This window comes from Mus musculus, chromosome 2 (genome assembly GCF_000001635.26).
Source record: "Mus musculus strain C57BL/6J chromosome 2, GRCm38.p6 C57BL/6J".
Classification (NCBI taxonomy): Eukaryota; Metazoa; Chordata; class Mammalia; order Rodentia; family Muridae; genus Mus; species Mus musculus.
Window position 1 is genome coordinate 174,247,111 of NC_000068.7, and position 144,179 is coordinate 174,391,289.

At 46.0% G+C, this 144,179-nt stretch overlaps 1 protein-coding gene, 1 long non-coding RNA gene and 3 other non-coding genes across 28 annotated transcripts; 1 reads left to right on the forward strand and 4 right to left on the reverse strand.

The window, feature by feature from the left end:
• Positions 1-19,936: 19,936 nt before the first annotated feature.
• Positions 19,937-20,015, reverse strand: Mir296 (microRNA 296). Its single transcript, NR_029646.1, has one exon. It is a non-coding gene; the product is annotated as a microRNA 296 (primary transcript).
• A 378-nt stretch (positions 20,016-20,393) lies between these two features.
• Positions 20,394-20,475, reverse strand: Mir298 (microRNA 298). Its single transcript, NR_029649.1, has one exon. It is a non-coding gene; the product is annotated as a microRNA 298 (primary transcript).
• Positions 20,476-34,126: 13,651 nt separating this feature from the next.
• Gnasas1 (GNAS antisense RNA 1) lies at positions 34,127-48,326 on the reverse strand. The gene is made up of 5 exons (NR_002846.2): positions 47,960-48,326; positions 39,030-39,287; positions 37,350-37,555; positions 36,146-36,296; positions 34,127-35,392 (listed from the first exon to the last, which is right to left on the reverse strand).
• Positions 37,210-99,634, forward strand: Gnas (GNAS (guanine nucleotide binding protein, alpha stimulating) complex locus). Of its 23 annotated transcripts, XM_030247568.1 has the most exons (14): positions 80,583-80,831; positions 80,998-81,021; positions 81,257-83,324; positions 87,102-87,174; positions 89,637-89,681; positions 94,543-94,597; positions 94,700-94,819; positions 96,090-96,187; positions 97,965-98,019; positions 98,118-98,191; positions 98,273-98,452; positions 98,539-98,669; positions 98,880-98,947; positions 99,132-99,634. In XM_030247568.1, exons 3-14 carry the CDS (start codon positions 83,186-83,188, stop codon positions 99,276-99,278), a joined length of 1,185 nt encoding a protein of 394 aa, XP_030103428.1. In that variant the 5' UTR covers positions 80,583-80,831; positions 80,998-81,021; positions 81,257-83,185; the 3' UTR covers positions 99,279-99,634. The 23 variants fall into 22 exon arrangements, 19 of the variants coding, with proteins under 19 accessions (NP_068840.2, NP_062664.2, XP_006498842.1 ...); NM_022000.3 differs by lacking the exons at positions 80,583-80,831; positions 80,998-81,021; positions 81,257-83,324 and adding exons at positions 37,210-37,398; positions 37,494-38,367; NM_001310085.1 differs by lacking the exons at positions 80,583-80,831; positions 80,998-81,021; positions 81,257-83,324 and adding exons at positions 50,749-53,107; positions 53,321-53,415.
• On the reverse strand, positions 73,796-80,277 carry Gm30189 (predicted gene, 30189). Of its 2 annotated transcripts, NR_166448.1 has the most exons (4): positions 80,036-80,277; positions 78,784-79,040; positions 76,554-76,855; positions 73,796-75,087 (listed from the first exon to the last, which is right to left on the reverse strand). It is a non-coding gene; the product is annotated as a predicted gene, 30189 (long non-coding RNA). The 2 variants fall into 2 exon arrangements; NR_166447.1 differs by having other exon boundaries at positions 73,796-76,855.
• Positions 99,635-144,179: the final 44,545 nt, after the last annotated feature.

Consider the following 144,179-nt stretch of genomic DNA (forward strand, 5'->3'; position numbering starts at 1 on the left):
AGAAATTCATGTGTTCTCATATTCCTCACTCAGCTATCTCTGATGTTAAAAAAAAAAAGTGGGAGGTTCAGCAAGAAACATAAACGAGCCTGTGATGGTGATTCTTGGTTGTCAACTTAACTACATCTAGGATTAAAACCCCAAAACGAAGAGGACTGCCGTGAGAGATTCTCGCTTAATTCAAACTAGGGAGATCCTCTTCTAATCCAGATCTTTGAGGGTAGAAATGTATATCTTTAATCCAGATCTTGAGGTGAAAAGACATACCCACATCTTTTTTGTTTGTTTGTTTTGTTTTGTTTTGAGATAGGGTTTCTCTGTATAGCCCTGGCTGTCCTGGAACTTACTTTGTAGACCAGGCTGGCCTCGAACTCAGAAATTTTCCTGTCTCTGCCTCCCAAGGGCTGGGATTAAAGCCGTGCGCCACCGCGTACAGCTTTTTTTTTTCCATACCCACATCTTTAATCCAGATCTAATCTGGGCCACACCTTGTCTGGAAGCCTATATAATCTCATGGTAGAAGGAAATGTTTGCTCTTTGCCTGCTTGATCTCACCTAGCTAACCAGTCCAATCCTTCATTGGCATTAGAGCCTTCTTTGGGATCCAAGTGTATGCTGAAGACCAGCTGAGAATCTCTGGATTCTTGGATTTTCTGTCCATTGCCTGTCATTATTGGAATAGCTGGACCACAGCCTGAAAGTATAGATAACCCCTCGAATATATATATATATATATATATATATATATATATATATATATATATATATATATATGAGAAATAGATATATCTATGTATAGACATCTATCAATTATCCATATATATGTGTATGTATATATACCTAGGTGTATATACATACATACACACACACATACACACATATTCAGTCTATAAGTTCTATGACTTCTGTTACTCTAGAGAATCCTGACTAATACAGAGCCAGTAGATTCCGGGACACTGGGGACCTGGCCCTTTGTCCCACTCTGATCATGTAGTAGAATGTGTGGTGTCTAGTTAGTTGCACTTGACCTTTAGATAGGTAAAAGATAACTAGTTTTTGATGTCTTGTATTTGCAGGGGTGTGTTCTGATACTCCATATTGAGGGGAAATATGGAAAGACCCCCCCCCCCCTGAGCACACCTGTGTCACCCTCAATCTCTTCATGCCCACTCATAGATTTCAACAAGGACATATTAGATTTTCCCTAAGGTCTTGCTAGCAAATATTTTATACACAGATGTACAGTTTGATAGATAGACAGATACATGATAGATAATAGATAGTGTCTTAGAGTTTTACTGCTGTGAACAGACACCATGACCAAGGCAATGCTTATAAGGGCAACATTTAATTGGGCCCAGCTTACAGGTTCAGTCCATTATCATCAAGGTGAGAACGTGGCAGCATCCAAGCAGGCATGGTGCAGGAGGAGCTGAGAGTTCTACATCTTCATCTGAAGGCTGCTAGAACAAGACTGGCAGCTAGGATGAGGATTTTAAAGCCCAAGCCCACGGTAGCACACCTACTCCAACAGGGCTACACCTTCAAATAGTGCCTGCCACTCCCTGGGTTAAACATATACAAACAATCATATTTCATTCCCTGGCCCCCATAGACTTGTTCAAACATGAGTCAGTGGGGGCCATACCTAAATATAGCATAATGCAAAATACATTTAGTCCAACTTCAGAAGTCCCCATAATCTATAGCAGTCTCAACAATGTTAAAAGTCCAAAGTTCAAAGTCTTTTCTGAGATTCATCTAATTACTTAACTGTAATCCCCCAAACAAGACAGGAAACCAGCAGGGCAAACTCCAGACTCTGCATCTCCGTGTCTGATGTCAAAGTGGTCTGCCTATCTCCCACTCTTTTTTTTTTTTTTTTAAATCTTTGTTGACTGCAACAAACTTCTTTCTTCTGGGCTGGTTCCACTCTCTGTTAGCAGCTTTCCTCTGCAGATATCCCATGGCTCTGACATCTCAAACATCTTGGAGTCTTCAAAGCAACTTCAACATTACAGCTTCTTGTTCCAACACCTTGGATCCAGACATGATCTTCTGGGCTTCTGAAATAGGCTTTGGTCATGTCAACACGACCCTCTGTAGCACCCTAGGCTCTGGTTGACTTTACTGCTTTGTGGCTGCTGATCCTAGTGGTTAGCCCTTGGTACTATCATCTCTAACATGCTTGAGTTTCTTACTCTAACTAGACTTCACAAACAGCCTCTCATAGGCTCCCTTTATGGTACCCAGCTTCATCTTCTTTGCATGGCTCCTTCAGTCCTGAGCCTTCAAATACAATTAAGGCCACACATTCACCAATGGCCTTCTTTGGCCACTCACAGTGCCAAATCTCAGCTGCTTTTCACGACTCCTTTATGCTTTCAAAACCAGTACCCCTGGGTGATTCTTACATATTACCAAGTCCAGCTGCAGCATGAGGTACAACCTTGGTTCTCTCTGGAACAAAGCTTCTTTGTGCTCTCAGAAAACACTTCCCAGAAAATTTCACCTCAGTGATACTTAATCACCAATAATCTTTTAGTTCAAGCTAACCAGCATCAACTGTCCCAGTAATCTCCTTCTTCTCTTGACTATAAAGCCAGAGACACGGGGCTGAGGCTGCTAAAGTTCTGGAACATGGCCCCTTTTATTCTGTTACCAGCCTTCTGTTTTCCAACACCCTCACTGCCTACGCTTGGCTATCCTGGAACGTGTTCTGTAGATTAACCGTGAACTCAGAGATCTGCATGGCTGTCTCCTGAATGCTGGGATTAAAGGGGTATCCCACCATGCCTGGATTTAAGCTTTTCTTCACCTAGAACTTGCTCTGTTCCAGGCTAGCATTGAACTCAGATGTGCTTGTCCCTGTCCCCTGGGATTAAAGGTTTGTACCACCATGCTTGAACCTAAATTTAGCTGGGTTAGATCTTTACCCAAAACACCATTCCCTTAATCTGTTTATCTCCTTGATCATGAAATTCAGCTCCATTCTACTTACTGGTGTCTTTTAATACTTGTACCATATGTTTTGTATTTTTTCCTTTTTCAGCTTGCTCCTTTTCATTAAAATGCTCTTCATAAGAGTGAACTTTAGTAACCACACAGCAGAATTTATACCAGGTCCTTTTGAAACTTCCTTTTTCAAAGCAATTAATCTAAATCTCTTCACATTAGCCTCAGGCAGACTCTTCAGACAATGGCAAAAAAGCAGCCTCATTCTTCACTAAAGTACCACAAAAACAATCTCTAGGCCACATACTGAAATTTTTCTCCACTGAAACTTCTTGGGCCAGGTCTGCATAGTTCAAATCACTCTCAGCAACAAGGTCTTCCATACTTCTACTAGGATAGCCCATCAAGTCCCACTTAAAGGATTCTGCTGCTTTTCAAATCCAAAGTTCCAGCCGGGCGTGGTGGCGCATGCCTTTAATCCCAGCACTCGGGAGGCAGAGGCAGGTGGATCTCTGAGTTCGAGGCCAGCCTGGTCTACAAAGTGAATTCCAGCCAGGGCTATACAGAGAAACCCTGTCTCGAAAAACCAAAAAAAAAAAAAAAAAAAAAAAAAAAAAAAAAAAATCCAAAGTTCCAAAATCCATATTCTTCCTCAGAAAAGCATGGCCAGGCCTATCACGGCAAACCCCAGTCCCTGGTACCAACTTCTGGCTTAGTTAGGGTCTTAATGCTGTGAACAGATACCATGACCAAGGCAACTCTTATAAAGGACAACATTTATGGGGCTGGCTGAGGGGGCTGGCTGACAGGTTCAGAGGTTCCATCCATTATCATCAAGGTGGGAACATGATGGCATCCAGGCAGGCATGGTGCAGGAGGAGCTGAGAGTTCTACCTCTTCATCTGAAGGCTGCTAGGAGAATCCTGGCTTCCAGGCAGCTAAGATGAAGATTTTAAACCCCAAGCCCACAGTGCTACATCTACTCCAATAAGGAGTACACACCTCCAAATAGTGCCACTCGCTAGGCTAGGCAAACGGAATATCCCACAGATAGATAGATATATAGATATATAGATAGATAGATAGATAGATAGATAGATAGATAGATAACCAAGACAGACAGATAGAGAACCAATTCCCATCTATCAAGGAAAATATACTCCTCTTAATTTTTTTTCTTTGTAGCCATTGAAAAATTTTAAAATTATCCTTTGCCAAAAGATGGGATGTAGCCTACGGGCCACAGTTGGGGCCTGGGACCCAACATTCTTACCTGTAAACCCTCTCTTGACTCCTGGCCTTGCCCAGCATCTCGGTGCCACATCCCAGGAGCCTCCTGTGAGACACAATTTCATGAATGGTACTGTCTCTTCACAAAGCTAAAGAATGAAGGAAGGGCTGCCACCTCTTATCAGGGGAGGCACAGGGCTGGGACGTGACTTCTTCCCCAGATGAGTGTGAACGGGTCGATACTTGCCTCTGGTTACCTTATAAGCCAACCTTTATCATATTGGTCTTGCTGCTGCTGTTTTTGAAACTGGGTTTTGCTTTGCACCTCAAGCTGGGCTACACCTTCCTATCTGGCGCCTTCCTGTTCTTTTGCAGTGAAGAGACATGGCTGTGGAAACCCTTATAAAGGAAAGCCTTTAATTGATGCTTGCTTACAGCTTCAGAGGTCTAGTCTATTAGCATCATGGAGGCACAGGCAGACATGCTGCTGGAGAAGGAGCTGAGAGTCCTACATCCGAATTGTCAGGCAGCAGAGAGAGAGACCCTTCTCCAAGCTTCTTCTTTAAGCTTCTGAAGCCTCAAAGCCTACCCTCAGTGGCACACTTCCACCCAACAGGCCACGCCTCCTAATCGTTCCACTCCCTATGAGCCTATGGAGGTCACTTTCATCCAGACCACCACAGCTGGTCTTGAGCTTGGAGATCCTTCTCTTTCTGCCTCCTGTGGCCTGGGATTTGCTGATGGGTACTCTCTTGGTATTGTCCTTGGCAGCCCTCAGCTCTTGATCAGTCTACCCACCCTCACCCCTGCTCATTTTCCACAACAGCAGAGGGTGTGGCCTGGGCTTCATTCCTTGGTGGGGGCCAGGAGTGAGCACAAAGTGCAACAGAAAAAACTGATACCAGGTTCCACTGATACCAGCAGATAAGTGGGGTCTGAGTCACTCTGTGGGGTGGTAACTTCCTGGGATTTTGGCTTTCATGGATTGTTTGCTGACTTGCTTCTGGTTTTCTGGTCAGATGAGTTACATCAGCTTTCATGGTGGAAGTCACACTGGATGTCTACTGTTCTCCCAGCAGGTGTACATGTGTAGTGACTTCCCCTGTGCTGATAAAGCACTATAAGACACATGTCCCTCCAGGCTGGGTATCCACTGGCCCTGGTAGTCCTGGTCCTAGATACATATAAAAAGGAGCCAGGAAGAGACAAGTAACCAGCCTTTCACAGGCTGATGATAGACCTGAGTCAAGCCTTTCACAGGGCTGATAGACCCTGAGTCAAGCCTTTCACAGGCTGATAGACCTGAGTCAAGGCTGGGACCATGCTTACATCACTCTGTTCCAGTTTGCTTCCTGCTGCTGTGATAAAACATGGACCAAAACCAACTTGGAAGAGGAAAGGGTTTGTTTGACTTGCAGGTTCCTGTCTATCATCAGGAGAGCTAAGGCAGGAACCTGAAGAAAAGAACTGAAGTAGAGGACATGGAGGAACAATATTTGTCCCAGGCTCGTGTTTAACTTCCTTCCCTTCCTTTCCTTCTTCCTTCCTTCCTTTCCTTTCTTCCTCTCCTTCCTTCCTCTCCTTCCTCTACTCTCCTCTCCTTCCTTTCCTTTCTTTCTTCACTTAATTTTTTTTCCCACCTACCTTTCTTATACACCCCAGACTCAACCTGTTTAGGGACGGTACCACCCACAGTGAACTGGGGCCTTCAATAGCTATTAGTAATCAAGCAAATGTCTCCACAGTTAAGTCCACAGGAGAATCTGATAAAGACAGCTCATCAAATCAGGTTAGCTTTTCCTACGTGTATCAACTAGACAACCAAGGTTTGGTTGAGACTTAGAACTCTGCTGGACCAGGGGGGTGCACATGTCACTTCAGCAGCCCTGATGCTCAGTCACTGTTGTCTGCATTGCTCTTGGGGACCCAATGATTCCCTTCTCTGAGATTTGCTCTGAGAAGGTAGTTTCTTTTTGATGTTTTTAGAATAAGAAGTGTCATTGTCCCGTTTGTTAGGTTTATTTTGTGTGTCAGTCTCTACAACCCTGGATCTAGCAAGCTGTTCCTTTAACATCACCAGAGTAATATTATAGTATGTAATCTGAATGTGGAAGAATGCCCCAGATGCACTCCAAAATAGTTCATGATGAGCCTTCACCCCTATTAACTGCAAGGTTCTCCATGAGGTCTATAACACAAAGCAAGGCAGAGTATTTAATGCTGATCCCAAAGATGATGAGAACACTCTTAGGTCCAGCCAATGGGCCACAAAAATGTTGTTTTATGATAAGGCTGGAGCCGTAAGTTGGTGGAAGGCTTTGCTAAAACCTTTAAGAGTCTTCTACCGGAGTACCGGCTACTTCTCAGAGAGTTAGCTAGAAGCTGAGGGTGGTTGGCTCTCAAAAAGCTAGCCAGAGATTTGGAGAGTAGAGAAACTGAGGCCAAAAAGCTACAGATAACAGGCAATCCACTACACCAACACGGAATATTCAGAATTTAAAAAGCAAAGGCAATGAGCCTTAGGATCCACTGTGTAAACCTTGGGAGACAGACAGGCAGGCTGAAGTGTCATTAGGATGGTCTTGAAAATTAACCTGTTAAGATTAGATTCTTATTCTTTTCAAGTGGGTTCTGAAATTTTAGAATTTTTCTTTTCTTTCTTTTCTTTTTTTTTAAGGAAACAAATAATCCTATAGATCCACCCCCCCCCCCAGCCCAACCAGACGCCCATCTTTGACATGAACCATTTCCTCAGTCCCACCTGGTCCTTCTGAAGTGCTCCAGTGCAGGGTGTGATTCCATAGCCACACAGAATGTTAACTTTAAAATGTGATGGAGGAAAAAAAATTAGCATTTCCAGTGAAGTGGGAAGAGTGCATCTGATTTCAAAATGCATACAAAAAAAAAAAAAAGTGCACCCAAATTGATTCTACTAACTCCAGGGCCATTTTGCCCCGTCAGATTGGAAATGCGTTTTTTGCAAAAGGACAAGTTTATTTATGTGTGTGTGTGGTTTTTTTTTTTTTTTTTTTTTTTTTTTGGAAAGAAATATGAAGATCTAGGCAGAGGGAGGGGGAAAATAGCACTGTGGAATTAATATAGCTTGGATTAATCAAAGCGCCTGCTTTTAAGCTGTATGCCCCCACAGAGGAGAGAATTAATGAGCACTTTATGCAATGAATATATTTTTTTCTTTCATTATCTAGTTATTTCAGAGTAACGTGATTCTTCTGGCTGGAATTCTCCAGGTACTTCTCTTTCACTTTGCATGTATAATTACAGCCTCAAGTTGTTTGGAGAGGAGTCTCAGGGTGGAAGAAAACTTCGGGGGCCCCTACCCTCATGCAAATGAAGACGGTCCTCACCATCCATTGCAATTCTCAACTGACTCCTCTGAGCAAAGACGCCATTTTGGGATTATCCTCAGGCCAGTCTCTCCAGGACTGGTTAGGGGAAGGAGTGCTTTGATAAGAATAGAAATGCCCAGCCCCTCTCCAGGAGACTTAACTCTAGCAGGTTTGGGGCAAAACCTCAGAACCTGTATTTTTTTTTTTAAATCTATCTGGCAGATATGCTAAACCACCATAGTTAACGCATGAACCGCATTACAGTGGTGATGCCTGTGTCTCAGACTCAGTTGCAAGGTGAGACCCCCTAAGCAGGTGTAGGCTCTGCAGAAAGGACCTGGTTTACCACCCATCCAGGCCCAGTGGGTCCTGGTTATACAGGCTGTGTCATCTGTCTAGGGTCTTCATAGTCCCCAATTGTTCCAGTGTCCAGAAAATGGTGAGAGAGCCAGGGACTAGGCAGATGGATTTCCCCAAACCCCAGGCTCATGGTCTTATCCCTCCTCTGCAGCTTCGCACAACGGTAAAACAGGTGGCCAGAAGCAGAAGGGGAGCTCATCCAAGAAGGCTGGAGCCATTGAAAGCTCTGGGCACAGATGTCTGGTTGGTGGAATGTCCCCGTCCATCAGCAGGCATTGGAAGAAGGACCTGGCCATATCCTCCACAGCAATGGCTTCAGCCATCTTCTGCAGGGCCCTCCTGAGCCACCTCCTTCACCAAGCTCCCTTTTAGACTGAGGTAGGATTGGTCACATGATTGGAGAAAAGGGGTGCCCTGGACCTGCCTCCCTTTAATCCGTACCCCCTGGTTTCATATGTCAGCAGGCTCCAGCTCACATGACTGGGTTCACATAATTCCCAAAGCCCCACTCAAGATTAAAGAAAAAAGGAAAGAGCTGGTTCAGGAAACAGGCTGAGATGGCTCCTTAGCAGATCCCTGCCCCACCCCCACTTTTTCTGAGCCCAGAAACTTCAAATTCAGGCAAATACTAACAGCCCTCCTTCTGGCCACCTTCCCTTGGCCTCATTTCCATTAGCACAAGCCGTGCATCTTCCAAGGCCTGGGCTTGGGTAATTACGCTCTCATCAGTTCCTTTCACCTGCAACCTTCATTAGACACTGGTGTATAAAATGGCCATCTCTGTACACAGAGCCAACTGGGCAGAACTGGCCTCCCAGACCTCCACCCACGCCTGCTTCCTCCGTAGGGGTGGCTGGCAACAGTTCCTTGTTCTCCCTGAGTGCTGGAAGTGACTTAGAGTGGGGCAGGGGCTTTGAGCCCCCCGCAGACCCCTGTCTCTCAGTGTTCACCAACGCCCTCTGCAGACCCCTCCCACCAGTGCTCACCAGCGGGGGTCAGTGATTAGAGTCGACTATTGTTCTTTTCTTGGCGTGGAGGGGGCAGGGAGCTGTTGGGTAACTGCAGCATCTTCAGTCCCCGTGTCTTCCCAGTGCAGGTCCTGTCTCTGGGACAGACGGCCCAGGGAGTCAGTATACCAGCTGGCTCCCAATGCTGCCTTGGTCCATTCACCCAGTACCATGCATCAAATGCCTACGTGGTGGCAGTCACTGGTAAGGAGGAGTAGTTCAGCAGTGTCTCATCTCAGTCAATCCTACCAGGTAAAAAAAAACAGGACATGAGCAATATGTAACTGTCTTTAATCAGCAGGAACCGAAATTTCTCTTGGTTAGACTGGATGCACTTTGGTATGGGCAGACAACAAATCATAGCTGCTCAGCTGCTTGTGAACATACTATGGAGCCTTGGTGTTATAATAAAAAAATTAAAAAAGAGACAGAGAGAGGCAGAGAGGACAGGAGTGCCTGCTACAGATCCCAAGGCATGCTCAATACAGGATGTGATGCATCCCAGCCAGACCAACAAGGACAGGCAGGGTGGAGGCAAGTATCAGGCTGACTGAGGGGTAGGAGCTGGAATGGAGAAGGTGGAATTCACCAACATCTTCCTGGGGAGTACCCATCTACACCCAGGAGGCAAAGGTCTTGATGTTCCTGGAGACAAAGTCACTCCCTACAAGCAAACTTGGGCTAAAGCTAAATGCCTGGACCATGAAGGCAGAGACTCACTACCATGGACCTCTTCCCAGATTTCTTTGGTAGATCTGCCCTCTCCTCTGAGAGCTGAGGTGTTAAAATGCCCTACAGTTTGGATATGCCCCAGCCTCTCTCTAAGGAGCCTGGACTCAGAGCTAGCATCTATGGCTGTGTGCTCTGCACTCCCTTAGACTCCTGGCTTGCTGCATCTGCACCCCTGAGCAACGGTGGTTGCATCATCTTCCCATCATGCCTTGAAGGTGATCCTGCCTCTGGAATCAAATCTGGATTGGAGACCTGTCCCCAGTGGCCCCTATCTTTGTGACTGTGGCTCTAAGCAGAGACCTTTAAGAATGGTGGGGACAACAGTCGCCTACCATCCCAGTTAGGTGACAGCATCCTTCATTCAGACCACATCAAATGGCTTGGGGTCCCTGCATTAGCCAACAGGCAGATGTAGGACCCAAGCCTACTTGCATCTATCAGCACAATAGTCAAGATTATCTTTAAATCTCAGAAAGCCTGTCCCATTTGTGTCCTAGGAGGATCATGGACCAGCCAGAGCTGGCTTTCCCAGATCGCGTAGTCCATAGCTAATATGTTTGTTGGGAAGAAGGATAGGGCCAGCTTTCCAGTAGAGGAAAAAGTGCAAGCAGACAAATGTCTCACGATGGGTAGTTACTTAAGTGCATGTGTTAGGTAAAAGGAGTGGCTGGAAGACATCTCCTGGGTGACAGCAGACTCTGCAAATACTCAGCTGGAGCTCTCTTTGCCCCAGTTAGGAGAAGCCATTGTGCCTGCTCTGTGGGAAGCCTCCTGTGCCCTGCTGGGTGTTTCAAAGGCCACTAGCATTGAGGAACCCACAAAGCCAGAATCAGCATCGCCTTCTCAAGTGTTAACTGGTTCTTAGACCACAGATCTTTAGGTAGAGGACTTTGTTCCCTAACCTGTCTCTGATGGTCTCTCTGATATCCCCAAGAAAGGATCTCAGGCAAGTGTGGCTCTAACCAAGCCCCCAGAGCTCATCAAGGCCTCCTTTCTCAGTTTTGGATGCACAGCACTTAAGGCGTAATTGGCATGACAGAACGGACAGTACATTCTAGAACGGAACACAAAATACACTTTAAAATGGAATAGCAACTGAAGGCCATCCCTGCTGTTCAGAGGTGGACAGGAAGCACAGAGCGTCTTGTACCTTGGGGAGGCTGTTTCCCCACATCTGATTTGCTGCTTGGCGAGTCGCTGAGAGCTTACTGAAAATGCGCATTATTTTCCTCTCTTCCCTTGATCATATTGATTCAGAGAGTCCGAAAGGACAGGACATTGAAAGCAATGTACATTTACTGGGAAAAATGGGGGCGGGAGGGTGAGGCGTGTAGAACCCTGAATTTCAGCCATTGCAGACCTAGTTAATATTTCCTTCATCTTGTTTTGTTCTCTCTTTATTTAAACACGTGATTTGAAAAGGAAATTTGACACTACCATTTTGAATGGAAAAATCTGAGTCATTTGCCACAAATAGGGAGTTCTCCATAGTAATAGTCTATAATGTGTTTATTAGCATAATAACACTCTAGTTCCCTAAACCTACTCCATTTCTCATTAGGAAGCAAGGGTTTGAAGGAACGGGGGCTTTGGAATATGTTTTGGTCTGTAACTAGATGACACCATATTCTTTGGAAGACCGGTCCCCCCCCCCGCCCCCCACCATCACAGAACATTAGCAAAACAAAGAATCCTTTCAAAACAATAGCAAAAAATGAACCAACCATTCTGGGAGCTGAAGCCAGGCCCAGGTTTCCCAGGAGACAAGGATGCTTGAGTTTGTGGCTCATCATTCACACCTTAGTTGTTTTCATAATAAATTAGTGCCGGGTGTTTTCAGCTAGCTTGTTTTGTTTTTTAAAGAAATTAAAATTTATACTTTGACTTTGTTTTGAGGATTTTACTTCTGGTTTAAAAAAAAAATCAACACACAAGGGAACAAGGGAGAAGGTTTGGTCAGTTAAGTGGTTGTCATGAAGCAGGAGGACCTGACTTCAGCCCCCACACAGCACCTATATAGGGAAGGATGAGATTCGGGTACAGGGATGGGCTCTGTAAGCACTGCTGGGGGAGGAAGGGACAAGAGGGTCCCTGAAGCTTGCTGGTCAGCCAGTCTATCCAAATCTGTGAGCTTCAGGTTGAATGAGAGACTCTTTTTGAAAAATTAAGGCAGAGGTCAATGAGGAAGACACACACATTGATCCCTAGCCTCCACACAAATGCACATACATGTGCACATGAGCCTATATGCACATGTGCACAATCCCCTCACACACACACACACACACACACAAACCAACATATGCAAAGGGCAGACTTGGAGGCGTTCCTGTAGCCTCTTTTACGGCCCTTCTGCTTAGACACACACAAGGGACACACAGCGGGTACACACAGCCACTGCATATGTGTGCATACGTGTGCTTCCCTCCTTTCTTATCACACGGCAGGCAGTACAAAGACTATTCTGTCCTTTGTTTCAACAATGCAATAAAAGGGAGGGCTGCCATCACTACCCGATGAGTTTTGAGGGCTTTTTTCCCCCCTCCTGGCCTGTGTCGTGACTCCATTGTGTGGAGGAGGGGCAAATGGGGTTATTGAACCAGCCCTTGCTGATGGTCTCCTTAGCAGCATTGTGATAAACAAACTTGGGTACCCATCGTCTGAGTGTCTATGGACAGTGGCTGAGTGAGTCCCAAGCCATGCAATCAGCATAAGCTTTAAAAGGTCATTTAGTGCTGGTTGGTGTCTGATGTCCCCATCCCTATGGGCTGGGGGGCTGTGGCAAGGAAGTTGAGGCTCAGAAAATTTCCCTTTTTATTTTCTCCATGTCAAGAAAGTGCTTCTTCTAGCTTCAGCTGTAGAAGGGGGAGAAAAAAAGATAATTCAATTTGAGCTGCGTACCCCCTGACTGGGTTCTGTATGAATTATGGATTTTTAAAAAGACAGGAAGGGAGGTGAGATATTGAATTTCCCAAACTGGTTTTATCTTACTCAATTTAAAGTTCATCTTCTTGTTCCGATTTAGGCTGTGGCGTGAAAAGTGGCCCCGCAGCATCTCTCCTGGTCTTCTCGCAATTAGTTGGTGGATGTGCGCAATCCTAGGAAACAAGGGGTTTGTTTTTCTGTGTTCAGTGGCTCCTGTCTATGGCTCCCATCGGCCCTGTCAGTGTTTGCAGGAATAACCAGAGTTCTAGACTTAGGCTTTGATGGGGCTTAACAGGGCTTTTCAGACCACCAAGAGGCTCACATTTGGGTGCAGGGCTGTTTCCAAGGGGGCAGACACAAATGGAAGATTTTTAAAGACAGAGAAACACAGGCAGTGACTCAGAAATGCAGCAAGCAGGATCCTGACATGGGGGACTGTCATCTTTATGAAGTCTTTTTTCTGAAACATCAGGCAGGCTGGAGCCGAGGGGTCTGTACCAGCTGTGACCTTGGGCGCCCCCACAGGACATTTGCCCTTAAATCTGGAGACATTTTAGGTTTCTCACTCTTGCTGGGGTGGATGGGGGTTGGGAGTGCTATTAGCATCTAATGGGAAGCCAGGCCAAGGACACTGCTAAGCATCTCACTAGCCCAGCAACGGTCTCTACAATTAAGAATGATCTCACCTAAATGGTCAGTGGCTCTCTGTATAGAAATCCAGCCCTAGCCCAATTCTGAGATAAAAATCAAAATTATGCAGGAACTGATAGCTACCTTGGAGCATTGGAAATATCTTCTCCACATTTCCTAAGGGCTGGGAGGATGCTGGGTGTATCCTGTGTCCGTCACTAGTCAGGTAGCTGGCACAGATGGACCCTCCCTGAGTCTCCCTGATTTCTATGCTACAAAGCACACACACAATTTCAGAGGGGAAATGCACGAGAGAGAGAGAGAGAGAGAGAGAGAGAGAGAGAGAGAGAGAGAGAGAGAGAGAGAGAGAGAGAAAGAGCTCAGAGAGCTTCCCAGGATAATGTTACTCCGTATTCCTATAGGCACTCACCCTCACCTTTTCGGTGCACACATTTTCCAGATAGCTGTTCCTGACAGCTAGTTAGTGAGGGGCCTGGGTCAGAATCGATAAGTCCTAAAGCCCTTTTTCATTTTTGCAAAATGAAAACAGCTCTTCTTTTTCTGATTATAAAAATGATACATGCACATTCTTTCTTTAAAAATTCCAACCGTACAGGAAACCATGAGAAAGAGACATGAAAAGAAATCTTCCTTACAGCAGGAGATAAACAAGTGGAGACATCTTGGTACTTATCTTGCTAGCTCTCTCTCTCTGTGTGGTGTGGGCTTGTATTTATTCTCCTGAAATCCTGGGTTGCCTGTGGGGCCAGAGGGGTCGGGAGGGGGTGGGGTGGTGACTCTGTTCTCAACAGTTGATGTGCCATGGCTGAGTAGTCCTTTAGGGTGTTTGTCCAGTCCTTTGCAAGATATTGAACAGTCTCCTTAACTCCTCCAGGGAACCAGGCTCAACTGTGACAACTAAAAGCTGTCTCTAGATATTGCCACACGTTCTTTGGGAAGAGCAAAATTACCCCAGAACCAGAAAAAGGTCTAAGTTCCAAGTTGTTGTTGTTGGGGTTATTTCGTTGTTGTTTTGTTTTGTTTTTTTCCTTTCTTCTTTTCAATTCTTTCAGACAGATGGAAGAGGCTAGCCTCAAACTCTGAATTTTGCCTGCATCTGCTTCCTAAGTGCTGGAATTAAGGGTGTGTGTATGCCTGCAAGTGCGTGCCCCACCATGCCCCCACTACCCTTTGCATTTCAATATGGAAGATTAGCCAAGAGCTTTAAGTACATTGTCTTTCCTCAGCCTCAGTTTCCAGCCCTACAAAGGGGGAAGGAGACTGATCAAAGAATGCCTGCCTGTACAATAGACTGCTGATAGCATCCCAGGATGCTTTGTGGGGGTGGGGGCAGGGGTGGGGAAGGGAAGGGAGGAGAAAGCCTTAGGGTGTTTCAACCTTTCAGCCCAGGTCAGTGAGGAGTGCTGGGCTGTTTGAGGTTTGGTTTTAATTGAATTCTTTGGGAAACAGAAGTAAAGAAAGTCTGCTTTAATCCTGTAGGCTAAGATTGGGATGGAGGTAGAGGGGGAGATTGTTTGTTTGTTTGTTTTTTGTTTTGTTTTTATTCCATATAAACCTTGCCATCTTTTGAGCTTCAGATATTTTAGAACAGGGGTGAAAAAAAAAAGAGAGACAAATTCGTGAGACCTGTTGGAGAGCTGAAAAACAACAGGGGATGGGAGAGGTGAGTCACAGGCTGATTTTATTGGATTTTCACGAAGGAAGCCAAGTTTTTCAACTGCTGCTGGAAAAAGAGGGGCCCTGGAAGCCTCTCTTTCTGGCCCCTTTCGCAGCCTGCCCCCATCTCCACACATACCCCATTGCACCCTTGGGTGGCTCTGGGAAGCTTTCTGACCTAACAGTTGTGTTGGGTAGTGGTGGTGGTGGCGGCGTGCGTGTGTGTGTGTGTGTGTGTGTGTGTGTGTTTTCCATGAGAAGAAACAATCCCTTCCCTGGTCCCAAAGGACAAACCTAGAGAGTGACCCCTCAGCAGGCCATAGCCCCATTTCCTTGTCCATGGCATAATGATGCCCTAATCCTCCTAAGATGTCAGAGTCCCCCTTGACCCATGTTCCCCAGGGACCTACAAGCCCTGAAAGTCTGTCTCTTCCCCTGCCCCTCACTTTCCCTCTGCCCCGGAGGGCCTAGGGCTCCCTGAGGTCTCTGCTCCCTTTGCTGATGCCACCTACACATCTGAGGTTCTCTGGCCAACAGTGATCTCGCCATCAGCCTGGCAACACCCCAAGGACTGCGTACCCCTAGCTTTGTCCACAGTTGTATTGAGACCATCTCACACGACTGCCCAGAACCAGATATTGGGGTGGGGGTGATTTGTTTTTTGAACTTCCAGCATCAGCCCATCATGCCCGCCTGGAGCTCCCCCTGCTCCGCGCTTCTGGAGCACTGACGTTCTTTAGGGACTGAGGTGAACATCGTCCATCCGTGGGTCTGGGGATGCATCCATTAAACCACCCGCCTGATGGCCTACACATCACACCTGCTCTCCCTCTCTGTGTCTCACAGCCCTAAGCCAGAGGAGCTCAGCCACCATGACTGTGGGACGAATCCCATTCTCTCCCTGTCACCTCCTCCATGGGTGAAGTAGTGACACCACTCCAGGACAGTCCCATCAGCCCCTGCTGAGTCCTGGTTTCTATTTTGACTTCAATTAGCTGTCTCCAGAGAACTTTCCAGATTGTAGACTGAGAAATATGCAGTGGCCCCATCCCCATCCCTGGTAAATATCCAAGCTCGGGGTAAAGACAGCTCTGTGGGATCTAAGCCTTCTTCTCATGCTGTATGTACTTCCTGTCCCCACTAACATGGCTCTTCCTCTAAGAAGCCCCTTCTACACACTCTTCCAGGACTCTCCACTACAGACCCATGTCTACCTTGTCCTTGCTGTACCTTGGGGGCCCAGAGCAAGAACGGCAATGGGTGACATAGTCTTGTGGGCTGTTTGCCCTAGCAGAGTAGAGAGTGACTCACCATCCAGGAAGAGGGATGGCTCTGGCTTCTCTGCCCCTCCTCCAGCCTTCCTAGGAACCTGTCCTGGAGGAGTTTGCTCTAGGGAAGCTTAGGTGGTTACATCACTCCCACCCTCCCCCTGCCTTGAACACTCTGGTCCTTGGCAACAGGCTGAGGACCCCCCTTTCTGCTGACCTGTGGGCACAGATGTTCCCTAGGTGTGAAGGCACAGACCACAGATGGCTCCATTTGCAGGCAGGTGCCAATGCCTGGTACTCGGGCACATTTGTTCTCTCAGAGGGTGGCATCAACCCAGAATCACCTCAAATTACATGAACATTCTGCCTTTCGAGAAAGTGAAGAATTTCGGGGGAGTATAGGGAGGTATTTTGGGCAAACAAGGCCTCCTCTGAGATCCGTCTGCCAAGTGATCTAGGCTTTCCTCTGCTTGTGGGAAACATTGCCAATGGGCAGGCTCATAGCCCTCAGATGGGGTGAGCTCTGCTGGATGGCCCCTGGCTGACCTTCTGAACATATAGGTTCTCCTGTTAGAGGCAACCACAGCCTTTCCCAGAAACATCCCAGTCTATCAGCATTGCCACGCCCAGTGCCCAGACTCATCAGAGCCTTCAGACTTGCCTACTGCCCATCAGGGCTCTTGCACATTGATTCGTCTCAACACCTCATCAGGGCCCTTCCTCCCCATGGCTCCACATCGAGGTACTAGACTCTCTCTTCTTACCCAAAACACAATGGCCTAGTGAGGGAACATCAGCTGTTCTGTCATTGTTGTGCTCACATGAAGATGCTGTTGCGTGTATAGCCAAGTTCGCCATGCGTGCACATATTACCGTGTGGCTGCAAACCCTGCTTCATCCTGAATGTTCCTAGGCTCAGCGGAGGTTTCCACCTCTGCATTGGCTCTTTCTAAGGCTCATGGGGATGCTCGCTCCTGGGGAACCAGGCAACAGGCCTCATGAGGCCCCTTTACTGTTCATGATGGTGCCCATCTCACTTGGAAGGAGCGACACCTATTTGGCTGGCCTGACTATACAGCTCTGGAGAGTTGGGCTATAAGTTTACATATATGGAGATGTGTATTATAATGGATTCTACGGACACATTGGAATAATGGCCTTGAGCTACCACGCCCTTGCCAGTTCTGCTCATGTTTTGCTAGGTGCTCAGAAGACAGCCTTTCTCTGATCACTGGATCACGTCACAACACCCCGCCCTGTCCCATTCATACCCCGAGAAAACTTGATCCTCTCCAAATTCCCTGCTTTCTGTAGCTTGTTTTGAGTCCTTTGTAGGATGCTCTTCAATGTTGACAACGTTTGCTCTAGCAGTGTCTTTTCATGTTGGGTTGACACAGGGTACTCGCTGTACACAAGAGGTTCCCAGGAATGCCAGTCTGCACTGTTCATTGAGACTCTGGCTTTTCTTCCACAGGAGGTTGCTCGCTGGAGTGAATGGCAGTAACCGCAATTCCTCTGTGTTTTCTCACATTCTATTTACCCATTTGCCCCCTTAACGGCTCATGGATTTTTAAAACATTTTTTTGTTTGTTTGTTTAAACTATTATTCTTTTGTGTGTGGAGGTCAAAGCACAACTTTGTGGAGTCGGCTCTCTTCTTGCATGGGTTCTACGGATGGAAGGCAGGGAGCAGAACCTCTCAGCGAGTTTCAGACATTTAAATGCTGGGTTATAATCCTGGACAACAATTGGTTCAACTGCTCAGTTTTGACTCTTGGTAGCACTTACCATCAAACTTAGGTCACTCTGAGCTCTACAACAGCACATCCATGCTCCAGGTTCATCCAGTAGTACTAAGAACCACCCATTTCCTTCCTCAGAAGTTGGATCCCTTAGTTAGTAAATGGTCTTTGCACCAAAGTCTAGGTAGAACAGGGAGAGACATGGCCATGCGTGTGCATGCCTGGTGAGTCCTACCTACTTTGTCTGTCTGTCTGTGAATGAAGGGAGACTTCCTTATACCACTGGAACCTTTGCTAGGCCACAGGTTCTCATACTTAACTGTCCCAGGCAGCAGGATAGTTAGACAGAGTTGAAGACAGGTGACAACCCACATGCTATATGTATTTTGTTTCCTTTGAATTAATTTGTAATTAAGTTAGGTAAAAAAATCAGTGCAGCTAACAGACACCATGATCTCCCAGTAGAGTCAGTCATTTGTCCCCAGTATGATCTGGGACAAGGTCTAAAAAGCTTCTGCTGTGACAGGATGGGGGTAGTGGCTTCTGGAATCTAGTGAATACAAGCCATGGGAATTCACTTCCTTTCGTGCTCAAGAGGCCCCCAGAATCTCAGTCCAGCCTCATGAGACCAGTGGCCAGGCCAAGGGTACACATGACTAGAGCTAAGGACCCCAGGGGATCCTTGCTCAGAGAGCAGCTGCCCCTTATCCAATTATGTTTTCTCCCAGAGTCTCTCCTGACACATGTGGTGATTTTTGCAGTTCTTGATGCCAACCATTCTCTCCCACTAGTAACACAGCCAGGAGAGTCTTACCTCTTTGTCAAGACAATGGCTACAGACAAGGAAGAGGGTGGGAAGATGAGTGGCAGGTAACACTAAGAAGGAGGCTCAGTGCAGAGGAGTGTTGGAAAAGCAGAAACAGCAGGCCTGAGGACAGCGGCCTATGGCTGGTGAGTGAGTAGCTTGTTGGGGCTTCCCAAAGGAAGAGAACTGAAGTTTATAGAATTCATATCTGAGGGTTTTACTCTAGCTTCTGCTCACGAGACGGCTGATACACAGCCTCCCATTTGGGCTTCACAGCCTTCACTCCCTGTTTAGTGCTTAACCTGCACTATTGGTTTGAATCTTCTTCAATGTCTCTCTATCCATCCATCCACCCACCTACCCGCGCATCTATCCACACACTCATCTGTTCCCCCTCCTACCCCCCATCCCTCCCTCCCTCCCTCCCGCCCTCCCTCTATTCAGAGTTTACTGTACTCTAAATGAAAGGTGCTCCAGCCCTCTTGCAGTTGAGTTAAATCTAATTAATGGGAAGAGACACTAAGAAGCAAGATCAAGCCAGGTGTGTGCTAGAAGCAAGCTGGTGAAGTGGGATGAGTGATGGGCACACCAGGCAGAGCTGGGTAGAGCGCAGAGCACAGATGAGAACAACACCAAACAATCTTTCTTCGTGAATTTATTAGGCAGATACTGTGTCACACTTGGGAGAGGCTGGGTGTGAGTAACTCAAAACTGGGTGCCTGACACCCTCCCCCCCCAGCTCAGTCTTACAGGGGTGGTTCACCAAAATGCCTTCTAGACTGGACACAGCAGTTTATGCCAGAAATGCTGGAGTCTAAGGCATAAGGATTCCAAGTTTTAAGGCCAGTATGGATAATTCAGTGAGATCTTGTCTCAAAAATAAATAAATAAATAAATAAAAAAGGGGGGCTGCCATGAAGACCGGTGTGGATCTGACTGATGTCCATCCCACTCCTGTAGGAAAGAAAAGATAAGTGAAAGGAAAGCAAACAACCACATCAAGGAAGGTCTGGTGCTAGGAAGCAAGTTTCCCAGCCAAGGATACAGAAGAGTAGGGAGATACTACACAAGGTGGTACAAGCCCAGGGAAGCAGGGCACTATTAGCCTAGAGCAGACAGGGTGGGGTCAGGTCTCTGGTACCCCATGAGCACTAACTGGGGGGCAGGACTAGTCTAGCAGAGGCTGCCACTGGGATCAAGCCAAAGACAGCAAGCATTCTCTAGAGCCCCAAGGGACTACTTACCATGCGACGCTCTGCGGACACCTTCAGGAGAGCCTCCACCCAACCCTCTGAAGCGAGCACAACAGGATTGAGGGGGGGCCCTCCAGAAAGGCCCTCTTGTCACCTTCCACATAGGCTGTTCTGTGTGCACACAGATGGAGATCCCCTCTTAGGGGCCCTGCCTCTGTCTCCCCAACCCCAAGACCCTAGGAGGGTCTCTTTCTGTAGTCTCGAATGCCCACTAACCTGGATCTTGGCCCGCTCACCCGCTTCCCAGCTACGTGCGCTCAGAAGCCACTGCATCGACAATGGGAAGGTGGCAGTCTTAGTAGTAGGCTCAGGGCATTATGACAAGACCTCAAAGTTCTCCATGGCTTTTAGAAACATCTATCTCTGACTCCACCAGCTACCTTGATGGGTGGGGGAACTTAGAGGATGAGTTCCGTGTGTCAACCAGCAACATTCTCCTGGAGATCGGAAGGAAGCTGTTGGCCCACTCCTAAGCTGAGAGAAGGCTAGTTCCTCCCAGTCATAAAACTCAAGGGAAGAACAGCCCTCCTCTGCCAAAGGCCTGGGCCTCTTATGCCTCTTGGTGTCTCTTTCAAGCACGGCAGGAACGTCCCAGCCTACCTCAAATAGCTGTGGTGCTCAGGAAGCAGTCAATTGGGCAGGAGCTAGTTAGTGGGGGTCCAGAGACACTCATCTCATGGCCAGATCTGTCTATGACCACTCCATCCAATGGACTCACTCACTTGCATGTAGTAGCACAAAGAGGGCCATGGTGTGGCAAGTATCCTGTACAGTAAACCCTCTTGTTCTATCAAGGTGCCATTATGAACCAATCAAACCATTTCTAAGCAGCCCTGTAGATTCCCACGCTCCAAGAAGGATCCACCTTGCTGGGCCTCTGCTCCAGCAAGACCCACCTCCCAACTCAAATGCCCCACCCCATGGGTGCTGACTGGGTCTCTGTGAGGTGAAAAATCAATCCATACCTGAGGAGGAAGAACCCCCAAGTTCTCCTACTTAGCAAACCTTTTCCTCAGGACTGAATGTTGTGCTCACAGCAGAAGCAGCTGAAGAAGTGCAGGCTCCAATCCTTGAGGCTCCCCATCACACAAGGCTTCAAAGGCAGGACTGTGCTGAGAGCTCAGAGGTGCTTAGAACAGAGAGATGGGGTAGGGAATGTTAAGACATAAACAAAACAGACACACAGCCGCTAAGGTCATAGTTTTAAGCTCTTCAACTTAATGGTTCTGTCCTAGTAGCCAAACAGCCATCAGAAGACATATTTATGGGCAATCTTTTGGCTACTGTCTGACCATGTGAGACACAAGAGCCATGTTTTTGAAAACACAGGTCCTTTTCTAATGAATGCAGGTCGTTAACGAAATAGGCTTGGAAGTCATCTTCTAAGGCCTTTGTCCATGACCCTAGACAAATCATCTTCCCAGAGTTCACTTGTACGGGGCCCTCAGCCAGGGCAAGCACTGAGGACAAGAAATCAAGTCTAGAGACTTCAGAAAAGGCTTCCTTTCTCTTTTCTGAAACTCTTTGGTTGAGCAGAGAAGAGAGACGGAGCAGAGCCATCATGCTCCCACGGGTGCAGTAGAGCAACAGTGGGAGGCAGAAGCAAACAGAAGAACAGTGAGGCCCATCACAGAAAGACACATCTGATGGACACCCACCCACCCTTGATCCCAACCATCAACATGGACAACCAACCCAGGCACCCATAGGTAACAAGGCTGGGACAGCTGGGGATGGTGTCAGGCCCAAGAGCTGCTCAGCACAGAAGGGTCACAGGAATCCTGCGCTAAGTGGCTCTCAGAAAAGGGGTGCATCACCACCAAGCTGTGAGGGGCTGAGGTACTTTGTACTCCCTCTGAAGTCCTCCCCCCAGAGGAAGAGCACAGTTTTAGTGTGAGCCCTTTGCGGAGTCCTCTCCCCTCTGTGCAGTTGTTCCCAATACATCTGACTTGGCGGCTAGAGATGTGGCTCCAAGTGTTGGCCATATAAGCCCCTTTCCCATCACTCAGAAAACAGAGAAATGCCAGGAGGTACACGTAGCTCTCCAGGCTGCCAAGAAGGTGAGCTGGTGACTTTAGAGGTGCTGCGAGAGAAGCTACTGTAAGCGGGCCCCATCATCTTCAAGGACACTCTAGAGTTGTTCCTTCAAAACTGTGTAGCACTCAGTCCAGCTCTCAGCTGCAAGGAGAGAGGATGCTCTGTATCTTCACTTGGGGTGGATGTCTGTCTTATCTGTCCAGCAGACTACAAAGACCCATCCCTAGCTACAGGCTGAGTTGCAAAAGAGCTGAAGATCCCACAAGTACGAGGGAGGGTGCCTCTTGCTTACACTGTCAGAGGCCCCAGAGAAAGCCTCTCTGACTTGACCGTTTCGGTGAACATTGCCCCAAATCCTCATTCGAGGGTAGCTCAGACCTCCATCAGCCCCAGTCACCCCTCAGCTTCTGCTCACATGAAGAACCACTTGACTCCTGAGTGTACCAGAGCCCCTGCAAGGGCAGCTAGGAGCCACGAGCCACTCCTCCAAGTAGACACCTCACATGTGGCCCTCAGTGCTTGTTAAGTGTGCTCCTATGTGCCTTCCTATAGCTCCCAGCCAGCTCATCCCAAACCTATGCCCTCAGCCCCAGCGGCTATCTCCCTCACAGCTCTGCTGCACCGAGGTCTCTGATGGCCTAAACTCAGCTCAGCCTAAGTATCATCTTGGACCCCCTTCAAAAGGCTTTTCAGTGCCCGCCAGGGTTGGAAAATAGGCTCTGGACACCAGCTACCCCCTCAGTCAGAAGCGGGCTTGACTCCTACTCCTCAGCGAGGTGGCCCTCGGCAAGTTGGGAGCTCGGCTGCAGCTAGGCTTCTCTCTAGTTGCCATGAAGTTGAAGTGAATTAAATGAACACGTAGTCCCCCAAGGCCTAGGCCTCTGCGCTGCAGACTCTACAAACAGGTCAATAAGAATGAGGCCTTCTGAATTACTAAGGCTGAGCTTGGAGCAATAAGCAACTCACACAGCGACATAGTGACACAGTGCCATCCTGAAGCCCACAGGACTTAGGCCTTGGGAGATAGGGATCAACCAAGTCTCACTGTTTCCAAGAAAAATACCTTTTCCCAAGAAGCAAGACTGAGCCGGGGAGAAGGAAATGGAGGGAACCCAGGAGACATAGGGTAGAGATGAACACAGGAGCCTCCTTCCCTGTCTGCTCATATGCTGAGAGAGGCAAGCTGCAGATACCAGGACCTTCTTGGTGACTTCTATCCTCTCTATGCCAGGCTAGGCCCTACTCAGTTGGGGTGAAGGGAGGCCCAGGGACAGACAGCTTAGATGTTTTGTTGCCATGGCAATTGCCTAACTCTGTGGTACAAGCCACAGGTTACTAAGGGGCCACAAGGAGGGAACCAGGCAACTGTGCTGGATTATCAAGCCTATCCCAAGCCCCAATGGAAGTTCATTGTTTATCCCCTGGTCTTCTCTTTTGCAGACCCAGCTTATGTTCATGAACAAGTCTCAGCCTCCTAGACCAATGTCATAGCAAAGTCAAAGATCACGTGCCCAACAACTCAGCTTTGACGGCCCGTGTTCCTGGGACAAGAACAGCTGCACTACTTCAGAAAAGGCAAAGGGCAAATGCCTACAAAAGCCAGCTCCCTCTTCAGTTGAGTGACAAGGTTGGCTGGTAGCAGGCACCAAAGCTGAACAACAGGGGGCGGCCGCCCCTTGCCCACAGCCATCTGCGGACACGTGGATGGCAGATTCAGAGGACCAGAGGCTCCTTTATGTTATAAATTAAGTATCTGATTATTGTAGTAAAATCGAATATCCAAACATCAATGAATAAGCTATTATTATTCAGACAGAAAGAATGGGGGGAAATGCATGGCTAAAGTATCATTTATCTAGACAGAACTAGGACCAGAGGGTGTTTTCTAGTTCTGATCTTACAATGGTGGGTGTTCAAATTTGCTCGTTCTTTCTGAGGTCTAGGTCTTGGTCTGTGTTACTTTGGACCTATTCAGCTTCTTGCCTAGAGCCCTAAGGAAAAATGCAAGAAGCCCTAGGAACACCTTGACACTCATTTCTCTTTGATACCAGAATAGGTCCTGGCCCACAGGCCTTCTCCCTATCCAGTTCCTGTGAGAGTCGGTTTACCTGGGTCTTCCTGCTCTAGACTGTCCTTGAAGCTTCCTCAGCCCTGCCTGCACTTGGCCCCAGCTCCTACTCCTCATCTGTCCCTGTCTCCGGGTTATTCGTTGTTCTCATGGCTCCTCTTCTCAGACCGGGCATTGTTCAGTCCCTAATTCTGACCATATCTAGTCATAGCGAATGCATCCTCCAAGCCCCCTCCCTCCACCCTGCTGCCAACTGAGCAACCATTTGGCCTGTGACATTTAAAGCCACACAGGAGCCAATGCTCGCAGTTGTCGGGCTACTGCTGCCTTCCTTGGCTCCACATGCCTGGCCCCCAGCACACTTGCTTGTTGACTGACAGCTCAGGCCAGTCAAACCCCTTTCCAGTCAGGCTTTCTTAATTTGGCTCCTTCACCTCACGGATGGCCCACACAAGCCCATTCCTGCCCCTATAAGGAGAAGCCAGGCAGGGGACTGGGGGCGTTTTGAGCGGCAGGACAAGGTGTAGGCCATCTGTGTGCCTGTGATATGGGAGCACATGCCTAGAGCATGGTGTGATGTCCGCCACAGCTGTCCTCTTCTCCTTGGCTTCCAACCCCAGTAGACCCCATGGCCCTGCTATTAATATAATACAAAGAGGCCTAGCAACTGGCTAGGACAAAATCTTTCCACACAGATAGCGACAACTGTCATTAGGTGGACTCCAAGTGTCCCCACCACACATTCTTCCCAAAAGGGCAGAGCTGGATGTGCCTGGTGCCTGCTACTGAACATACATTGACTTGGCCTTGGAAAAAACAGAGACTGCCAAAGACCAATCTGGAGGCTGTCCAAGGGGTAGCTACAGGGAGCTCTTAAGGCTTTTATCTGCACTTGAGGCCCAAGGCAGTTCCCATCCTGGGAGATGGCACCTCACAAGGAACATGGGGCGGCTGCTCAAATGCTCCCTACTTTCTCTCTAGGGGACAGAGAAGGTGGGTTCTGCTTTTTTTTTTTTTTTTTTCCGAGACAGGGTTTCTCTGTGCAGCCCTGGCTGTCCTGGAACTCACTCTGTAGACCAGGCTGGCCTCGAACTCAGAAATCCACCTGCCTCTGCCTCCCAAGTGCTGGGATTAAAGGTGTGCGCCACCGCCGCCTGGCTGAGGGTGGCTTCTACTTATCCAAAGAACCAAAAGACCATTAACTGGAGGATAAGGAAAGTCACTGTTGTCCCAGACTACCAAGGGAGCTTCGTGCTTTCTATACCTTGAAAGGCTCCAGGGGAGATGCACAGCCATCACCTGGGCTTGCTAGCCTCACCTGTACTTGGTATACTTAAAAACCGCCTTAATAGGCGTAAGAATGTGTACATGAAAATAGGATTCTGGAAATATTTTGAAAGACTCATGTAAAGGCTCTGGCTGGAAGCAGGGCCTTTCCTGGCCCAAGGAATCTAGGAAGCAGCTCCCTGAAGCCAAAGGCCACAGGTCAAGCATTTTATGATAAAGGCTGCTTCCTCTGCAAAGTAAACGTGTCCAAAGATGGTAAATGTCACAGCCAAGTCCCTCAAGACAATGTCTTCTTCCATGTATTATTAGGAGGCAAATGTCAAGGAAAGAAAATAGGCCCAAGCCATTTATCCTGGTTGCAATTCAACTTATTAGAACTAGAATCCGTCTCCTCTTCCCCAGAGCGTTAACATCCCCGCTGGGCGTCAGGAGGCGGCTGGCAGGGGGACAGGATCGATGTCTGCTCTGCTGTTGAGAACTTGAGCTCCATTTCCAAAACCCACAACTGTCCTGTGACCTCTGTACATGTGTGCCCCCACCCCCACTACCACCACGCATAAGTCAATTAAAAAAAAATCAGTCTGGGTATGGTGGCATAAATCTTTAATCCAGCACTGGGTAGGTAGAGGAGGGCAGATCTCTGAGTTCAAGGCCAGCCTGGTCTACAAAGTGAGCATGTGATAGCCGGGGCTACAGAGTGAAACCCTGTCTAGGAGAAAGCAAAGGGGTTATGGAACAGGCAGCTTACTCTGTTAAATGCACTGAGAGCAATACGACAATAGTCGTCTGTAATGACCACCACTACTCTACTTACACTGTGACTAACTCAACAATGCCAGGGGAGAGGCAGCAGGTGGGGCTGGGGACAAGGACCTTGACTTCTAAACTTGAGCGCATTCTTTAAATTGTGGCCATTCCTAGCTTCAAATGTCTAGATCCAGGATTAGAAGAGGGGGGGTCTCTTTTGGGCTTTGGTGCTATTAAAGGAGGGGTGAGTGCCTGTGATCCGAGTGAGCTCTTTAGGAGTCACCACCAAGGTTGGCAAATGGCCTTGTACAAGTCCGGTCACCCCCCAGACTAAAGAAAATGAACCCACAACCTAGAGCTCCCCGTTCCTTCCCTAGACCCCACCACTACCCACTCCTCCAAGTCCTTCCTCACTTTCCATTCACAGCAAAGCTCAGAAATACTGTTTGCTGACATTAACCTACCTCTCTGATGGGCAAAGAGTGATTAAGCCAAGGTCACGCCCTAGCCCCACAAGCAAGGAAAACAATCCCAGCCCTCTCCCACGCAGAGACTCTGAGCACAAAGTGACTTAAGCCTTAGCTCTATGTGGTTTTTGTGAAGTTATTAGATAGTACATATCATTTAGACAACCACATATACCCAGTGGAGCTTCTAGTCTGCCATGGGTTCATGGAGCAGACATCTTGAGACACAGCAGGCTCGCCTTTTTGTACCTCCACTGTCTGGTGCGAGGTTTAAGTAATCATGGGAGCTTTAGGAGATGGATAGACTTTTGAATAACCAGCAGAAAAAGTACACCACCGAACTACATCAGCTTTTGCCTTGGCCAAGTCCTTCTGGCCTTGTGTAGACTTGGCCAGGCTTGACTACTGGGGCATAGTATAGTTCTATTTCTAGCCTCCAAGGCACTTCTAAGTTCCTGCCTTTTCAAAAAGGAGCCAGTGGAATGTCAGCACTGAAGTGATCAAGAAAAGAATGTGGAACTGTCAAGTGTCCATTTGGTTGTAGAAAGAAATAGATCTGATGTCAAGAGGGCTGGCATCTGAGTGCTGGGCCACTCTTCCTGTGGTGCATTAAAATCTGAGAGAGAGTTCAGACTATGCAAACTGAGCTCACGTGCTGGCTTTCCTAGACTCTAAGACCCTCCCTCCCTTCCCTCTCCCAGCCTGTGTCCTTACTTGTAAACTGAGGGTGGCTAAGGCTGGGTCTCTCTGGTCTCTTCTAGTTCTAGAACTTGCAAGACCAACAAGCCAGAAGTAATGTGGAGCACGCAAAGGTGGGTTCCTTGGCACCGGCTTTCCTACTTCTCTCCATCAAGGGCCAGACTGAAACTCTGCAGCATCTGATGCCTTTTCCTGTGGGGCCCAAGACTACTTCGAACCCCACAGGTTAGTGCAGAAGGATGCTCAGCATGTGGGAACTTGGAGTGCTATCACACAACCAGCTGTGTTCCCTATTTCTCTCACTCAATGAAGGATACACAGATCCATCCCAACATGGGTGTTGGGATGTTGTCCTCAAGCTTTGTGGCTGGCTTCTGCATTAGTCACTGAAGCTCTCTTACCACCTCCCATCTCATATATTTCTGTAGTCACCACCAACTCTGGTTTTCCCATTTATCTCTTAAACCTGGTACCAGATAAGAGCTTTGAAACAAACTTGATTAGGCACCTCCTGGTCCCAGGGTAAGGGCTTCCTACCACTCAACAACACTCCCAGACTCATCCCGCTGTCCCACAATCCTGCTGACTGCCTGTACCACCCCTGCCACCACAGGATCAGCCTTCAGCCTCAGCTCAAGTGCACAGGACACATTCCCAGGAAGGCATCTCCTGGTATATCCAAGTATCGGTTAGCTCCCTGTGCTGTGTGCCCTAGAAATAAACCACTGCTCCTTTGGAGGCTCTGTAGCACCTTGGCATGCATAAGCCACTCTGCAGCATGATGCCCCGACAAGAAGAGTAGGGAGGCAGGCTCTACAACAGACGACCACCATCCAACCTCACTCTGGGTTCTCTCTATTCCATGGCCTATCTTGTCTCAAAAACAAGCAAACCCACTGAAAGGAAATTAGAGTTGTATTTCACACAGACACAATGCAGCTTGGCTGGGTCTGACCGTTGGGGCTCTTTCTACCCAAGATGATTAAGTCCCCTTCCCTTCCCACCACCTCGGCCATGGGCTTAACACCTTTATAGGCATTACCGCCCCCGTTCCCAGCATCAATGCTAACACCAACCACCTAACACGCAGAAAGCAGTGACTGGAGAGAAAAAGCTCTTTAAAAAGCAAGTCAAACAAGACTGCTCCTCTCTTGTGTAATTTCAGAAAACACAGTGAGTCATAAATTAAGGGTGAAGTAATTAGAAAAAACTCAGAAGAATAAAAGCAGAAGCCTAACTAGATGGCATCCAACTGACTAGAGCAGCCGCTCTCAACCTTAACTTTGCAACCCTTTTACACAGTTCCTCATGCTGTGCTTATCCAAGTCATAACATTATTTTCATTGCTCCTTTATAACTATCACTCTGCTGTTATGAATCATAATGTAAATATCTACATTCTTTCCGATGGTCTTGTGTGACCCTAAAAGGGCCCTTTGACCCTAACAGGATCGCATACAATCCACAAGTTGACAACCGACTGCTGGATGAGAACAAACCAGAAGAATGACATGAAAACAATTTTACAGTAAAAGACGCTCAGGCCTACCAAAGGCTGAACTCTACCCAAGAGCACACTGAGCTGAGAGGTCCTACCCTGAGATTTTATGATGATAAAATTTCAAAAGAAATCTATGGTGTTAAGCAAAACAAAAATTACCTAAAAAAAAAAAAAAAAAAAGCCTATTGCAAGGGCTGATTTGTTTTGTTTTGGAAGCAACTCGAAGAGACCATTTCTCTGGTCTCCTTGGGTCTGTTGCTGGAGCACATGATGTGTCAGGTTTGTGACTGTCCTGTCCTGTGCTGACAGTGTTGGTTCTCAGGGTTTCCCCTGGGCTAAGGTCTTCTGTGTGGAACCATGTCATCTGCTAAGAATGCTTCCACTTCCTCCTCTCCATGAGCCATGCTTGTGCTTGCTTCTCTGCTCTCGTTGCTCTTGGCCTAGACCATAATGGAGGTTCTGATTTGTCCCCACGTAGTAGAATGCTGGCTGCAGATCTGTCATCTATGGCCTTTGTTACACTACACACAGCTGCTTCTGGCTGGTTCAAGGAGTTTATTACAAAGGGATGTTGAGAGTTTATGAAATGGCCTTGGGAGTTCATTTCTGTGATGTCACACACTTAAAATACTCTGTGCATGTCTTTAATTACCCCTACTTCCCTGAAGTGAAGTCTATGAAATTGTGATATCTTTTTTTTTAAAATATGGTTTTAAAGTTTTAAAAGTATACTTGGGTATTACATGTGGGGTGTGCCTGTGCCATGGCTCATGGAGGAAGGACCACAGAACAAGTTGTAGGATTCAGCTCTCCCCTTCCAGTATACATGGGTGGGTGGCTAGGTCTTCAGGCTTGGCAGCAGGCTTACCCACTAAGCCATCCCACTGGCCCCTCTGAGTATTTTGTTAGGCATTTTTATTCCTGTGTAAAATTGGTCTATAATTTGTGTGTGTTCCTGTGGCCAACTTGGTATGTGAAGAATACTGGTTTCTTAAAAGGGAGCTTGGTAATGTTCCTGCCTACCCTGTTCCATGGAGGAATGCGGTAAGTCCTGGTGCTTGGTTCTTGTGTTAGGTCTGGTCATATGCACAGTGAATCTATCTAAGCCTAATTGTTTCTGAGTCAGGAGATTATTATTACCGCACCAACATCACCACTCGCTATAGATTTGTTTAAATTATTTACCTCATCTGGGTTTGACGTTGGTCAGTCACATGCAATACAAATTCAAAATTTTGTATTCAAAAAGAAAATTTCAAACCACTTTCTTTGTATTTCCTAGTTTAGTGGACTCTATTTGCTTCCGGAATTATGTGTTTGCCGCCTTTGTCACTTCTGCTGTCACAGGATGCACACAATTAGATGTAATGTCACCTTCCTGGCTAATTACTAGCCTGCTCTTTATCCTTTTCTTTGGGTTAGTTTGGTTAAAAGCCAATCTTACTCATCTTTGGGTTAATTTGGTTAAAAGCCTGCCAATCTTACTCATCTTTTCAACGATCCAGCTCTTTCTTCCATTGATTCTTTGTTTTTTTTTTTTTCCCCTCGATGTTGGCTTCTGCCCTGAGACACCTGTCTGCAGGTTACTCAGCTTGGTTCAACTGTTCGTCTTCAGTGAGCTGTTTGTTCAGAATTTCGTGGGGCTTTAAAAAACATTTTGTGTGTCTGTACACACACATACACACCTACCGATGGAAATCATAGGACAACTTGAGGAAGGTCAGTCAGCTCTTTTGACCACATGGGTCCTGGAGACTGAATTAGTCTGATGCCTGCCGACCTTTTCCTTAAGGAAGCACTCAGATCTATAAATGCTCTGGAAACCTCTTCATTATGAGCCAGTGACTATGTTTGTTGTATTTATTTCCACTTGCTTCTTGGGGTTTCTTGATTTCCTCTTTTGCCCCTCACTCACCTGTCTATCACAAGAAATTCATTCATTTTCCTATATTTGTTAAGGCTTGTCTTGTGTCTTAATATCAGCTCTCTTTTAAATTATTTGGGGAGTAGTAGAATTCAGTTTGATTAAAAACAAAATTTCCCACTTAATTTAAAATATCTAAAAACTTACCATATAAAACTTCTAATAATCATCTTCTGTCCTTCTAGAAAACAAAATAGGATAAAAACCTAAAAGGTAGGAAAGAGGCTTAGGTAGCCTCAGTAAAGGTTAGTCCCTCCCTAAATTAGTCTTGGCACGAAAACTCAAAGCCCTGTCTATGTGTCTCTCTTCCTACCAGCAGTGCTGGGCATTCAGTGGTGGAGGAGCTGAGCACTCCGCACTCCCTCCAGGAGTCAGCAGAGCATGCACTGGAGAGCTAGCTACTGGAAGCCTCATCCACCAGACAATTCTAGATGTAGCAGAATATGAGGGAAGTGTACAAAAACCAATATCATCCCATAAACACATTATAAACAGCCTAAAAACCCAATGAAAAATATACCCATTCACAAAGCAACACAAGTATCAAATGCCTGAGAAACCTATGTGTGCCATTTCTTCAAGCATCAAATGCCACATTTTATATTCAAATTGTATAAAGAAAATACAAACTCTTAATGTGGGAAAGACTTGAATACATAGAGACTAGACTTCAGGCTTAAGACTAAATGCAGACGAGATCACGGTGCTTCCTCATTTAATTTATTGACTGAATGCAGTTCCAGGCAAAATACCACCAAGGCCATTACAGAACTTGATAAAAATGGTTTTTAAATTTGTATAGAAAAATAAATGGGCAAAAAGCTCAGAGAGCGAGGACGCAGTGTGCAGGAGGAAGCCACAGGCTCTGTCCAGCAGGTCTTAAAACAACGAAGGACAGGCTGTAAAGCAACTGAGGGACACACCGGGAAGACAGTACAATCTAACAAACTCACCGGGAATAGACAAGATCACAGTAAGAAAGTGCAGACCACAGGATGAGTCAACCCTTGGAGACAAAAATCTCCTTCAAAACCCACTTAGCCCAGGATAGACGCAAGATTCATGCTCCTCCTACCCCCGCTTTCTTTTTCATAAGAGAGACATCAGAAAATGTCAAGGGGACAAGATGGCTATTTTCTGACTCTGAAGGGAAAGCAGCCTTTCCTATTTACCTTTCCCAAGTCCATTTCAAGTCCTCCATTCCTAAAGCACTTACAGTCAAAGGCAGCAGATTAAGACACAGTGTTCTCTAATTGTGCTGTTGTGCGAGGGAGGGACGCTGTGCCCACACATATTCTGCCTGCTCTGTCACACCTTTCGGTGGGCACCCAAACTACCACAGGGCCTTCCCATGCGACTGTGGCTCCCAGAGAAGGAAGCCACGGGAGACTACAGGACTTTACGTTTTCATCCTGCTCCACCATGCAAGGGTTCTTCCCTCACAGGTGGTGGATGGGTCAGGAGGGTAGCCATTGCCAGTATGAGAAAAAGCTCACAATTAATGAAGGGTTTAATAATCACAACAGGGAGGACTGGGACTGTTGCCTTCATTTCTGGACCTAAGATGACACTCCAGTCATAAGCTTCATTGTGTACCATGCAAAGTCGTCATAAGTTCCATTAGGAATCATGTCATCCTAACACTGTACGTCAGTAAACTGGCTCAGGATCTCAGGGTGGTGTCCAGAGAAAGGTAAACACAGCATGGCAGAGGCTGGTTAAAGGAGCCTGGGACAGATCACACAGCCATATGCACACCTGAGCTGAGCCCACAGGGGTGGGGCTCAGCCCAACTCCTGCATAGGGTGGGCTGGGCTGGGAGGTCCAGCAGACAGCCTTTGAAAACAAAGCCAAGTGAGAAACGAACACATGCCTCAGAATCCTCTTTACCTCAAAGCAAAGCAAAGCTCTGTGCATGAGGCCGATGTTGCCCAGTTATCAGGACAGGCTGATTACAGAGCCTAGACTCATTTGCCTGAAGATAATTGCCTCAATTCTCCACTTCACTTTGCACATATAGAAAGAGTCCCAATCTACTGCGGCCTCAGTGACTAGACATGTAAAATTGGTCTAATCATCGTTTGAAGAGCTCAAGCTGAAAGGATTCTATGAGCCCGAGCCTGAACCACGACACCACTAAGGGCTTCTTTCCTCTGGCTCGAGGCTCGCCCACTCCCTGGCTCCCTCCCCCAGGTCTGAAGGGTGACTCAGAACCTCAGGCAAAGGAGGCTCTCTGTCCATGGTGGCTGGAGGGGGGAGTGAGTTGCTCAGAAAAGTTGAACAAAAGCCTAGCTAGGAGTAATGCCTTTTGGGTAGCAAGTCCAGAGTAGCCAACAGTGTTTCTGCCCCAAGACGCCATTCTAGGTAGAAGCTGAGGCAGACGATATCCAAGATCAGAAGCACCTGGACTCATCTTACACACTGGTGTCTGGCTGGGAAGCAGGCAGAGCCCATTTCTGACCTCTACAGTACAAAACAATCATCAGAGCCCAGAAAGGCCAAGCTCTAGGGCCAAACAAAACCCAACAAGGACACACACACACTTTTCAGCGGGCCTGTGCAGCAAGCTCTGTGAGGGAAGGACCTCCCAAGTGTAGACATTACTCACTCCACAGAGAGGGACAGACAGATTCTGTTGGTTCTGTGTTGATCTGCATACAGTGGAGGGCAGGAAAGGTGGGTCTATGGGTTCAGCTCTGACCCCATCTTACTCCTGACAGGAACAACACAGATAAACCCAATGATGGTCAGGGCAGAACCCAGACACATCCTATAGATACCCCCCCCCCCCTTTTTGGCTTTAGCTGGCCTTTCCCCCTAAATTACAAAATCAGGAGTTTGGAGTTTTCATCATTTCTAACAGTTAGTCAACTAAGATCAGTGTGGTCTGAGTACAGCAAAGCAGCACCTGGAGAGACAGACCACATGTCCCCATGCTGCCTCGTCAACTTGCGGCACAGGAGGGAAGGGGCCCATGCCAAATTCTCAGTTGGTTGAGCATTTCTGGCTGACTGCCACAGGGAGAGGTGGGGAATACTTCAAAGTCCCTCAATTCATTTCTCTCCAAAGGAAAGTTTAGAAAGCTCTCCATTTCCAAAAACCATGTTCCCCTCCAGTGACTGTCTAAAAGCCACGTTCGAGAGTGCTTGTGCCTGCTGGCCAGGCAGAGCAGAGCCCAGCCTCTATTGTAGGTCTGGTACCTGTAGCTCTGTGACGATAGCCTGCAAGCCCCCAGACTCATGTGACACACTGGTTCCCAGTATGTTGCTCTGCACATCAAACAGGTAGAATAGGGGCAATCCTCTCAGTTTGAAAAATAAAAGCCAAACAGACGAACTGGAAGAACTTTACCTGTGGTCTCACATGGTCCACGTCGCTGGCCAGCAGCTGCTGCTCATCCTCATTGACTTCCATCTCTCCACAATGCTAGGAACAGCGCTAGGTCATAAAAGTGACTCAATTCATGACCACTAAATAGCCAATTTTATTTTGTAATTTCCAAGACAGCTCCAGGAGGGGAGGCCCAGAGGCCAATGTAATGAATAGATGGCCCTGACTGACACCTTGGCTCCAGGAGTGAGAACGAAACTGAGGCAGAGTGGGAGGCTTGAAACCCCCACCCCCACCCCAAGCCCTCTCCTACAGCCCTGGGGGAGCAACTACAGAGGGCCGTGGTCAAACCTTGTCTTAGCTCTAGCAGTTTCACAAGCTCCATGGAAACCTCTATCTAACATGTAGTCATCTGTCCTTTGACTTAGCATAGCTCCTGCCGACGCCGAGTCCATTCTCCTTCAGAGTCCTACTTGCTAGAATATTCCTCCTTGGGCTGAAGCCTACCTGTACACAGCACCCATCTAGGCCCTCATTTTGCCCCCTGGAGCTATGTCAAATAACTAGTGAAGCCATTTCCACAGGACAGTCCTCTAAGCTCAAAAGAATCTTCTTCCCAATACATCCAAATAAGAACCCTTCTATATGATACTGTAAGCAACTGGAAACTGCCTTCCTGCCCAACTGGTCTAGAAGCCTCCTTCCTGAAAGTCTAAAGGTAATATATGACCACACTTTATTTACCTGCAAACACAGAGAACCCCTTGTACCCCAGCTGGTAACAACTGAGGTCGTTCATCACCTACTTGGCCCCTTTTGAAATTCACTCTGCAGCAAGCACTTTTTAAAGTCCTGCACATAATGCATTTTAAAGAGCATTTTCTGTGCAGATCCATTTGCTCAACCTCGGCACTAAGTGCAAGATGGAGCTGTCTTTTGGTGCAGCCCTGCTCCTCCTGGAGTCCGTGCTGAGCACGTGCTGAAATGAATTTGTAACTGTACAGATGACCGGGGCTCGGAAGCGTATGCTTTGTTAACTGTCCATAGCTGATTCAAACGCATCTTGCAAGAAAGAGCAGTGCTAATGCAGAACCCTGGTCCAAGATATGTATTATGTAATGCATAGTTTTTAATAATGTGGGCAGTCCTGGTGTTTCTGTACTAGTGCATAGGATGTGGGCTGCCATCTCTATCACGGGCATAAAGCTTTCCCCTGAAAAATGAGGCACTTTCCCACACACACTAAAAACCATCATCCACCTCACTGCTGACAGCTGGCATCAGTTTCCATCAAACGGGCATTTACCAGCACCCACAGTCCTGTTTTCCTCTCTCTGTGTGCCCTAAAATTGGCTAGACCAATGTCTTTGTGCTCCATATGATGTTGGCAGAACTGTTTTAACTGAAAAAAAAAAAAAATAAGGTTAAGTGTATGGAAGCGGTCGGACCCCTCAGATACCCCCATTCATCAGGGTGGAAAGGCAGAGATAAGGATCTGAGATCTCAACCCCAAACAGGGGCTCAAGAGTCACAGCAATGCACTAAGAGTCAGCAGAACATCTAGATTACAGCCACACATTTGTTCATGAGATCTGCTGATCCAACCCCACTCTATCTCACCAGCATTTAAGGCTGTACATGAACTCCTAGACCACAAGATGCAGCACCAACAGTCAAGACAGAGAGATTCTATAATCTCCAACCATGCAGGGCACCTAGGACCTAAGTCTGTGACACTGCATCTGGGAGCCTGACTCTGAGGTGCAAGTGTGTGAGGGTAAGTAAGTGACCTAGGACCAGCACCTGCTTCAAGACATAACTCACAATTCCACCTCCAGGAAGGAACCCTGGGGGAGCAGCTTGGAGAGGCAGCAGTACCTCTTGTGACTCTTCACATGGACTCAAGGGAAAAACAAAAAACCAAACAGCCCACCGTGTGACATGTGTTCCATGTAAAAAACAAATCAAAAAAACCTCAAAACCAAAAACCCAACAACTAAAACACCCTGCCAAGACTTCATGCATCCCTATAACACAACTCTGCTAGTGTTATGCTTTTTTTTTTTTAAGGTACTCTATATTTAACAAGGCAAAAGGCAAGATAAACGAGCCCCACACCCACTTCCCACAGGGCTCCATCCCCTCCTGGACCTACCTGAGTCCATCGGCTCTTCCAAGCGCGCTCTGGAACAAGCAGGTCGTTTTACCTTGTTCTTCCGAGTCCAACAGCAGGATCCAGTGGTCTCTGGCCGCCCCCTAGCCATGATGCTCTTGCTGACGTACCTGTTTTTCTCATGTAGCGTGAGCTAGATGAAGTAATGATGCTGGAAGAATGAGCTGATGCTCTGGTTAAGATATATTAACCCCTCAAGACCCCTTTCTCTAATCCAAGACCTGCTCCTGTTCCTCGCTATCTTCAGCACCTAGAACAGAGCTCCGCGAGTGCCGGGAACTCAAGTGTGTTGGTTGAACCCTCAGCTGAAATGCATGAGTCCGTGGCTCAAAGACTACCCTAAAAACCCACACGGAGAGCAGCAGTTGAAGGGCATTCTCGTGGATACTCACTCTCAGCTTCCTATGGTCTTCCAGCACACCTCAGTGGAACAGTGTTCACCATGAGCTGACTGTCGGCTTGCAAATTCCTACATCTACAGCCGCGGGGGGCGGGGTTGTTTGCCAGTGGGGTTCATACCTTCTTGGAGGCTGCTCTAATTAATTACAGTTACTTTAACAGCCCTGACAAAAGTAACCACCTTTGATAAGGTTAGTGTTTACTTGAGGCTCTGATCCTCAAGCATTCACGCTCTTCGGTCATTAACACTCATTCACGTACGGATCCTCATTCCCCTGAATATTTACAATTTTGCGTTCTGGTTTTCAATTGTTTGGTGGCTATGCTCATGGAGAAAAAGTTGAGGAGTGGGGACAACCCCCCGTGGGAATCTATACTTGGCTTCTAAAATCCGCTAACCTGTAGCTATCTTACTCCCTTCGCTCGCTAGACCTCGATATCCAGCCCCCCACCCCCCATGCTTTGGCCAAATCTACTCAAACAAGGTTCCCGCCTGCCACCTGCCGGCCCACTAGGGTCTGCGCCATGAGCTATGCGCCAACGCACAGCTCGCGGGGAGGCACTCCCGCCCCCAAACACCTCCCTACTGCACATGCCCGGCAGAAGTCCGCGCAACTTTATAGGGCCCCATTGCCCCATCTCTCCTCAGTCTCCTCTATCCTCTCCCAGACGAGAGGATCAGTGGAGGCACCTCTCGGAGTCTTAGACTTCAGAGTCTGAGACTTAGCGAGAGGAGCCTCGAGGAGACTCCTTCTCTCTTCTTTACCCATCCCTTTCTTTTACTTACAGCCACAAGCTGAGGCGCGGAGCTTTAGAAAGTTCGCAGTGGTTTGAAGGTAGGTACATCCCTTCTTTTTGCCCCGAGGCGAGATTGGGGTCTTCAGACCCCAGCTTCTCTCCTCATAAGGTTAATCCTTTTCGGCCCCAACAGTCCTTGCGCAGTGGGGCCACTCTCTGCAGAGCCAGAGGGTGAGTCGGCTTCTCGGTGAGCACCTAAGAGAATGGATCGCAGGTCCCGGGCTCAGCAGTGGCGCCGAGCTCGCCATAATTACAACGACCTGTGCCCGCCCATAGGCCGCCGGGCTGCCACCGCTCTCCTCTGGCTCTCCTGCTCCATTGCTCTCCTCCGCGCCCTAGCCTCTTCCAACGCCCGCGCCCAGCAGCGTGCTGCCCAGCGCCGGAGCTTCCTTAACGCCCACCACCGCTCCGCTGCCGCTGCAGCTGCCGCACAGGTACTCCCTGAGTCCTCTGAATCTGAGTCTGATCACGAGCACGAGGAGGTTGAGCCTGAGCTGGCCCGCCCCGAGTGCCTAGAGTACGATCAGGACGACTACGAGACCGAGACCGATTCTGAGACCGAGCCTGAGTCCGATATCGAATCCGAGACCGAAATCGAGACCGAGCCAGAGACCGAGCCAGAAACCGAGCCAGAGACCGAGCCAGAGGACGAGCGCGGCCCCCGGGGTGCCACCTTCAACCAGTCACTCACTCAGCGTCTGCACGCTCTGAAGTTGCAGAGCGCCGACGCCTCCCCGAGACGTGCGCAGCCCACCACTCAGGAGCCTGAGAGCGCAAGCGAGGGGGAGGAGCCCCAGCGAGGGCCCTTAGATCAGGATCCTCGGGACCCCGAGGAGGAGCCAGAGGAGCGCAAGGAGGAAAACAGGCAGCCCCGCCGCTGCAAGACCAGGAGGCCAGCCCGCCGTCGCGACCAGTCCCCGGAGTCCCCTCCCAGAAAGGGGCCCATCCCCATCCGGCGTCACTAATGGGTGACTCCGTCCAGATTCTCCTTGTTTTCATGGATAAAGGTTAGTTGCCCTGACCAAACTGGGGTCCCTGAGACAGTAGGGTGGGAGGAAAGAGACAGATGGGAGGCAAGGTGGGAAGGGAGCGGTGCCCATTAATCAGCCCGAAATGCACCCCGGAAAAGGAGAGAGGGCTCTTCAAGTCTCTCCAGGGCACCCAGGGGCGCTTGGGAGGCCAAAGGTTTGTTGGACGGTGAGGCATTTCTGGCGCCTCGCTGGAGACAACCTGAGGTCCCCGAGCTGATACCCGGTGCGCAACATTGAATTCGGTGTGCCACACTGAATTCCCAGCGCGCCCCAGGTTTGGAGTTACATACATAAACGGCAAAGGTAAGTCACTTGTTTTCTATGTTCTCTCCCCTCCTACAGAAGTTAGTCTTCAGCAACGGAGTTGGCTTTAGGTAGAGCCCACTGGGCTCGATATGGAGGTGCACGCACCAACTTTGGCGATCTGAGACTGCTGCGCCATAGCTACAGTATTGCAATGCGCAGAAAGTAACTGCGTTTGGGATTGGGTGACAACTCTGGAGCCTAAATCGCACGTGGCATTCAGCCGGCGCGGAGCCTGGAAATCGGGTACCGGCATGGCCAATTTGGGGCCGCGGGACCCTGGAGCCAGTGCCTCCCCCCACGCCGTGCAAGTAGTCTTGGTTAATACCGCTCACCTCTGGAGGTTCGAGGAGGCCTGAGATCGTGAAAAGGGGCGCGCGCACCTCTCCCGTGCGTCCTAAAGCCAACCTTCCCGCGCAGAAAGGAGTTTCTTGATAGTGGATAGTGCTTGGAGGACACTCAGTGGTGGTATAGGGTTCTTTACGGGTGCCCTTCTGGGCTACCTGGGTTGGCAGACAGCTAGGATCACATCGGGGTATCGCGCAGCTGGTTAGGCAGATCCGACTTGTCCGGAGAGGTCCGGGACTGTGCGCCTAGGCCATAGAGGCAGGAGAGAAGGAATGAGAGCAATAAGAAGTGGTCTTGGGAGGAAAGGTAAAGCGGGTCAAGGCACAGGCTGAGTACGGAGGTCGTGGCTATCACTCTGACACCTTCAAAGGTGTACCCAAAGATCGTGGCACTTCCTAAGCTGGGAAGATGTCGGATCCTGCGCTTTGGACTGAGAGGTGGCAGGGAGGATGCGCTACAGCCATTTTGGCCATCTTCAGCTCGGGTGGGGCTGTTTTTGGAACCTGTAACCTGTGGGGGAGGGGAGATCACCCACCGGTGATCTGCCCCAGCACCAAGCACGTAACGCACCTTAGAATGCTTTCCCCTCCAGCCTTGGGCGGAAAGGCTGATCTTAAGTAAAACGCACCTACTGTATCTCACCCATTTAGAAACTTTTTTTTTTTTTTTAAGTGTGCGCGGCTGGTCTTGCGGCGGCTTGAGATATTTTGATGGGATGATTTGGGAAATCTGGTTAAGAAACGCAGTTTCAAAGCTTGAAATCAAAGCCGGCTGGGCTCCTGAGCTCCTAAGAGGAGAATGGTGCTAGAAGGAACACATTACGTAGTCTCCTTCCAGGACCTACCCTCTTTCCTGGGATGGCGTCGCAGCCCCCAGAATTTAAGTGAGGGTGGGCTGTGCGCACTGCGGCTAATTGCGACTTTGGTCAACAGCAGGAAGCAGTTTGTTAGCAGTGGGTAGAGAATGAGCCGGTAGCTTGCGGAAAGGAGGCGGGGGCTTTTGGGTTGAAAGCGTGAAATTGCCTAAGTGAGACATTATTTTTCCTAAGTTAAAATGCTCGGCAACGAAAAAGATGACGTGACGTTTTCTTGACGTTAGGTACCTTTATGTCTTGTAATGTAGCCTGAGTTTACCAAGCAACAGGTTTCTAGTTAACAGGTGGAGAAGCCGCACTTTTTTTTCAGCAGTTAGATTTTTTTTTCATTAGCTAAAAATTAGGATGCTGCCTTGTTGCTGGGATAAATAAAAATTTAAAAGTGTCTCCAGTTTCTATAACCACCACCTCACGCTGTTCTTATAGAAGCCTAGAGCCTGGCAAGGTGGTGCAAACCTCTAATCTCAGCGGGGGTCGGGTGGGGATGGGGAGGCAGGTGGATCTCTGTGAGTTCTAGGCCAGCCTGCTCTACAGAGCAAGTTCCCGAACTGCCAGGACTGCACAGAGAAACCCCGTTTCCGGGAAAAAACAAAAACAAACACCCTCTCCCCCCGCCAACAAACCAAATTTAAAAACAACACAACAATAGCTACAAAAGAAGCCCAAGTGAGCAGTGTAAGAGAGGCTCATACCCGGGGTATTCAAACAGGAACGCGCATTTTGCTTTCTATTAGTAACCTTGCACTGTCTACCTGAGTCACAGCAGACGCTTTAGTCCAGCCTGCTACCGGCCCGCACAACCCTCCCCTCCCTCTCAGCACCTCCCCCTCCCTAGCGCCATCCTGACTCCAGGTAAAAAAACCTCGGCGGGCTATATAGGAGCACACCACCCTTGGGAGAGCCCCACCACCCACACAAGAGGTTTTGATAAAACACCCATCCCAAGGCCATTTTCTGTGAAATAGTTCATTCGCTCACTAGGCTCAGGATTTTACTTTTCCAGGGCTTTTCTAGCAGGTCCTCAAACATCCCTAACTAGCCCTTTGTCTCACCCTGTTAAAGCGGGGTTAGCATTTGAATGGACTGGCAAGCCCTTTCCCTCCGTAGGTAGACTGGCTGAGGGAGATGCACGTGGGACAAGTGGGGGTCGGTGACAAAGCTAGTTAAACTGCCTTCCAAGAGCTTTTGGATCTTTAGCTGCATTAATCGTTTGCTTAATGGGAAAACTTCCTTCTGTGGTGGAAGGGTGCGATTATTGAGTGTCTTTTAAGTGATTTTCTTTTTTAAAATTATGTGGCAATGTTCAAATACCGTGTGGTGGCAAATGCCAGATGTAAGTACTGTTTAGTTTATCAGTAAAACTTTTAATTTTATTTGTGAGAATTGGAGAATGAGATGGGAGGTGTAAACTCTAGGATTGATTTGTAAGTGTGTTTTTTTGTTTGCTTTTTTATGTGCCTGAAGCCTTTTATCCTCTGGGATTGCTTACAACCTTTGACTCTTTAGCCTACATTTTAGCAGCTGTGTCCCCTTAACGAGAAACTTGAAACATCAGAACTGGTAAGAATAAAGTTTTTTTTTTTTAATGGATTTACTTAATTTCTCCTTTTGTCATGTCAAAAGAAAAGAGGATGAGGAAACTGAGCAGAGACAACGGTGTGGGGGCAAGCAGGACAGCAGCCCATCACAAAAGCAACAAAAGCAAGTCATGATAATCAATTGTTCAGGGCCAGAGACCAGTGATGTCACCTTGTTAGCTCAAATACTGCTTCCTCTGAAGTCCCACTTAGTAACAAGATGAGAAACTCAGGCCATACCTTTGATCCCGTGCTCCACATGAGGGAAGGAATGTCCTGTTGTGGGGTTTGGCCACTAATTAACCTAACTCCCAAACCCAGACAGAATGAGAAACCAGCAGACTGAGACAAAAGGCATAAGATACTGGGTGAGCCCAGGGTGCCTCTTTCCCACCTTGCTGACTGCCTCCGGTCTTCCCTCACACCCCTCTGCCTCAGTTTCTTCTTAAAGTGTGCTAGCAGAACAAAATCGTTCTCTCTCTGGTGTCAGAAGGGCAGAGCCGCACCTCTAGCTCCAGCGACGTTCCCAAATCTCAAATGTTTGACTAAATAAAAAGCACTAACTGTGAAGAAGTGTGTTTGTGTTGTCAAGACTCACTGCGTCCAGTCCTGGGGGCGGGGTTGGGGAGTGTGAGCGAGCACTCCTAAGAGCACCTATCAATGCTATGTTGTGCTGTTCCCGAATTCTCCCCCTGTGGTTAGTGTCTAGAATGAACCTTCCAGAACCCAGTTGGTACAAGCCCATTAGGGATGCTAGCTACGAAATATGGGAGACAGCAAGCTGACAGTACAGGTTAAGTAATGGCTTAGAGGCTCTAGATAGTTGGGATAAACGGGGAAGTGTTTCACCTCCTGTCCATTATCATTCCCTCCCAGGGGCTTTTTTTCCAGCCATATCCAGCCAGTGGTTCCTGTCTCCAGTTTTAGTACTCACATCTTTTTATATGCTGCAAGGCCTGGTAATAGCTAAGCTCACTCTCACACACACCACAAACATGCACACACGTATCAAACACATGCACGTACTCATACAAACACACCAGACACTCAATACTCATACCCCAGATACCTCTCACATGCACAAACACCACACTCATCCACACACATACCCGACACATGCACCTACTCATCCACAAACACGACAGACACTCATGCTCACACACAAGCACACACTCATCCACACACATACCCGACACATGCACCTACTCATCCACAAACACACGACAGACACTCATGCTCACACACAAGCACACACTCATCCACACACACACACACACAAACATCACAGTCATACACCACACACACTCACAAGCACACCAGACATACTCATACACACACACTCATACACACAAGCACACCCACAATTATACACACACCAGACACTCATATACAAATGTACCCACTCATACACATAAACACAGCCACTCACACAAGCACACCATACTCATACACACACAAACACACCCACACTCACTCCCCCATATGTATGTATACATACATACACACACACACACACCAGACACACACAAGCAAGCACACCACACTCATACACACCCACACTCATATGCACAGCAGACATACACCACACACTCACCCCCAGACACAAACACACAGCCAAATTTGGCTCCACTGCTGAGGCAAACAAAGCAAACACTTCTCCCAATAATCGGCTCTGCAAATTGACTTTTTATTGACCATTTATTTATTTCATGTTTTAACCCCTTTGGGGCATTTAAAAATTTGGTCTAATTTTACTAGTGTTTGTTTTCTCCAAGTCTCCTAGATAGGGAGCCCCAGCCCAGCCATGAAGCAGAACAGCTGGCATGGTGAGGACCAGAGGACAGACATAGCCTAGTGACTTGGATCCCCTGAGTGCAGGTGTCTGCAGTGCAGAGCAACATCACTTATTGATAGTGCTCAGCCACAGAGGCGGGAGGCCCCAGGGGAGCTCAAATGTGCACATTCCTATGTTTTTTCCTATGAGCCTATTTTAGGGTAAACATGTTACACACTAGCAAGGGGATGTGGCTGCCCCAAGGTGAGGGGAGCAAAAAGGGTTGTGGGGACCCAGGGAGTAAAAGAACATGCTATGGAGGCCCGGGAAGGAGCACACAGCCAACACATTTCATGGGTGCACAAAAGCACTTTGAAGAGATAGGGAATCAAACCATTGAGGACACACCAACTATGGCAGGCTGAAGAGGGAGGATGGGACCAGGTGCAACAAGGAGCATCGACACCTCAGGGTGAGGAAGAGTATTTTTAATAGCCAAAGATGGACACTAGAGGAGAATTTCAGATCAGTCACCCTTGAGGTCACCATCCCAGTCTTATAGACCTAGCTGGGGAATTTCAACTTCAGCTCTACAGAATGGAGTTCTCATAAGGATACCTCAAATTCATTAACCAAAAAGACTTAAGAGCTACTAACCTTACTTAATGGTTTTTAAAGCATTGGGTTTTGACTCAAGAAGACCAGCCTCTGAGGCTCCCATTCCTATGGCACAGGAATGCAGGAATGTGGGCCTAGAGTCCACAGGCTTCTCCCTCCCGCAGGCAATACCCGGCTGATTCTCCTGGCTTATGTGTCTGTTTCAATTAGACTTCATTAGGAAAATTTGCTTTGGATGATTGAGGTTGCCTGAAAAGGTGAACAACACAATCCCCTCAAATTCAAATAATATTCAGGCCCCGAAGCCCCTGGGTGCCTACAATTCCCACCATGAGTTACAGAAATCTTACATAGCCTTTCTATTAAATCTAACCGCCTTCTGGGATCCCAGCCCCCACTCCTTCCACCCCAGCCCGCCCCTCCGGCAGACACCTCCCCTGATTGTTTCTCTCATCTGCAACAGGCACTTCTCCCTCGTGGATTCAGCTGCATTCTCAGCTGTTCATGTGGACACCTTGTGCAGGCACAGGTGGCAGGAGCATGGCAAGCTAAGGCACAATTTGGTGGCTCTTCCACAAAGAAAGCCATTGATATCAAGCCACTGCTAATAAGCCTGAGGGAGGGGCCTGCCCTTTATCGTGGCTTTTCATCCAGAGTTGACCAGCTGTATTCATAAATATCATTTCATCCCCCTAACATGAGCCCCACATCAGTCCCTAGTCCAGTATCTTGCCCTATCTGCTAGAGACATCTTCCCTTTAATTAGCATTTGTCTCAAACAGGCCAGCCACACAGCCCCTTCTGCAGAGCTGCTGCCTCCACCGGCCAAGGCTTGCAGAGATGATGGCAGGGAGGTGGGGGGAGGGCTGCAGCAGTCTTAATTGAACAGTAATTAATTGAACAGCTTCAAAGTCTTATTGCTACTCAGGGAAACACTCAGAAAACCTTTGTCATTGGGAGGCTGAGCGACTTAGTGTTTGCCTGAATTCTTTTTCTATCTTCTCTTTTTCTGCATCTGGTTCCTTTGCCTGAAAATTAATGGGACACATATGTACTATAGGCAGAGAAGGCTCCTTATAAGGCTGCCCCTTCCCCAAAGCCATAAACCAAAAGAAACCTTACTGCCAATGGTCTTGCTATTCCTGGCTTCTGCATCCCCCCCCCCCCACCATCTTGCTCACTCCACCCTCCCTTCTACCCAAGGGACCTTTCCTACTTGGCTTTCTCTTTTGCGGCCACAGGGATAAATCAAAGACGTTAAGAAGCAGTTACTTGGGGTATCTGGATGGGCCTTGGGCTTTTAGCAGAAAACAAAAACCCCAAAGGGGGAAATATTATATATACACATAAAGCCCTAAAATGTAAATATAAATACAACTGTTGTTGTAAACAAGCACCCAGCCCAGGGCACCACAGAAAAGTGGGACCACGCCTTTTTAGGTAAGGAAGCTGAAGCCGAGGGAGAGTCAGCTTCTTTATGGTTGGTGTGACTTTCAAAAGGTCACCTGATTATTTCTGACTTGAGCGTCTGGGCCAACTGCACTGAGCAAGCTGCCTTTCCTCAGAGAAGCAGAGCCCAATGGAAACAGGGGCACTCCTTACCAGTCCTTTCTAATACGGAAAGAGCCTCCTCTCCACCTGACACACCATCTCTCTCATAGCCTGTCACTCTAGCATACACTGTGTGGATGGTCGAGGCCCCCAGGCTTAGCTTCTGCCTTTCCCACCTAGTAAGCCTTCCTCTGCACCCACTCCTTTCCCACCCACAGCTTTTGTGACTCGCCGGTGGCTTTGTTTTACTCACATCTCTCAGCATTTACCTCCCCCCATCACAACCATTACAGAGTCAGCTGGACTAGGGATGACATATCTTTTGCCAGGGAGCTGAGGAGATGGGCAAACAAAGGCGCCTGATTCATGGAACCTACACGACACCAGAATTAGCCCCAACAAGTTGTCTTCTGACCTACGCGTGAATGCACGCGTGCGCGCATACACTCACCCGAGCACACACACACACAACTAAGAGGGGAGGGAAAAGATCCTTTCCTAGTGTAGAGTTGTAATGTGGGACCATTAGAAACCTCACTCCTAGTAGGGTAAGGCCCCAGGCCAGGCACTCACCAATTGTGTCAGACATGTATCGAGGCAGCCAGATCACCAACATCAACAGGCACCAGACAGTGAAACCCAGTAAGGTGACTCCAAGCCAACTTGTCCACTCATCACCTCCATCTCTTAACCATTCTGGACTCCCCAAGTCCTTTGGCCAGGCCATACAGTTACCTTCTGCTACAGGCCCTCTTGAACTTGCTGCTTGTGTACAGCAGAGCCTTTGTACTTAGGTCTATGCCACCATAGGAAATTGAGAGCACAGGGCAGGGCATAATCAGGATTAAATCCCGAGCTCTGTTTTTCCCAGTATGAATTTACCTTTAAATTAAAGTGCCTTTTTAAAAAAAAATTATTTTTTATTTTTAAAGTCAATGTAAAGACTTTCTCAGCTTTTCCAGCCAGGGGCAACTCTGTATCAGAGGCCATCTGTACAAACTCTGAGGACATTGATATTATTCATACTAAGGGGATGTCATTGGCACCTGGTAGGTTTAGACTAGAGAAGCCATATAATATCCTGCCTCACACAGGACAGTCACCATAACAAAACATTACCTATTACCTGCCCCAAGTCCCCAGTGCGAGGCTAAGAAGCCATGATGCACACACAAGGGCTGCTCCCACTTCAGCCTCTGGAGCCTGCCCTGCTCTCTCTCTCTCCTTCTGGCCTCTCCTTGGCTGTATCCCTCCACTGGAGAAATTTTATCTGGTTCATTTATCTCAAACCTTAGTAAGGCTGATGGACAATTTGAATTTTTGCCTTGTACCCTTCTCCTAAACTTCAGACCTTTCCTTCCCAGGAATTTATTGTAAGTGTATGTGTATATGTGTGTGTGTGTGTATATATATATATATATATATATATATGTATATATATATATGTATATATATATATACACACACACACATATATATACATATACACATACATATATATATATAGTAAATATATATTGTATATTGTGTGTGTGTATATATATATATGTATATATATACATATATGTATATCAAATCGTCCATCTTCCTTTCAATTCTGCCATGTCTAAAATTAAAAAAAAAAAAAAAAAAGCCTCTACCTCAGCACCAGCCCCTCCCCGACTCTATGTAATTCCCAGTGTCCAAAACCCAGGTGGTAGTCTTTGATTCCTCCGTCTTTTGTGACTTGTCTAATACGAGTGCTTCCAGGAAGCCTCTGGAACCCTTAAGTCTCTTTTATCCACTGTGTCTGGGTCTCTCTTCTCTCAGGGCTTCCGCGGCTGCAGCTTCTTTGTGCACAGCCCTTCCTTTGTTCCCTTTATCGGAACCACCCTCCATGTTGGTTCTGTCCTTTCTAAAAGCTTGATTCAAATCCTGATCTGAGAAGGAGGGAGAAACACACACCTTTCACCATCTACCCCATTTCCTCCTCTCCACTTCCTGCCCAAAGAGCCCGGATGCTGCATGGACGCCTCAGAAAGCACATCCATTTTCTCCCTTCTTTCCCACTGCTCCTACAGGAGCAAAGGTGTCCGTCCGATCATTTATGTAACCAGACCCCACACTTCCTTACATTGGACCCTTTGTTCCAGATAGGTGAAGGTGTGCCCGCTCTGCCCCGCCCCTTCTATTCAGTCAAGACATCTTGCTATGGAGACCCATTCCAGGCGCCATTTTCTCCATCTGGTCTTTGCAACCCCTCCTATTGGAGGCCTTCTCTTTCCATTTTCATGCCGTTCTGCTCTTTCACAAGGAGACTGGCATGCTCTGGAGGTTTCTCCCTGTCAGAGAAGCACGATATAAGAAAGAATGTGGAACAAAGGATTCTCACAGATCATAAGAATGTCTGAACAAAGAGAACCTGAAACCATTTTTTTTTCCTTTTGGATGAATGGTGCTTTAGGGATGGGTGTGAGAGGCCTGGAGAGCCCACAAGACCCGCGTGGCGGTCTCCTTGGGTCGCCAACCTCAGCGTCTACTGACCTTTCACCTTGTGCAGGGTTCAGCATCTCTGGGAAATGAAATCTGTCCATCTTGTACTGCTCGTCTGCATCGGAGCAGTAAGCTCTCTTTCTCCATAGGCCTGGCCCACCACCTCCAGGCCCTGGAAAAGCCTCTCTCCGCGGTGCCTCGGCGATAGCCCTCTCTGTGTAGTGAGTTAGCCTACCGCCATCATGAGCCCAAGGGATGGTCCATGGGGGTCCCTGACCTTCCCACCTTGCCTTGGCGATTTAGGGCATCAAAAAGCTTGGCCCCCAAGGCACTCACGGCGACCGTGGCCTTCTAGGCCTGGCCGCCATACGCCCGCCCGCCAACCGCTTCCAACCAACCCAGCAAGCACAACCTCTTTGGGCGTTCCAACGCGGCGCCCCCTATTGGACCTCCCACCCATATCCGGTTTCCGGTCCGAAGCCCCCTGCTCATTCGCCAGGCATCCTTGATTGGCGTGACCCCAGCCCAATAGCTGACCTGTCGCTGGGGTCGGAGGGGAGTGGGCTAGTGGTTGAGACCCAGTTGGCCTATTCGGTGTATGTTCAAACCGTTTCGCCATTTTGAGTGTGTGTGTGTGTATATGTGGGGGAGGGTAGTTGGCCAAACTTTGGACCAAAGTTCAAAGTGTCCGGCATGCAGTGTGTTCAGCCGTAGAGTTGAGGTGACACGCCTTCGGCAGGTCGCAGGCATTCTCTGGGGGTTCACTTTGTCTGCTTTCTTCTACTCAGGGTGACCACGTGGACGCTGTAGGCAAGGGGCTGTAGTGTGCCGAGCCTGTAGTGAGAAGAGGGACATGTTAGACTTCAGAGAATTAAATCTGCCGCGGCACACAGCATGCATCTTGCAATATACCCATCTGCATGGTGCATAATTGCCGCAGCCTGCTTTATGTACCACTTCATACTCTCTTTTCTCAGGGTCCTGCAGGCCAGACCTGCCCACTGCCTAGCTGTATTGCAACAAAAGACAATGCCTCGCGCCATCGCCATTACCTACTGGCAAAATGTCCGCGGTGTGCGCGTGCCGCGGGCGCGCGGCAAAACAAAAAAAAACAGAACCCCAAAGGCAAACAATTAACAAAAAAACCCTGCCCAGGAATAATCTGCAGATCCCAGACCTAAAGCATTTTATGATTATTCGCTGAGCCCACCGGGCAATGTGACTGTATAAACTCCTGCAGCTCTGAGCCCACCCCGGCACCGCAAGGGGCGCGCAGCCGCAGGCTTTGTGACCGCGCTTAATTTCGCCTGGGTGGACTGTTGCAGTTCAACGTATAGCAAATGCTCTATGGTGCTCACAACAGAAGGAGGAGGGGATAAAAGGGGGCTGGAGAAGGGCTTGAGAGAGGAAATGAACACGGAATCCGCAGCTGGCGCTGGTGGCTGGAAGATGCGAGTCTCGGCAGCTGTTGCCACCATGGCACGGTTGGTCGGTGGGTTAAGTGCATTTCAGGTTTTCTAGTCTGCGAGACCACCCTAAATGGGCCATCAACTACACCCCAAATCTCCTTTTGCCTTTACCCAGAAGACAGAAGTACAAGACCTGAGCTAGGTGGGGGGTCTTCCGGTAAGCCTTAAGCCCCCTCCCCTATTTGCACGAAAGCGGCAAACATGAATAACTCCTAAGGGGGCTTTGCTTGATTTTCTGCAGTGCACTGCTGAGACCTTTATTTCTACTGCATCACCGTCCATATAAACAGAGCAAGCCCTGACTACAACACACTATACCACTGTTGAGAGCTCCGAGGTGTAATGGGGATGGGGGACATTGAAGGGATTTGCTGGAGCCATCCCCAACAAACAGCAAACATAAACATTAAAAAAAGAAAAAAAAAGGAAAAAAAAGAAATAAAGAAAAGTACCCTAGAGCATTTACGAAACAAATTGCGTGTTTACATTCGGCACTTCCTCACCCTGTCTCTACCCTTCCGGTGGGCTCACGACCACCTGTCGCATTTGTGTGTGTGTGTGCCTCTACCCCTTTCCTTGTATCCTAAAGCCTCCATTTCCTGACTTGGAGATGAGTATGGGTAATTGCCTGAGTGTGGGGTCCTTAGATAAGGAATTTACCGCATACTGGGGTAATCTGGGGTGATAAAGCCCTCCTGCAGTCCCTCCTCCCCTCGAGAAGAATCAGATGGGGAGGGAGGCTTTCAGCGTCTGTACTCTAACAGACCAATGCCCACGTCTTGCGTCACGTGTCCCAGCAACGCAAGAGAGCTCGCTCGCTCTCTGGCCAGGGAAAAAGCGAGCTAGAGAGACTCGGAATCAGTCCGGGAGAGGAGAGGACGGAGCCGAACGTCCCTACAAGGCCTCCGCTCATCAGCCCCCTTACCCAAAGTCGGGAGCAGCCGGCACCGGGAGCCAGCTCCCGGAGCCGGCTCAGCACTGAGACCTGCGTCCTCTGGCGGCAGAGAAAGAGTTCTATTTACGATTTTCGAGACGAATCGGCACGCTCTTAAATGCCAAGAAGGCGGAGCTAAAGTACAGCAAAGTACGAAGAGAGAACAGAAAAGTTCCTAAAGTTGTTGGCCGACCACAGCCCGAAGGGGTAAGTGTAACTAGGAAGGTGACAGACTTCACCAGCAAGAGATGACTCACTTCAGCCATGGTCCTGGGTTCTAGCCCCTGATTATCTATCCTTACAAAGTTTGGAAACTGAGGCTGGAGAACTTTCCAACAAAAATTTGAATTTTTTAAAAAAAAATTTTTTTTCACCCTAGTTTGGCTGGGTGCTCCGTCTTACGGGGCCCCAAATTTATTTTGAAAAGTCGCCACCGTGTTATGGGCATGTTCAACTGCCTCCACGGCAATAATATGTCAGGACAACACGATATCCCCCCTGAAGTCGGGGAGCAGCCCGAGCAAGAACCTTTGGAAGCCCCAGGGGCAGCTGCCCCCGGTGCTGGGGCTGGCCCAGCCGAAGAAATGGCGACCGAACCGGACTCCGAACCGTCTAACAATGAGCCCGTCCCCGACGAGACTGGCAGTGAGATCAGTGGACCCCCAGAAGACTCCAAATCTGACATCCAAAGCCCCTGCCAGGCCTTCGAGGAAGTCCGAGTGGGTGGAGACTACAGCCCACCTCCGGAGGAAGCCATGCCATTCGAGACACAACAGCCCAGCCTGGGAGATTTCTGGCCCACCCTGGAGCAGCCAGGACCATCTGGGACCCCATCAGGCCTCCAAGCCTTCAACCCAGCGATTTTGGAGCCCGGGACCCCCACTGGCGCGAGCCCAGGCCTGGGAGCCTATACCCCCCCACCAGAAGAAGCTATGCCATTTGAGTTCAACGAGCCTGCCCAGGGAGACCATAGCCAGCCTCCCTTGCAAGTCCCAGACCTTGCGCCAGGAGGTCCGGAAGCATTGGTCCCCAGAGCTCTTCCCGCGGAGCCCGGGAACATCAGATTTGAAAACGCTGGCTTCCGAGAAGACTACAGCCCTCCCCCTGAAGAATCTGTGCCATTTCAGGTCGGTGGAGAAGAATTCGGGGGCGATAGCCCACCCCCAGGACTCCCGCGAGTCATCCCACAAATCGGCATTGGCGGCGAGTTCCCGACAGTCGCGGTCCCGAGTGCGCTCTGCCTCGCTCCCGCCGAGAACGCGCCTCCCCTCTGGGTCCGAGGCGCCATTGACAGACCATTCCGCGAGGCTGTCAGATCTCCTCCTAACTTCGCATGCGACAGCCCCCCGATGGAGATCACCAGACCCCTGCTTGAGATTGGCAGAGCCTCCATTGGGGTCGACGACGACACCGCTGTCAATATGGACAGCCCCCCAATCGCAAGTGATGGCCCGCCCATCGAAGTCTCGGGAGCCCCAGATAAGAGCGAGTGCGCAGAGAGACCCCCAGTTGAGCGAGAAGCAGCCGAGATGGAAGGAAGCCCTACCACCGCCACTGCGGTGGAAGGAAAAGTCCCCTCTCCGGAGAGAGGGGACGGATCTTCCACCCAGCCTGAAGCAATGGATGCCAAGCCAGCCCCTGCTGCCCAAGCCGTCTCTACCGGATCTGATGCTGGAGCTCCTACGGATTCCGCGATGCTCACAGATAGCCAGAGCGATGCCGGAGAAGACGGGACAGCCCCAGGAACGCCTTCAGATCTCCAGTCGGATCCTGAAGAACTCGAAGAAGCCCCAGCTGTCCGCGCCGATCCTGACGGAGGGGCAGCCCCAGTCGCCCCAGCCACTCCTGCCGAGTCCGAGTCTGAAGGCAGCAGAGATCCAGCCGCCGAGCCAGCCTCCGAGGCAGTCCCTGCCACCACGGCCGAGTCTGCCTCCGGGGCAGCCCCTGTCACCCAGGTGGAGCCCGCAGCCGCGGCAGTCTCTGCCACCCTGGCGGAGCCTGCCGCCCGGGCAGCCCCTATCACCCCCAAGGAGCCCACTACCCGGGCAGTCCCCTCTGCTAGAGCCCATCCGGCCGCTGGAGCAGTCCCTGGCGCCCCAGCAATGTCAGCCTCTGCTAGGGCAGCTGCCGCTAGGGCAGCCTATGCAGGTCCACTGGTCTGGGGAGCCAGGTCACTCTCAGCTACTCCCGCCGCTCGGGCATCCCTTCCTGCCCGCGCAGCAGCTGCCGCCCGGGCAGCCTCTGCTGCCCGCGCAGTCGCTGCTGGCCGGTCAGCCTCTGCCGCCCCCAGCAGGGCCCATCTTAGACCCCCCAGCCCCGAGATCCAGGTTGCTGACCCGCCTACTCCGCGGCCTCCTCCGCGGCCGACTGCCTGGCCTGACAAGTACGAGCGGGGCCGAAGCTGCTGCAGGTACGAGGCATCGTCTGGCATCTGCGAGATCGAGTCCTCCAGTGATGAGTCGGAAGAAGGGGCCACCGGCTGCTTCCAGTGGCTTCTGCGGCGAAACCGCCGCCCTGGCCTGCCCCGGAGCCACACGGTCGGGAGCAACCCAGTCCGCAACTTCTTCACCCGAGCCTTCGGAAGCTGCTTCGGTCTATCCGAGTGTACCCGATCACGATCCCTCAGCCCCGGGAAGGCCAAGGATCCTATGGAGGAGAGGCGCAAACAGATGCGCAAAGAAGCCATTGAGATGCGAGAGCAGAAGCGCGCAGATAAGAAACGCAGCAAGCTCATCGACAAGCAACTGGAGGAGGAGAAGATGGACTACATGTGTACACACCGCCTGCTGCTTCTAGGTAATGCGGCAGCTTCTGCCCCTGGGCAGTAGGGCCGCCCGGGCCGCCCGGGGAGGGGGTGGCAGGGCCTTCCGGTGGGGCTTGGGCCTTGCCCGCGGGAGGAGGGGGTCCGGAAACCCTGTTAGAAGTTCCAGGGAGGGACCCCCAACTCTGCCCTGGGGTGGGAGAGGGGCCTTTTGGAGAGTTCGGGTGGCCGAACTATATGCCCTCCAGGGAGAAAAGTGGTGCCGAGCGACACTGAGGGTCGTTACCGGCCGGAGGCCAGCGCCAGCGCCAGCGATCGTAGGCTGGACAGGCGGGGGCGTGAGGTGAGCCCAGAACTGCTGGGGTGGGCCCTTCGGGGCTCCCCCGGCTCGATTGTTCGTGACCGCGGTGGGCTAGGGCCATCCGGGTGCGCGCCCCCGCCTCGCCTGGCACGGCTGCTTCGACTCAGACAGCTTGTTGTTGGTGTGTGTTGGTGTCCATTTTCTGTGTTCGCCTGTGCATGACATGCTCAGTGTGTCCCAGTATCCATCCCAGGCACTTTCAACGTACCCGCCGATTTTATATTTGTACTCTAAAATAGGTTACCTTGTGATTTGCGCCATGGCGCGGCCAAAACTTTCCGTGCTGGTACACTCTGTAATAACCTGTGTGCAGACTCTCTGCAGCGAGCAGAGGGAAAACGCGCAGGCAACGGTGGCGTGGCATCCTGGGTAATCTGCTGGGCCGATGACTGGGGGGAGTGGGGCCTGCCGCCGCGGGCCTCCATAACCTTTTCCCGGTATGTCTCTCTCTCTCTTTTCCCCTTTGCGCTAAGCATATCCTCACTTCTCAATACGTATGTCAAACCCTCCCGCCTTAACGGTTGAAAAACCAGACACTCAGGGCTTTGGGGTTGTTCAAAACATGTGTATTTTGTATTCTGTGCACATGCACACACATACTGGATCCACCTGTGGGGGGGGGGGAGTAGAGCAGGAGGAAGGTTTGGGGGGGGTACCTTAGCCCTGCTGGCAAGGCCACATTCAAAACACACAGGGTTAGTTTCAAGGGAGTGGGCGTGGCTGGATTTAAATATATATCTATATATATAAAATAATTTTCTCCTTAGCGAAGAGCCCGAGGTAAGGCAATCACTTATATTTTTACAATTCGTGGCAGGAAGGGCCTAGTTTAAGAAGGTTGGGAGTTGTATGTTGGGAGTACAATCTTGCCTTTGTATTTTAATTGCAATTAAAAATAAAAATAAATAAATACTAAATGTGTGAACACTGCATGGGAAGCTGGGGATAGCCTTGTGAACTGTGTATATGTTTGCATGTCGATCTTTTTTTCAAGCAGCTTTAGCTGAGGACTGAAGGTAAGAAATTCTATGCATCAGTTGAGGATGAAAAAAAATAAAGATTTTTTTTTTTAGGATGACGATTAAAGAAATGTTATGCCAGCCAGATAGGTACCTTTTGAGGCCCTCATCTTCCACCGCCCACTCCCCAGCTCTCCATGTCCCCAGCTCTTCATGTCCCCTCCCCTCGCAGAAACCCCTCCCCTCATCCTGCAGTCAGAGCCCCTCCCACCACAGACTTCTCATTTCCAACCTGAGTCGTTCATTCTTCTTGCCAGATTAATCAAAACAGCAATTAACAATGGTCTGTATCTATAGCTTAAATAAAATCTTCATGAGTGAATCTCCACAATTAATTTATTTATTTTCTCAAACCTGTCAAGGGAATCTCAGGATTACAGTGTCTAAGGCTGTGCTCCATTTGCCTGTGAGATATTCGATAATCTGTGATGGTATTTATTAAAGACATTGATGGTGTGACTGTGTTGCTGTGATGTGCCACAAATCATTATCTTAGACGGGATGGTCATTTTATTTATGCCTACCTGGGGGAAGTATTGGTATCATTGAATCAAACACACGGAAAGGGGAAGTTGCTATAAATTTCAAATGCCCCTGTTACGTGAAAAGCATAGTCCCCTACATGACAAGGCTTGGACTTCACTGCAGGTCCATTTCCATACTCTGAGAAGCTGACCTGTGAGTTGGGGGTGGGTGGGGGGGACAGATGTCTGCAGGTAGATGACCTAAGTGACTCTGCACATCTGAATCCCGGTTGGTCCCTTATACTCTGAGGCCTTAGTCGCCTCGTTTGAGAAGCAAAGCTCTCCCAGGAAATTTTCATTCAAGTGTCCTGCAGTAACAGGACTTGGGTCTTCTGTCTTAGCCCCCACCCCCAATATAGGAAGAAGGAGCTTGGAAGTTTATACTCTCTGCTAATGCAGCTCTCTGCACCAAACATCAGATCTGAGGCCAGCTTCTTTCAGAATAGCAAACGTTTCCCCCTTATATCCCTTAGATTTTTTTTTCCTGGAGGGGATTATTAAACCCAAACAGAAGCACATTTTGGGGAGGGGGGGGGGTACCATGGCACTGGCCTGTCTGCCCTTTGTGGATCTCAGCCACTCTGACCTTTCTATGCAGCGTCATCCAGAAAGCAGGCTGCTCAGCCTTGGCCTAGGCCTCGCCTGAGCCTCTAAGATGGCCACTGCTCCCTGCTGCCTGTGACTGCAGTAGCGCTGTCTGTCAAAGCAGGCTGCAGTTTCCCACTAGGCTGCTTTCATTTCGCTGAAGTAACAAGAGAGGGATTGTATCTGGGTCCCTGTTATTGATTGGGGAGGGTCGAAGCAGAAGGAGAGGATTTACTCACAGTTATGAGACTTTTTCACTAACTGTCTAGCTTCATTACGTTAAACGAGGTATCTATGCCTTCTGCCCCCTGAAAACGTAGATCAAATGACCATCCTGAAGCTCTTCACGTATCACATCCACAGTCATCTGTTGCTTTAAAAAAAAAACATTTTTCTGTGTGCATACTCTGTTTTTATTGCCCAAACATCATAGTGCTAGAATTATTTTTAAAGATAGATGATAGATAGAAAAATAGAAAGATAATAATTCAATAAAAATTCTATAATGTCTAGAGAGCTGAGGCTTTTTAACATAATGTAATCAAGGCCTGTTTTCATGTTTCTGTTAGTTTAAAATCTGTGGATTTTTTTTTCCTTTCTTTTCAAAACTTCACTTAGATATTATTTCTTGGTTTAGAATTGCAAGGGGCTACTAGATCAGTCTATTTTAGTATCTCTTGCCTTTATTACAAGCAGGTAAAGCACTCTGAATAATATGACCACTATAGTAATGCCTCATTTTTATAGCAAATCATAATTAATTATATAATAATTTATTTGGCTGCCAAGTGGTACGGTACTGCACTGCAATTCACCGTGCAGATTGTTTTTTTTTTCCCCCTGTATTTTTTTTTAATGCAGCCATTTTCTTTTTCTAAATTCAGAAGGCCTCCACTGAATTGTTTGGTGCAGTGGGAAGCCCATAGTGTCCCTGACCCCCAAATTTAGAAGTTAAGGAAAATTTGCATCTTATTTCCCAATAACATCTGCAAGAATAACATGTTTTACAGAGATCCTTTAAAAAAATTTCAACTCCTCTCAAAAACATTTTTTTCTAAATAGGTAATTTTATTTTTATCTAACTCATATGATCTACCCTGAGGAGATGGTATGAACCATAGGGAAGGGGGTCACCCCCAGTATTGGAAAGGGGGGTGGCTCATGCTTTTAACATTGTTAGTGGCCATCAATGATAATGATGACATGTTTTAATTGCATTTTGCATTTTTTAAAGTCTTCTGTTTAGTCACATCAGCCCTTTGAAAGAGTTCTGGGCAGTAAGAGCACTTCAGTACCCCATTTCATGAGCACTTCAGTACCCCATTTCATGAGCACATCCACTCCACTCACACAGATTAAAGGCCAGGGCCTCTTTTGTTTTTTCCTCCCAAAGGTAGCAAGGTAAGTATGTGAAGGACCCAGGCCTCTAACTCTGAGGTGCTAACGCTCACCGAGCCCATTTGAAAAATTCTATATGGCTTTCTCAAAGATGAGAGCATGACAGTTGGAGTGTTCTCTGTGATCTTAAAATCCCTTGTTAAATGACAGGTGTCTAACAGTCTGTTGCTTTCTGAATTCTAGCCAGACCCTGACAGACCACTGACTGTAAATGTCTATTGAGTGAACATGAAATGTAAGCTGCCCATTTGGGGGAAGCCATTTTGTGGAGGCTTAGTACTCATGTTTGCTTCACTGCTTCCCAACATAACACACACATATACATACACACCCACATATTCACATACATACAGCACATATACAACACACATACATATACACACAGCACACACACATACACACACAACACATGCATATACCCACACACACAACACACACAATGCATACACATATATACCACACACAACACAACACACACATACACACATGTACACATACAACACATACATATAACTACACAACACACACAACACACATATACACACAACACACACATACACACATGTACACATACAACACATACATATAACCACATAACACACACAAAACACACACAATATAACATAAACAAACACACACAAATACACACATAAAACAGACATAATACACACATAACATATGTACAGAGAACACACACACACAGAACATACAACACACACATATGCAACACACATACCACACCACACACAAACAGTCACACACATACCACACATACAACACACACATACACATATAACACAACACACAAACACACACATATACACATAACACACCACACACACATATGCACACAACACATTTGCTTCACCCCACACACAAACACACACACAAGCTTTTTTTTTCCTTTTGTTCTTGTTTTTGTATATAATGTAGCTTTTCTTTGACATCTTTTCCGAGAAAAAAAAATCCCCGAATAGTTTTCTTTAGCAGAGCTCAAGCTTATAACAACATCAACATCAGTAACAACAACAACAACTATTATTATTATTAATTATACAATTATAGTAAATAACAATAATGATACTACAGTGCAGTTGTTTTTGTATGCACATCCCTGGATGCGCAGTGCCACAGTACACAAACAGGATCTCCAATAGCTTTTCTCTTCCTTATTTTTAGTTTACAACTAAGTCCCATTTTTTTATTTATCAAGAATCCATGCATGATTTTGAAAAGCATTTGCTTTGTTGATTTATTTTGATGCAGGACATTTAAAATTTTTTAAAAGAGAGGATAGCATAGTTGATTAAAATTGAAACCCTCAACTCTAGGCACATTCCCCCTTTTTTTTTTTTTCAATCAGTTTCCCCTCCAAATAAGATGTGTCCACTCACTTCTTAGCAAGACTATGCAGCTTTTCAAATGTTGCTGTGTCTTCTAGGAGGCACAGAAACAGCAAATGAAAATTAGTTTCTGGATTTTTTTTTAGCCTATGACACAGGTTAAATGCACCTTCCTCTTCCCACAGTTTTCATGAACTTAAAATTAGTATGCTTTTTGCCTCTTTTAAACTAAAACTTCACAGAAAGAGGAGAACTTTTCCAAGCAGAAACAACAGGGCCACAGTGAGCAGAGGCCAAGAACTGTGGACACTGGAATTCGGTGTCCATGGGCCTATGGTCAGCAGACACCAAGTCTCTGTCTGACGCCCACCTATTAAGGTCTTTAGTCCGCTGGATGGAGTGCCCGTTGTTACATCACATTCCTAGGCTGACCTATGGACCCCTGACCTAGGGTCAAGCTCTTCAGAGAGACTAGAAAGAAAATGGGTCCGGCCTTTCCTTTGGAGTTTCAGATGAAAAATCTTTGAGGCCTTTATGCAGCTTAAGAATACTTAGTGGGCAGTTTCAGATGCAAGCTGCCAGAGGGGGCTTAGTTTCCAGAAGACTCTGAGAGAAGGATTTCTTCTTCTTCTTCTTCTCCTCCTCCTCCTTCTTCTTTCTTTAAAGGGAGAGCCAGATCCTGGGTGAAGCTTTTTATCGTGTAAGAGCTAGAGTGTTTCACATGTGAGCTCCCCCAAATGTTAAGTTTACAACTTCTTTTTTTCCCCTTCTCTATTTCAAGTGAGGCTTTATTTTATTTTTGTATATTTTCCCTGAGAGACCGTTAACTTGAGCCTAGGCACTCCACACTTCCGGCTTCTACATTTTATAGTTCACTCCTTGTTACAGGGTTTGTAACCACAAGTTAACTCAAACAATAGACAAATGACATCTTGCCAAATTTAGGATGATACGATAATGTGGCAGAAGAAAGAGAAAACCCTAAGAGGGTCATTTTCCCCCCTCCTGAACAAGTACCATCTGCCATTCCTGCTTGTTCCTCCTCTACCTCCCCTGGGATTAGCTACCTATGTATATACTAGTTCAGGATTGTTAGATAGCTCAGGGGTCAATGTGGTTGTTTTACAAAAAAAGTTGTCTCTAGTTTCCCTTCCCATAACCAGATCACCGCAGAGGCAGAGCAGCTGATGGGAGCGTGGAAGAGGACAAGACCCCAAGAGAGAGGTAAGGACCTATTCCCCTCCCCCCAGCCCCCAAAATGTTAACTTTTCAATGATTGCCAACCACCACAGACTTGAGGGGACGCGGAATGCTCTGGTCTCTGACACAAGACCTTTGAAGTTAGAATTATTGGAAGTATTTTGCATGTGCCACACTGGAAGCGGTAACCAAGGAGCATCAGGCAAGTGATCTATGAGAGGACCAGAAATACTAAAGAAGTGTGCTTCCGGGGTCCTGAGGTAAAACCCCAAACTGCCCTACAGAGTGAGTTATGAAGGCTCAGGAGAATTCAGGAATATTTTGCGTTAAGAGTCCTTCCCACTAAACCCAAATAATGGATCTTGCTAAATTTGAATGATTTAGTTAGGGGTGAGGAGAGAGGTATAAAAGTTACAATTGGTACCCGATTTAAAATTTGATGTGAATCAGTTGGTGTTTCTGACAGTCACACACATTTTGTGTGGGGGACAGTGCAAGCACTTAAACTTTGTCTCCTTATTCTTTGATAATGGGAAGGGGGAAAACGCTTATGTGCCTGCCTTCTCAGGAGTGTCACGGTCGAGCATGCTCACTGCCACCGCTAACGGAGAGTGACCTCTTATGAAGACTTCAGAATGGCCAGCTGGAGCCTCTCTTCTGACTTGCTGGCTCTTGCCTGTCCTTCTGTCAAAGGTTCTGAATACCTCTCTCCTCCTACATAACCAGTTTGTCCCTCACCAAACTGGTTGTTAACGTGTAAACAACTCCGAAGACATTCCTACAGGTAACCTGCACCCAGGTAAGTCCAAAACTGCATTTTTTTTCCCACAACAAATGTCAACATGAATGGTCATGATGACACACAAAACCCAAAGCTAGGCACAGATGAGTCTAGGACCCCAGAGCTGTAAAGGAAGTGAGAGCAGGTATCCTAGATATATTGAGTCCCCTGGGGCTTCTGAGACCCATCCTGGGCCTGAACCCCAGATTTTAAGGCAGTAAAAGTAGATTACCGGTCTCACTGATCCCTTCATTCCCCAAAGGATACAGTGTCAAGAGCAGGTGGCATTCCTGGGGAAGTGCACAGGTGTATAGTTGCATAGTGGATTCAAACATGTCCTTTCAGAACAGCACTCTCTTCAACCTTTTATTACACGTGGTCATCCTTAAGTGTCCAAGGGCCAGGACCAAAGCCCAAAAGGTCACTTCTTGGGAAAGGCAGAGTTTATTTGTAATTTGTCTCTTAAGTTGTTGTATGTTGGTGTTACTATTTTTAGCATGTCTGGAAAGTGTACGTCTTAATTCCTTGCATTTGCATCGAATGGCTCTGTTGGGCCTAGTGTATGCTTAGATAGCTTATCAATAAAATCATGAGTCACCCAGGAGCCTCCTGCCTGCTGTCTCCTGGGTAATCATTTTTTTGGTGGTGGGCTTTAGAAAAGTCTAGAGTCAGTAACTAAGGGTTGATATTTCAGGTGGCCACTAGATGGTGAGAGGGTATAAGGCAGGAGAGAGAGGACAGGGAAGGCCAGCAAGGTGGGAAGGACTCTACTTTACTTTCATTCTTTGCCCGCACCTCCACATTTTGTATATTTTGAGCTATGACTTATTCTTTTTAGCTATGCACTGAGACTATAGGAACATTTAAAGGGTATCTATTTAACAAAGGGATCTTCTAAGCAACTCCATTGACATTTTGTCACGGGGGCTGGGACCTGTTCTGTGCACTGTAGATATCTAATATCAGACACACATAAACGTGCACACACATACACACACACAAGCACACACACATGTACACATATACACACATATGTACATGAACATACAAACCACCACCATGATCACCAAAAGCTACCACTACACACATTTTACACATACATACTACTACTAACAACATATTAACAACAGCCACCACTACACACATCACACACCCACACACAGACACACACACACACACACACACACACACACATACACACACACACACACACCACCACCACCACCACCTTCCCACAATTAAGTATGATAGCCCAAATCTTTCTAGTGTCCACTAAATGTCACACATGGTTGAGAGTTCCCCTCTATCCCTTGTCCTGAGGAAGCTAGACATCGCACATGGTATAGCTTGTTCATCTACTGATAAGCCATCTGAAGGAAAGTTGTCCCTTTTACTAACCAATCAGCAATGTGCACACTAATCTTGGACACTACATTCTTGAATAGAAGCAATTTCCACACATGTCTGAGAGTGACCCCCAGATGACCCTAAATAGGAGAGAAGAAGAAATTATTTCAGGCAAATAAACAATGTATTGGTCTAGGACTCTGATAGGTTAATACCTAACTAGTCAGTGGGTAGCCAGTATCAGGGGCATACATTGATTTTTTTTAACTTTATAGTTGTACATAGGGCTCTTTAAGTTGTAATAATTAGCATCGTGCTAGCCTGTTCCCTCTGCCTGGTGTGCACTGGTAAATTCTGTTACTGTAGAAGGGATATGAATATCCAGACAACAAGGGAGGGACCTGTACCTCCCGTGTACTCACAGATACTAAAAGTACCTTCACTTAACCTGTGCACACCAGCCTTAATGAGGTACATGCCAAAGACAGCCATCCACCCACGGAAAGGTGACCTGCCACCTTTGTGTGTGGTAATGAAAGTGAGGTGACCACCACAGTGAGGAGGGGGAAGAGGAGGAAGAAGAAGGAGGAGATTGTCAGAAAGGAAACAGTGGTTCCAGAAGAAGTTCCTGACCAAAGACATTTTCTGGTCAAAAGGATTGCATTTAGGGCTTTGATAAAATGGTTGCTATGTCCCCACCTAAAAGTAGCATCAGCATCTATCCCCATGTCTACCCTTCAGGTCAAGGCTTAGTTGTCACTTTAGTGGGCCCAAGTCACCAACCAGCACCTTATCTGTCTCAGTTCTTTAGTTCCTGGGGCTGAATGCAAGGCTTTATGCCATGCTGATTGGGACTGTACTCCCAGCTTCTAACTTCTTAAAAGCAAAGGCATTTTCCAGTATTTTCCTCGTCTTCAAGAACTTAAGATTTTCATATCTTAAAGTGAGCTATCAGGGTAAAGATTAGGGTGAATCAGTCAAAACAGATTGGGTCTGAGCAGTTAGATGCCGGCCATGTCAGATGGGGAACCAGCATTTGACATCCAAACTTCTTGCAGATTCGCTTAGAGAATTTCAGGTTCTGCTAAGCAAAGTGCCCCAAAAACCTCCTCACTGCCTCAATGCACAATCCTAGAAATTAAAACCTCAGAATGTTGATTTTGAGATTTTGCCTGGGACCAAGTACAACATCTTTCCAAGGAAATGCTTAGAAGACTCAAGGCAGAACTCAGAATCCAATGCCAGATGTTAGGGGGAAAGTTTTTTTTTTTTTTTTTAAGTTGGGTAGCCAAAAAACTCTGGGCTATTTATACTTCAGCATTCATGTGACTTCAGTTTCTTTCATTTTTGCTCTTAGGAGGAGAGCACAGAAGGTCATTTTGTTTTGCCAAGCAGATATGCAAGTGAGGATTTAAGATGTACACTTAGGAGGGAATCCCACTTTCTAGTGGGAGTATTTGGAAATGTTCCATGTTATCACTTTCCTATGTTGTCTCAATGGGGAAGAAAGTCCAATAGTTGGGGGAGTGGTGTACAGAGAATCTCCAGTGTTTGCAGAGGGTCCTAGGATGATGGAGAGAGCACTGGTTTAAGCTCAGGGGTTTTGCTGGGACCTTGGTTGATTCTAACACTTGAGTTTAGAGTTCCATGTGCTTGCTTGCCAAGTGATGTCCAGGAAAGACTGATGATACATCTTGAAGTATTCAAGCTTACCTGAGGTTCTGCCATGGCCAAAGAGGTACCAAATTTCATGAGTTCCTTTAAGAGGAAGCCAGAAACTTCCCATGTCTCCCAGGTCTATGTGTATGAAGTACTCACAAGGGGTTTTAGGCCAGGAACATCTGGAGAAAGTGGGGCACAGAGTAGAAACTCAATTTATTTGGCAGACAAATCTAAAACCAATGTAGCGAAAGCTCACCCCCAGACTCAAGGTGCCCAGAAGTAAAACACTTTCACCCGGGGGAGTCCTTGAGGTAGCTCCCAGCGGGAGGAAGGAAGGAAGAGCCTGATTGCCTTAAGTAGAAAAGGGAGCCCATCTCATTTGCACCCCAAGTTCACAGCAGGAGGGAGGAAACAAAAGGTCCTGGGGCATTTTACCTGTTTGTTCTTTTCCTGTTCTCTCTCTCTTCTTGTTTTATTTTTCTTTTCATTTTCAGATTTTTTTCTTTTAAAGTAGGATCTTTTTCTAGGGAGAACCTTTCTGAGCCAGAATTTATAAAATACATATATACTTTAAAGGAAAGAAGGGAGCCCACTGTTTAGGGCTGGGAAGTAGGAAAATCGAAACAAAGGAGGGCTGTTCAGAACTGGCTGGCAGATGGCGCTCCGAGTTTACAATTGAGAGCCTGGTGTTAGAAAATTCAAGCCTGCGCCTGCTTCAGGCAGCCCCCTCCCTTTATCTTCCTTCCCAGGGACGTAGCTCCGCCCCAGGCCTAAGAATGTGTTGTTTTGGGTTTTTTTTGTTGTTGTTGTTGCTTTTTGTTTAAGGTTTCAGGACAGCAATTGATATCTGGTGACAAGTATCCCCACTTTGTAGACCTTAGGAGGTCAGAAAGATAAAATACAGTGGGGTGCAAACCTGGAAGCCCCTTCTCTCCCCCCCGCTTTGGCTTTCTGTGTAACAGTGCTAAGCTCTCCTTCTGCCAGGAACAGTTCTGAGACCCTAAACATCCTTCTGTCTTTTGGGGAAAAGGTTGGGGGTGGGGTTCTTTCCCAGTTTAGAATCTTTTAATTCTGTTAGGAGAACTTTTAAATAGAAGGTGTTGGTTAGCATCTCTGCTCCCCCCAGGTATAACACACACACACACACACACACTCTCTCTCTCTCTCTCTCTCTCTCTCTCTCTCTCTCACACACACACACACACACACCTTTGTCCTTACCAAAATGGCAGGTGGTGTAGGAAAAACATCTTAGGCCATCTTTTGTCCTTTAACAAATGACTATTTCTGGGTCCCCTGCCTGGAGCTATCTTGTGTAGCAGCAGAGGTCACAAAGTTCATCCCTTTTCACCCAGCCAAGGGCTGGAAAAGAAATGCATACATAAGGACTAGGTCCCAAAGACAGTGCTTTGTACTTGCCCTGATCCCACTGCCCTGCCTCCTCCACAGCTACTGAGGAAGGTACATGGGCCTTCCTAGAAGGGGCTGCAGACTCTGCTGGGAACTTACCCTCGGCCACTAAGGCCAGCCTTAGTACTTCATTCTCCATAGCTTCTTCTATTTCTCTTCTAAAATGTAACAATCAGAGAAATAAGATACAAAATATTAGTTCAGGCTAACATTTCTGTACTCTGCTAGTCAATTCTTTTCAAACTTTGTTACAACTTTCCTTCTCTCTTGCCCGCTTTTGTTTATCTTTTGTTTTCTTTTCCTGAAGGTTTAAAAGGGTGTTTTTTTCCATTTCTTTTCTTTCTTTCCTTCTTTCTTTTCTTTTTCTTTTTCTTTCTTTCTTTTTTGATTCTTTACCCCCACTTTCAGGGCTTCTGATATGTGAACTTCAAGGCTGTCCCCAGGTGTTAGTGATATGGGTATAGGTAAGCAGCCTGTTCTAGTACCGATGGGCCTACCCACCAGAGGTCAGCAAAGAGCTCAGAATAGCTGGGTCTGCTTGCAAATGTGGGAACTGGTAGAATTCTCTAGATCAAATGTAGACAACCTAAACAGAAAACCGCCCCATATTTCAAAGGTGGGGGTGGGTGGGGAGGAGGGATCATCCTGTCTTGGGTCCCTGGGCACTTAGTTTGAACACACTGGAGGGGATGAAGTTTTGATCTGCTGTGATTTGATGGCGTTCTTTCTCAGACCAACTCCAAGCACACAAATCCTTGCCTTAACAGGTACCTCACCCTCCTAGAGCCCCTAATCCCGTCTGGGGACACAATGCCCACTTTCACTTCCCACAGGACTGAAAACTTTCCCATGCCTCAGAGTTGGCCTGGCCCTTTTTCTTTTAGGAGTAATGTTATTGTTAAAATGAAGTCATAAGATTATAACCCCGCCCCTAGCCCTGACCCCCAGCCCCAAACCTCACTCCAGCCCCTGCCCTGTTGTGAGTGTCCTTATCTCTGGCTCCTCACCCAGATGTGTAGCTAAGAAGTATTTATTAACCATGGGTCCCAGGGTTCTTTATTTGGCTTCCCCCACCCCAGGCGTATGTACAGAGGCCAGTTCCCTCCTTCTGCCATCTCTTCACAGATCCTTGACTTAGTTTAACCTTCTCACTCTGGTAGGAAACAGGGGAAAGGAGTCTGGATTCCTCTCCCCCCCTTGCTTCCTTTTTTTCTGAGCTTTTGAAGTCTATGGGGCCTTAAGAACTACTTGTCAGTAAGATCACTTCCCTTAGCTAGTTCTTTATTGTTGGGTGGTGGGAGGGAAAGGGGAGAGAGGGGTACAAAGGGCATGAGAAAAAGAAGCCCCAGAATGATGTATGAGAAGAAGAGTCAAGCCAAGGGAGAGGAGAGAGAGCAGAAGTAAAGACTTTGCCATGTCAGTGCTCTAGTCCAGATGAAGTCCCTGCCCTAGGGAAACTTCAAGTCTTGGAGAACATCAGGGTTTCGAGTAGTGATCGCTGCCCAAGCAGAGATGGACGGCTATCAGTGAACAGGAATTGAGCACATCGAGGCTTGGCTGGGCTTAATTAAACAAGGAGGAAGAAAAGAGAAGGCTCAGAGGGTGACTAGATTTCAAGACCCACTTGGGAAAGCAGCAACCAGGAGGCTGGTGGTGGATCCAGGATGTCACCATGGCCCTGTGGGGTCTGGCCACTGGCTTCTCTGTCCCAACAGGCCCCATTTGCTTTCTTCAGAGTTTCTTACCTGAATCCAAATGATTTTGTTTAATTGTCACGTTAGGCTCTCCCCCCCCCCCCCCTACACACACACCCCTTCTGCCACAACCTGATTTTCTGAGTGTTTCCACATGCTTCGCCCACTGAGTGGTTTTGTTCTATTTTGTTTTAAGCAATCTGGCACACCATGGACCTTTTTTGTCAGAAACAGAAAAACAAAACAAAACAAAAAAACAACCCACTCTATCTTTGTGAGTCCTTTGTTTCAATAATTATCCAGAACAAAGCCAGGGCAGTCCTATGGGTGGACGTGAGCACTTTGTCCACTGAACATGCATTTCAGAGATTAAGGAAATCCTGAGAATTTTGTAGGTTGATGGCCCCAAGAATTTGGCACCAGCCAGGTTCCATATGGACACTGTTTTCTGTCATTTTTTCCCCTTCCTTCCTCCCTTCCTTCCTTTTTTCCACCCCACCACCTCGCTTTGAAAAACAACTTTTGAAGGTCTGTCTCCTGGGTACCTTCAGTTGGGAGGAGATAATTCTCTCCAGTAAGGAAGAGTAAGGGGGAAAAGAAGGGGGTACGTTAAGCCAGAGGACAAGGGGACAGGATTGATGGCTCAGCACTGGGGTCAGGGCACAGGCTGGAAGACACCATAACCAGACAATAGTCAAAAGAGTGCAGCCTCGGCTTCCTGGCTGTAGTCAGGAAAATATTCTGTCAAGTTTAACAAAACAAAACAACTCAAACCCCAGCCCAGTTGGTTATGCTAGGACCCTATTCTTCCACATTTGGTCTTTAGATTTGGCTCCTTCTCATGATTGAGATTCCCCCACCAGGAAAAGTTGTTGACCCTCCCTGACAAGCGCCAAGAGTTAGAAATGTGTTGCTAATTGATTTGAGCTGAATTTGTATTGCTTTGAGACTTAGCAAAAGCGGCCTGAGGTTGAGGGGAGCACAGGGTTGCTGTTCTCATAAGCCGAGAGATGGACACCTCCCCACCGCCCCCACCGCCCCACCGCCCCACCGCCCCACTCATACAGGGAACCTTCTGTGACACTTTGGAATCTTTGGAATGGGGGCATCACAGTGGTTCTGAGAAAGAAAAGGGGGAGATTAAATGGGAATTTAGCATAAAATCGATGTGCCAGCTTTAGGCAGAGATTCACTCTCTAACATGGTTCCAAATGAAAACAGTTGTCACCAGTTAACGTTTCCACAGTTTTGACCATTGGCAGACCTCGGGTTTACTCCTCTGTAGGTTTTGTTAACCTTGGCAAAGAGCATGGGAAACTAGTCTCCTATACATATGAGCCCATTTTCCCTCCCTGATAAGTTGCCCCCAAATTTCCAATCAACATGTATGTTAAATGTTCTTGTTTCTTGTCTGCTTGCCTAGTAGCCTTACTACGCATGCAGTAGCTGCCCACGTGTCTACCACACCTCTCAAGAGGATGAGTCCTGCTCAGGTCGGTGAGTCTGCCTGGATTTGGGCATTTTTATTCATTCATTCATTCAGTCAGTCAGTCCATTCAGTACATAAACACGGAAATGTGCCCTTCCCTGAGTGGAAGCCAAAGGTCTAAGACATGGTTCTCCCCTTATGGTCCTGTGGTTAAAAATCAGACACAGGAAGTAGACAATGGTGGGTAATTTCTAGGAAGGCATTCTGTGAGAGTAGCTACAGAACGCATGCAAAGATGGTTTCAGTGGCCCTTCAAGAGCGTTCTAACCCAAGTCAGCAAACTAAATCAGAACTGAAATGACATGATGCTGTTCTAATAAGTAAGCTGCAGGAAACCCAGGAGAACTTATCTCTGAGGGTCAGAATAAACAGACATCTGCCTCTAGGACAACCAACTCTTCACATCTTCGTGTCAGCCTGAGGCTGAGGAAAGTAGCTATGGTTGGCAGCCAGAGTACTTTCATACTGCCACAGCCTTCTGCCCTCCTTCTTAGCTCTGATCCACCATCTTAGATCCTGGCCTGCCCTCCATCTTAGCTCTGATCCACCATCTTAGATCCTGGCCTGCCCTCCATCTTAGCTGTGATCCACCATCTTAGATCCTGGCCTGCCCTCCATCTTAGCTGTGATCCACCATCTTAGATCCTAGCCTGCCCTCCATCTTAGCTGTGATCCACCATCTTAGATCCTGGCCTGCCCTCCATCTTAGCTGTGATCCACCATCTTAGATCCTGGCCTGCCCTCCATCTTAGCTGTGATCCACCATCTTAGATCCTGGCCTGCCCTCCATCTTAGCTGTGATCCACCATCTTAGATCCTGACCTTTAGGACTCTTTTTTTCTGTTCCCTAAAACAGAAAGTCTGCATTCAAATGCTGCCATTAATTCTATAGAATGAAAATTATCTAGAATTTGCTTCCAGGTTTTCTTTCACAAATATTTGTAGGTTACCTATATATTCTTCTTGGAATTCAATATCTTAATCTATTCCTTTCTAATGTTTAGCCTGGGTAGGTTCCATATACACTTATATGTATCTTTAAAATGTGTATGTTTGCATACAGTTAGGTTTTGTTTTTGTTTTTTGTTTTTGTTTGTTTGTTTGTTTTGGCAGATGACTGAACCAAAAGAACTCCTAAGTCAGTATTCTATAATAAACCAAATTTATAGGATCCTAAACTTCTCCTTTACAGTCTCTACCTTTCAAAGAGAACTAGAACAGGGCCATGTGCCTTGCTCCTTCCGGATGTTTGGGGATGAGTTCACAGTGAATTTGAGAGGTGGGGATTTGGCCCAGGCCTCTTTCCAGGGCTGCAGGTGGCTGTGTTCAGTTCAGTTAATCCCATCAGCTGCCAAAGGCTTATAAGGTTACTCTTAATAAACAGTTCTGTGAGGCCAAAATGAGGAAAAGTCACATTTTTAATAATGAAGTCCCCAGAAATAGGAGAGGGGCAGCTGGGCCCTCATTACCTGTTTTTCTCACCCCATTTTCCCCTGCTCAGGACTGCCTAGCAACCTCCAGTACAGCAGAATGGTTTTCCTCTTCTGTGTTCCCCGGATGTAGAACCCCCCACCCACCACATCCCCTCAGCCCCCATACCTCCAGGGCAACATGCTGTGTTGGTAGTATGGTCACTTTGATTCTTTTAAACAAGAAATGGAAAGTCCAGGCATGGAGAAAAGACTAAGAAGAGCTAGTAAACAAGCCACAAAATAGCCTCGTTGTTAGCACGAACGGCCCCCTGGCTGTGTGGTCACAGGCAGAGGAAAACCTGGTGCTTAGTGGCACAGGTTGATTGCACACCTTAACCTGGCGTCACTGAGAGGGGCATTAGCCAGCAGTGACTCAGCTGAAGAGGCCTGGATGCCTATTCTGACATGCCACATACTAACATACCCTCTAGAAACCCGGAAGCCTGCCAGGTACGCTCCCTAGTGTAACTTAAAGGGGGCCTTTCCGAGGTGTATGATATTTAGGGAGAGGAAATTAAGCTAATTTCGAAAGCTCCTGACATGTGAGTTTCCTTAAAGTGTAAGTAGTTGAAGACAAGGATGAATGTTACGAATCGCATCCATAACATGTGTTTAAATATATGTCACATTCCGGCAGCAGAGAGAGCTCCACACCCCTTAGGGATAAGGTCCTTTTGGTGTTCGTTGTTGTTGGTTTTCAGCTTTTGGGTTTTGAATGTTACCTACCTTCAAGGTGGCTTGCATGAAGCTCTGTGATGGTTAATAGGAAGAGGGTAACCTTGTCACAAGATGAGACATTATTGCAGATAGACCCTTCAGTAACTCAGTGTCCACACCGCATAGAAATGACCTTCCCTGCAGCTTGGGTGACACTCAGCTAGGAACAAGGTGATTAATTATGCGTGTAAGTTACAGCTTTATTGCAAGCTTGCAGCAGGAAGGCTGGCAACAATAGTATACACACACACATATACACGCACATACACAGACACACACGCACGCACACACACACACACACACACACACACACACGCACGCACACACACGCTTTCCCTTCAAGCATTAAAGGCATTTGGATTTTATCTTTCCTGATCAAACTTCTCCACTTCCTTCTAAATAGCTTCCTCTTGCCCCTTAGCTAAGCCAGCAGGGAGAACGGCCTCTGGGTTTTGCTAAATTGTGGATCCTGACAATGACTGGTCTGCAAAGCCAGACATGGTGAGGCTACCATTCCCCACCATGAAAAATGGCTGTGCAGGCAGGCACCTTGCTGCAGACACAGGCCAGCTCAAAGCATGGACTTTTTTTTTCTCCTCACCCTCCCAAGGTTAGGATTTTGCTTAGAATTCTCTGCTTCCAGCTAAGATCTCCATCAGCAAAGGGGCTGATTTCAGGCAGAGAAAGGACCACTTCAGCAAATGAGAGAAAAGGAAAGAGTGGCGAGCAGGTTCACTCCGGCAGCAGCAAAGAAATCAGCCATGCCATTTCCCTGACAGCTCCTTAATTATGGTGAAAGAACAAGATGTTTTCGGCTTTTATAGAGAAGTCTTATAGTAGGGAAAAGGGAAAGACCTGAAAGGGACAGGGGTTGCTGGGGTGCAGGGAGCAGACAACTGTCACCTCTGAATGACAGATGCCCTTGATAAGAGAATCTCAGCCCCTCCCTGCAGACTGTGCACCCATGCCCAAGTCTACACCATTTTGCTTTATTCTACCAGGAGGACACTGAAAAAAGAGCCAGAAAGGCTTCTCCCTTCCTTCTGTAGGGCAAGGTGAGATTTTAGTCCTCGGGCCAGTCTTTCTGGCTGGGGCCTTTCTCCGGTGGCTGGAAGACTTTTCAAGTGGTCTGCCACATACCCCCTGTTGAAAATTGTGCTTTCTTTAAGGTCAGTGGCTAGGTCAGATATGCCATTCCCATGTACATGCCTTAGAACTGAACAGGCCCAGAGACAGGAGTCGCTTCAGGCAGAGGCTATGTTATAGTGCTGGGGAGGAGTCAGAGACCTAAGTGTTGAGTCTATATATTCATGTCAAGCAAAACTCAGGAAGGTCCTTATATTTCTTCCCACCTCTGGACTTATCTCTAATCCTCTGATCTCAAGCAGTTGCTTGGCCTGCTCAAAGCTCCCAAAAGCACTCTGGCATGTCTAGAAAAGAAATAAAAGTGAATTCTAAATGCTTTCTTAGAGATAGAAAGAGCCTTGGTTTCTGGAAATGGGAAGGTAAGAGAGAAGAGAGTAAACTGAGCATGCCCAAGGTTAGCTGTGAGATCTCTGGGGATGAGAACAGCAGGTGTGCACGCACACACACACACACACACACACACACACACACACACACACACACACGGTGTAAGCCACTCATCTCTGCAGCCTTTGTGTAACCATTACACGTAGAATGTCTGCTAGAAGTCATGTCGCTTTTGAGAGGGACCCCAGCCTTAAATGTAGCTCTCAGGGTTATGTTTATCTCCTACTGACTCCAGGGTACACACTACACAGTCACCTCTTCCGAGACAATGTGTGGTTTTCTTTTTCCTGCCCTCTCCCCTTACTCCCCTCACTCAGTTGACACACTGTCCCATACACGGGCGATTTTGATGATTATTAACCAGCAGCTGACAATAAGCCAGTAAGGACTTAGGGCTTTGTGGTAGGTGAATTACTGCAATCACAAATCAAACCACTTTGTTTTCTACACGCAGGATTAACAAACAGAATGCCACATCTATGGTATCTTCTAGGAGGAGGGAATCTCAGGTGGTCAAGGGTACTGCAGGGTCTGCTCTCCTCCCAGCTAAGCCAGGTCCAAGCAGGGAATTTATCCTAAACACTATGCAGGGTGGCTCTGCCTGCCACAGAGATGTGGGAAGGAATGAATGGCCATCTCTCAGATGTTAGTGGATCCATGTTAGGAAAACACTTGAAAATATAATAGATAGGCCCTAGTTTGTTTTGTTTTCCCATTTTTATTTACAAAGCAATGCTGGGGGAGCTGGGGGAAAGATAACAAGGGCAGCACCCCAATTTATTGCCCTACCTGCTTATAGGTTTCATTTTAAAATGGTTGTTATTTGAAGGAGAAAAAAAATATTCCAGATACCTTCAATATGGGGCTTAGGGGTCAGAAAAAGCCTGTGTTAGAGAGTCAGCATTCTCAGTGTCAGAATAAGAAAAGAGTTAGAGAGTTTCATCCCTTTTTAACAATAAGCAGGCACTCTGGAAAAAGAAAACAGAGAGATTTTGTATAAACACTGAGACCATGGGATCCTAATGATGTCTGAACGACTGGGTCCTCATGTCAGACTTCATGTTGGTAGAGATTGGATGGTTGTTCATTTACATTTTATAGGGTGGTAGAATAAAGGAAGGCTGTACTTTAGCTGTAGCATCACCAAACCGCTGTGCACAGTACAGCCTGAAAGCCTCCTTTTCATCTGGGTAGCTTTGCTCTGGTGAATTTTGAGCCGTTTGGCACACCTTAAAAACCTAGGTTTTCCTTGGTTGAAATATGTAGCCCTCTCTGCCATCCCTATAGCCTTCCATGGTCCACCCCTGTGGTGACCTTTCTGACTTGAGTTTTTGTCTTCTTTGACACTAATACATCCTATCAAGCTGCTAGAAAGTTCAATTGTAAAAACTCATCTGGATGTCTTGTCCAGAAGCAATCAGTCTGCCTGAATATTTTCGCCCATCAGCTACCACCTGCCCTAATTGCACCCACACACAGCCTGCATGCCGTAAGGAAGCTTAATTTTTAGGAAACAGATCTAACTACAAAGGCAGCTGAGGAAGAGAGCTTACACATGAACAAGATGTGGACAAGATGCAGGAGTCTCTTGCCTTCTCTGGGTAGCTGAAGAAAGAAGCTGGGGATGAGGAAGCAGGTTGGTCCCTACAGGCAGGTGGGCAGGGAGAGGAAACCGTTAGGATCCCAGCAGCAGCAGCAGCCTGAGAGGCAGGGTCTGTCTAGTGCCTGCAGCCATCTTTGATTCAGAGGAAGCAAAATCTGTTCACCCTTGCTTTGTCTTAGGTAACACCAGTTTGATCCAGTTCATGGGGGAAAAAAAGGCAATGAGAAGTGTTTTTAATCACAAAAGACAAATGTCTATAATTTTAGTTTGGGGACAAATTGACACCCCCCCCCTCCATTTTTTATTTCACAGTCTCCAAAACTGAGCCAAGCTAATCAATTCCCTCTTTTCTCTCATCTGCATAGATAATTTAGCTAGTCTCTCTCGGATTCTACCTCCCCCCCACTTCTGTCTTATCAATGCAGTAGAAAGCTAGGCAGGTGGAAGAGAAGATGGCAGGTCAGTCTCTTTGTGGTTTAGTCTAGCTCTGTTTATAAACACCTCAGGCAAAGGGGAAATGCAGACAGCATCCTGCTTCACCTTCCTCATTTTTTCCTCTGGGGTACAGGCCAGGCAGAACCCAGGTGTGACTTGAATATTTTATTTAACACTCACAGCCCCCTGAACATGTAAGTTTAGCAGTTTACCAAGTTTTGAATAGAAAAACGAAAAGGTTAAGAGTTAAAAACGTAGATTTTTCAGTTGTCCTGTTAAGCAGGGACTCAGGATTCTAATGAGTCTCTGAAATCAAAGTCTTGTTACTGAAATGGAGCAATTGGTGCTGAGGCTGTCACAAAACAGGCAGGTGGTGGGACAAGGGACAAGCAAGGCTCCACTGAGATAAATTGTTTTTGTGGTGATTTTGTTTCTCTCCAGGGCTTCTAGGCTGCTTGTAGCTAGCTGGCTTTCTTTCCTTCTCTCTTTTCCCTTCCCTTCCTCCCTCCTTTTCTCTCTACCCTCCACCCAGGTATACATTTTCATTTTTCTCATTTTTGAAGAATCGAGCCTCTGTGTTTTCTTGTCATAGCCTCTTCTGTATCCACTTTAAAAATGAAATATTTGTTAAAAGTCCTCCCCACACCCACCCCCCAAAGCTTCACTTTCTCTTTGCCATCTGTACCAATCAATCTAGAGGGCATGAAAGTTTTTTTTTTTTTTAAAGATTTATTTATTATATGTAAGTACACTGTAGTTGTCTTCAGACACACTAGAAGAGGGCGTCAGATCTCATTATGGATGGTTGTGAGCCACCATGTGGTTGCTGGGATTCGAACTCGGGACCTTTGGAAGAGCAGTCAGTGCTCTTAACCGCTGAGCCATCTCACCAGCCCCCGAGGGCATGAAAGTTTTACAAAGTTAGGGGAGTAAGAACAATGGAAGCAGATGAAACTGTAAGGCATAGTTGTAAATTATAGTATTAAGATTGCTCAGGGATCATCTTTCTATCTACATTTTTGTTATCTCTAACCTACTTCATTGACAGAAATTAAACTATAGAGATTATTTAAGAAAGCCGTCCTTTCGGTGTGACAAGTCACTTTAAATGGCTGTACTCCAGAAGCTTCCGAGGTGCTTGGATTAAAAGCTCTAGCTAGGGGCCGGGCATGCTCTTAGACATGCCACCTTCTTTAATGACACCAATTTTGGTGACAAGCTTCCTCGAACCCTGAGCTTGCTCCAGTCACAGAAACTCCGTCAGATGAGCATTAGAGAAGCTAGCTGCTTTCTTCTGCCTTCCCTCAGGAAGAGTCATCCCGGCTTTCTGGTTCTGTGATTAGGGAGCTGCAGTTCCCTTCTGGCCCAAGGCTGATGCTGTTGTTAAAATGTTGAAGACTGAGAACACATGCTCTGCTGTGCCTGTAGCTGGAGGCTCTTTCCTGGATGGATGTAATGTTGGCATCAGTTAATTGTGGGGAAAATCTGAGTTAGACCTTGTAATTTCAGCTGGTCTGTGCAAGTGATGGTACACCTGTCACTCAAGCTAGTGTCCAAGCTACAAGTCACAGCTGTAGCGTGCTTTCAGCATTAGCTGGTATCGTACTGTTCCTTAGGAAAAAGAAACTATTACATGTGGTTAGTGTTTTGCTTATTAACCCTTAGGGAATTTCTTGGGGTCCTTTATTTGTTTGGCTAATAGGGGCGATATTTAAAACCAATCTGTTATCCTCACCCAATTTTAAATTACTTTATCGTTTTATGTAAATGTCCTCTAAAGGCAACACACATTTTTAATACCCACCCCCAGATATATAAAACCAGTCTGCTTTGTATTCTTTGTGAAGTCAGTGACATTCTTTTAATTTGGGGGTGTAGTTAGCACAAAAGGAATTGTAATCTGAGAATATAGTAGAGACTAATATAAGGGACAGACAGGAATGTTCAAGAAAGGGAGAGAGGCCACTTGCCCAGTAATGAGTGGCATGCAGAGGCCCTGGGATGTGGCTGTAGGTACAGCTAAGGCCTGTAGCTCATAAGACATGTCCATTTATCCAATCTCCAGGCTTCTTACACATGTCTGGTACTTTGGGGCTACAGAATTTTCTCTAGTTGGACACTTCAAGAGCGAGGCAGAGACCTCAGAAGGCCACAGTGCCATCTGGGCCTGGCTGGTGTTGAGGGCACTACCACTGGCTTCCCAGCTAGCACTGAGCATGAGTCCACACAAGGTCAGACAGGGACTTCTTCACATCTCCCTTCCAAAGAGCCTTCCTCACTGGAGGGGCTGTACATTCTATGCCCTGGGGGAAACAGGTGGAGTTAAATAATAATTTTACATTTTTCCAATTTAAACGTGTGTGAGCAAACACAAAAAGATGAAAAGGTACCTACACCTCTAGATGAATTAAACATGTGATTAGGTATGTCACATTGATAACTTAATTTGGGGTTTCCTAACAGCAGACAAAGAGAGCGCTGTGGAACTGAAGGACCCCTGGCTCCCATCAGAATCTCAGTTGTCCCAAAGTAGGACTTATCAAATCATTCACTATTTGAAAATGCTTTTTGGTCAGTGAAAACCAAAGATATAAATGTATACTCACAAAGTTACATTCTGCTACAAAATATTTGCTGCCAGCTTGTGTTTTTAGCTAGCCTAGCTCTTACAATAGAACTAATTTTGAAAAACTGAATGCAAGGGGTTGGGGAGTGGGGAGATTGTTCAGAATCTGAAGATAATTAAAATATAAACATTTGGCAGAGGCTATTTTTTGTGTGTTTTATTGAGATATGGTATTACTCTATAGCCCAGGCTAGCCTCAAACTCAAACAACTCCTCTTGCCTTAAGTTCACGAGTTCTGAGATTATAGTCATGAACTGCCATACCCAATGTAACAAACTTACCTTAGTTGAAGACATTGTATTTTAGCGGAGGGTTTCAATACCTACTCTTCTTCATGTCGGATCACATCACCAGTTGCACCAACTTTTACTTTAGGGAAAGTAGCTGTTAGTTGGGAGAACTCTTTGATAGCCTTTCACCCAGTAGTACTCTCTGCTAGGCTGGTATCCCGTTGAAGCTGGTGTGCCCTGGGTAAATGGAGCTGCCCTCTCTTCCTTCTGCACGTTGCTCATGAGGCCTGTGGTTCATGATTATGCTGCTCACATCTTCCTAGTGGATCTTTCTCTTCTTTATCTCTTGCTGTCTAGAGTGGTTAGCCAGGAGAATCAAACACCGTTTAGAGTTAAATTTCAAAGGGAAGAGAGCTCCTATAATCTCCTTCCAGTCCCCTATTTTATACGTTATAGGGAGGGGAATTAGGCTTGTTTCTCGTACAGGTGGCACTTGCCTATCTGGGTCACAGATAGTCAATGAAGGCTACAAAAAAAACCAAACCAAACCAAAATGCACACACTGAAAAAAATGGGTCCAATCACCTTGGCCAGTTGGATTGAACTAGACTGAGATTCTATTCTAAGTTAAAGATATATTATTTGAGGATTAGCTGATGGATATTATTCAACTGGGAAATTTCACGTGCTTAGTTCATTCTTCAGTAGTTGACTTAGAACTTGTGAAATGACATTTAAATATCTAATGTAGAATGCATGTTTGGAGTTACTTTGTAGTTGAAATACTAACCAGTGGATATGACATGAAAAAAAAATGTCATGAATGGTCATGACATTGGATGTTTTAAAATTTAAAATTTTCTAGTTCTGAGTATTAAAGCCTTCTTATGGAGATTAGCCAGGCCTAGAGGAGCTCCACACAGTACCTGCTTTCACCTTCAATATGGCCAAAGTTGCAAGTAACATTTATCTGCAGCCACAGTTCCAGTCATCTAGCTAATTAAAGTGCGGAATGTGCTTTGAAGATAGAATGCATCACTAAGTACTATTATTAAAGCCTTACAGCTAAGGGTTCTGTTTCAGTGGAAGCCTAGTTATTGTTTCCTGGGCTATTAAAATAATATCATAATTGTGTTTTCTCTAGGCTCTTGGAAAGTAGCTTACAATGACCCCAACTAATGAAAGGCTCAAGAAAACATTCTTGTCTTAAAACTCAGCGACATCATTAAGTAGTAATACAATTTCGAAGATTCTAACCTATAGCAATGTTGTTGCTTCTGAAAGCAGATGAAACATTCACACTCAGAAAGAAAGATACAGAAGGGCTGAGGAAAAAAAATTACAAGCCGGCAGAGTTCAAACCGCAAGCTTGAAGTGTGCCATCAAGCTGTATATTAGGTGACCCAGTATTTCAGGTTAGGAATGTGTTATTTCAACTTTTTGGCTTTAGCATGAGTCAGGGAGGAGCCTGCATCCTCTCTGCCAATATATTTTATGGTCTCACTTGGAGCGTTAAGGTTTCTGTAATGTCCACGTGTCCCTGACTCTGATGAGAACACTTTCTAGTGCAGTGTTCCAGGAATTATGGTAATTCATTTGCTTTACTTTCAAAACAATAATGTAAGTGTCTAAAGCTGCAGGGCAATCTACTAAAATCAATTGGTAACTCACAAGTTCTACACTGTGAGTTCTAACTCTGGAAGACTTTTGAAAAGCAAAACATATATGTAGCTTTCAGGGCTTTGGGCAGGTCAATGCTAGGCCGAAACCGTAGATGGTGTCAGCTAACCATACCAATTAAATAAAATCTCTTCTTTCACTTTGTGTCAAGTGAAAACAGAAAACCGAACAGACCACAAAGCAGCTTGTGTTTCAGGCTCTTGGTGTCCTTTGCTTACCTATAAACCCTCGATTCCACCTGCTGCCGTTTATTTACAAAGTAAATCCTTTCTTTATGGATCCCTGGTTAGTCATAATAAAATACAGGTAAAACTTAACAGTTAAAATTAAAAAAAAAAAAAAGCCCTCCCCCGAATGTTTAAGTTAGGAGTTGAATGGAGAGAACCCTGACTTTGTGTTACACATTTCCAGGACAATGGTCCCAATTGTGCCTTGCCTACATGTGTCACTGTATTCCATCAGACACTTCACTCTTTTTAAAGATTGGGTGTGATATTTATCTAATAGGAGAAGACCCACAGCCTCTTCATTACACTCAGCGTATGATTATGTTGTTAGTGTAGAGGCATGGAGGCTGTGTTGGCTGTTGTTAACTCCTTACCTTTTAAATACAATGTATCTGTGCCTCAGCACACTGGAAGCCGGAAGGAAGAGGCTTTTGAACAACTGGAGCGGAACCGAAATTTTTGGCCAGGTCCTCTCTCTTCTAAGTCTTTAATTTCACAAATGACAGATGAATCAAATTCAATCAAGAAGTTTTTGTTGACTGTGTGAAAAAGTAAAAGGTAGTCCCTGTCTTCAGGCTATCCCTTGCCGAGAATTAGGAACGCAAGCACAGCTGGAGTCTTCCCATCCACTCTGGTTAGGTTAAAAAAAAAAAAAAAAAAAAAAAAAAAAGAGTATCAACCTGGGGCAGTAGTTGCTTTGAGGTTTTTGGACTTTTTAAAGTGTGTGTTGTAATGAAGAGAAGCCATAATCAGCCGTGGATAAGAAGTAAATTTTGAGGACACAGAGAAAGTCAGAGACTGAGTTAAAATCAGCAAAGGCCCATTTGATAGGCTCAGCTTCCTGCTCTTAATTCCAAGGCGTCCTTGGTTACTTTCAATCGCTTTCTGTTGTTCTTTCGAAACCGTTTTTGTTTTGTTTTTAAAGTAGACTGGAGGTAGAGCTGTAGTAGCAAAGACCAAGAAAAACAGTGCGCAGGAGTTTTATATGGTGCAGCCTTTCTGACTTTTGAGGTGGTAAACTTGAGAGAAAGAGTACCCTAAAACTGCTGAGCGAGTGATCAAAAGGTGTCCTCCTAGTTTCAAAGATAGAGCTGTCCACAATAACTTATTCGAAGCCCTTCTCCCTCTCCCCTTCAGGCCCCTGGGTGTGTTTGTATTCAGAGTCTACATTTCTATTTCCTTCTCCCCAGCATCCCAAGTTTTGCGAACTGTGTTCGAAAATGAAAGGAAGACTACGTTAGAAGAGAGTTTATGGTTACTTAGCAGATCTGGGGTTACTGGCGCCTGCTTTGTCCCATTCAGGGAAGGTGCCATGTCTTAGTCTGACCCTTGGCTCGGTCCACCTGGGCACAAGGTACTTGTGGGCCGATTATTGAATGAATGAAGGAATGAATTGTTTCCAAATAGACCCCGGTGGCAGACCCTCAAGTCCACCCGAGGAAGGTGGTTCAAAATCTTTGACTTAGCCCGGTGCTCTCTACCATGTCCTAGCGTGGCCAAGGAGTGGGGCGGGACACTCTTGAGTTTTGAAACAATTCTCCAAAAAGTTCATGTTCGGTAAAGTACTTTTCCCCTTTTATTCTAGAGCCCCGTGTGGCGCCCGAGCCAGGCTACCACCTCTCCCACCTAGAAGGACTCCGTGTGCACCACCGCCATGGCTCTTCTTCTCGGCTGTTGCCTCGCCTGCATAATGCTGCCTGCTTCTTCTATCCGTGGTAGTCGGGTATACATAATACTACTTGTGAGGAGATCCGAACCCCCATATGGGGCATTGCGATTAATTAGCTCGCCGCCACCCACATCCACGAGCACGCGCCGCAGGGTGGGAGGGGTGTGCCGCCGTCCCCGCGTGCGCTATCTGGGAAGCTGAGGTAAGAAGGCGCACATGGGTAAGCGTCGTTGTCATCGTCGCATAGTTTCCACGCTGCCCAGGGCTACACCACTACACGGAAAATTGGGAGGCAGGTCTAGGAGGCGGGGTCGGGTGCCCACCGTCTTGGGCGTGCCCGTACCCCTCAATAGATTGTTCTCCGCGCCCCCTACCCACACTAGAGGTGCCCGCGCATTGGACCTCACCCCCCGCCTGCGGAGCAGCCCATTTGAGCACGTCCTCAGTGGGCCGATTTTTTGCGCGTCCCCTTCGCTTTATAGGGGCCATTGCCTATGGGTCGGTCCTCTGAAGAGGTTGGGGCGTCATCAGGCTGGTTAGAAAAACCCGCTCCGCGGCGGGGACACTCAGTCGCGTCGGCACCGCGGAGCGGGTTGCTTCAGGTGGCTGGTACCAGCGGCGCTCGCTAGCTCCCGGCTCTCTGGGCTCGGGGCTGCAGCACCGGCTGGAGCGAACCCTTGTCCCAGCGCTTGGCGGCGGCAGGCAGACGGGCAGGCAGGCGCTGCTTTGCGTGTGAGTGCGTCTCACTCACATGTAAGTCCGGGAGCGTGGGGTCTTCCCGCCCAAGTGCGAGGTGCCCGAGCAGGCAAGAGCCGGGATAGGGCAGAGGCGCCTGGCGCCGCTGCCCTGCCTCGCGCCTTTCAGGCACCCTCCAATTTTCTCTCTTTTCTCTTTTCTCTTCTCCATTGGCATCCCCAAGAGCTAACCCAAGGAGCACCTAAGGGTAATAGCAAACTCTTGTCATCTGCACCTTTGCACTTTCCTTTCTCTTGTGTTATTTTTTTTATTTTTTTTGTCTTTTCTAGACTCTCTTCCCCCCTTTTTGAGTTGTTGGGCAGTTCTTATTTCTTGCTTGCTTTTCGGTTTCTTGCTGTTGTTGGGTGTTTTTTTTGTTTGTTTGTTTGTTTGTTTGTTCTCGCTTTTTTTGTTTGCTCATCCTATTTGACGCTAACTCTTAGGCAGCCAGTCCATCAGCCCCCTACGAAGCCCGGGAAGCCGCACTCGGTGACCCCAAGACAGCACAGCGGAGACTGCAGCTGAGCCCCCCGACACGGGGCGCACAGGAGCCGGGAAGCCCGAGGCCGGGGGCAAGCAGACCGCCCGAGCCAGGCGCGAACCAAGCACCCCGAGGTGGCCGGGGCACCATGCTGAAGATGGCCATGAAGCTCAAAGCCCGAGCGGCCGAGAGCGAGAGGAAGACAGCCGCGGCTGCCGCCGAAGTGGCTGCCGAAGCTGCCGTGGCGGCTGCGGTGCTGGCAGAACCGTTCGCTTCGCAGAAGAACGGGATCCCCGCGAAGCCCCCGAAGTCCGTCAGGGTCCTCGTGAACGCCGGGCGCGATGTGCCGCCCGCAAAGTTGCTGACCGACAAAGAGCGCAAGAAGATGGAGAAGAAGCTGCTGGAGCAGAGGAGAAAGGAGGAGAAGAAGAGAGAGAAAGAGAGGAAGAAGTTGGAGAAGATGTTGAAGAAGAAGAAGAAGAAGAATGTGCCAGAAGCTCCGCCAGAGGCCCGAGGCCCCGAGGGCGCCGCCGCCACCGCCGCAGGCGAAGACGAGGGCGCCGCGCAGGGCGCCGCCGGGTTCGGAGAGGGCGCCGCCACCGGGGGCGCGAGTAGGGCCTGGGCCGAATGGGACAGTGACACTGATGAAGAAGATGATGCCTACTACGCGCCTCCCCGCGTGGGGGGCGTCGTGTGGCGGCCTGGGCCTGCCAAGGCAGGCGCACTCAGCGCGCACATGCCCCTCGTGGTGTTCCTGGTGTTCTCGGTTCGCAGCCCCTCATGGGTGCTTAACTTCCTGCTACAGAGGCGCACAGAGCAGGGCCGCGGCTGCGGCTTCGTGTTCGGGGCGACCTGCTGCTTCAGAGTGTTCCTGGGCTGCGCCTTCTTCTCCTTCCTGAGTGGTCGCGCCAAGCGCAGAGGCCGTGGGCGATCCCGGGCCAGGGGCACCGGGCGCCGGGGGCGCGACGAGCGGCTCATCTAGTCAGCCTCCCCCCCACCCCTCCACCATCATCATCTACATCGCCATCGACCACCACCACCAACACCACCAACACATCCACCACCACCACCTTCCACCACCATTGCTGTGTAGTGTGGATCTTTATTAGTGCTTGTGTGTGGACACATTTTCCTTTTTGGTTGCTCTGTCCTATGCTTAGTGCTCTCCTAGCTTTTCTCCAAGCTCCCTGCTTTCTGGCTCTCTCAGTGTCTCCCTCTCTCTCTCTCTCTCTCCTTTTCGAAATTTTCCTAAGTCCGGGCCCGCACTCCCTCCCTTTCCGCCCACCCCGGCCCCTTGGCGGCGCCTGCCCGCCCTGCTGCTGCAGGAGGAGGGGGATCGGGGGCCGCCCGGCCCGGGGGTGGAGCGCTGGCATCGTGTGAGGGGTCGTCACCACCGCGGGGCCGCCCCCTTTTCCCCCCGCCGCACGGCCAGGCCCCGGCCCCGAACTGCGGGTGGGGCGAGGGGGCGACCCCTCCGTGGAGCCGGCCCGAGCCGGACGTGGGTGCTGGGACCCCTGCCCGGCCTCTGGGCACCGCCTCCCGGCGCCCGCGCCCGCCCTCCCAGCCGCGGCCCTCCTCCTCCTCCTCTTCTTCCCACCCCCCTCGCCGCCGTCGCCTCCGCCTCCCCCCGCTCCCCCGCCCGCCGCGGCGCTTTTGGGTCGGGGCGGCGGGCCCGGGCCGAGGCAATAAGAGCGGCGGCGGCGGCGGCGGCGGCAGCAGCTCCCGCGGCTCCTGCTCTGCTCCGCCTCGGCCCCGGAGCGAGGGGCGGAGAGCCGCGCGCTTGCCTTAGTCCGAGCCGCCACCCTCCCCGCGTTCCCCGCTTTCCCGGCCCGCCCGAGGCCGCCCGCCCCGTCCCCGCCGCCCCGCAGCCCGGCCGCGCCCCGCCGCCGCCATGGGCTGCCTCGGCAACAGTAAGACCGAGGACCAGCGCAACGAGGAGAAGGCGCAGCGCGAGGCCAACAAAAAGATCGAGAAGCAGCTGCAGAAGGACAAGCAGGTCTACCGGGCCACGCACCGCCTGCTGCTGCTGGGTAAGGGCGGCCCGGGGGGGAGCGGGCCCGGCCCGGGAGTGCCGCGGGGCGACCCGCAAGGCCGCGCGCGCCGAGCCCGCCCCCCTCCCCGGCGCTCTAGCGCTCGCTCCCAGGCCCTCCGGCCCGCTGGGCCGCGCGCGTGCAGGGGGCGAGGCCGTCAAGGGGACCCCGGGGCGGAATTCGGCCGGGCGGGGGCTGCAAATTGGGCGTGGGACCCCCTCGTTCGGTCTCGTCCCCTCAGTTGGCCACACTCCCCCCCGTCCCTGGCTTCGCGTCCTCGCGAGGCCTACTTAGTGCCAGGGGCCAGGGTGCGTGTCGGGAGGGGGAGGGGAGGCTCACAGGGCCCCTCGGACTGCGACAGAGTAGGGCTAGGGACAGGAAACGGGCCGGCGGGCCCAGGGAGGGGGACCCGCCTCACTGGGGTGTGCGATTTGTTGGGAGGGGGCCCAAAGAGAGGCCAAGGCCACTAGGGGGGACTCGGGGACCTCGGCCGGGAGACTCTGGCGAGGGAAGTAGCCGCCGGGGTGGGGGGGCGGGTGACATCAGCCCCTCGGAAAGGACGGGGCGGTAAAGGTGGTGCAGAGGGGGGAGGGGGCGCGGGCAAGTCGTGGCGCCGAAGTGGGGGGGGCCAGGGAGGAGGGAGCGTGGCGGACTCTGGGCGCGACTCGGGGCGATTCGGGCAGGACCGACTGACTGTGCGCGGAGCAGACGTGTCCTGAGCTAGGCCAGGCCGTGGAAGGAAGAGAAGAAGAATCAAATCGAATAAGATCAAAAAATTAAAATTAAAATTAAAAAAAAAGTACGCAAAGTGCCCAGTGAAGCCAAATGACACGTCATTTTACAATGTGACCTTCCCCCCCCCCCCTTCTAGACTTACAGGCTTTTTTGAAAAGCAAAGAGGAGCATTAAATGGTAGCAGCTGACCCCCCAACTGTGCCCCCTCCCGTGCAGCCAACAATTAACACACAGGTTTTCCTGTTACTCGGCCTCTTTGGGAGTGGAGACACAAGTAAAAAATAAAATCCTGTTTTAAACAGACTCATAAATAAGATAAAACTGGAAAATGACATTTGTCTGTAAATGGCTTCTTAGTTTCGAAATGGCGTTTTTAAAATTTTTGTCCTTTTCAAGGTGGGAGGGGGGACTCAGCGCTCTGAGAAGACTCTGGGGTGGCAGCTGATGAAAAGACAGTAATTAGTTGTTTGGCAAGTGACATTTGCTTGTTTGGTTTTTCTTCTCTTTTTTTTCACTGCGGCTTTTCCTCCTTGGCAAAAAAAAAAATAAAAGAAAGAAAGAAAAGAAAAAAGAAAGATAAAAAGGAGGGGGGAATCCCAAGCTAAAAGGATGTCTCTCCTTACTTTTTTTAAAGTACTGGGGTGGGGGCAGCAAAAGCACACAGACACACACGAAAATTGTTGAAATGACCACAGAAACATCACACAACACTAATTAGAATGGAAACTTTCCACGTCTCAGTATTTTGGCTATCTGAATAAATTTGTGAATTCACTGGGAACAGGGTCACTTTTCAACAAAATAGTTCGATTATCAAAAATAAAATGTAGAAGGCTGTGTTAATTCGCGGTGGCGTTTGGTTTGATCTTTTTGGATGGGGTCAAGTCTTTGTTCTCCCTGGGCCACATTGAGTAAAGCAGAAAATTGTTAATAAGTGAAAATAATCCTGTTGGTGTTGGTGCGTTTGCAATTTCAGTGATTAGATGATATATGGGAAACTTCTAAAAGCGTAATTCTGCTGTAAATGTGAATATGTATACAGTCTGATTTCAAAGTACACACCTGGAAACATCTAGAATCTTCTGTATGGTTCATTCTTGCTCATATGAGTGCTTATTTAAGTTCACTATGATGTTAATGATACATCAAATTCCTAACATCTTTTTTTGTGTGTGTTTACAGTGATTTCAAATGTCCCCACTTATTTGAGACTGCAGTTCTGAGCCCACCTTGCCTCCTTTCAAGTCTCTGGTCTACATGGCTGCATTGTGCCACAATTAATTGATGACCTTTGGCACAGAAATCTGTTGCCCTGGCTATTGGCGACATTTTACATTTCTTAAAAATGAAATAATTACCCACAAAGGAAACTTAATACCCCCAACTTCCTTTTCTTTAACCCATTTTAACTTCTATCAGGTAAATTAAGTAAATTTGCAGAACCACAAAACAAACAAAAGCCTGGCAGTTATTTTTCAGCCCAGTTTTCTATTCTTACAAAAGTGGAAACTGAGGCACGGATCTAGTTCTGTCTCTGAAAAAAACCTGGTGTCACAAATGTTCCCATTTCTGAGGGTGGAGTGCTGAGGGACCTGATGAGTCCTCTGTTTCCTTCATGGAAGCCTCCCAATATTGCCTTTTATATTTAATTTATGAGAATTTTGCTCATTAGGATGGTGTTTGCTTTGAAATCAATGCTGCTGTGGAAACCAATTTTAACTTTTACAAATCTTGCTTATGGACTTGTGGAGGGGTGGAAAAGAGGAGGGGTGAAGAAATGGAGGGGTGGAGAATTTCGGGGAGGGGGAGTGTTGAACTGAATAGGGTGGGGGAGTGAATGCCTTTCTATCTGGGCACCAAAACAGAAACAATATGGAGAAAAAGAACAAGATTTTTTTAAAAATTAGATTGTTGTGGGAGGAGGGGAAAAACCATTCCCACAGGGAATACGGGCTGAAGAGTACATTTGCAGAAACTTGGTGGAAATGGGGTGGGGCTGGAGGGTCCTCCAAATACTACCTATGAAAGAAAGAAAGAAAGAAAGAAAGAAAGAAAGAAAGAAAGAAAGAAAGGTGATTTAAAATGGAGGCCTGTGTTCCTATTTACTTCCTTAGTTGGGGAAAGCCTAGAATCTTCTTATTCAGGACCTTCCAGGAATATTTGTGCATATAATTAAAGTCTTATCCTTTTTTTTTTTTAAACTCTTGGTACTGTTGAAGTTGCATGTTGCCTGATGCTCATGAGGTCTCAAGTGCCATGTTTGATAACGAAATGTGTTTATTTTTTGTTTTTTGCTTTTTTTTTTTTTGCTCCCCCGCCCCCCGCTCCCGCCCCTCTGCTGCTGACAGATAATTGATGGTCTACCATTTCCCTCTGCAACATGGTGGTTGTATCCAGAGAAAAATGTATCTTTAGAAAGATTCCTTTTGCAGGGGAAGGGAGTGGATACAGTGGATACAGTGTAGCCCTGTGGTTTTAGGGTGGACCTGAAGCATGCTTGAGAGCAGCTGCATTGTGGCGTTGGGAGGGAGGTGCTGCAGCGGGGCGTGATAGTGGGAGACTGCAGTGTCTAGGCATTGTCTGCCATTCCTAAGTATTTTAACCATAAAATGACTAACAAACAGGAAATTAGGTGGCTGCTGCATAGAGTACCTTTGACCACATTTCAATACTAAATTCACAGTTTTGACTTAAAATTTTCACCCTTCCAGTGACAATTACGTCATTCCTTCATCGCCTCATGAGTTTAAAAAACCCAAAGAGAAAACAAAACAACAACAACAAAACTCAAAAGGGAAAAAAAAAGCTATTTAAAAACAGCAGAGCCCTTAATTCTTGCTTGTTACTCTATGGTGAGATACTTCAGGTAGATGCTATGTTGGATGTGTCTGTTGTTTTTCACTGCGTCGTCATGTGAAGGAGGTTTGCAGTTGTGTCATTGTGTGTCTGTTGTGTGCTGCTTCTGCTGCTTTCCAAGGCCATCATCCAGGTGAAGTGTGACAAGCCTGTTTCTTAACCCACGCCCTCACTTTCCTTTCTCAGGTGCTGGAGAGTCTGGCAAAAGCACCATTGTGAAGCAGATGAGGATCCTGCATGTTAATGGGTTTAACGGAGAGTAAGTGTCAAATCTGAGCAGGGCACTGAGCAGGACAGGTGGTATGGACCTGGCCTGCAGGAGACAGGACGTTTGAAGGAGTGTATACTAACCTCTAGAAAGCACAGCTGCTAATTGCCACTAATCATTTTTTTCTAATTTGCATATTAGACAGCCCAAGAAAGAGCTGATGGGTGCACCCCCACACCCTTCTCAACCTTTGGGGCAACAAATAGGAATAAGAGTAGAAGCACCGGTGTCCACCCAAAGCAGCCCCTCGCGCTGGAACATGGTGCCTGGTTGCAGAGGACAGTGAACAGCACTTGGCCGGGTGACAGCGTCTCTGAGGCCAGGTCCTCTGCGGCCGCAGCCTCGCCTGCTGCAGTGCAGCTCCAACATGGCCGACGGGCCTTGGCCACCCCTTGGCCAGCCAGAGCTGGCCAGCACAGGAGGTTCCCACCCACCACCCTGCAGGTTTCACTGGAGTCAACTGGTGTAGGGTTTTGTACTCTCAGGAAAACATCTTTTCAGTTACATCTTCACTTAAAAATTGGAATCCACAACCCTTGCCGACAGGCTCTAAGCTTCCGAGTCCCTCCCTGCTTCAGAATTGGTGGGATAGGCAGAGACTTATTTCTCTAATTAAAAAAAAAAATCAATACTTCTACCTGAACAACTGAAAAGGAGGTATGAAAATGGCGCAGAGACAGGGAGTTAGCTACTTCTGCCCAATCCAGGAGCTGTTTTGCCTTTGAAATGACCTTCCTGGCTTAAGACAATATGGCGAGGCAATACCACAGTGAGAGTGACGATTTTTCTTAAAAAGAGACAGATACATGGCAAGCAAGGGGTCCTGCCTTCCATGAAGAATGCAGACCGAGGAGACAGCCAATCAGTAAGGAATTGGCCTTTCCCCTTGGCCCCCGTTGTTCTCAGTGCTGATAAGAAACAGCAAGGGTCAGGGACTTAGCTGACCCTAGCGAGGGGGACCAGCTTCTGTCCCCTACCATGCACCGAGTGCTGGGGAGACAAAATTGAGCAGCACCTTTCAGGGTACCACAAGCGAATGTTCATGGAAACTTCTAGAATTTGTTAGTTTAACTAATCCGGTTTAAAAAACAAGATGACATCAGCCACATGAAAGCTTTGGGTCCGTGTGTGCTCCTTAAGTTACAGCCCCAAAATTCATAGTTAGTTAATATGCAGAAGGGAGGGGGGCTAGCTCACTGGCTTTAGGATTGACTCAATTACTACTTTGTACCTATAATCTATTAAATAATTCATTGTTGCCTATCAGACACAAATTCTGGAACTATTGATTCCTGATATGCCTCTCTCAAGAAGTCTATACAAGGAGATTGGCACCTGTCAGTCAACAAAAAAGAACCCAGATAACACCCTGCCCCAGGTGTGAGGGACTCTTCAATATGAGGCTGGTTAAGCAAATATTTCTTCAAAAATATTCGTGGTGAAAGCTGGAGGAGGCTGCTAAGCAGCTTTTAAAATGCGGTAGCCATTGTCTAACCTGATGAGAGCCGTGTCATCCCTGAGGCTTAATTGCTTCACAAATTTCCCTAAAATCTTACTTTTTAATATTAGTTTTCCCTGAGTGTTAATGTGGTGGAGGATTCTAAACCAGGACTTCTCATTTCTATTTTCTCTCTGAAAAGAGGAAGAAGCCTTCGCAGTTTGCCTTCCTTGTGGGTCTCCAAGATGTTAAATTTAGCCTGAGAAAGTGATATTCAGGCCTCCATGGGGGGCTGGATTCCTTATTTTGACCCAGTCGAACGATGGTTCTCTCACTGTGGTATAGCAGTAAAAGCGGCTCCGTCTGACCCTCACCTCAGTCCCGCTCTCAGTTCTTGGACAGAGCTATTAAATGTGTCCTAACTGTCCATGGCCTGCCTACCACTACATTTTTCGAGAGTAGAACATAATATTTATTTGACCTTCAGAAATACAGAGGGCAAAGTAGATTTTCCTAACACAGAGCTAACTTTCTGAAGTTTAATGCCAGAAGAAAAAAATGAATATTGGTTGAGCTAATCGATCTCAAGGCTGAGTGTCAATGCCCTGTCCATAGCTCCCCCCACCATAGAAAAAAGTCAGGAATAGGAATGTCCCACTTGTGCTTTGGATTGGACACGGAGAAGATTCTGAGGAGCCCTATTCTCAAGAGTTAGGTCTGTGTCTCTGTTCCCTGGTGCATGTGCATTTAGCGAAAGCAGAGGAAAACAATTACCCGTCCCTCCTGTCTCCAGCCTGAGTCTCCTGAGGGCCCTGCTAATGCAGGAAGGAAGGTGTGGAGTCTCGGTAGACATCCCCATTTAGCCAGAAAAGCGACCTAAGGATTAACCGGGAGGATGGTACGCAGGACTGTCAGGTTTTCTTACCTGACTGTTTAAAGATGCAGAGACTGTGTGGGTTTTGTATGAAATTGCAGTGCCTTGCAGATAGGTGAGCTTTCAATCTCTCTTTAAAAGGGGCGGCGAAGAGGACCCGCAGGCTGCAAGGAGCAACAGCGATGGGTAGGCACATTCAAAAACAGAAAACTCTTCTAACAAACAAAACAAACATGAAGACCATAGCGGGGGAAACTGAGGACACAGACTGGGGAACAAAGCAGAGATCATCCCAGGGCCATCAGCCATCTTGGTGTGCATTTGCAAATGACGTGTCAACAAGTAAAGTGCAAAACAGAGAAGGTTTTAAGAATAACTAGATACAGCCGGGGGAAGGTTAGCCATTTCGGCTTCCGATGAGAACTTAAGATTTTGAGTCGATGTTTCCCATATGGTCTTTATTTCCCCCAGTTCTCCATTTAAACCAACAGACTTGCCTTTCAAAACTGCTAAATTCTGCCCACACAATGGTCAGTCTGACTTTAAGTTTTCAGACCTATTTGGAAAAAAATAATCTTAACTTATTTCCTCAATTAAAAAAAAATATGCCTAATGCTGCAGCCCTTAGGCAGCAGGCCGTTGACAACCTCTGGCCTTAGAAATTATTTAAAAAAAAATTTAACTGTTAATGCAAGGCACTTTACGTTACCCAGCGAACAAGAGCATTTGTGACGGCACCCCACTCATTATCATTGTTTATTATTTTGCTTTCTCATCCCCACAACCATCTCATGCCCACACACATACGCACACGCATGCCAGACATCCATGCAGCTCCATTCGCGCTCACTAGCATGCAGGATGCAGGGGCTGTTTCTCATGTCAATCCATAGAGCAGCTTCCAGCCTAGAACATGGACGAGGAATGACTTCTGAGACCGGGCACGGGCGGGTCAAAGGATCTGGGGGTCGGGGACAAAGTGACTGACACATGTTTGTTCATCTGTTTCTTTTAGAGTCTATTACCCCCACTAGATGATGGCTACAGTCCTCCATCTTCGCTATGTCCTACCCCAGTTATCCCAATTTGCATGCTGGAATTGCCCGGTCTTAGGAAACTACTAATAAGAATACTATTCTGTTTTCCTGGGGATGGGGGGGGGTGGGGGAGGGGGGAGGGGTCCCTAACCTAACCTTTAGGCGTAAGTTAAAAACAGAAAGATGGGATGAAGTCTTTAATTGGCAACAGCATAGTAGAACAGCAATCAGAAAAGGCATCGATATATTGATAATCTACTGTACCAAAAGTTGGCATCCGAGAAGTGTGGCAAGCCCCTACTGAGAGAGCCTCCTATATATTGTGTGCTGTGCTAACCCCTTCAACCTTACTAATACCTGCACGTCTTTCTTCCTATGACTCTACAAGTAAAAATAACTATTAACGCTCCTGATAAATAAAACTCTCTGCATGTTTCAGCAATCCCTGTATCTTGCGTCTGTCTTCTGTCTGCTCTTTTGTCTGTCTTTTCCCCACAAGCACAAAGATAGGGTAGAGAGGAGGAGGATGGGTATCACATAGCCTTCCCTTACCACTTAACAGGAGAGGGGCAGGACCTACTAAACAAAATGCTAACCCCACTAATCTGCCTTACACTTTGGGGGGGGGGAGCGGGGAGGGGAGCATCATCCTATAGATACCGCCCACTCCAACTTTCCAGTCAGTTAGAATCCCGAAACCGGGCACACATCTTGCCTCTGTTAAGTAGTTTAGAGACATCTAAGGAATTTTCTCTGAATTTCACAATCAACGTTAAATTCATTAAGCAGTATTACAAATGAGGATAAACCTGCTGGCCCCAGCAAGATGGCTTCATCTACATAGTAATCTCTTCAATGAAGAGGTTTGTTTTAGTACTACACGCCCGAATTAGATTTTAGATTTTCTATTTTAGCTGTTTTATACTGGATACACTCCCACACCTATTCACATACGTAGATGAATGCTGAACACGTTCTCAGAATATCTGTATTTTAAGACTGGAAGCTTTCCAATTATCATACTACTACTTAGAACGAAATATCAAGCTGAATGGAGACTCTTCCCTGGGGAAATGCTTCCTTCTACCTGTATGTCGACGGGGGTAGTTAATACCCAGCTAGCCTCATTTCTTTTTGTTATGGGGCCTTAAAACCAGGCATCTGGGGCTCAGTACCAATGGCAGGAAGCCATTTTTTAAAAACAGAGTAGATTAGCCCCAAGGCAGGATAGGGGAGGCTCCTCTGAACTCTCCATTAGAGTACTGGGGGCATCAAACACATGCTTCTAGACTCCGACATCTATAGCTAGTCCCAGAGTCTAAAACCAACTCAGAAATGCATAACTTCAGAGCTGAGCTTCAACGTGCGCCGCCCCTCTCACACCGTAACAGAATCAGCCCCTCTGAGGGTGGGCACGCCGTGTCTCTAAAACACTGGGTGGTACCTGGAGCTTTAAGAGTCTGTGGGCCCCAAGCAGCTTTTGGGTGTGTACAGATCCCACATCCTGAGTGCTTGCCCCAGCCCCAGGATAGCCCCTCCTGCCTGCAGTGGCCATGGGGACTCAGGGTTTCCTCTTGCCTTCTTTTCCTGTTCTGAGTGGTGGGCTTGCTCTAATTACAGTGTGGAGCTAGAGGCAGCTTGCAGGGGTTGGGCTCTGATTTTCCCACTGTCATGGCCATGTCAAAATCCTGGTAGCCGAGCTCTCGCCCCCTCCCTCCTGTTGAGAACACCCCCAACCTCTAAACCTTGCAGGCCCTCACCTAAGAGATGGACACCAATAAAAAATATATAGTGAGATCATTCAGAACACAGGGCCCCTCCCAAAATACACAAGCCTGCATGGAAAGAAAGCCCCAAATATCAGCTATGATAAGTCTTTGTTGAAAGAATGGGTTCTTTGGGTGTGGTCCTATTGGTGGGCATGAACATGACCCCCATATTCCCACTCTATTGGCAGGCACTCACATGGCCTCAGACCCCCAACCAATTTGCAGGCATGCACATGACCCCAGAACCCCACCCAACTTACAGGCATGCACATGACCCCCAGACCCCCACTCTTGGTGGGTACCCCAGAAACCCCCAGATCACCACTATTGGTGGGCACCTCCAGATTCCCATCCCTTTGGTGGGTATCCACATGATGCCAGACCCCTACTCTATTGGCAGGTATCCCCATGTCCCCCAAGTCTCCACCCTATTGGTGGGTATGCACATGGCCTCACGGACTCCCACCCCATTGGTGGGTATACATATGACCCCCAGACCCCCACCCCATTGGCAGGAATGCACATGCCTCCCAGACCCCTACCCTATTAGGAGATCTACATGCCTCCCAGACCCCACCCCATTAGCAGATATCTACATGCCTCCCAGACCCCACCCCATTGGCAGATATCCACATGATCCCTCAGACCCCCACCCCATTGGCAGATATCCACATGACCCCCAGGCCCTCACCCCGTTGGTGGGTATCCACATGACTCCCAGAACCCCACCCCATTGGCAGATATCCACATGCCTCCCAGACCTCCACCCCATTGGCAGATATCCACATGATCCTCCAGACCCCCACCCCATTGGTGGGTATCCACATGACCCCCAGACCCCCACTCCATTGGCAGATATCCACATGATCCTCCAGACCCCCACCCCATTGGTGGGTATCCACATGACCCCCACTCCATTGGCAGATATCCACATGACCCCCCAGAACCCCACCCTATTGGCAGGTATCCACATGCCCCAAGATCTCTACACCTCTGTCAGGCACATGGCCCCCCAGATCTCCACCTGAGGCCTGCCTGCCACCCCTCCTGGCTATAGTAGCCTCTGGTCCCCATCTTGCAACTTTACTAATTAATTTTCTACCCTGTTCCATGGGGAGGGGGCGTGATTTAACTTTCGCTATCTTGTGACTTCAATTTAATGTCAGTAAAAGCACCTCTGCCCTACCTCTGTCACTGCCACCTAGTCCTCTACCTCAGTTTCCTTATCAGAAAGGGTCTGTTCCTCTCCAATGCCCTGTTCTGTGCTACCAGGCCTCACCCTGAGGGTGCAGTGCATGCTGGTCTTCTAATCCCCCATTGGCCATGCAGAAGATTAGGCTCAGACAAAATGGAGTCTGCTCCAAGCAGGGAAGTGGGGCTTTGCTGCTCCCCTAAGTACAAGCTCGAGATTCTCTATGGCTGTGCCTGGCATATAGGCTGTCTCCTAAAAGACACAGCATTTTGAACCACTGTAACCTCCATAAATTAGCATTCCTTCTGGGGGGGACACCATCCACCCCCAAAACCAGAAGATGTGACCTGTGACCTGTGGGATCGCTGACTCTGACTGCATACAAATCATCCCAGAAAGGCCACAGAAGTTATCCCAGAGGCTGGTTTAAATAAGCAAACATCTAGCCAACTCCTCCTCCAGTATCCATGAACCCAATGCCCACCAACAATGTGGGGACCCAGGACTCCTAGCCACAACTGGGGGCCTGTTCAAAAGTGCTGTGAGCCACAGAACCCCAAACAACATCTTCCCTCCCTGGTGACAGATGCATAGATACTTAAATAATTAGATCTACAAATATGGAAATGGAAAACCCTAATATCAATAATAAACACTTGTCACCTCTGGGTCTCACAAACTACTGAATCCCAAGTTCAGCATGTACTAACCCTACCTCCATACAACCCTCCCTGTGCTAATCAAGAGCCACGCAGGAAGCAGCAGGGTGTGGTTGGAATGGACAGTAGACCAGGTGCAATTTCTGGTCCAGTTAATCAAGATCTCGATGCCATGTCTCTAACCCAGCCTTATCAGGCCTGTCCTCAGGACATGATTGGGAAATTATGATTTATTTTTATTTGGATGCCTTCAATCTATAGATCTAGCCCACAATTCCTTGGAAAACAGAATACTATGCTTTTTAGTTGACGTGTCTCAATGACGATAACACCCTGGTGGGCAGGATGCAATATGATTTTCTTTTTTTTTTCCTTTCAATCCCACTGTAGTGAGAAGGCCACTAAAGTGCAGGACATCAAAAACAACCTGAAGGAGGCCATTGAAGTATGTGTCTAGCTCCTTGCTCTTATCTTTTAGCAAGCCCCTCGCCCCACGGTGCTGCCCCCCCCACCCCCACGCCTGACCAATTTGCTAAACTGTTTTCAGACCATTGTGGCCGCCATGAGCAACCTGGTGCCCCCTGTGGAGCTGGCCAACCCTGAGAACCAGTTCAGAGTGGACTACATTCTGAGCGTGATGAACGTGCCGAACTTTGACTTCCCACCTGTAAGCTCCACCCTAACCCTGGTTTCCTCTGCCCCTCTCACCTTAGTCCCAGTGGGAACACGAGGGCCAGACTTGCATCAGGCCAGAGTGACCAGACACATACCTGCCGTGTGAATGCATAAGTTAACTCCAGGCATATGCCTAAGACTAAAGGATGATAAAGACATGATTAGGGCTTTGTCCAAAATGGATGAACAAAGTTCCATCACCTTTTCTAGACCTCAACCTAGTCCTCCATTTATCAGATAGTGAGTTTTTTTTTATGGAGGAGAGGTCCTGAGCTAAGGCAAGCTCAATTATTCCCCTCATACACATGAGGACAGACAAAACCACATGTTTGTTACACATGGCACACAAGTCCTAATTGTCCAGTTAATCCAGCCTAGTACAAATATGCACCTTCCAATGTTCAGATCTAAACATAAATTACAAAATGGAACATTATAAGAAAAAAATTGTTCTCATCAGCCCTTTGCCGGGAGCCTGACCCTCTTGACAAGGGTCTCTTGGCTTTCTAAAAGCTTTTTTTAGAGAGGGTAGAACTGCCCTGCGTCAAGCATATGTACACTTTAACCCTTCGTGGGGGGAGCAAAGATTTTTAAAGCCAAAAGAAGAGACTTGTCTAAAGTTAAGAAGTCATTGCTGCCTCTTCTTAAGCTTTTGTGGGGTTTGTGTTTTTTAGATGGGTTTTGGCTACAAACTTGTGAGAAAAATTAGTACAGGCAGGTACATTAAAAAAAAAATAGCTGTTGATTAAAACAATAAGAACAACAGCAACAGCAACAACAAAAACCAACCCTCCCAACAGGGAAACACAGCATGGATTCTATAGTCATCTGATTCCCATGATTCACAGAGACAAAATGGCAGCCTACCCACAATGCATCTGATGTCATTGACATCTGCTACTCTGATATCTGGACAATATTCTAACCTTGGCCCATGTCCCTCCCACAGGGTAGTACATATCCCTCCTGTACACATAATTCTAGGGGGAGTTTACTCATTTGGTTTGCTCCCACCCCTCACAAGACTAACAGAAGCAGCCACCCAAGACTGTGAGCACTCCCCAGAGATGAAAGCATGCTAATTCATTATATAGATTTCTGGGAGTTTAACAGAACTGCAGGCTCTTTCCAAGCGCTGGTTAACCCGGGGGCTCACACTTGGACTCACATAGCGAGCGATGGCCTTAGAATTCCAGGGGTGGGGTCCCTGATTGGTTTGAGCTCAGTCTGTCAGCCAACGTTTTTCCTGGGTTCTCTTTCAGGAATTCTATGAGCATGCCAAGGCTCTGTGGGAGGATGAGGGAGTGCGTGCCTGCTACGAGCGCTCCAATGAGTACCAGCTGATTGACTGTGCCCAGTAGTAAGTAGCTGTCCCCCCATGGCAAAACAGAAGCTCAGAAGCCAGGAAGCTACAAACCCACCAGTAGTCAGAGAGTTCCAGTCTGGTTCATTTGTTTTATAAAGCTTTTAATTGCACTTTATAGACCACTGATACTGTTTTACATAAACAATTAATACCTGCTAGAGCAAGGCAAAATACTTACTTGTAATAAAGTGGTATAACTCACGGATATGAACTCTAAGCATTTAGGGGCGCACACAGTGTAGCAAACACATACTGGCCTCCTCATATAAAATACACAGACTTTTTATTGTTCAGTACCTTATAAGGCACTTCAGCTTCATGATGGGAGGGGGACAGTGACCCTTTCCTAGGCTCACTCTCCCATGGGGACTTGTTGCTACATATATAGCATGTCATGACTTAATACACACAGTTATATATTCTTTCAAGGAACTGAAAAGCAGCCCCACAGGCCCCAGCCCCCACACCTCCTCCAGCAAAGTTCCTGATTTTTCTCAAAAGTTTGTACTAAAAGCTGGAAGCACTAATTATAGAAACAGAAAACAAATGGAGATCCTGGAATTGTTTGTGATTTGTATTTTGGATCCAATTCAGGAGTTAAGTACAGATACAAGATGAGGAGGCTCAGCTACCCGGTAGGGAATTGCTGGGGTCAGTTTCCTAACTGATTAACAGTGATTTAGCCAGGTTCTTTGGGGATCACACCACTTTAAGGATGTCTTGTTGTTGAAAGCAGTGCAATCTACTCCTGAACACTGTACCACGTGGCACCAACTTCAAGAAAAAGAAAACAACTTTCAAGTTGTGTAAGAGGCCTCTCCCCAGCCTGAGTGCACAGTGGCCCGCTCATTTGTCTAACTGCCTTTTTGCTGGAGGCACTGGGCCTGGACCTGGTTGGTTCTTAAACTGCCAGGTTTGTGTTTGTTGAGCTGCAGTTTGGCTGGCCCCACTCCAGATGTCTTCTCACAAGATTTGGTGCTAAGGATCTATTTATAGAATTGTGGTTCTGTTGCCATGGCAACATGCTGGAGGCCAGGGTGGCTGGGGAGCTATTTGTGGGCCTGTGCTGTAATGTAAGATTGATTGGGCCAGTTAGTGTATCCTCTAAGCCAGACTAACTCGGAACTGGTAAAAAGGAAGGGGAAGGAGAAAAAAAAAAAAAAACACAAAACAAAAAAACTCAGGGGCTTTCTTTAAATAGACTATGCTCCTTTCTGGTTGGTCTACTTTAAAAGAGTTCCCAGCCCTCTGGCCCTTGGCCCCCAAATCCTCCAAACTAGTATTAATATTACTTTTTCATATTACATTATCTCAGTCCTGCAAAAGGCAAAAGTTAATTTTCCTGTGTTTATAGTCGAGCAACTTTTCTTTCTTCTTGTTTTGTTTTGTTTTTGTTTTTTTTAAACTAAAAGTTTGCTATCTCAAACTTTTTCTGTTTCACAGACCCAGTAGATAGGAAGGGAACTTCGTCTTTGCTTCCTGTTCAAAGTGGTGAATGCAAGAACAGCCCCTTTGTGCCCACAGCTTGTCTTGGCTCAGTTCTCAATAATGAATGAGAGTCTTCCAAAGCAGACAGGGAGAGGGCTGGCTCTGCTTTGTCCTGGACAGAGACCTGTGCACCCTTAAACCCGCACTTGTACATTGCTTTAGGAAAGGGATGAAGTTTTAAACTTCTCTTACATGTCAAAAGCAAGGGCGGATCCCACCACCACTTGCCTTACGGGGTACACACTTGGCACACACTGACCACCGTGTCTCCTTTTCTTTCAAGCTTCCTGGACAAGATTGATGTGATCAAGCAGGCCGACTACGTGCCAAGTGACCAGGTACGCGTGCGCCTCTGTCCTCAAGCCTGGGGTTCCACGTTGCTGGTTCTTCTCCGGGCAATTAGGGTGAGACCTACTGACCCCCCTCTTTGTTCTAGGACCTGCTTCGCTGCCGTGTCCTGACCTCTGGAATCTTTGAGACCAAGTTCCAGGTGGACAAAGTCAACTTCCAGTAAGTGAATCGTTGTCCCGCCCCAACTATCTGGCCTGGAGAGTGGTGGGCCCAGGGTAACCCAGTATTTTCCGGTTCCAGCATGTTCGATGTGGGCGGCCAGCGCGATGAGCGCCGCAAGTGGATCCAGTGCTTCAATGATGTGACTGCCATCATCTTCGTGGTGGCCAGCAGCAGCTACAACATGGTCATTCGGGAGGACAACCAGACTAACCGCCTGCAGGAGGCTCTGAACCTCTTCAAGAGCATCTGGAACAACAGGTGCGTGGGGTCTCCCTGACTTGGCTCAACCTGTAGGTCTGCAGCTTGCTCTGGCCCCAGCTCTCACCTGGCCCCTCTCTCCTCAGATGGCTGCGCACCATCTCTGTGATTCTCTTCCTCAACAAGCAAGACCTGCTTGCTGAGAAAGTCCTCGCTGGCAAATCGAAGATTGAGGACTACTTTCCAGAGTTCGCTCGCTACACCACTCCTGAGGATGGTACGGTCATGGCGCTGGTTTAGTCAGGTGGTTCTTGGGCACAAGGTGTGGCTGAGAGTCCCTAGCCCCTCCCACTATGGGGAAGCCAGGGACATTTATTTCCCTCATTTTCATAGGCAGAGATCAAGAGTTTGGGGGTGATGAGCTACAATGGTGTCAGACTAGGTCTTCTAAGCTAATTAGCATAATTAATAATTTTTTTTTTTGTAGCGACTCCCGAGCCGGGAGAGGACCCACGCGTGACCCGGGCCAAGTACTTCATTCGGGATGAGTTTCTGGTGAGTAGGACTTGTAGTCCCTTACTCCTCCTCACGAGTATTCTCCAGTCAGTGCTGGATTTGGAGACTGAGCGGTCCAGGCCTTCCATTGTATTGTACTATGAGTTGATGGCTGGTCCTCTGGTGGTGGGGTGAGGGGCTCCTGGAGAGGGTTGCTTGACCGAGCCCCTCTCTCTGCCTACAGAGAATCAGCACTGCTAGTGGAGATGGGCGCCACTACTGCTACCCTCACTTTACCTGCGCCGTGGACACTGAGAACATCCGCCGTGTCTTCAACGACTGCCGTGACATCATCCAGCGCATGCATCTCCGCCAATACGAGCTGCTCTAAGAAGGGAACACCCAAATTTAATTCAGCCTTAAGCACAATTAATTAAGAGTGAAACGTAATTGTACAAGCAGTTGGTCACCCACCATAGGGCATGATCAACACCGCAACCTTTCCTTTTTCCCCCAGTGATTCTGAAAAACCCCTCTTCCCTTCAGCTTGCTTAGATGTTCCAAATTTAGTAAGCTTAAGGCGGCCTACAGAAGAAAAAGAAAAAAAAGGCCACAAAAGTTCCCTCTCACTTTCAGTAAATAAAATAAAAGCAGCAACAGAAATAAAGAAATAAATGAAATTCAAAATGAAATAAATATTGTGTTGTGCAGCATTAAAAAATCAATAAAAATTAAAAATGAGCAAAATACGGTGTTGCTCTTTGATTTGCGGCAAGTGGGTCCCAGGGTCCATGGGTGGGATTGGTCTCGGCACCCACTGGGAGGTGGAGAACAGGTCCCAGGGCTAAAAGTGGGCTGAGGAGTTGGCACTATAGACTGGGGGAACCTAGTTTTTGGCGCATCAAAGCTTCCACCCATTATCCTGCCCCCAGGCAGTTGCTAGCTGCCCTTTGACCAATTACTTCCCCGAATGAGGCAAGCAGCCTACAGAGAAGGCTGGGGATGTGATGGGTGGGGGAGATGGGAGTTATTTGGGAAACATTTGAAAGCATTCCCACTCCAAGATGAATTAGTGAAAATTAATTAAGCACATTTAAGTTAAGAGTTTTGGGCATATGATTGGGCATGTGATGGGGCACATGTGGGGAGGCCTAACACATGATTGGGCATAAGATGGGGGCATACGCATGGGGGCCCAACATATGCTTGGGCATGAGAAGGGGGACACATGGGGGACCAACATATGATTGGGCATGAGATGGGGCACATGTGGGGAGGCCCAACATATGATTGGGCATAAGATGGGGGCCCAACATATGATTGGGTGTGAGAAGGGGGACATATGGGGAGGCCCAACATATGATTGGGTATGAGATGGGACACATGGGGGCCCAACATATGATTGCATGTGAGATGGGGCACATGTGGAAAGGCCCAACATATGATTGTGCATGAGATGGGGCACACATGGGCAGGCCCAACATATGATTGGGTGTGAGAATGGGGACATATGGGGAGGCCAAACATATGATTGGGTGTGAGAAGGGGGACAGATGGGGGCCCCGAATATGATTGGGTATGAGATGGGGCACAAATGGGGGCCCAACATATGATTGGGTGTGAGAAGGGGGACATATGGGGAGGCCCAACATATGATTGGGTATGAGATGGGACACATGGGGCCCAACATATGATTGGGTGTGAGAAGGGGGACATATGGGGAGGCCCAACATATGATTGGGTATGAGATGGGACACATGGGGCCCAACATATGATTGGGTATGAGAAACGGGACATATGGGGAGGCCCAACATATGATTGGGTATAGATGGGACACATGGGGACCCAACATATGATTGGGTGTGAGAAGGGGGACATATGGGGAGGCCCAACATATGATTGGGTATGAGATGGGACACATGGGGGCCCAACATATGATTGGGTATGAGAAGGGGGACATATGGGGAGGCCCAACATATGATTGGGTATGAGATGGGACACATGGGGGCCCAACATATGATTGGGTGTGAGATGGGGGACCCATGGGGGCCCAACATATGATTGCATGTGAGATGGGGCACATGTGGAAAGGCCCAACACATGATTGTGCATGAGATGGGGCACACATGGGCAGGCCCAACATATGATTGGGTGTGAGAAGGGGGACAGATGGGGGCCCCACATATGATTGGGTATGAGATGGGACACATGGGGGCCCAACATATGATTGGGTATGAGAAGGGGGACATATGGGGAGGCCCAACATATGATTGGGTATGAGATGGGACACATGGGGCCCAACATATGATTGGGTGTGAGAAACGGGACATATGGGGAGGCCCAACATATGATTGGGTATGAGATGGGACACATGGGGACCCAATATATGATTGGGTGTGAGAAACGGGACATATGGGGAGGCCCAACATATGATTGGGTATAGATGGGACACATGGGGACCCAACATATGATTGGGTGTGAGAAGGGGGACATATGGGGAGGCCCAACATATGATTGGGTATGAGATGGGACACATGGGGCCCAACATATGATTGGATATGAGATGGGACACATGGGGACCCAATATATGATTGGGCATGAGAAGGGGGACATATGGGGAGGCCCAACATATGATTGGGTATGAGATGGGACACATGGGGCCCAACATATGATTGGGTATGAGATGGGACACATGGGGGCCCAACATATGATTGGGCATGAGAAGGGGGACATATGGGGAGGCCCAACATATGATTGGGTATGAGATGGGACACATGGGGCCCAACATATGATTGGGTGTGAGAAGCGGGACCTATGAGGAGGCCCAACATATGATTGGGTATGAGATGGGACACATGGGGGCCCAACATATTATTGGGTGTGAGAAGGGGAACAATAGGGAAGCCCAGAGAAAAGCCTAACTGGATTATGACTTGGACCTGCCTCATCTTTACCCTTCAGTCTCATACCCCAAGTTTGTGCTTATCATACAGGGAAGAGCCCAGAGTTGAGCCCAGCATTAACATACCATGTCTCTGAAATGGACCAAAGGAGACATTAGTCAAGTTAATTCTGTAACCAAGACCACAAAGTATGCCAACTATTCTATTATCCAAATTAATTAAACCCAGGTAGATTAAATTTTATAGTTTATCTCAGATATGGTTGCCACGAAGGGCCACAAAAGGAGTTCTTACCATTCACTGTATCTCTCTCTATGTCTTCCCAAAGCTAGATCACACTACCTCAACCTAGTAATTAAAATATGCAGATTTTGGTGCAAAATAAACCCAGAACTCTCTCTAAATAATTCAAGTAAAGGTGGAGGCTTGCTTCGCAAGTATCCAGTCAAGCCCACAAATTCCCATAATCCCTCAAAAGCATCCAGTAAATGTATATTCCAAGATGGAGGTTTGCTGGGCAAATAGAAGACACTCCAGAATTCCTATAATTTTCCAACCCCTCTAGTAATCAAAATAAACATTCATTCCAAGGGCCTGTTATGCACACGTCAGAGCAACAGACAAACTCCCACAATCCCTCCAAACTATCCATAAACACAATCTAGGATGGAGGCTCAATATGCAAATAGCAAGACCTCTTCAAGTTCCCATACTCGTCTAAAGATCCCTAATAAACATAATAAACAGTCCGGTGACATGCTATCCACATAGCCAAAAAGACAGAACTCAAAATTCCCACAATCCCTCAAATATAAACATATATTCCAAGATGGAGCCTTGATATGCACATAGGCAGAAGACATGCCCACAAATTCCCACAGTGTTTCAAACCTATCCAATAAAATGCACAATTCAAGATGGCAGCTTTTATACAACTATCAAGAAGACACTTAATAAATTCCCATAATCCTTCTTTTGCTCCCCCCCCCAAATAAACATACAATAGAAATAAAGATGGGGCTGGTTATGCAAGTAGCCAAAAGACAGGTCCACAAATTCTCATGATTCCTCAAAACTAGCAAATAAATGCACAATCTAAGATAGAGACTTAATATGCAAATAACTAGAAGGCACACCCAAAAATTCCCATAATCCCTCAAAGCTTTCCAATAAACATGCAACCCATGATGGAGGGCTGGCATGCAAATAGATAGAGGACACACCTACAATTTCCCATAATCTCTTCAGACTATTCCATAAGTTCATAATCTAAGTTGGGGCTTGCTATACAACTAGCCAGAAGACAGCCCTCCCAAATTTCCACAATCTCTCAAAAGTATTTAATAAATGCACACTTTAAGATGGAGGTTTAATTTGCAAACAGCTAGAATTCACCCCCATAAATTCTCACAATCCCTTAAAACTATCCAAAAAGTATACAACCCAAGATGAAGGCTTGCTGTGCAAAGCTAGAAGACACTCCCCTCAAACCTTTAAAGTCTTCTGTTGATGATTTCTGTTAACATAATAAATATCCAATCCAGTGACTTGCTATGCAAATAGCTAGATGATAGGCCTACCAGTTCCCACATCTATCAAAATTATCCAATAAATACATAATCTAAGATGCAAACAGCTAGGAGACACACCCACAACATCCCACAATTCCTCACACTGTCTGCTAAGCACACACTACAAGATGATGGCTTGCTAAGGAAATAGCCAGATCAGTCTACAAATTTCTGTAATCCCCCCAAACTAGACAATAAATACATAATCTAAGATGGAGGCTTTCTATACAAATACCCAGAAGACCCTTAAATCCCATAGTCTTACAAAGACCTCCATTAATTAGCACAGTAAACATCCAACCTAATGATTTACTATGCAGATTGCCAAATATGCCCATAAAATTTATGATCCTCCACTGACATGCCCTATTAACATAATATTCAATCCAATGACTTGCCATACAAATAAATGAGACAGGCCCACAAATTCCCACAATCACTAAAAACTATCCAATAAATATACAATCTAAGATGGAGATTTGCTATGCAAATAATTGCCAGCCCCAAATTCCTGAAATTCTCCAAAGACTCCCAATTAACATTATAAACATTGAGCACAAGGCTTAGATGCAAATAGCCAGAGCAGCCCACACATAGCACAATACCTCACAGACCCCCAAATAAATTCAGAAACAAAACTCATTCTCTTGCATTCACCTGAAAATATAAAACTATATAAACAGCTACCAGGAAAGCTAAGGTTGACCCCTCAGATTCTGTCCCAAGGTGGCTTCCGGTAGTCCTCTCCTTCCTAGAAATTCTAGAGCCTCCCCTGGACAATACGCATAGGATGGCTTTGCATGCACCAAATAGGCTTCAGTGTGGAAACACACTTTCCCATGCCACAGGGCAGTTATGTCAAGTGAATGTCAATACCGATCAGTAGGTGATTGTTTGCCTACAGCTGCCATTTTATCCAAGAGTAATGAAGGCTTAGAGAAACCCTAGTGAAGACAGGTTTCTACCGATGGGTTAAAATTCTGCTGCTTGACCACTGCCCTACCCTGTTGCCTATGAAGATGCTGGAAGACAGGAAATCATCTCCTAGTGTTCTGCCACAATGCCAGTAGTCAGGAGTCCAGAACATGTGACTCCAAGGGGAAATCCTGTAGGGTGCCATGGGATTCCACGATCTGGTGGGAGGTTGGATGCTCTTCGCTCAGAGACTGGCCTTGCAAATGCTCTTTCCTCTCTCTACGGGCCCCTGGGTTTGTCTCCGGGACCCTACCGCCTACTCGGTTGTATTCAAGCCTTTTCCCCCAACTGTAGGATTCTGCTTAAAACATTTTAAATTCCATTTCTCTTTTGTCCTGGTACTAGATTTACTAATTTTCATTTTGTCACTCTAATGGAAAATTGATAGTCATTTTCCTAATGTACATTGACTACCTCATACATGTATTTTTATGTACGTCATGTAGCTGTTTAAAATTCTAGAATTTTAAGAATTCAAAAAGGGTTCAGGGAGTCATTAAGTTGCCACCGGGGTTTTTTTTGCTTGTTTGCTTTGTTTTGTTTTGTTAAAAATAAATATTCAGGCTCAATTTTAAGTCTTCATTTGAATGTAAAACAACGTATTTTCTAAAGGTAACGACTTGTGCCACACTGTACTCAGGGGTCACGAATTTTACACGATGGTTCAAAGACCTTTTGGAGACCAAAATGTAAAAGTAGATGGAGAGAGGCCTCTGTGACGGAGGGGCTAGAACCCAGTGAGCTCTCTGTCCTACTCCTGTGTCGGCCACCTTTATCTGAAAAGGAAGGATGGCACCCACAGAGCCTGTTTAGCATCAGGCTCCCTCAGAAGGCTGTCAGAATGGCTTTGACCATTTTACTCCCGTTATGGCGCATCATCTATGCCAGCAAGCTAGTTTGCTTTTATGGGGTTTCTGTCCTAGCAGGGGAGAGAGACAGTCTCTTATTTGCCAAATAAACAATCAAAACATTTACAACTTCAGGCAGAGCCTCTGAGGGGTTAAGCAATGGAGATAATGAAAAATGAGGAGAGAAACTGGGGGGATTGTCTCTGTTAGACAGGAGAGCAGAAGGAGGCCTTTGGATGGAGGGGGCAATTTAAAAAAATATGTATTTGTTTTATTTTACTTGTAGGAGTGTTTGGCTACACATATGCATGTGCACTGGGTCCTTTAGAACTGGAGTTATAGACAGTTATGTGGGTGCTGGGAACTGATGGTGGGTTGTGCATTAAAATGCAAGAGCAGCCAGTGTCTTAAACCTCTGAGCATCTTGCTGGCCCACAGGTGACGGTTTTAAAGACAGGAGTGTGAAGGACGGGAAAGAGCTAGCCACTAGGATATGAAAGTGCCAGCCCTGGCACCTAGATCACCATTAATAATAAGTATTGTTGTTATTAATTACTAGTGCATTCAATAGATATTCTTCAAGTACTTGATCTTTGCCATGGACCAGGACTGCCCAAGGTCTTGAAAGAGCATCTCATTTTCTTTTAAACTCTTGGGAGAGTGTCAATTGTGGCTCTGATGGCAGGCCAAATCTTATCATATAAGCATGAGCTTAAAACTCAAAACACATACATTATATCTGCTATGAGTAATTATATATATATATATATGAACTGTGCTTTTATTATAAAGAGTCCTTGCAAGATGGACTGTTGTGAAGTAAGTCGCTGTTACCCCATTTCTGCTTTAGAGCAGACCCTCTGTGTCTCCAGATAATTTTCCTCCATTGAAATGTCCAGATTCTGTGAGCAGCTAGAATTTCCTGGGCCTGGCTATGGCCTTTATTGATTAGGAAAGTTTTCAACTGTAAACAAGAGAACACTGCCTCAGAGGGACATAGACAACTGGTCTTTGTCTTGCTGAGCATGAATTCCAAGGGCAGGGGGCTCCCGAAGTTTCTCAGCAGCCCACCAGAGCAGGGCCCAGGCCTCCACATCTGATAGGCTCTCATGGCTGAGAGCAGACGGACGTGGAAGTGAATAGACAGGCCAGTTAAAGGTCTTTTCTGTCTTTCTTAGATGCCATTCCGTTCGTCCCTTCTCTGTGGAACATATAGATGGAGGTGGTTGAAGAGCCAGCTGGCTGGACACCATGATCATATGTTTGTCATGCTCAGCTGTGTGTACCTTAATTTGAATTCTAGTAGTGTCTGCAGGTGAGCACGGAACCCACCACTTTTCAGTCTACAGAGGCTAATTTGCATAATTCAGTACACATAATTTAGATGCTAAGAAGAAATAATTGTTCAGGAAAAAAAAAGTACCTAATAAAATTGACCTCCACAGACACAAAAATCTAAGAAGAACAGTTCCCACGTGGGACAAAGCCCTGATTAGAGCATGCTATGACGGACAGGCTCCTGGCTAGTGTGAGGAGTGCTCCGAGTACATCTAGCTTCTGCTTATTCCTACAAATGTGAATAGTGAAGATATTCTGCTAAGAAAGCTTACTGAGCTCTGTGTATTGTATGCTATGTGTATTATATTTCAAAGTTTTTATTTAAGCAGGGATATGGTACCACACTTGTAATCCCAGCACTTAGGAAACTGAGACAGGAGGATTTTGAATTCCAGGTTACCCTGGGCTATCAGAATATATAGAGGTTCCAGATCAGGCCATGAGATTTGGTTTAAAACAAAAAGAAAAAGAAAAACAAAAAGAAAAAAGAAACGTTATCTGGTTTTATTTTGGTTTTTAAAGGCATCTGGCCCTTACAGTTTTACAGGAGAATTGTGCTAAACCTAAAAAAAAAAATTATATGATCTGAATTATTCTTAAATTATACCAAAGTCTGGTAAGAGGAAAATGTCAAGTTTAGCTTTTTGTAGTAAATATAACCTTGTCTCTGAAGCATGCTATCCCCTTTCTCAATTATGAGTATCAATGTAAATATATAAAAGCATTAGCAAACAGAGTCAAAAATGGTATTAAAGAATAAAACACATTGTATCCAAGTATTATAGGAATTCAAGTTTGGCTCAGTATTGTTAAATGCAGCAATAGTTGCCAAATTTTAACGCTAGTTTATACTTTATAAATAAAATAAAATTAATATTTTAATTATATATGATTGCCATATACAACACATGTAAAATCCCTAAATACAATATACGTATACATAAGTAAATGCAATATCCTGAAGTCAGCATATTAGTTAATGTAGAATCTCAAAAGGTGTTTCCACTAGTGTCAGGAACAGGGAATAAGGAAGATTTGCCTCATGCTCCAGGCTATTAATATTATTATAGAGAGAATATGATTAATATTGGGCAGATAAAACAAAGCAAGGAAAAGCTTGAGAACCCAAAAGAAATATTTTAGCCTTTTTTTTGCAGATTATTTAATTAAATTATAACTTCTCTTTCCCAAGTACTCCCTAGAGAATAGCTGTTAAAATAAGAGGGTCAGAGCTGGAGAGATGGCTCAGTGGTTACAAGCACTGCTGCTTTTGGACCAGAGTTCAGTTCCCAACACACACATTCAGCAGCTCACCACTGCCTGTAACCCCAGCCCCGGGAGAACTGAGGCCTTCTTCCTGCCTCCTCAGGCACTGCACTCATGTTTGCACACACTCACACTCACATAACTAGAAATTAATAAAGAAAGACCCAGACTGGGCTATGAGAGACTCCCAAGACTCAATGGGTGTGACCTTAGCTGAAATGTCCAACAGTGGGAAGAAGAAACTTGAAGAGACCGTCTCCAGTAGATAGACAGAGCCCCAAGTAGAGGGACGGGTTTACCAACCCACTGTCAAAATTTCTGACCCAGAATTGTTCCTGTCTAAAAGAACTGAAAGGACAAAAATGGAGAAGAGACTGAAGGAAAGGCTGTTCACTGACCCACCCAACTTAAGATCTATCCCATGGGGGTTGGGCACCAAGGCTTGACACTATTACTGATGCTATAATATGCTTAGAGACAGGAGCCTAGCATGGCTGTCCTCTGAGAGACCCTACCAGCAGCTGACTGAGATGGATGTAGATACACCCAATCATTGGACTGAAGTCAGGGACCCATATGGAGGAATTAGGGGAAGGATCGAAGGAGCTGAAGGGGAGGGTGACCCCATAGGAAGACCAGCAGTCTCAACAAACCAGGACCCTGGATGCTCTCAGAGACTGAGCCACCAACCAAAGAGAGTACACAGGGTGGTCCAAGGCCCAGGTACTTCTGTAGCAGAGGATTGCCTTGTCTGGTCTCGGTGGGAAAGGATATGCCCAATCCTGTAGAGACTTGAGGCCCCAGGGAAGGAGGATTTGGGTGGGGAGAGAAAGGGAGCACCCTTCAGAGGCAAAGGGGAGGGTGACTGGGATGAGGCACTGTGGTGGGGAGGGACTGGGAGGGAGCAATGTCTGGAATGTAAATAAATAAAAGTAATTAAAAATAAATGTAAGTATTAACATGCTATAAAATTTAATAAAGGGTCTAGAGGAAGATGGCTCAGACACTTAGAGTCTTTCCTCTATTGCAGAGGACCAGAGTTCAGTTCCCAGGATCAGTATCAGTCAGCATACGATCTTTAATTCTAGCTCCAAAGAATCTGATGCCCTTTTCTGGCTTCCTCGGGCACTACATTGCTGTGTGCATACATGCATGTGCACGTGTACACACACACACACACACACACACACACACACACAAATTAATAAAAGGGCTGGAAAGGTGACTCAGTGGCTAAGAGCACTTACTTTCCTTGCAGAGGACTTGAATTCAGCTCCTAACATCCACAGCATGTGGCTCACAACCTCATAACTACAGTTCTAGAGGAACTAGTGTCCTCTGGCTTTCATGAACACCTGGGTGTATGAAGTGCCTATGAAAACTCTCTCTGTCTCTGTCTGTCTCTGTCTCTGTCTCTCTCTCTCTCTCTCTCACTCTCTCACACACACACACAGAGCAAAAGAGGCAGACAGAGAGATAGACAGAGAGACAGTATATACGCACACAGTGGGAGTAGTGTTGTGGAATGAACACCTGGATTATGCAGTTTCTATGAACACAGAGAGAGAGAGAGAGAGAGAGAGAGAGAGAGAGAGAGAAAGACAGACAGAGAGACACACACAGAGAAAGAGACACACACAGTGGGGGTAGTGTTGTGCAATGAGTTGAGGCCCCCAGGAAACAGAAGGGCTGCTGATCTCTTTTTCTTGACACTGATGTTAACTCATTTCATTCCCGTGGCTCTTGCAGACAGACTTCCTTGGCCATCTTCTTTTTTTTAAAATATTTTTTATTACATATTTTCCACAATTATATTTCCAATGCTATCCCAAAAGTCCCCCATACCCTCCCCCCACTTCCCTACCCACCCACTCCCACTTTTTGGCCCTGGCATTCCCCTTTACTGGGGCATATACAGTTTGCGTGTCCAATGGGCCTCTCTTTCCAGTGATGGCCGACTAGGCCATCTTTTGATACATATGCAGCTAGAGTCAAGAGCTCCGGGGTACTGGTTAGTTCATAATGTTGTTCCACCTATAGGGTTGCAGATCCCTTTAGCTCCTTGGGTACTTTCTCTAGCTCCTCCATTGGGAGCCCTGTGATCCATCCAATAGCTGACTGTGAGCATCCACTTCTGTGTTTGCTAGGCCCCGGCATAGTCTCACAAGAGACAGCTACATCTGGGTCCTTTCAACAAAATCTTGCTAGTGTATGCAATGGTGTCAGCGTTTGGAAGCTGATTATGGGGTGGATCCCTGGATATGGCAGTCTCTAGATGGTCCATCCTTTCGTCTCAGCTCCAAACTTTGTCTCTGTAACTCCTTCCATGGGTGTTTTGTTCCCAATTCTAAGGAGGGGCATAGTGTCCACACTTCAGTCTTCATTCTTCTTGAGTTTCATGCTTGGCCATCTTCAATGCTGCTTTACGGTCAAGTTCAAGTTTGAAAAGAACTGCGGCAGCCCCCAGAAGCAAGGCCTGAGTCAGGCAGAAGGCACCAGTGTTCTTCCTCCAAGGAAACGAGGGACGTGGCACCAGATGGGGGGAGAGAGAATCTGCTAATGTAGGTTTCAGGGAAGAGGGAGTTGGTGGAGGAATAGCACACGCAGAGTGAGGATCCCCAAACAACAAAGGGTCAGAACACGCTAGTGTTCTCTCTCACCAACTCTGCTCCTCTGCGCTTGAGTTAGAGGTTAGGGACCGTTAGCAAATGGGATCCTTGCAAACCGTACTGAGCAGAGTCGGCGGGGCAGGGCAGCACTCTGAAGGCATTCCTCAACCTTGTCGATGTATTGGTGCTTAATGAGCACCGAAATAAGCTGGGCGTGGTGGCGCACACCTTTAATCCCAGCACTCGGGAGGCAGAGGCAGGCGGATTTCTGAGTTCGAGGCCAGCCTGGTCTACAAAGTGAGTTCCAGGACAGCCAGGGCTACAGAGAAACCCTGTCTCGAAACCCATCGCTCCCCTCCCCCCAAAAAGAGAACACTGAAATAGCCTCAAGAGCCATACTGTAGCTGGAGATGTGGCTGGTGATTAGGGTGTTTGCCACTCAACCACCACACCCAACACTGTGCAAACTGGCTGTGACGTACACCCCTGGAAACAACAGCGAGAGACGGGAGGATCAAAGTTCCAGGTCTCCCTTGGCTAAGACGTGAGTTTGAGGCCACCCTAGGCTCTATGAAACGCTGTTAGGAAAAAACAAAAACAAAACAAAACAAAAAACCAACCAAACAAACAACAACAAAAGCAAATCACAAACTAAAGTCAAAATAAACTTTCTTCTCTCTAGAAATAAAACAAACAAACTCCACACGGTGGTACATCTGGTAAACCTGAAAGCATTTGCATCTCTCCCTTGGTTTTGTTTTTTCTTCCCAGTAAGCAACCAGGCTCCTTGGTCAGGATCCAGGAGAACACTTTCTTGACAGCTTCTCTGCCCTCCCACCCTCCTCCGTTGTGAGGATCCATCTTGAGGCCTCAAGCATTCTACACAAGTGCTGTCATGGCTCTTCCTCAGTCTTTATTTTACACTATCTGTGTTTATTTGGGAACAGAATGGCTCTAAGTTGCTGGGCTGGCCTTATACTCACTTCATAGCCTAAACTGACTTTGAAGTTGTAACCCCCAGCCTCGGACTCAAAAGGGCCAGAGGGGAGAGCTGCCAGGAAGAGCTTTGAGGACTCTGCTCATGGAAATGACCTGGGCTCCCAGAGCCTGAAGGGTGCTCCACAGAGCTGAGTTTGGCTAATTCTGTCCTAATTTTCCTCCCTCACAGACCCAGGGCCACTATTTTGCAATAGCACAGCAGTGGGCTGGCCACTAAGATGCCAACAGTAAAGCCACAAGTCCAAGAAGTAGACGGTGAAGGGTGGATCCGGCTGGTGGTATGCGCTGTTATGAGGACTAGAATGTGTCTGTATGTCTCTAGGAGAACAGTCAGGATGGCTCCCATCTTTATGGACAGATCAAATTCAAAGATGGCTAAAATCCCCCCAAGGAGGCCTTTCCCTTACCAGTCACCATGAATCTAAAAACCAGTGGGCAATGGAAGTTAAATTCAAAGGGACAGTACAAGAGAACAAAGTATTATGTCTTCATTCCTGAAAGTGTAGCTTCTTGAAGAAACCATTGAGAAATCACCCATACGGGAGTCTGTAAACATCCCCATTATCCTCCTATAGAGGGTCAAATGGTCTTATAATAGATTCAGCAATAGATTGAAGTTGTAGTGGTGATCATCTCTTGCCCTAAGGCTTGTGTTTTTATTAAACAGGACTAGCTGATGGGAGCTGTGTTGGAGAGCTCCGGGGTTTTGCTTGGACTGGTGGTTAAACCTCAGCAGATCCAGTTTGCCCAAAGACAAAGAAAGAATCCAAATTCAAGAGCCTTGTGTCTCTGAGTATGGAGAAAGACTTCATGCTGTTCTGTGCACCTCCCTTCATGGAGGAAGATGACCCAACATGGACGGCCTGCTCCTGAGCTCTGCAGCAAAGGTTCACCACAGACTCAAGGGGAGAGTACTGAAACTATCAACGTGTCTGTCACTAAAACTGATCAGTGTGAGAGGAAAGGGTTCATGTTAGCTCACAGTTCAACAGTCCAGTCCATCATGGCAGGGAAGGCACGGCATCAGGAGAGTGAGGCAGCTGGCCAGATGGAAGCAGATGGGGAGAAGGTGGCTGTCAGCTCGCTTTCTTTTCTGTCAGCCCACGGCTTAGGCTGAAGATGCCGTTACCCTTCATTAGAGCACGCCTTCCTTTCCACCTCAATTAAGCTCACCGAGATAGTCTCTACACACATATCCAGGGGCTAGCCTAGTTTAAACCGTCCCTCAGAGGTGTGCCTGGGGGCTTGTCTCCTTGGTGACTCTAGATCCTGTGCAGTTGATATCTATATCAAGCATCATACTCTGCAAATAGCTGGGCCTGCTGCTCTGGCCCAAGGGCACTTTACTGACTCACTCACCACTGCCACCGAGTCCCTCTGCCACGAGGAGTAGGGCAGGAGTCCTCCAAGATGCCAAGCCAGAAACAGAGGGAGTGCTGTGGAGAGTTACAATTGGTGACACATCACAGTTGACAGCAAGGACAGTGTGACAGACAGGACTCAAGAAAGGGTCTCAGAGGTTTTCTCAGAGAGACATGATCAGTGTCTGAGGGCAAAGATTCACAACTTGATTTAAACCCTGAAGGAAGGAAACGGAGCTCGCAAGCACCATCCGCGCCAGAAATATGTATCGTTTTATGTTTCGTTATAATTAATGAAAATTCAATTAATTAGAATGAAAATTAATATAACCAAAGAAACACCAAGCTGTTAATTAGATGAGGAGGAGGCAATGGAGTGGGGGAGCTGGGGAAGCAGAGGGGCCTGGTGAAGCTGAGGTCATTTGGTTTCATCTAGGACATTATTGGTTAGAAGCAAGTCCACACCTTGACATACCGTGATGAAGAGAAGTAAAAGTGGGTTGGTGAGGTGGCTCAGAAGGTAGTGGCACTTGCTTCCTTCCGAGCGATGAAGAGAAGTAAAAGTGGGTTGGTGGGGTGGCTCAGAAGGTAGTGGCACTTGCTTCCTTCCGAGCGATGAAGAGAAGTAAAAGTGGGTTGGTGGGGTGGCTCAGAAGGTAGTGGCACTTGCTTCCTTCCGAGCGATGAAGAGAAGTAAAAGTGGGTTGGTGGGGTGGCTCAGAAGGTAGTGGCACTTGCTTCCTTCCGAGCGATGAAGAGAAGTAAAAGTGGGTTGGTGGGGTGGCTCAGAAGGTAGTGGCACTTGCTTCCTTCCGAGCGATGAAGAGAAGTAAAAGTGGGTTGGTGGGGTGGCTCAGAAGGTAGTGGCACTTGCTTCCTTCCGAGCGATGAAGAGAAGTAAAAGTGGGTTGGTGGGGTGGCTCAGAAGGTAGTGGCACTTGCTTCCTTCCGAGCGATGAAGAGAAGTAAAAGTGGGTTGGTGAGGTGGCTCAGAAGGTAGTGGCACTTGCTTCCTTCCGAGCCTGGTAACTTGAGTTCAATCCCCAGAGCTCAAACAGCAGATGTGGAGAACAGTCCTTTCCAACTTGCCCTCTGACCTTTACACACAGCACAGGGACCCTCCTCCATATATAAACTTACAAAATAAGTAAAGATATAATCTCAATCTAAAAAGAAACAAAGAAAGAGACAAAGAAACAGGGAAAGAAACAAAGGAGGGAAGGAAAGAGGAAGGGAGGGGAGGAGAGAGAGAGAGAGAGAGAGAGAGAGAGAGAGAGGGAGAGAGAGAGAGAGAGAGACTAAAGCTATGTCAGGAAACCCTGACACCACTTCACAGAAGAGCAGACCTCAGATCTGTTGGGGTATAAGAGAAGATGTAGAATTAGGGGTTACTGGGTGGTGTGGTTGTTGTGTTGTTGAGTTGGCTTCTTGTGACACACTAAACCATGCATGGCCTATGACACTCTTCATCCCAGAGACACCAAAATGTTTGCCCTGGGGCACTGGGAGAAAAGTTCCTGCCTGCACATAGAGGAAGCCACAGGCAGCCCAGTCACTCTGCTACCAGGGCCCCGGGATCAGTAGCCCAGACCGCCTTGCCATTTATATATCCGGTGTTGCCTTTGCCTTCATGGCCAATGTGGCCCACAATTTTGTTGGTTTTGGGTTTGTTTTTTGTGTGTGTGTGTGTGTGTTTTTTTTTTTTTTTGGTCCTTTTTGTTACTTGTCTTTACAAAACTCCAACTTTCAGTATTTCCAGTAGGTTCATTTGCTTAGATGGTTGGTTGGTTGATGGCTTTTTTTTTTTTTTTTTTTTTTTTTGGCCTGGACCTTATGTAGCCCAGGCTGGTCTGAAATTCACCATGTAGCCATGAAGACAAGAATGCCTTGAGTCCACCCACCCAGCCTCTCTGCCCCCACTTCCCCAGTCCTGGAGTTACCGGTGTGTTCCATCACACCTAGCTGAGTTGTATATTTATCACATTTCTAAACAGGTTTCCTATCTTTCTGTCCTGTTCTTTCTTCAGCTCTCATTTGAGTTTCCTTTATTGTCTGCCATTCCCTTCTGGTGCTGTGGTGGGTCACGTATTCCAGGTCTTTCTTCTCTCCCATCAGACCCATGATGAAAACTCTGTAAGCTTACAGCGGCTGCACCTGTACAACTAGGTGCCCTGTGCTCCCACTTCCATGGTCTCAACAGAGTTTGTAATTTATTCCTGCCTATCGATTGCCCGCCAGTTTGCTGTCTAAGTCCCACATTCATGAACTTTCTCAAATGTCTCCTTTTATTGATTTCTGCTTTCATATCTTTCAGCTGGAAAACATCTTTGCTGTGATTCCCAATCTTCCTAAACTTCAGACAGTCTCGTGGTCTGAAGTGTTCTATCTGGAGAAGGTTCTGGGTGTGCTGCAGCAGTGGGGAGAGCTTTCTGTGTGGTAACAGAAAGGTAACAACACTCTTTCAACATCAGTACCAAGTGAGCTTGCAATAAATCAAGACTAATATTCGTGTGATGCTAAATGGGCCAGAACAATGGCAATAACGAATTGTGCTGTCAGCTAAAGTCAGAATCATATAATTATAGAAAGTGTTGAAACATCTGAATGTGTGAAAATATTCATTAATAGCATGTTAGTTAAACAGACTATGATAATTCCTAACATAATAAAATCTCGAACAGCTAATGGCCTCTGTGCAGGCATACAGGCATGCTCAAATGGAAATGGTGGGGTTCTGGCACCATCTTCCCTGGCATGAGGTAGGAGTCTCTGAGGGAGGGAGGCCACTGAGAGGCAGAGAGTGGCTTCCTTTGTAGAAGCCAGAGGACCTTAGTGGCCAGTTTCAGGTGTGCATAAAATGAGCTTCTGGATTCCCCAGTTACTTGAGACTATGAACTTTGAATATATTTCTGAAAATTCAAGGGAATGAACTCTCCTGAACTGTGAATGTTTATTTATGCCTCTTCCCCTAGTGAGAGCTTCTCTGTGGAAATCCTCATCAAAAATGTGATGGGGGGCCTGGGCGGTGGTGGAGTATTCATCCAGGGCATTCATGGCCTTGCTGACAGGGTCCCAGAGAGCTGCCTCCTGTTTCCATCATCTGAGGACACATCAGAAAAGTGCTGTCTGTGAGCCCAAGCAGACCCCAGCACCTTGGAACTTTGGAACTGTGAAGAACTAATCTCTTCTGCTCAGAAGCCACCCCATCTGTGACTAAAGGTGCTACACCAGACTGAGACAACTTTTGAGCCCAGTACGTTGAAAACACACATGAGGTGTTGATGTAGTAGAACCTTAAGGTGCGCTCCCAGCTGAGGTGACAAAGGTGGTCAGGGAACACCATAAAGCTGGCATTAAATGTGACAAGTTGTACTCTGAGAACTTACTCATTTGACCATTTACGTTGGAACTTAAGGCACCGTATTTGATGGGCTGGGTAGTGGCTCAGTGAGTAAGAATTCAGAGAAACCCCTGGTTTAGACCCCAGCACCCATGTAAAAGCTGCACATGGCTACACGAGCCTGAAACCACACTGCTGTGGGAGGCAGGGTCGGGAGGCTTGCTGGGCTTGTTAGATTTCAGCCCAGCTCCAGGTTCAGGAAGAGGCCATGTCGCAAGGGACTAAGGAGGAGAGAGATAGAGGGGGCACACATGATGCCTGCCTCTAGCTTCCATATGGGATGGACTCCCATACCAATATATGTGCATAGTCACACACACAAAGTCACATACACACAGTCACACAAATGCACACACACACACACACACACACACACGCAGAGAGAGAGAGAGAGAGAGAGAGAGAGAGAGAGAGAGAGAGAGAGAGACTAATAGACTCATGGAGAGCTAATGAGTTGCTCCCTTTCTTGCTTGTACTCTGGAAGATTTCTCCTCTATGTGACAATCCCAGTGGGCCTGAGAACCACAGCATCCCCTACTACCAAGACACTGGACTTTCTCCTGAAAGATTTTGCCACTGTCCCCTGGTCACACCTGAAAGTATTAGTAACATCTTTTCACAAGGCTGGAGAGATGGCTTGGTGGTTAAGAGCATTGACTGCTCTTCCAGAGGACCCATTCCCAGAGGATTCCATTCCGTACACCCACATGGTGGCTCATAACCACCTACAACTCCAATACCAGGGGATTCACATCCCCTGGATTTCCCCTTTTTTGATCTCTGAAGACACTGCATGCACGCACATGGTGCATGGACATACATGCAGACAAACCACCCATGCACATAAAATAAGAAAATTAAAATGTGAAATTTTTTTTAAAAAAAGAGAGATTCCTTTTATATCACTCAGTGTCCAGTGGCCAATTCTTGAATTGTTTCACTAGTGTTTTGGAGCTTTTAAAGTAAAAATTCAAAAGTAACATTTCCTAGTGTGACTCTTTGGTCTCTTTGATTTCACAGAGACCCGTCTTCCTTCTTCATTGCTCTTTGTGTGGATTGTTCTGATTTAATTCCTTCTATGTAGCTTTAACATATTTTTTCTTCTGTATTTCTTAGAAGCTCAGAGCTGCACCTCAAGTGAGTAGGTGGCTCAGTGGAACTGTGTGGCCTCTGGAAAGGCACAGGTGCTGTCCACTCCACATTTGCAGACACATGTTGGTGCTCAGGTCTGTGTTTATGAATTCATCACGTGTAGGAAAGAACCTCACCCAGTTCTCTTAGTCCCTTCTTTTTCTTTTTATGTACATTTAATTTTTTAAATTAAAATATCATTTCTCCTTCCCTGTCCTTCCTCTGATCCTGCCTATAACTGCCCCCACTCCCTCTTCAATTCATGATCTCTTTTTGTGTATATATATATATATATATATCTCCTGCTGGGGTTCATTTAGGGTTGCTTGGGTGTGTATGATTTCAGGGCTGGCCACTTGGTGTTGCGTAGCTAATTATAGGCACCTTCTCATCCCTGCTGAAGGTTTTCTCCCCGTCCTGGCATTGCTAAGTTGCCTGAAATCCTTTGTCTGGGGTTGTGGCCCTGGGATGGTTCGTATATGCTCGCTATCAATCCTGATGATCTGAGTTCAAACCCCAGGTGGGAAGAGAGAACGGACTCCAGAAAACTGTCTTCTGACTTCCATATGTCTGTGAGTGTGTGCTTACACACACACACACACACACACACACACACACACACATACACACACTAAATGTAATTTAAAACTTAAAATAATAACAATATATCAATTCTCTTTCCTCCTTCAAATGTGAACTATTGGTTTCCACTAACATCCTTATTACCATTATTAGTTCTGGCCCATTTAGCATCACACGAATATTAGTCTTGATCTATTGCGAGCTCACTTGGTACTGATGTTGAAAGAGTGTTGTTACCTTTCTGTTACCACACAGAAAGCTCTCCCCACTGCTGCAGCACACCCAGAACCTTCTCCAGATAGAACACTTCAGACCACGAGACTGTCTGAAGTTTAGGAAGATTGGGAATCACAGCAAAGATGTTTTCCAGCTGAAAGATATGAAAGCAGAAATCAATAAAAGGAGACATTTGAGAAAGTTCATGAATGTGGGACTCAGACAGCAAACTGGCGGGCAATCGATAGGCAGGAATAAATTACAAACTCTGTTGAGACCATGGAAGTGGGAGCACGGGGCACCTAGTTGTACAGGTGCAGCCACCGTATGCTTACAGAGTTGTCAGCAGTAGATGGGTCTAATGGGAGAGAAGAAAGACCTAAAATATTTGATTCTACAAGCTGTCCTCGAACTTTCATGCACACACCATGGCTGGCTTGTGTCCTCTGCCCTGGCCACACAAATAAATAAGCAAATGTAATAAAAACCTTTAGTTAAATTAGGTGAAAAGAGGAGAGACGATTATATTTACTGCAGCAGTAACAACAAAAGTCCTCAAGAATCTATGTAATCAGAGTGAAAGATCTATATATCCACAGCCAGAGAACATTGCTGAACGAAATTTAAGGGCTAAGGGCACAGTTGGAAACATGGTCACACTTTGGAAAAAAATATGTTTCTAAGATATCCATCCCACCCAAAGTGATGCAGAGATCATGTACAAGCCCTATCAAAATCCCATGAACTTTGAGAGAGAGAGAGAGACAGAGACAGAGACAGAGACAGAGACAGAGACAGAGAGAGAGGATCCTAAAATTCATGCAGGACCACACCAGACTCACAAAGCAAGAGAAATACCAGAGTTGGAGTTGACATGTGAGCTGACTCCAGCATCAGTCTGTGGCCAAGCTTTAGTAATAGAAAGAATAGCAAAGGCATTGGCTGTAAGATTGGGCACGTGAGCCGCAGGAGGCTCTTGTAAGACCAGACATGTGAGCATTAGAGCACCGCTGTAAGGATTGACACGTGGCCCCGTGGATCCCACAGAACCCGGAAAGCAAGTCTTTCATGGTGATTAGTCAATTTTAAAGAAAGATGACAGACCACCCCAGGTGGAAAGGTGTGGAGAAGATATCTTGCTTACTGAATAGTGTTTCTGCACAAAGAATAAATTAGATCTTTATCCTCAGTAAGTGAGAGGTAGAGAACGGATCTCAACACGGAAAGCAAAGACAATCCTCACTTGAGGCCGCACCCCAAAGATCCCGTCAGTGTAGATAAAATGCAAAGAACTATAGAATTCATAGATGAAAACGGAGGAGGCGACTCCATGCCTTTGGTCCCAAGAGTGAGGTTTTACAAGTTAACCTAAACCCTGCGACCCAAACAGACCCAGGAGCCCAGCAAAGCGCAGGCTCCGCACAGCAGAGGAGGAATCAGCAGAATGAAGAGCGCTGCAGATGGGGAGTGGATACAGCCCTCTTAGCTGAGGAAACTACAAGCAGCTCTGATAACTCAGCCCGGACCAGAAAGACTCCATCCAGTCTTAAAGGGAACAACAGACCTTAGCAGCTGCCTCCTAGATAGACAACCGGAAGTGGTGGGTAGATACGCGAAAAATGCTCAGCCTCATCCATTAGTCACTAAATGTCAATCAAAACCCTGTTGGCTGTCTGTCATTGGACATCGGAAGGATGAAAGGTGGCAGGGAAGGGAAAGCCTTCGAGGAACAGAGAGGTTGGTGCTCTGGGTGTCAGGCAGCATGGTCATTCTGGAAAACAGCATGGAGCTGATTAAAGACAAACGAGCCAACCAACCAGTCTGCAGGGATGGCTCAGGAGTTAAGAGTTCTGGCTGCTCTTCCAGGGCATGCAGGTTTGGTTCCCAGCACCCACATGGCAGCTCACGACCGTTTTTTAAGTCTAATCTCAGGCATCTGACACCCTCTTCTGACCTCCATGGGCACCAGGTGTACATACGGCGCACAGACACACATGCAGGTAAAACACCCATGTGTGTGAAATTTAAAATATTTTAAAACATGAAACAGACCAAGTGTATGGTCCAGCAGTCACATGGCCAAAGGAAATGGACTCAGTATATTAATGACGTGTGCACATTTCTATGTGTGTCACAGTACTGGTCATAAAGTCCAAGCAGGAGCGTCCAACCTAACTTTTAACGGTAAATAAAAGCAGATAAAGATAAAGAAAATGTGGTTATAGAGACACGAGGGAGTACTATCCACACCCGAAGGGTGGTTTCCTGTCTCGAACATCAATATGGATGAACGGAGGTGTAGTACTTACTTCATGGGAGACACCACATGTGGGCAGGCAAGTGGCCATGTGACCTTCTCACGCACTCATGAGTGGAATGTGAAGTTGAATTCACAGATACTGAGTGTAAAATGGTGGTTACCAGAGATGGAGAGTATGGGGTAGAGAAACAAATTTTCAGTTAGACAAGAGGAGCAGCTTTTGGAGACCTTTTGCAGGGGTGGGCTGCAGTTACTTGCAATATTCTACACACCTGACTTCTGCTAAAGGGTACTTCAGTGTGCACACTGCCAAAAATAAATGAGATAAGGCTCACTTGTGAACTGCTTGTCAAGCTAATATGGGGACCTCGACCTAGATCTCCATCATTCATGTAAAAAACTGTGCACAGTGGGACTGCAATCCCAGATTTGAAAAAACAGACAGGAGGATCCCAGAACTTGTGAATCTGCAAGTTCTGGGTGCTGTGAGAGGCCCTGTCTCAAAAAAGTAAAATGGAAGGAAGCTGAGCAAGACACTGGATATCAACCTCTAGACTACACAGACAGACAGGCAGGTAGGCAGGTAGGCAGGCAGGCAGACAAGCTGACAGGCAGACAGAGAGACAGACAGACAGGCACACACACCACACCACACCACACCACACCACACCACACCACACCACACCACACCACACCGACACCACACCACACCACACCACACCACACCACACCAGGGAGAAAAGGTGAGGTAATAGATATGTTAATTAGCTTGACCTATGTGTTTATACTGTGGTCTTATATGATGTATCTGTTGTATTACAGGGTTGTGCAACACATCTCTGTGTGACAGTGTTATACAGTAACAGTCCGTGACTGCTATGAGCTCACACAACACATTCATTACTATTAGAGAGTCACATGACACATCTCTTTGGAGTGTAGACTCCGATGTTTCTGCTTGTAATTTAGACTCACAACTTTTCTGTTTGTCTTGTGAATTCATATCCGGTCTGTCTGTGTAGTTGAACTGTAAAACACGTCTCTTGAGATTGTGGAGTTGTACAGTTTATGGTCTCATACAAACTGTCTTTCTGAGTACAGATTCAAACTACATGCCGAGTTTCATTGTACCAATTTTTATCATACAACTTGCCTGTTTCACACACGACCTTTCTGCTTGTGCTGCACTCTCATGCTAACTTGCTAGTTTTGATTATGCATACAAAATGTCTTAGTGTATTATGGTCTCACAGAGCAGGTCTGTCTTCCTCTGTGGACTCAAACAACATGTGTGTTTGTACTGTGGCTTTATAAAATCGGTCTGTATTGAAGGCTGGTAGAACTGTCACGGTGCATTGTGGTTTCATATAAAATGATTTTATTGAAAATTGGTTCTACGTGTCTGTTAGTATTGCAGGATCACATAACCCATCTGTCCGTATTGTCGGCTCCTCCAACATGTGTGTTTGTGTTGAAGGCGGATACACACTGTATTGCAAATTCATAGAACATGTATGTTTGTTTATGTTGTTGTTGTTTGAATCAGGATCTCACTGTGTAGAATTGGCTGGCCTGGAACTCGGAGATCCACTTGCCTCTGCTTCTTGAGTCCCGGGATTAAAGGAGTGAGCCACCAAAAAAACTTGTTTGGTTGTATTGTAGACTGATACTACAAGACTGATTTCTGTTGTCAAATTGTACAACCTATCTGTTTGTATTATGGACCATACAACCTATCCATTAGTATTATAGAGTCATGCAACATACTTGATTATTATGAAGACTCGTGCAACATGTATGTCTGTATTTTGATCTCATACAAACTTCTATTTGTATTGTATTCATACAACAGGCTGTTTTATTGTGGATTCATGTAACATGTCTATTTGTACTGCAGGCTCATGCAATGTGTCTGTTTCTATTGTAGACATACAACCCGTCATATTATGCACTACTGTAACATATCTGTGATTATTGTGATTTTATATAATATACCCATTAGTATTATAGACTCTTATTAAAACATGTCTTTTTGCATGGCAGACTCATACAACATGTTTGTATTGTGGAGCCATAAGTCCTATGTGTGCATTGAAGACTTCTAGAACATGCCTATTTGTATAAAGACTCATACCACATGTTTGTTGCTATTGTGGACTCACAACGTGTCTGTTTCTATAGCAGACTCATACAACATGCCTGCTTGTACTGTAGAATGGTGCAAAATTTATCATGCATTGTGAACTCATACAACATGTACTTCCTCTCATAACTTGCCATTTTATGTTCCAGACTCATACAAGTTGTTGGCTGGAATTAGAGAGAGGGTTATACAACTTTTTTCTTTACAGTTCAGCCTTATCAACATATATATCTGTTCTGTAGTCTCTAATGACATGTCTACTTATATTATAGGCTTACATATCATGTGCGCTTGGATTGAGGACTCATGACATATCTGTTCATATAACAAGCTCATACTTGTCTGTATTTGGACTTCCACAGCAGGTCTGTCTGCGTTGTGGATTCATATAATATGTTTTTATTATATGAATTTCTTTATTATAGACTCATATAACATATCTGCTTGTTTGTAGACTAATACAACATGAATGTTTGTATTATGGATTCATACAATATGTCTATTTATAGACTTTATCATTAATAGACTTTATACAACCTTATTATAGATCATACAACATGTTTCATGCATGTCAGCTCATGCTGTAGAATGATAAAAATTGTCTTCTTCTATCGTGGATTTATATATTATACCTGTATAGAGACTCATCTAACATACATGTTTATACAATAGATTCATACTACCACCCTCTTTTGTGGACTTATAAAATGTGCATTTGCATTGTAAACTTATACATGCTTGTTTGTAATGCAGAAACATGAGTGCTTGTAGCGTGGAATTAAACATGTCTATATTTATACTCATTCAACATGTGTAGTTTAAATGTTTTTATTTGAAAATTTGTATATGATGTATTTTGGTCATATTCTTTTTCTCCTTCACCTTCTCCCAAATACTCCTCAACTCCATACCTACCTGATTTCATGTTCTCTCTTCTCTGTCTCTCCCCAACCTGAAACCACAAATAACTGGAAAAAAAGTAAAATCAGAATCAAAACACACAAACTTAGAACAAGAGAAAATCAATAATGAAAAAAATTAACAAAACGAAAAGCATAAACACACACACACACACACACACACACACATACACATATGTTCTCACACTGTAGTGATTTGAATAGGCGTTGCTCAGAGACTTGCACTATAAGGTGGTGTGGTATTGTTGGAGGAAGTATGTCACTGCGGGCACAGGCTTTAAGACCCTTGTTCTAACTACCTGGAAGCGAGTCTTCTCCTAGCTACCTTTGGAACAAGAGGTAGAAGAAATCTCAGCTCCTCCAGAGCCATGCCTGCCTGGATGCTTCCTGCCTTGATGATAATGAACTTAACCTCTGAAACTGTAAGCCAGGCCCAATTAAATGTTGTCCCTTATAAGAGATGCCTTGGTCATGGTGTCTCTTCACAGCAATGGAAACCCTAAGACTCTCTCTCTTTCTCTGTCTGTCTGTCTCTGTCTCTGTCTCTGTCTCTGTCTCTCTCTCTCTCTCTCTCTCTCTCTCTCTCTCTCACACACACACACACACACACACTCAGAGTCTCTTTTGTGTTGGCTAACTACTCCTGAGCATGGACCTGCCCTGGAGTCTGACTCTTCATTGGAGAGAAATGATTGTCCCTTTTCCAGTAGATATCAATTGCAAATAGCTTCTTGTTTAGGAGTGGGACTTTGTGTCCACTTTCTCTTCTCCATGCTGGGACTTTGAACCTGTGCATGTCTTATGTGTGCTGTCACACACTCTGGGAGTTCATATGTGTATCAGTTCTGTCCTGTCTGAAAGATGTTTCCTTAGAATCATCACCACTTTTGTATCTCACGATCTTCAACATAGCTCTCTGAGCCTTGAGGGGGAGTGGCTGAGTGTTCCAAAGTCTCTCCCTCTCTGCACATTGTCCAGTTTTGGATGCCTTTGATCCCATTTACTGCAAGAACAAGCTTCTCTGATGAGGGGAGACTAAGACACTGGTCATTGTATTGGTATAGCAGTATTTCCCTAGGAGTCATCTCGTTGCTATGCTCTTCTAGCAGAGCAATAATCGTAGGTTTTCCCCGAGTCCCAGGACCTGTGTAGTCTCAGATTCTCGGACATCTCAGGAGTGTCAGGTATGGGTTCCACCTTATGGATTGGGCCTTTCAAAAAAGTGGTTGGTCACTCCCGTAACATTTATGTCATTCTCATACGGGTTTATCTTGCTTTTTTTTTCTTTCCAGTAAGATGCAAAATACCTACTAGTACCATGAACACTAGTCAGTATGGGTAAAACTTCAAGTTGGTCAGCTTGAGTTTTCCATGTTTGATGTTATAAATAAGTTTTATCATTAGCATAGGGCCTTATCATCAGGTTGCAGAGAGTAACTAATAGATTTGGCAATAGCATGTGATTTGGGGGGACAGTATAAGAGACCCCCTTTGGCCAACAACTCAATGAAATATATCTCATTGTGTGTTTGTGTGGTGCATTCATATAACATATATGTTCATACTACAGACTCATACAATATGTCTGTTTGTATACAAGACTCATAGAACCTTTGTGTTAGTATTATCAACTTATACAAATGTGTGTTTACATTTTGAGTTCATACAAGAAGTCTGTTTATAATATAGAGCCATACAACAAATTTGTGTGTAGATGTATGCAACATGTCTGTTTGAATTTCAGGCTCATAAACATGTCTGTTTGTATTGGAGTCCATACAATGTATATGTTTTCATTAAAGACTCATACAACATATCTGTTTGCATTTAACACACACACACAGCATATATGTATTGCATATACAAACAAAAGCATATCTGTGTTATTGTGGTCTCATGGAACATATCAGTTCACTTTGCAGATTAATATAGCATGGATGTTTCTACTGTGGCCTCTAAAAACCTTTCTGTTGACACTGCAGACTCATAGAACACATGTGTTTATATTGTAGGCTTATACAACCTGTCTGTTGAAGGCTCATATAAAATGTCTCATGGCCTCACACAACATGCATGTTTCTATTGCAGAGTCATATTATATGTCTGTTTACATTTCAGGTTCATATATCCTTTCTGCTTATATGAACACAGACTCATTCAACATGTGTGCTTGTGGGGCAGGCTCTATGCAGCCTGTCTGCTTGTATGATTCAACCAGCTGACTGTACTTCAGTTCACACAACCGGTTCTTATTGTAGACTTGTCGAACATGTCTGCTTGTGTTGTCAACTTACACAATATTTCTGCTTGTATTGTGGTCTCATACAAACTATCATTTGCATGTCAGGTTTGAACAACAAATCTGTTTTTATTGTGGATTCCTACAACATGTCTGTTTGTATTGTAGGCTCATGAAACCTGTCTGTGTAGTATATACTCATACAACTTGTCTATTTATACTGCAGACTGTTACAACATGTCCATGGTTATCGTGGCCTCACATGTCTCATCCATTAGTATTAGAGGCTCATACGACATACCTCAATTTCAAGATCATACAATGTATATGTTTGTGTTTTGGATACACACAATATGAATATTTGTTATTATAGACTCATACAATGTCCTGGCATTCCATATCATTTAACAGGTCTGTTTGTAAGGTCAGCTCGTAAAATCTGTGTTTGTATTGCAGACTTACAAAGCCTGTGCGTTTGCATTGTGAACTCATACACATGTGAATTTGTGTTACTGACTCATACCAATGTCAACCTCAGGATCATTCAACACTATTGTTCATATGGGAGCCTCATTCTACATGTAAGTTTGAATTGTGGACTCATACAACATGTGTGATTGCATTGTGAGCTCATATGATACGTTCATTTGCATTGGAGACACATAGAGCATTTGTATTTTTATTGTGGACTCATACAATATGTCTGTCTGTACAATATATCTGTGTGTGTTTCAAGCTGACACATGTCTGTTTGTACTATGGACTCATATTACATGTCTGTTTTTATTGCAGAGTGATACAAAACGCATGTTTGAATTGTAGGCTTATATAACACGTCTGGTTTGTAGACTTGTGCAGTATACATTTGAATTATGAACTTATACAACGTGTATGTTTGCACTTTGGACTCATACAACATGTCTGATTTTATTGCAGATGCATACATATCTGTCCATCTTGTGGATTTATGCAGTGTATCGGTTGGTATTGCATGCTCATACAAATTGTAATCCAGATTCATATAGTATGTCTGTTCATATTGTAGACTTATACAACCTGTCTGTGTGCCTTTTGGGTTAATACAACACATGTGTTTCTATTCTGCCCTCAAATATCTGTCTCTATTGCATACACATGCATACTGTATTTCAGAATTATAGGACATGCCTGTTGTCATAAACTTATAAAACATGTATGTTTATATTGTGGAATAATACAACATGTGTTTTGTAGTTTGGATTCATACATCATGTTTGTATTGTTAGACTCCCACAACATGTTTATTTTTATGGTGGATACATACAACAAGTGTGTTTGTAGTATAGTCTCAAACAACTTATTTACATTGCAGATACATGTAGCATGCCTGGATTGTGGAGTCCTACAACATATAGTTTTATATTACATAATCATAGGACTTGTTTGTTTCTATCACAGAATGATACAAAGTGTCTGTTCCTAATGTGAACTTACAACACATGTATTTTTACTGTGAACTCCTATGGCATGAATTTTGTACTAGAGAATATGCATATATGTCTGAGGTATGTACACATGCAACATGCTATTTTTTTTTTTTACTTGAGTCTCATAAGATATGACTATTTATATTGCGGACTTAGGTAATATTTCTAGCTCAGACAAACTGGAATGCAGAATCCCAGCATCTCAGTGGTATTGTGGGCTCATACAACCTTTACGTTTGTGTCGTGGAGTCATATAACATGCCAGTTTGGGTTAAAGGTCATAGGGTGTTTCTGATTCTGCTTCAGGCTCATACAGTATACCCATGTGTATTGTGGATTTACAACACATGCCTGTTTCTATTGCAGACTTGTATATCATACATGTTTGCATGGCAGATTCATGTAGCATGTCTTTTGCATTACAGACTCATACAACTGTCTATTGTTATTTCATATCCATTAACATGTTTGTTAATACTGTGGAGTCATACAAGTCTGTATGCAGACTCATACAGCATAGTTGTATTCAGATTCATACATCCTGTGTTTATACATCAGAAACATTCAACCTGTCTGTCTATTGTTGCAGTCACATATCACCTGTCTGTATTACATATCTACTTGCATTGTAAATCTCATACAACATATCTTTTTTATTAAAAGTCATACAGACTGTCTATTTGTATTTCAGATGCATGCAACATGTCTGTTTCTATTATTAGGTCATACATTTCTATTTGTATTATGAATTCATATGTGTGTTTATATTGTCAGCTCATGTGACATGTATGTTTATACTGTAGGCACAGAACTTGCATTTGTCTTGTGGATGCATAAAACATGTCTCTGTGCTTATACTCATTAGACAACATATCTGTATTGTAGGCTCACACAGCATGCATGTTTGTAATATGAATTCATAGAACATGTCTGAGCATATTCAGCTTCATACAACATGTCTGTTTGCATTATGCATTTATACAACACATCTGTTTTTATTATAGAGTCACATGACATGAAAAGTTTGTACTCTAGAATTCTACATTTCTGCTTTTATTATATGCTCATACCACTCATTTGTTTGTACTGAATATCCATACAAAATGTTTCTGTCATTTTGTATTGCTGATTCATACAGCAAGTGTATCTGTACTGTTGCCACATTCTGGTTTTTGTTGCAGAGTCATAGAATATGTGTATTTGCATCACAGGCTCATACATCATGTCTGTATTGACAGCTCATATAAACTGTATGCTCGTATAATGGATTCATACAGCTTGTGTTTTGGTATTTTGTACTCATTCTACATGTTTGTTTGTATTGAAGATGTCTACAACATGTGTGTCTCTTTATATGGGACCCAAACAACATGTTTGTATTTTGTACTCAGACAACCTGACTGAAGACTACATAACATATTTGTTTGTATGGCAGATTCATATAATATGTCTGCTTCTATTGTTTACCATCACAGCATGTCTGTTTGTGTGCAAACTCATACAACATGACTGCATGTAATGTCTCCTGCAACATGTGTGTTTGCATTGTAATTCATGTGACGTGCATTTGTATTGCAGACATATACAACATGCCTATGTATATTGTGAAGTCATGTAATATGTCTGTTTGTATTACAGATTCATAAAGCCAGACTGTTTTCAGCCTCAAACTAACTGTTTGTATTACAGACTACCACATCATGCCTTTCTATTGTGAGCTCATACACACATCCACTTGCATTATATTCTCATGCATCTCATCTATTTGTATGCAGATTCATTTATGATGTCTGTTGTATTGCAAACTTATACAACCTGTTTATATGATGGGCTAATACAACATATCTGTAAGTACTGTGGACTCATTGAGCATGATTGTATTGTGAACTCATATGACATGTAGTCTGTTTTGTATATATGTATACAACATGTATGTTTCTATTGCAAGCTAACATAAAATGTCTGTATTGTAGGCTCATATAAACTGTATGTAATGCGGTTTATGTAACATGTTTGTATCATAAAGTCTTAGAACATGTACATTTATATTTTTCCTTCCTCAACTTGTTCCTTTTTCAAAGTAATTGTACTGACTGGTTTTATGTGTCAACTTGACACAGCTGGAGTTATCACAGAGAAAGGAGCTTCAGTTGGGGAAATGCCTCCATGAGATCCAGCTGTGGGGTATTTTCTCAGTTAGTGATCAAGGGGGAAAGGCCTCTTGTGGGTGGGACCATCTCTGGGCTGGTAGTCTTGGGTTTTATAAGAGAGCAGGCTGAGCAAGCCAGGGGAAGCAAGCCAGTAAAGAACATCCCTCCATGACCTCTGCATCAGCTCCTGCTTTCTGACCTGCTTGAGTTCCAGTCCTGACTTCCTTGGTGATGAATAGCAGTATGGAAGTGTAAGCCGAATAAACCCTTTCCTCCCCAACTTGCTTCTTGGTCATGATGTTTGTGCAGGAATAGGAACCCTGACTAAGACAGTAATTAAGCTAAATCTCTTCACCTTAGCCTCAGGCAGACTCTTCAGACAAGGGCAACAAGCAGCCACATTCTTCACCAGACTACTACAAAAACAATCTCTAGGCCAAATACTGAAATTCTTCACTGAAATTTCTTGGGCCAGGTCAGCAGAGTTCAAATCACTCACAGCAACAAAGTCTTCCATATCCTTCTAGGATAGCCCATTAAGCCTCACTTTTAACATTCCAATACTTTCCAAATCCAAAGTCTCCAAATCCACATCCTTCCAAACAAAAGCATGCTCAGGCCTATCACAGCGATACCCTACTCCTGGTACCAACTTCTGTCTTAGTTAGGGTTTTATTACTGTGAAGAGACACTATGACTAAGGTAACTCTCATAAGGACAACATTTAATTAGGGCTGGCTTACAGGTTCAGAGGTTCAGTCCATTATCATGAAGGTGGGAGCATGGCAGCATCCAGGCAGGCATGGTGCAGGAGGAGCTGAGAGTTCTACATCTTCATCTGAAGGCTACTGCTCCCAGTCACCTAGGACAAGGGTATTAAAGCCCATACCCACAAGGCTATACCTACTCCAACAAGGCTACATCTCCCAAGAGTGTCACTCTAGGCCATGCATATACAAGCCATCACACACATGTATATTTCAAGCTATACTTTCTGCTTGTATTGTGTATTTATGGAACATGTTTGTATTATGTATGGAGTTACACTACATGTTTCCTGTAATGTAGACTCATAGGTAGACGTCTGTTTATACTGTGGACCCACACAACTTGTTTAAGCGTGGTGCTTCTTCACCTAAGCTGATTGCATTGCAGATGCATACATCATGCCTGCCTGTATTGGAGACTTCCTTGGAATGTCTCTCTGTGTTGAAGACTCACAGGCATCACTATTGGTATAGCAGATTTATACACTTCTCCATTTGTGTTGAAAACACATGATGTATCCTGTGTTGCAGTCTCACATGTCTGTTTGTGTTGCAGAACTAGACAACATGTCTTATTAACATTCCAGACTCACACATTTTAGTTCATAATGCAAACTAATACAAACAACATGGCTGATTGCATTGATTGAATTGTAGACTCACACTACATCTTTGTTTGAATTGCAGACTCAAAGAGATTTTTCCCCCCATGTTTCATTCCAATGAGAGAGAGAGAAGGGAGATTAAGAGATTTCCTCATTTTTTAATTAGTCCTTTGGGAATGTCACTCAGTGTATTTTGATTGTATTCATTCCCAACTCCTCCAAGTTCAGCATCCTTTTCTTTAGCCACCCAACTCTGTATATACACACACACATGCATGAAGAAAAAAATCACACACACACACACACACACACACACACACACACACACTCTTTAACAACAACAAAAAGCCATAAGTTCAATTTGTGTTTCCCATATTCTTTTGGATGTGTGGCCTTCCACTGGAGTGCGGTTAAGCAACCAGGGGCCACAGTCTTAGAAAGAAAAGGCACTCTCCCTCTTCCAGCAGCTATTGAATGCTGACGCTTTCCAGCTATGAGTGGATGCTGTACCCTCCTCCCCTCTCCATGCTGGGATTTTGTCTGGCTTGAACGTCTGTGGGGCTGTGCTGTCACACTGTTGTGAGGTCCGATGAGCAGCTGCTCAGCTGCATCTGGACAACTTTCCTTGTGGTCATTTACTACCTCTAACATTATAGCTTTCTGCCCCATCTTCCATGGTATCCCTGAGTCTTTAGAGGAAGGAGTTTGAGATAGGTGTCACATTCAAGACTGAGCAGTCTCTTAATCTCTGCACTTAAAATAATTGTGGGTCTCTGTTATACCCATTTATTGCACAAAGAAATGTCTCTGATATTAGTTGAGAGATGTACTAACCTATGGGCTTAACCATGTATTGTTGGAAGTCAGGTTCCTTTAGCATAAGAACAGCAGTAGGTTCCCCATGAGGACCCATGACCTAGCCACAGACTCTGGTCTCCAATTACAGTACCAGGTATTGGTTTCTCGGGGAGCTGGTCTTATATGCAATCAGAAAGTGGTTGCTCCATGATGTTCATGTCCCTGTTGTACCAGTGGGCGTGTCTTGTTGGGCCTGTCACTACTGTAGCTCACAGACATCAAAGCTGGGCACCTTTCAGTGCTATGAGAGCCCCCAGTCTGGATGAGGCTTCCAGGTCAGTACCAGTCTCCATGTTCTGTGACTCATGAGCATGGTATCAGCAATAGAGTCTTACAGGAGGGGAACTGAGAGCACTGGTAATAACCTATAATGTTTGGGGGTTTGTGAGACTTCACTTGCCAACAATTTCAAAAGAAGTAATCCTTTTTAGGCATTGAACTTTTAACTTGATAGCAATACTGGGAATATTGCTACCCCATTATAAGGTAATTCCATTTAAACTCGTGTGTGTGTGTGTGTGTGTGTGTGTGTGTGTGTGAATGCTTGTGTATGTGTGTGCACGTGTGTGTATGTTGGTGCCTGTGTGTGTATGTGCGTATGCTTGTACATGTGTGTGAGTGTATGCTTGAGCATGTATGTATGTTTGTACATATGTGTGTATGCTTGTGCATGTGTGTGTATCTGCTTGTGTATGTGTATGCATGTGTATGTGTGTATACTTGTGCTTATATGTGTATTCTTCTGCATGTGTGTATGCTTGTGCATGTGTGCATGTATGTGTGTGTTTTAGTGCATGTGTGTGTGTGTGTTTTAGGAGGATTCTGCAGTAGTAAGTTTCTAAGATATGACACTTTTTAGAGATCTTTCTTTCTTTTATGCTAGTTACCATTCCTTGTATCCTTCCCTCTGTCCTGCCCTTCCACCCTCTACTCCATTAATCCTTCCTGGTCCACTACTCCCCTTTACATTCCCCTTGAGAGCAACCCCCACCCCCTTGCTAATTTCCTGACATACACCTGCAGATTCAAAGCTAACATCCAAACAGATGAGAGAAACCAGGCAATGGTCACCTCTGCAATCTGTGTTGCCATGCTCAGAATGGTTGCTTCCATCTCCATTCACTTACCTATGGATTTCATAATTTTTTAAACAGCTAAACAATATCCCATTGTGTATATGTATCAGGTGTCCCTTATCCATGTGGCATAATTTCCTTTAAACTATATATGTATGTGCACACATATGTTTCCTTTTGGGTTTTCAGACATCTGATGTTATTTATGTTGTCTTCCCTTCTCTCCTTCTGTGTTGCCCCTCCCAGTTAGAATCCTTCTCTGGAGACCGTTTCTACTTTCCTGGCTTTTGTGGTTACTTCAGGTTGTTGGAGCTAAGGATTCAAAAGCAAGAGAGAGCATGCAACACTTGTCTTCCTAGGCTTGGGTGACCTCACTCAGTGTATTTTCCTTCTGTTTGCTTGTGAATTTCATGATTTCCCTTTTCTCCGAAGCTGAATAGAACTCCATAGTGTTTATGTACCACATTTCCAGGAAATGAATGTCTAGGCTGCTTCTGCTCCTTAGCAGCAATGAGCGAATGAACGGATGAGCAAGCATCTCTGTGGTAGGATGTAGAGTCCTTTGGGGTATATGCTCAGGAGTGATATAGATGGATCGTACGGTGGGTCCATTTTAACATTTTGAGGCTTCTGCAGTGTGATTTCCATAGCGACTGCCCCAGTTTGCAGCCCAATCAGTTTGTGAGAGTTCTCTTTTCCCTGCTTCTCACCAGTACTAGTGTCTGTTGTTCTCTGGATTTTAGCTTGTCTGGTTGGAAAAAGATGAAATCTCCAAGTGCCTTCAGTTTGCTTTTTCACAGATCCCTCATCATTCTGTACACTTTTAAAGAGATTTCTTAGCCACTTATTTGAGACCTGTGTAACCCTGGCTGTCCTGAAAATTAATATGCAGAGCTGGAGTGGCCTTGAGCTCACAAAGACCCTCCTGACTCTTCCTCCCCAGTGCCACCATACTTGTTTCTTGGTCATTTTTGTTTCTTCTTTTGAGAGCTCTCTGGTTGGATCTGTAGGAGATTTTTTTTTTTAATGGGTCATTTGTTTTTTTAAACTTTTCGGGTTTTTTGGGGGGTCTTTTTGTTTGTTTGTTTGTTTGTTTGTTTGTTTTTGAGTTCTTTGCATAGTCTGATCGTCAGGCTTTAATCACCTGCTCGGTGATCAGGGATCCTCCCCTCCCCCGGTCTGTAGGCTTCCTCTCCAATCATATATTTCCTTTCCTGAGCAGGAACTTCCTAGTTTTGTGAGGTCCCATTTGCCAATCGTTGGTCTTCCTTCCTGGGCCTATGCCATCCTAGTCACAACTCCTTTCCTGTACCTGGACATATGGGTAACGTGTTTTCTTCTGCAGTTTCGGTGTTTGGGCTTTCACAGGACATCTTTGGTCTATTTGACTTGGTTTCTTTACAAGGTGCTACACATGGGTTGAATTTCATCCTCCTATATGTGGACACCCAGCTTTCCTAGCAGCCCTGTTGAAGATGCTATGCAGTACTCCCTCCGGTGTGTATTTCTTGGCGTCTTTGCTAAATATCAAATGGCGGCAGTTAAGTTCTCTCATGTCTGCGTCTTCTCTATGTCTGTTGTGTCAGTAACATGATATATTTTTTTATTACCGTAGCTCTGTCATGTGTCTTGAAATGGATCACTCTTTTTGCTTAGGTTTCGTTCTGGGTCTTTTATGCTCCCATGTGCATTTGAGGGCTTTTTAACACTCGTGTGAAGAGTGTCACAAAGATTTCGATTGGGATTGCATTGAATCCATACATTGCCTTTGGCGGGATGGTCACTTTTACAGTGTTAATTCTACCTACCGGTAAAGTAGGAGGTCTTCTAGGGCCCCCTCATTTACAGTGCTTCCTGTAGGTCTTTAACCTCCTTGGTTATGTTTATCCCTTCTCTGTTTTTGCTGTGGTTGTGAGGCTCTTTAACGGGAGTGTTTCCTGGTCGCTGTCTTAATGTCTTTGCCACTGCTGTGTAGCGAGACTGTTGAATTTTGTAAGACAGTGACTTCCTATCCTGATGCTATCCTGAAGCTGTTACTCGCTTCTAGGAAGTTTCTGGTGTGATTTTGGAATCACTGATGGATCACAGCATATCACCTGTGCGTGAGGATGGGCGATTTTACTGCAAGACTGAGCAGAGAACACAGTGGACGTCATCCCTGTCTCATGCATAATTTTAGTGCCGTTGCTTTGAGTTTCTCCCTACTTAGGATGCTACCGGCTGTGGGTTTGTCATGCACGGCCTTTATTGTGCTGAGAAATGTCCCCTCCAGCCCTACGCTCTCTAGGACTTTTATCATGAAGGCATGTTGGATTTTGTCAAAAGCCTTTTCTATATCTACTGGGATGATATGATTTTGTTTTTATGTTGTTTTATAAGATTATTACATTTATCAACTTAAGTAGGTTGAACCATCCTGTTTCTTTAGGAGAAAGCCAATGTAATCATGGTGGATTGTACACACACACAGTTTGCAAATACTTTATTAAGATTTTTCCCATCTATCTTCATCAGCCTATAGCTGTTTTGTTGTTGTATCTTTACCTAACTTTGATATTATAGTAGTACTAAATTTGTAGAAGGAGTTTGGGAGTGTTCCTTCTGTTTCTTCTCTTTTCTCTTCTTTTCTTTTTTAAATATAACGAGATTGTTGACTGTAGTTCTTCTTTGAAAGTCTGATAGAATTTTGCTGTGAACCAATCTAGGTCTTTGTTGTTGTTGATTTTGGAAGGATTTGTAGTGCAGTTTCTACCTCCATATTTGCTATGCATCTGTTTAAGTTGTTCATGTCTTCTTGGTTTAACATTGGTGGTTCAGCTGTATTAAAAATTGATTCATTTATTTTAGATTTTAAAGTGTGTTTTAAAGTATCCCCTTACACTACTCTGAGTTTCTTTGCTGTTTGTTGTGATGTCTCCTGTTCATCTTTAATTTTTATTAATCTGGGTCTCCTCCTTCTTTCGTTTGATTAAATCTGGGAAGGGTCTGTCAATCTTGCTTAAGTTCTTAAAGAATCACCTCAGAGTCATTGATTCTGTGTGTCATTTGTCCATTCTTCCCTCTAAAATAGATCACATACTGGGTCAAGAAACAAATCTCAACCAATACAGAAAAACTAAAATGAACACTTATTCTCTCTGACCACAAAGCAAAAATAATCTTGAAATCAATAACAAAAGAATCTCTAGAAATTACACAAATACATGAATATTTAAAAACACACACACACACACACTATTGGTTGATTAATGGGCCAAAGAAAAAAATAAAGGAAGGAAAAAACTTCCTGTAAAAAAAAAAAGAAGAAAGAAAGAAAACACAGGATACCCAAGTCATGGGACATGTTGAAAGCAATCTTAAGACAAAAATTTTTGAAGGGTACATTTTAAAAAAATCAGAAAGAGCACAAATAAACAGCTCAACGATATAACTCAAAAATTTGGAAAAACAAAAACAAGCCAAACTCAAATCTGGTAGAGCTGAAGAAATAAAAACTGAAGCAGAAATTAAGGAAACATAAATGCAGTTTGCCTATTTGTGTTGTGAAATAATACAAAATGTCTTCTTTTGGGTGCAGACTCAGAAAAAAAAAAGTAAGCCTATGTTGTAGACTCCTACAACAGATCTAACAGTATTGTAGACTCATACAACAAGTCTGTTTATTTGTATTGTAGATCTATAGAATCTGCATATACATGCTACAGTCTCAACCAACTATCTCTCTGCTAGTGACAATTACACATGTCTGTGTGCTTGGTAGAGTCAGCCAACACGTCTGTCAGTGTTGCCAATCCATACAACAAGCCTTTATTGATGATTCCCATAGCCTGTCTGTTTATGTTTTAGGTCCTATAACATATATGCTTGGACTGCAGCCTATAACTGCTGTCTATTGATGCTTTAGAGTCACACAGTGTGTCTTTGTGTTACAGTGTCTACACTATGTCTCATTGGTATTGTAGACTCATGTAACAATGTACAACTGTGTTACTCACTGCGTACATGTCTGTATTTTATTTTATTTTCTAGTTTTAAGCTTTATTATAAAACACTCGTAAATAATGATGATGATGATGATGATGATGATAGGAGTCTTCCCCCTTCCCAGATGGTATTAATTGCAAATAGCTTCTTGGGTAGGGGTGGGACTTCCTTTCCACTTCCCCTTTCTTTCTGGGATTTTGTCTGGTTTGAACTTATGCAGAACTCGTGCATGCTGCCCCAACGTCTGTGAGTTCACGTGGGCATTAGTCCTGCTGTGCCTGGAAGACACTGTTTCCTTGGAGTCATCCACCACCTCTGACTTTTCTGCTCTGGTTCCTCTCCTACATAGTCCCTAAAGTGAAGGGAGGGGTTTGATAAATTAGTTCTGGATGCTCCAAAGTCTCTTATGCTCTTCATGTTGTTCAGCTGTGGGTCTATGGATTAATTACCATTTTTTATAAGAAGAGGTCTCTCTGATGGTTGATGCTGATTGCATCTGAGTTCATTGATGCATACACTGATCTGTGGATGTAGTTATGTTACTGCTATGTTATTAGGTAAATAATAATAGTAGGTTTCCTCAGGGGCCCATGACCTATCTAGTCTCATGTTCCATCTCATAGAGTGGGCCTTAGTGGTTAGTCATTCCCAAAATATTTGTACTACTACCATACCAGTAGGTATATACTTACAAACATATCTTGCAGGAAAATCCATTTTCCCCAATGAAATGACTCTGGAAAAGCCTCATGTCCAGGACTAGTTGGCAACAATAAATACATTCCATGTTTTCAATATGTTTTTTGTTTTGGTCTGGCTAGCAGTTTTAATTTTATTGGGATTTGTTGTTGTTATTGTTGTTTGTTTGATTGATTGATTTTTCTTTTTGTTTGAGAAAGAAAGAAAAGAGAGAGAGCGAGAAAGAAAGAAAGAAAGAAAGAAAGAAAGAAAGAAAGAAAGAAAGAAAGGAAGGAAGGAAGGAAGGAAGGAAGGAAGAAAGAAAGAAAGAAAGAAAGAAAGAAAGAAAGAAAGAAAGAAAGAAAGAAAGAAAGAAAGAAAGAAAGAAAGAAAGAAAGAAAGAAAGACTATAAAGTTGGCATGTAGGGACCTGGAGAGGATCTGGGAGGAGCTGGGGAAGAGCAAAGAGTATAATCAAAATATACTTCTTGAAAACGAAAAAAATCACTGTTTTGACAAAGTTAGGGGAACTTTTTTATTTGCTTGTGTTTTTTTTGTATTTAATTGTTTATAATAGAGTCTGCAAAGCAGACTCCAACATGACTGTTTGCACTGGTAGACTCACACCTGCATCAGTTTTAGAGTCATGCACCATGTGTGCTTGTAATGCAGATTCATACATGTTCGCTCTCGTTGCAGACTCTTTTAGAGCACATCTCATTTTGAAGACTCATGTAATGCGTTTATTGGTAAAACTCATGCAACATGTGTGTTTGTATTTAGATACATACAATTTGTCTGTTTGTATTGTAGATCCATGTAATATATTTCTGTGCTGTGGATTCTGCAATTTATCTGCTGGTATTTTCAATACAAGCACACATACTGTGTACATCTACAATACAAACACACATGCTGTGTGAGTCTACAATTTAATACTAATACAAGTCTGTTTGTATTGTGAACTCACATGTCATGTGCTCATATTGCAGATTCATACAACATGCTTGCCATGTGGATTCATATATGTCTCTGTTGCAATTTTCTAGAACACGATTATGTTGTAGAATAACACAACATGTCTTATTTTTGCTAGCAACTCATAAAATATATTAGTTTTACTGGCTATTCATAAAACATGTATTTGCATTATAGACACATAGAACATGCCTGTACGTGTCACAGTCTTACAATGTGTCTGTTGGCATTGAAGATTCATACAACATGTGTGTGTTGAAAACTGTGCAACAGATGTTATTTGTGGTACAGGCGTATCCACCACATCTGTGTGCATTCCCAACACATGTATTTGTATTGAAGACTCACACAATACATGTGTTTGTATTATAGATGCATATAACACATGTGTTGTATTTGAGACTCATACAATGTGTCTATATTGTAGAGTCACACAGAGCAGCTTGTTTCTATTGTAGGCACATAGGACATGTCTCAATTGTATTGCAGATGCATGCAACATGCCATCTGCAGTGCAGATTCATATAACATGTGTATTTGTGTTTAGATTTACACAACATGTTTTATTCATGTCACAGAAACACACATCTTTTTTACAGGCACATACATACATCTTATTTACATTTTAGACTAGTACAACATGTTTATATGGAAGACTTAGAACATGTGTGCTTATATTGCCCACACATACAACATGGGTATTGGTTTGGAGACTCATACAACATTCTTATCTATGTTGTACACATACAACGTAGCTGCTTCTGTTGGAAAATTATGCAACATGTTTTTATACTGCAGACTCAAATAACATTTTTTTTTGAGAGGGTTTCTCTGTGTGTAGCCCTGGCTGTTCTGGAACTCAATCTGTAGACCAGGCTGGCCTCAAACTCAGCAAGCAATCCTCCTGCCTCTACCTCCTGAGCACTGAGACTGAAGGTGTGCACTAGCACCACCCAGGTACAACATGTCTTTTTATATGTAAAATCATATAACATGTCATTCATTTTGAATTGTAATGTAACATTTCTGGTTCCCATGTAGATTCATAGTGTGTATATTTTTACTACAGGCTCAGGGAACATTTATAATTGTATTGCAGATGCATACATGTAAATTTGTACTGTGTACCCATTCAACAGGTCTGATTGTTCTGAAACTCATTCAACATGCTTCATTGTGTCTGTGTGTGTCACAAATGCATTCAACATGTCTGTTTCTATTGTACATGCCTACAATGTGTCTTCTGGGTTTGCAGAACCACACAACATACTTTCCTGTTCTGCAGACTCATGGAACATGTCTGTTCATGTTGCAGACTTAAACATCTGTTTTTGCTCATCATAGGACATGTCTTAGTTGTCACATTCCTTTCACTGTACACTTGAGTCTGAAACTTGTGTGTACCACGACATAGGTTAGCTTTGGACTTTTGTAGCAACCATATTCTGCATTGAGTTGTTTCTGCTCCTTAGCTATCATATATGATGCTGTTATAAAGTTCATGCCTGTGGTTTTTGGCAGACATATGTGTGCTCAGAAGAGAAATCTCTGGGTCATGGTAATGTGTAAAACATTCTAATTTTTTATTAGTTTTATTCTTTGAATGCTCATAGGTGTTTGCCTGTATGCATGCTTGTATATCACCTGCACGTATATTTGTGTTTGTGGAGGCTGAGGAGAGATTCAGAACTGGAGTTTCAGATTGCTATGAGCTGCCACGCGTATGATGGGAATTGAACCTGGTTCTTCTGAAAGAGCAGCCAGGGTTAACGACTGTGTCATCTCTCCAGTCCCATGTTTAACTGTTTGTGGAAGTGGCAAGAGGCTGTCTGGTTAGATACCCCCCCCCCCCCACCCCAGTGAATCAGGAGGGTTCCAGTTCTCCCATGTTCTCTAAATACTTTGTGCTGGCTGTTTTTTTGTTTGTTTGTTTGTTTGTTTTTGTTTTTGTTTGGTCAAGTTAACATACACTAGAGTCATCTGGGGAAAGGGACCCCCAGTTGAACAATTATATCCATCAGACTGGCCTGCGGGCAAGTCTGTAGAACATTTTGTTGATAAGTAATTTATTTGGGAGCGCCCAGTGGTCCACTGTGGGAGGTGGTGCTCACAGGCATGCACCCACAGGCAGGCGGTCTACGGTGGGTGGTGCCACCCACAGGCAGGTGGTCTTGTGTCCTGTAAGAAAGCAGACGGAGGGAGCCATCCACCAGAGCAAGGCAGCAAGCAGCATTCCTCCATGGCTTCTGCTCCAGTTATGGCTCCAGGTTCCAGCCTTGGGCTCCTTTCCTGTCTTCCTGCAGTGATAGAGTGTAAAGTTGAAGGAAATAAACCCTTTCCGCCCAAGCAGGACCTGGGAACTGAACCCTGGACTTTGTCTGGGCTAAGCAGGCTACCCACCAACTGTGCTATAGACCCAGCCTTTCTGGTTTTCTTTACTTTTGCTTTACTTGAGTATATTAGTTTTTTTTTTAATAATAGGTTTCATTATGAAATTTATGTAAATGCATACAGTGTACTTTCATTATCTGCCCCCCCTTCTGTTCCTCTCTGCTCTCCTTTTAGCACCCTCTCACTCCTAAGACGCCCTATTTGACTTAATGTCTTTCTGAAAACACTTGTCTCCATACAGAAGAAAACACATAATATTTGTCTTTCTGAGCTTGGCTTATTTGATGGCAATCTCCAGTTCTACCCATTTCCCTGTAAATTTAGTTCTTTGTGGCTAAATAGCCTCCCAGTGTGCCCCCTGGTTGGCTGGCTGGCTGGCTGGCTGGTTTTCTCGGTGGGGGAGGTTTTAAATTTATGTTGTGAGCATGTTGGAGTATGTGTGTCTGTGCACCGTGTGCATGCTGGAGCCTGCAGAGGCCAGACAGTGTGTAAGACCCCCCTGGCGCTGGAGTTGATGATGGTGGATGGAATCTAGACCTTCTGCCAGAGCAGTAGGAGTTCTTAACCGAGGCACCGTCTAGCCAAGGCCCAGGCTGTGACTTTTCTTGAAAAGCTAGTCATTTTGACCACAGCGAGGATCTCAGTGCAGTTTGTTTTGTGTCTCCTTCACGGCTAAGGTTACTTTGTTTCTCTCATGGCTAAGGTTATTGAAGACTTTTTCAGGTCTTCATTGTTCATAAATATCCCGAGAACTGTCTGTTCCATTCAGTGTCCCCCTCCCCCCTTTATTTGTTCTTCAGTGCTATTTTTTTCTGACTTTGCATATATTCTGAGCAATAGTCCCTGGTTACACCGAGCCGTAGCGACCTTCCTTCTGTGGCATCTTTTCCCTTCGCGGAAGTGTTTAGTTTGAGAAGAGCCCACTGGTCCGTCCTTGCTTGGATCCCCTGAGCTCTTCAGAACGTTGTTTCCTGTACCCGTATCTTGGAGTATCCCCCCTGATCTCTTTTACTTATGTGAAATTTCACATTGTTATATTCAGTTCTTTGATTCATTTTTATTTAAGTTTTGTACAAGGTGAGAGATAGGAATCTAGTCTCACTCCTTTCTGGATATCCACTTTCCACAGAACCATATGTTGAAGAACCATATGTTGAACCATCTGTCTCTTCTCCAATACATTCTTTTTGGTTCCCTTGCCAAGAATCAGCTGGCTGCAGCTGTGTGGGCTTATTTCCCCACACTGTACTATTCCATCTGTCAGTGTGTCTGTCTTCACGACGGTTACCAAGTTGGCTTTGTTACTAAGGCTCTGTGCTGTGATTTAGTTGTGATATTATGATATTATTATGACACTCTTAGGTATTATGATACTCCCAGCTTTGTTCCTTTTGCTGAGTTTTGCACGGAGTACTTGGGTTCTCTAGTCCTTCAATATGAATATTAGTGGTTTTTCCAGTTCTGTGAATAATGTCGTTGGAATTTTATTAGGGATTGTATTGACTATGCAGATTGCTTGCTTCTGAAAATATAACCACTATTAATTCCACAGGGTGGAGAGAGGGCTCAGTGGCCACTGACTGCTTGCTCTTCCAGAGATCCTGAGTTTAATTTCCAGCAACCACATGGTGGCTCACAACCATCTGTGATGGGATCCTATGTCCTCTTCTGGTGTGTCTAAAGACAGCTACATTGTACTCACATACATAAAATAAATAATTCTAAGAAAAAAAATGTAAAAATATTAATTCCCACGAGTGTGGAGGGTCTCCCAGCTTCTAGAATTTTCTTCTGTATCTCTTGTTAGTGTTTCAAGGTTCTGTCTGTGGAGGTTTCCATGTCCTTGGTTAGGTCGAGTCCTGTTTCTTGAAGCTGCTTTGGATGGGATCTGTCTCAGCATCCTCAAAGCTCAGAAAAGCTGCTAGTGAGCGTATGCTGTACCTCGCTACTCTGCGAGGAGTGTGCATCACACCTAAGTGTTTCCTGGCGCCCTCTTTGATGTGTCTTAAGGGTAAAATGACAACGTCTGGAACCCTTTGACTCCTCCTTACGTTTGTTTCTCTTATGTGTCTTTCTCTTTGCTTATTGTTTTGGCTAAGGACTCAAACTGCACTGAAAACACACGGAAAGACTGTGCAGCCTTGTGTCAGTCCTCATTTTAGAGGAAATGCCCCTACTTGGTATAATGTTAGCAAGAGGTTTGCTAGACATGGCCTTTATTATGTTGAATTATGGGGCTTTCTTTTTCCTAGTTTTTTTTTTTTTTCAGGACTTTATGTCGTATGAAATGTTGAATTCTGTGAATGTCTTCTCCCATGTATATTGTGACGATCGTGAGGTGTGTGTGTACAAGGAGCACACTTCCATTTTTGGGACAACACTGCCTTTGCTTACCGTATATGACCTTTTTATGGTGTTGCTGAATTCTGCTTGTAATCATATGACTTAGAAACTTTTGTGCCTGTGCTCATTGTGGAAACTTAGTTGTTAGTTTTCCTTGACTGTGTCCTTATCCAGGGTGGGTGGTATATTGTAATGAGTTTCATAGAATGAGTTCTGCTATGTCCCTTCCCTTTCTCCTTCCTAACTAGTTAAGCAATTCATAATTAACGTTCTAGTAGAATTCCATGATTAATTTGTTCATGTGGCTTTATTTTCCAATTTTCATTATTGCTTTAACCTCATTGCTTATTACGTGTCTGTCTAGGTGTATAGATCCTCTTCAGTCAACTATGGTCTAGGAATTTATATATTTCTTTTATGTCTTCCCACTTGCTGGACTATAGGTTCTAAAATATCCCTGGACAATCCTCTTCTTTTAGTCTCCATTAGTCTCACTGCCAGCTTTGTAATTTCTTGTTGCTAATGTTACTTATGTTCGTCTAAAGCCTTGATATGCATTGATAAGTTATTTATCTCTGTTTTTTTAAGAAAAGATTTTACTTATTTTTATTTTATGGACATGAGTGCTTTGTCCACATGCATGTATATGCACCGTCTGTGTATCTGGTACCTGCAGAGGCCAGAAGAGGGTGTCAGATCCTCTGGAACTAGAGTTACAATTGGCTATGAGCCACCACGTGAGTGCTAGAAGTCAGAGGTAGGTCCTCTGGAAGAGCAGCTAGTGATTTTAGCCACCAAGCCATCTCTCCAGCCCCAACTCTTTTGACTTTTTTAAGTTTATTTTTATTTTTTATGTGTATTGTTGGTTTGCTTGCATGTATATCTGTATGCTACATGCATTGGTGCCCACAGAGGCCAGAACAGGGTACCGATGCCCTGGAACCGTGAGCTACCATGTGGGTGCTAGTAACTGTACCCGATCGGGTGCTCTGGAAGAGCAGCCAGTGCTCTTAGCCACTTATCCATGCCGCAGACCTTGGCTGATTTTTGCACTCCTTGCTCTTTATTTATCCATTATTGATTCTTGTGGTTTGCTAAATTCCTGAATGAAACATGATTATCTCATAATACTCTTTCCTTCATCTTTTACTCTCATAAAACTTATTTTGCCCTGAGCGCTTGCATTTTTGACTGTCTTTCTTCCTCCACTCTGTGTGGGCTCCCTTTCATTCCCT

Excerpts from the sequence above, each read along its gene's own strand:
- Gnas (NM_010309.4), top strand. The coding sequence starts at position 50,752 with ATGGGCATGTTCAACTGCCTCCACGGCAATAATATGTCAGGACAACAC. Across the intron at positions 53,108-87,101 it reads ACACCGCCTGCTGCTTCTAG|GTGCTGGAGAGTCTGGCAAA; the intron begins GTAATGCGGCAG and ends TTCCTTTCTCAG. Across the intron at positions 98,020-98,117 it reads ACTACGTGCCAAGTGACCAG|GACCTGCTTCGCTGCCGTGT; the intron begins GTACGCGTGCGC and ends TCTTTGTTCTAG.